Here is a 144179-nt window from a genome sequence, read left to right on the forward strand (position 1 = left end):
CATGCTATGTAAGCTATGCAACAGTCGGTCAGAGACGCGGAGACCCACTACTAATGGTATATAAAATGTATGCGTGGCCCATTTTAGAATTCGGGTGTGTGCTTTTTTCTGGTGCGCCAGCTTACAAATTACACCCCCTTGTTCTGATTGAGCGGCAGGCCCTGCGATTGTACTGGGATTACCAAAATTTGTGGCTAATAACGTTTTACATCAAGAACTCAGGTTGCCCTCAATATTGTGCAGATTTCTCTTGCTGACGGTGCAAACATTCATAAATATGTACGAATCCCCTATTAGAAGATTGGAAAATATATTAATTTACCAGCCTGCATTATTTTTCGGAGTACACTGGCCCCATTTTCATACACCACAGGTGGTCTTTGTACAAGCATTGATTAACCCCTTAAATGTACGTATTTTGGAGGTGACACTTATTTGCAATGTGTGAGAGAGTCTGCAAATCATCTATGATGACATCTACCCAAACGATGCAAAATTCATCTCTCATAATATATGAAATTGACTATTGCAAGATCATTTGTTGACTTTAGGTATAGATACGGTCATTGCAACAAACGTCTCACAGTGTGGAGAAAAATCTAGAATTGGGGTTTTCGCTCCTGCTCTAGACTGGTCATTCTCAATTAGGATTCAGGACTACTTATCCGTATTTCTGGCTGAACTTCTAGCCGTAGTGTTAGCCTTACGTATACTAAATTCATCACTATCGACAGTAGTCATAAGGGATTCTTTATGTACATCGATCGCAACAAATAGTGGTGCTAACCTTTTAAGTACGCTTCATTTTCTGGTGCCTGCCCACATGAATTCAGTTAGTTTACTTTGAGTGCCTGGTCATAGGGGATTATATATCAACAAAATGGCAGACAGTCTCACGCGAGCGGCTGTCAATGGCCCTTTACTATCATTACTTCCGGCATCAGCTTACCTAAGTAGTACTAGAGTAAGGAGATATGAAATTGCTCTAAACTTCTTGAACCCCAGCGATGGCAAATCTTTCAAACTATCAACGCCTCCATTCCCTTGGCACAAGAATTCCTTTTACACCAGGAAAACTGAAGCAATTTTTACCCGGTTACGCTGTCGAACACCATTATTAAACTTTTATCGTCAAAGGGCTGGTCTGCCACCCTCCCTTCTGTGCCCATTCTGCGCATTAGATGAGACAATAGATAATTTTTTTTATTCTGCCGCCGTTTTTAATGTTTAAGGAAAAACATTTTAAAACCAATGTTCACGCAACTTAGCTTAAATGTTTCTATTTTAAATATTCTTTCTCTAGGAGCCTCCTCTGTTGGAAACTACCACAGGGATGTCTGCTCAGTCTTTGAAGGAATCCATACTTGTTTCGAGACGATCCTCTTAAGTTCTTCGTACATTATTTTTATCCATTTCCACATGACACGTTTTAGCAGCATATGTAGTACCAACATCTTTCTAATGCCATCCAAATCTTGGCCAATCCCCCGCAGTGGGTACGCGCCATCGAAGAAGGATAGCGTATCCTATCCTACCCCAGAGTGGGTACGTGCCACTAACATCTAGTCTCTACATCTACATCTATATTGGGCTTTGCCGTGACATGGGTTCGTGTCATCTGAGCTTTGGCTCTTCCGTAATGGCCAGGAATCGCTCAACACAACGCTTCCAACGAGAAAAATGCGTGCGAGGCATCCTCTCCACTGGCCGCCGTTCAAGCGGCCCTTGTTCGCCTTCCCCCTTTCTGGCAAAATATCCGAAAGTATGGTTCGTGCAAGCGGAACTATTGTACCACCTACGCTGCATCACGCCACAACGCACTTGCTTTGCCCTCATCCAGTACTCCCTTCCCAACGACGTCACGCTGGAAGTGCACGACGTAATCTCCAATCCACAGTTTGTCCAATATGTTTGTCACATTTTAAAAGAGAACTAAAAATGCATTTTTTATTGACAGATTAACGACAAGGATTACTGTAGTCGGTCATTGTTCGCTTTTTTTTTCCTCTTTTTTTCTTTTGTTGTTGTAAATAAACTGCTGGTATTTTGTTCCCGCACAATTTTCCTGCTACCATGAGATATGTTAAACCATGTTATCTTTTGTAATTTTATATCTTGTTCTGTAACCCTTCTTTTTTTGTTGCTTGTATACTTCCTTATTATATGCTGTTGTTGCTTTTAGATGTTAACCACAATAACTGTTCTTGTACAGGAGGTCCCGATACAGTCTTTGACTATGGGACCTCCTTCTGCATACTAAGTACTTCTAATGTGACCCAACTTCTAATAATAAATTTTGATTCTGATTCTGATTCTGACAAAAGAGTACTCGAGCGTACCATGCTGCGCGAACGTAAGCGTCTGCGACAGCTCATTTATTTCCTCGGGGGAACTCAGTGAGCTACGACCTGCACAACTTCTCCGTCGCATGCAAGCCCCCTTAGGAGATCGAGCGGCAATTTTTGACATGCAGGTTATGCGGAAGCTTCAACTGAAGCGACTACGAGCGTTCATGCAGGCGCTCTTGGCCACGGCGTCAGACCGCTCCCTGTCGACTTTTCACGTTGACATGCACGCTGACAAATTCACATAGGTTGCCGGACAATCACCCATCGCACTATCCGTTTCATTTGCACGAGTTCCTGGCACTTCAATGGCTGCGCAGCACTCCCCGTCAGCCCATTCAACCAGCCAGATCACAACATGCCACCAAAACCACTGACCTATATTTTTGTGTGAAAGGACTCGATGGCTCCACGAGTGCGTTCATAGGATCACAGATGGGGACTAAAATTGTGAAATGAACTTGTGTGAATTGTGTGACTCTAAGGATGGTTTATCATGAAGGACCTAGAAAAAACATAAAAGCCAGTGGTGTGAAAAAAAAACACTACCGTATTGCCCCAGGAATCGCCAAATTCCCTGGCGGATGAAGACAACGAAGAAAGAAGTTGATAATAAATCGATGTCGTTGTTTTGAGGTAATTAAAACGACCACAACATAGTGTATTTATTGCCATAACCTCTGTCTACGGCTATAACATCACAAGTATAGACCACAGGCACCGTATCACGCCGCGGGATCGAATATCTGGTAGGTGACGTTCTTAAATGTGTCGCACTGTTCTTTCCGTACAACGAACATGTCTGTTCCTTTACTGGCACTTGCGTGGTGTTTTTGACTTGTATTCCGCGTCAAAGAACTTTCAAAACTGTGGCGAACTGACCGAGTTGGTATCGGGTAGCTCATGCAGCACACAGTTTTCCCTGTACTTTTGCACTTGTTTGGTTCAGCAGACGCCCACTAGTAGACAGCGTATGTGCGCCGTTTACCTTCTTCACCTTGATTTTCTCTCGTTGTACGCGCATTTTTGGCCAAACTGAAAGGTGAAGGCAACGCGTCTTAGCGCGGCTACTTTGACTTCTCTGTCAGGAATGGTCACGTCCACTTGCGTATCCATCACGGTGCAAGAAAAAATAATTTACATGTTTACACTCCGTCGAAAAACGCGACCAGATAACGTGCGCCACTCCCGCACACTTCTTCAAACAGCGACAGGTGGCTCCACGACGAGGAGTCCATCCAAGCCGTGATGTCCCTCCTGCATCATCATCATAATCAGCCTGGCTATGCCCACTGCAGGGCAAAGGCCTCTCCCATACTTCTTCAACTTCCCCGGTCATGTACTAATTGTGGCCATGTTGTCCCTGCAAACTTCTTAATCTCATCCGCCCACCTAACTTTCTGCCGCCCTCTGCTACGCTTTCCTTCCCTTGGAATCCATTCCGTAACTCTTAATGACCATCAGTTATCTTCCCTCCTCATTACGTGTCCTGCCCATGCCCATTTCTTTTTCTTGATTTCAACTAAGATATCATTAACTCGCGTTTGTTCCCTCACCCAATCTGCTCTTTTCTTATCCCTTAACGTTACACCTATCATTCTTCTTTCCATAGCTCGTTGCGTCGTCCTCAATTTAAGTAGAACCCTTTTCGTAAGCCTCCAGGTTTCTGCCCCGTACTGGTAAGACACAGCTCTTATAAACTTTTCTCTTGAGGGATAATGGCAACCTGCTGTTCATGGTATTCTGCAGGTGCTGCATAATCGTTCCACACCATGGCTTATACGTCCGCATTTTTAAATGTGTCCATTCACAGAAGTATTCTAGTTGCATTCGACACCAAGATGGTCTCACCAGTTCCTCTTGCATTTACTGGCACTGCATGAATAGACAGAAGAGCAACGAGGGCGCGGCTTTGTCGTTCATGGCAACTTGTGATCGAAAAGTGAATTGTTGGATGCTTTTTTGACACGTCCGAGCGACTTCTCTGTGTATGGTTAGCTACACCGCTTCTTAGAAATAAACAAAGAATCCACGCAAGCCTCGCAGCCTGAATTTCAGTTCGGAATGAAGCACTTCTTGCCCGTAGTAGCGCCGGGTGAGGGTCTGGCTGACCTTCGCAGGTTTGCCGAAACAACGATAGCCACATCACAGCCACGAGGAGCATGCGGAAGGCCAAGGAAAGTTCTTTGTTTGCAAGAAAGATTCACATTTTCCTAATAAAGATGGAACAGCTAGATTAAAAGACCGTGCTTTAAGAAATCTGGGAGACGCTTAAGCTTGGCCTTTAAGAGTGGAACGCAATAGCATTGAAAGATTCCTTACTGCTTCTCACCATTCCCGGCAACTGCAGCGTATGCGACCGTAATGTTTTCCGGGAAACGCTGGCGGTGAACCCTATACACGAAGGGGGGGGGGGGGGGTCGAGCTTTCTGGTAGAAACGCCGCTTCTTGTGTGGTTCGATCACAAATGTAGTGCACAGCCTTGCCAAGAAATACATAAGTTTCAGGTTTCTGTTATTGTTTTGCACTTTTAATATTTAATTCTGAGAAAATTCACCATAAAGTGCATGCTCTGACGGTGTTTGTTTCATGAGGTTTGTTTGTGGCCTGTCATTCTCAAAATAGCGAGGAATAACTTAGCTAAGGTATGAGCAATTTTAGTGATTTAATGGTGTGGCAATAGAACCCGCATATACCTTGTGTCATGTAGCAAGGTGTGGCATATATACATACCTAAATATATACTGAAATTTTCGCTCACGGACAACTCCGCCAACATTAACAGCGACACCACATTTCCTGCGACGCGGGGCCCTTAACGTTACCACCTTAAAACAGAAATGAACGTAACAATAGCGTTGCCGCTCGCTTCACGGTTTTGCTCAGGCGATGTGAATCCTCTGCGCCTGGCTGCGTTACGATAGTAAGCTTATTTTTCAACTCATAAGTTTTGTCGCAAATATATCACCGTAGAGAATAGAGGCAACGACAGGTGCTGGGGCCAATATATCACCAAAACTGGAAGGTCTTCATCGAGGACGACGCCAGCTGCCCCAACTGTAAGACCCTGGCACGAGACATCGAAGTCTACCACCTGTTGTGGACTTGCCCAAGCACGCGGCACATCCGAGAGCCCTTGCTTAGGGAGTCTGGCCTGCGCGCTGTTCGGCATGTTGACTTCAGCAAATGGAGTCAAGGTGATTGTCGTTGAGAGCTTTACTAGACTTGCTGCATGATGCATGGTATACACTCATAATTATAGTTTTTTGTTACTATGTCGCAAGGCAGCCCTGCTTGAAAAAGAAGAAAGCGTTTATCCGTCCACTGAAGGTCTACCAGCTGGGCACGCGATCGCACGTGATCTCGTGCGGCAAAGAAGAAGTGACAACCGGCTGGCCGGTGCGTAGCGTTACGAGCAGCGCAGCCAACGAACAAGAATTTAAGAAGGTAAGAGCACACGCCCCTCTCTTGACAGATAGTCTCTTTTTTGCATGCATTAGCAATCCTTTTGTTAGCCCATGCGGGTGAGTTCGTAAAGATGCCTCTTACTGGTGACTCTAGAGGAGCGCGCTACACGTCACAGCAGAACGTTGCTTCAGCGTCGCCATTTGTAGCGCAGGCTACCACGACTGCTATAATGTAAGGATTACTTCCACTCAACTCAGTTACTTATCATGCACCGTTCATGGCGGCCCCACAACATAGGCAAAATGCTGCTCGGACCGCCGACAAATAAAAGGCATAGCATCGGCCTTCGCATAGAATCAATGCAGAAAAAGATGCCTTGCCCTTTATAGAGAGCACAAGTAAGTTCTAGGCACTCGTTTCTTCTAAATAGGGTCTTACTCAAGCAGGCACTGAACCTTTTTATTTCCACTCCGTCTTGTGTATTCCTTGCCGTAGCTTCCTCAACTGAACGGAGTTCCCTATGTTATATGTTATATGTTCCCTGTGTTCCCTATGTTATATACAGCCAGCAGGAGCTAGCGCCCGTTACGTCCTAACGTAGTTGAGCTATGGATTTGACCAGTCTGGCTAAGTGGGAAGGGGCTTTTCGACATAATAGAATAAATATGTCGGCCTGCAGTGCATTCCGTATGTGTGTTCTTCATCAGTGGTAATCGAAGCCATCCAACGCGTCCCGGAACGTGTTTCACGAATCCACGCATAACATCGTGTCAGAAGTGGTTTCTCCGGTGGAACAGTAACTATATTTTTCTGTGAGATGGCATCGTTCCTGCCACTGATCCCGCCGTTTTCGTCGAGCTCCACACCCACAGAAGACGGAGAGATGGGAAGCAAAAGTTTTATATCTTCGAGGTGGCTACAATATACCACAAACATGATGACCAGACGCTACTCGCGTTGCTGCTACACGTTGAAGAGCCGGAGCTCTTGCAGAAGTACCAGACCCTCAGGTTTCTGACAGCGGAGCGCAAATTCAATGACGTCGTGGAATGCCTGGACCAGCGTTTTGCCAAGTACCGCAATACAATGTATGCATCTTACGTGTTCTGCAACATGAACCAAACGCAAGGTCAGAACTTCGAAGCATTTGCGCACGAAGTTGCTAAACAAGCGGATCAATGTGCATTTGGCACCACACGCGACCGTATGATCACGGATCAAGTGGCCCTTGAAATTAATGACAACGCACTTCGAGAACGTCTTCTACGTGAGAAAAAGCTTACACTGGCGAACGTGATGGACCAGTGCATGGCGGCGCAATTGTCCAAGACGCACCCAAGAAATGCAACCACAGAAAAATGAGGTGTTCGCACTGGATCGGCGCAACCAACCAGTCTCACAATCTGACGACAGACCCTGGGTAGGCACAACGTCATACTGTGAACAGTCACAGCATCATGCTAACGCCCAAAGAACGTGCTCGAGGTGTGGCCAGCAGCACCAGCCAAGCCACTGCTAAGCATACGGTCAACGATGTCACAACTGCGGCAAACTCAACCACTACGCTGCATTGTGTCGACAGTCACAGCCACCACGCCAGTGCTACCCAGACCAGTCGCGTGTTGTACGAAAACAACGAAGATTCGCCTCTCTCGTTAGATGTGCTGACTGTTCATGCCGTCCACCACTCATCGTTGCCTTGTGAATCGAAGTGAATGGACATGACGTTTCCTTCAAACTGGATACTGGCAGACGAACTGTAGAAATGGCCCACTCCCCCACTGCTCAGAGTGCTTTCTTAAGTGCAGCTCATCTGGCACACAAGCAACATTGAAGTTCTGTATAATTGCTGCTCCAGCTTCTGCCATCTTGAGGCTAGATGCCTGCCGGAAGCTGAAGCTAATTCAACGCGTCAACCAACTGGACTGCAGCCCAGCTGATGAGACGCAAGCGAGAAATGAGACACCACAAAGCATTCTTGAAGATTATCGGATTTGCCTTGACCCTCGAAAGCGCAATGAGGCAATCAAGGCCGCGACGCCACCAAAGTCACTGTTAGGGTTGGCGTCTGGCACCACGTGGCGAAAAGAATTTCATCCGACCATCTTCGTCGGAATGAGGCGTGACTTCTCCTGCGATGGTTGGCGTCCCGCACCTCGCGCACGAAGAATTTTCTCACCCGCCCTTCTTCCACCAGGCCTCGTCGAAATGAAGCATGACTTCCTAATTCGCCATGACCGTTTCGAGTGTCTACCTGTCTGCCGGAAGCCCCGCAGTGTACAGGCCTCTTTTATGTGTGTGTGTGTGTGTGTGTGTGTGTGTGTGTGTGTGTGTGTGTGTGTGTGTGTGTGTGTGTGTGTGTGTGTGTGTGTGTGTGTGTGTGTGTGTGTGTGTGTGTGTGTGTGTGTGTGTGTGTGTGTGTGTGTGTGTGTGTGTGTGTGTGTGTGTGTGTGTGTGTGTGTGTGTGTGTGTGTGTGTGTGTGTGTGTGTGTGTGTGTGTGTGTGTGTGTGCGTGTGCGTGTGCGAGTGTAGAGAGGCCCTTTCCTCGAATTGGACCTAGAAGAGAACTTCCACGAACCCGCAACGCGCAGAAGAGGCGGACAGGCGTCTACCCATTCCAGGAGGCGCGACGACTTCTTCCTTTCAGCAGGCTCGGTATAACCAGAAGAGGAGGGGCCCTCTTTCTGCGCCAGTCACGTGACATCGACGGAAGCAAGATCCCGCCCACGATTGTAGAGAGCCTATTTAAGGGGCTCCGAAATGCACTTTTAATCACTTCATGCTCTTCTCATTTTCTTTCATCTACCTTTGAATAAACCGTGCAAGTTTCGCACTAGAAATGGTCTCACCCTTGCTTGGTCGCGATGGTCTACCGGATGCCTGAAGCCCGCCCACAACGCCACGCTACCCAATAAGTAACGTCGGTCGAGCTTCGATAGGCAGGCGCCGCTACTTCTCGGCAGCAGTATGATACGCTACCCTGGAGTACGCAACACCACCTACTCCGCAGCCTGTGACGACGTCTCTGATGACAAGCACTGCAGCTGTCAGTGTCCCAGCAGCAACAAGCTATGACTCTGCAGCAGCAGCAATTTCAGGAGATACACGAGCAGTTGATGCCACCGCCACACCAGCAGCATACTCCTCTGCAACAGCTTGCACAGCTCCAGGTTTCGCAGCAGGAAAACCAGCGGCAGGTGAACCAGCAGCAATTTGAGCACCAAATGGCACAGCAGCAACAGATGCCTCAGCAACAGCAAATGTCTCAACAACAGCAAATGTCACCGCAGCAACTTCAACACCAACAGCAGCAGCAGCAATAGCAACAGCAGCAACAGCAGCTGGAGCAGCCACCGGGAAGTTCCATGGTGTGACCGGATAGCACGGTGGTTCGTCCTGTCACCCAGATGCAGCTCATGCAACAGAAGCGACAGCCGCTTCAGCAGATGCAGCAAAGGCAGCAGTTCCCACCAGGCATGCCAATAGGGGTGTCGCAGCAAGGCGCTGTGGCAGAGGCAGCCATGGCCTCAGCAGGTGGATCATGCAGATGCGCCAGCGCCCGCTGAAGATGCGTCACCTGACACCGCAGCCGCAGCATATCCTGATGCAGAACCTCCAAAGGCAGCAACAGCGGTTGTCTGCCGGCCACGACCTATATCCGGGTCTGGGAGACAAGTTCGTCCTCCAAACGAAATGAACTTATAAAAAATCGGAAATAAAAGGGCGTGTTATATACAGGTTATATGCAGCCAGCAGGAGCTAGCGCACCCTACGTCCCAACGGAGTTGAGCTACGGATGTGACCAGTCTGGTTACAGTGGGAAGGGGCTTTTCGACATAATAGAACAAACACGTCTGCCTGTAGTGCGTTCCGCATGCGTGTTCTTCATCAGTGGTAATCGAAGCCATCCAACGCGTGCAGGAGCGCATATCACGAACCCCTACACAAAATCACTTTGAAAACTTTGCCTCCGTACGCAAGTATATCTGCGACCATATCTTACATAAAATTGTTTCACACGAAATGGTTGAGGGCTTTACCTTAACTTTATTCACTAAGGACTCACTGCTTGCATATTGACTTCACTTATGTATCTTTAAGTCGTTGCAATTGTTGAACTGTATGAGAATAATAGTTGATGAATCGATGAACTGTTATATATTTTTCTGGTACTTGAGGCTACATCGCAAAAGTCTTCTTAAAGAACTGTCCATGGCTGTGAGGCTGTGAAGAGACAGGTTTTTAGGTAAACTTCTCTGCTATCAGTGGAGGATATGATGACGAAATAAATAGCTAAATTGAGTTTCTTGTTTTTTCACTACTGAATATATTAACACACACCCTATACAGATAAAGGAACGTTTCAGTGAAAGAAAAGACAAATGCAAGAGAGAGATAACGGGATGGGAAAGGCAGGAAGGTTAAACGGATGAGATTCTGGTTTGATACCCTGCACTGGAGGAAGGGTAAGGGGAAATGAAAGAGGGAAGAAACTGGCGGAGATTAAAAGCAAACTAACGGAAAAAGGATGTAGGGATGGTCGTGAACGTCCATGAGAATTAGTCTCTGCAATAGGCCCCTCGAACGTGAAAATTTCAAGAGGGCTTTCACTGTCTTGCGGTGTGACGACTGTATAGGTCGGCGTTCCAGGACGGTCTGCTTCAAAAGTGGCCGGTCGTCAAGACGCGCCAGCGCGCTCGCGAGTGGCTGCATGTGTGCGCTGTATCGGGACAATGACAAGGAACGCGTTCGGCAGAGAAGCACGCACATACGATGCAGATTTTTTTGAACGTGTACCTCACAAACTCTTTATCTACAATCCTATGTGATCGTATTCGATACTGTATGAAAACTGTAATGTTCCCATATAAACACTTATGAACATAAAATAGTGGAGTAGGCGGCATGCGGGCCGCGTTATGTTAATGCTTGCTAGTTGTCACCTGCTTTATCGTTTGTGAAGAGCTCTTATTATCAATGTCGGCGATATAAACGTGTTAGTACGCCTTGTCGAGATTTATGACCCGCGTTTCCCCTGGCACCGTTTGTAGCGCTGTCATTTGATGCCACATTCTCTAGGCGTTTGTTGCGGTTGTCGTCAAGCTTCGCACGCGTGCCTGGCGTTCCGCCTTACGTGCCTCGCAGGATGTTGCACGCGGTGGCCGAGGAAGAAGCAGCGCTTTGCCCGGCGCCAGCTGGGGAGCCGCGAAGCAAGCCGTCTACCTTCTCAGAACACGTGTCAGCCGCCATCGGCTCCCGCTCGTACATCTGGACTTTTACAGCCATCGCCGGCATCCTCGTCGTCTCTTCCATGATGGCGACGTCGGCGAGGCGCGACGACGTCGCTGGCGCCGCCTCGCACTTAGCGGCGCACAGGCAGCGGGCATCGGCGGGCGACGCCGACGCCCGCCTCGCGGCGCCACCTTCGCCCAGCAGTGGGCTCCAGAGCGATGGCGGGGGGCAGCGGACGTGAGTGTTCATCACCGTTCCTACTACCTTCACAAGTGATCGACTTCAGCCGCCCGGCATGTCCCGCCACAGTGACGGGCACCGCGCATGAGTAGATATTAGTTCATTATTGTGAACAAATTTACCGATTGCAAATGACATCATGGTGCCGCAACAACTAAAGCCCAGACTAAGCACAGAAGCCAACGTGAAAAAATTCAAACGACACAATAAGCGCGTAGGAAGCGAATAGTCCGGCAGCGTATAGTAGGCGATACGCGACGCGAAGTATAGCATCCGGCGCCATTCGTCAACTGTCATTTTGCGCGAGCGCGGGTCGCCGCATCTTGCAGTGACACGTCGAGAGCCTGAGGTGCTATTCCGGACACTGTGAGGTTCCGCCATTTTGTTGAGTTCGCCATCTTGTCATCTCTGATAGGCTCACAGAGCGGCGACGCCCTGTGACTGGCTCCGACTGCCTACGTGATGGAACTTGACGCCATGATGGAAGACGAGATCGTACAGAATAGTACACCCGCACTCGAGCCGAGGTCACTCTATTGATGAGGAGGGTGAACTGCTCTTCCAAAAAGGCGGAAATAACAGGAACTATGGGCCGCGTACTTATCGACAGGTGATTTGTTTTCCCGCCTACTTCAGGGGGGAGGGGGGAGGGGGGGAGGAGGTCTGATGGCACGACAGACGTCGTGGTTTTTTGCATTAGAGGAACAGTTTGCTATTAAGGAACACTGGCGTTGTGCGAGCACTTCGGATATGGCAATAGATTAGTTTTAACATACCGGCAGTCGCTTTCGTATCACATAATGTCGCAGACACGAGTTATTCAGTAATCACAGCACTGCGAACGTTGCTGCACACGCTACGGTAGAATTTTGCTATGACTTGAACACCGGTATTTCGGCCCCTTTTTAACGATGGTTATTTTTGCGTCGCACGAGAGCATCCGGATCAGTGCAACAAAGCCGAGGTAACGGAGCCGTTAGTGAACGTTTGAAAAAGCGAAGTGACTGTCGCAACGTAGCGAACCCTGGGTACGCTCCTTGTTTACACTGGCGCCATCGACGGTGTTAATGTTCCTATTGGACATTTGCAGTCGTTTCTCTTCGCTAGAAGGAGGTCTGACTCGCCAAGTGGGGGAGCTGCTCATTCGAATGTGCCTGTGCTGTTCGTGAATATCTGAGCACGCACAGATATGCAAAAACAGAAGCACACTAGTCCTGGCTGATGCAGGCAGGCTACACCAATGCCTTCGGCTCTCAACTAACTGACTGAGGCCCGCAACAGGTTTTGACGGCTAACAACGGCATCATTTCGGGCAGAATTTCTTCACGATGCACACGACCTCGCCACCGTCTGTGACATCATTGCCTGCCGTGTTCTCAGAAATCCATGCAGAGGCAGGCACCACCACTCTAGGGAGTCTGCGTGGCATGCCAAACCATAGAGTTTCTTACAAATTTACCCATAGTAAACTCTGGCGCTAGAACCGCTCTTAACTGCGTTCATAAAGCTTGAAACAATTATCTGGTCAGTAAATTTATTGTTTTGAACGAATTATCGCATTTTATTTGCAATAACTTGCATTGATTACTTATAAATGCCGCTACTTACTGCCTTCAAGGGTTAGAGAAATCAACTGTTCTGAAATAAAAGAAAGAAAGCGTATTAAGGGGACAGGGTAAGCAAAACATCTGAAAAAGAAAATCAATTTTTAGCTTTTTTCTAAATATGAAAGCACATTCTTTTCTGCATCATTTGATGTATCACACTCAATTCTGTGCAATTTATAGCAACCCGAAAAAGCTATCTGAATGCAAAGCGGTGAGCGACACCCCCCCTTACGAGCAGTGTGTTTTCTGTGCTTTTACTAAAAAATAATAAAGAAGCACGAAATGTTCCAAATTTTAGCTGAAAGAGAAAGCTCTCTGGCAACCATCCAAGTTGTTGGCCAAGACAAGCATGAGACGCTGCGGCGCGGCATACACGTTTTCCATGCCGTGCTGTTCTGAGTATGTTGGTTTTGTTTACTTTAACCTCAGTTTTCTCAAAACAAGATCTTTTGTTACGTCGGTACCATTATTTTCGAAATGACAATAGATATCAAGCTGACTTTTTCTGTGCATACAGTACATATGTGTGGCAATTCACTGTAGCAAGATCATCAGCGTGCGAATAAACTTGTTTATTTTAAATTAGAAATATGTACAAAATTTGGTCAAAATAGTGTGTAGAAAGTAAAAAATCACTAATAATTTAATTTCTCGTATACTAAAATAATTTTGGTACAGCGGCTAGAAGATGAAATTCTGAGCAAAATGAAGTAAATATCTTGCCACTATCTTTATTAGTTGCTGAGAAAAGTGCACCACAATATGCCCCAAAATACATGGGAAAGATGAGGCTCACCCTGTCCCCTTAAATAACGGGACAAGGAACGTCACAAAATCCGAGAAGAAATAGATTAGACGGAAGCCATTCATTTGTACACCTTTCCCATTGTACCTTGTGCCAGAACTATCGGACGGGATAGTGCTCCCTGGTAATTATAAAGCAGGTAAGCCTATGTCGGACTCCAGACGGTCTTTACGGCCGGCGCTCACACCAATGCAAGGCGACCGAACCGCAGCAACTCCAGACACTCCGGGTCGCTCGTGCGTTCCGGCGGTGAACGCGTTCGAAAGGGCGCCGCGCGGCGATCGGCTGCGTCAGCCGAGGACCGCCAGCTGAACGCTGCGGGCGCGGAGACGGGCGAGCCCGAGTACATCCGCCAGGTGGATGGCTGCCGCTCGACCGTGTGCCGCTGGCAGGGAGAGTACTTGGGGGGCAAGCTGGACGAGACGGTCGACCCGTGCATGGACTTCTACAGCTACGCGTGTCCCAGCCGCTGGTTCCACCAGGACACCCTCGCGGCCATGCCCTACAGATTCTACGCGGCGGGACAGCTCATGTGAGTGCAGTTGTGTTTGGCAACGAGTCGAATGCCGACGTGATTCGTCAACAAGAGCAAAGCGACTTGTGCGGAGCTTTCTTTTTTTTTTTTACGCTTGTGCGTCAAGCATGCGTTGGTGGTGTGCGATTAGTAATTTGACTCGAGCACGAACCGAATAGTTCCAGAAGCGAATCGAATCGAATATCGAATAATCTAAGAAATAGTTTTCGAATAATGAACAGTTGCTTTCACCATTATTCCAAAACAATGCTCATATCATAGTATTTGCAAGGTTCCGTCATTACGTTGCAGGTTATAAATTACTCCTGATTTATAGGACAAAATGTACCATTAGGAACAAATATGTTCCTACCCGGTAACCCGGGTACCCGGTAAGGTCTGACTTCCTGAACGACGAAGCCTGTTAACTACTACTTAACTTTATAACACCTGCTTTGACCATGTGACTGAAGTATATCGTAACATTATGTTTCATTGAACGCACTTCATGTTTCCTAAATGAGAACACTAATAAAACGATAATCGTATTTATGAAAAGCGTATATTTCATTCGAAAACCTTACCGAATAGAAGAATGTTCGATTTGCTATTCGAAATTTTGGAATATTCGCACACATCTACTTAAATACCTTACATGTGGACGACGCGCACGATGGCACATCATATCGACCGATCAGTTTTGCAGGAAAGCTATGAGAGCCTTCAAGTACTAAAAAAATTACAAAGACGAACGGGTGGAGTACTCATTCGCCGCATTCTCAACTTCACATGTGCAAGAAAGCAATACAAATATTAGGTTTTAGGAAAGCAAGGTACAATATCAGGCTTGTTAGTGCTTCTTCTTTTCTTTGTTTCGTTCTTTGTGTGTTCGATTGCTTTTGATACCTCTACCGCACAGTACAGGACATAGGACGCAGAAGACGTCGGAGGCACACAAGCGCTTGCTTGACATGAACATAACAGACTATGAATTTAGGGAAAGCACGGGGCAAATTATGTGTTCTGTTAATGAAATGTAGGAAATATGTGGAAAGGGGAAATGTAAGTTAAGGAAAAGGCAACTTTCCGCCGATGAGGAGCAGAACTCGCATCTATCGGAACTCGACCATCCAACTACCGCAGTGGCAATCCCGTCCGTCATTGTACCTTTATCATCCGGGCTTGAGAGGCGGTCGCCTACCGTTCGAGCTAACCAAGACGCTAGCTGATCGCAGAGCGGGGCTGAATTGCTCGACATTTCTAAACACAGGGACACCGCCTATGGCGAAACATTTCTGCGAAAGTCCACAAGACGGACGCATCCGCAACAGGTTGTGGAACTGATTTGCCAGGGTCTGCGTGGTGCTGTAGGGGCTGTGTCGTGTACATAACTGTGAAAGTTCGCCTAAACATTGGTCACGGACGTGACTCAGGTACCGCTTGGAGAACATGTTCCACGAGTTCCACCAAGCCGATGCGAGCGTGGATGCGAGCAGCCGCAACGCCAGCTTCATTTCGCGCGCCTCGGACTTCTTCCTGCGCTGCGTCTCGAAGGAGAGGAGCCGAGGACCATGGCCGGACCTCGAGGACCTCTTCCGTCACTATGGTCTCGAGGTGCGTTCTTGACTGGTGCGCCCTCGGAATTAAATGCTTCCTCGCCAAGCTTGTGGCATTTCGAAGAGGCGATCGCGGTGGATAGATAATAATAATCATCATCATCATCCTGTGTATGCCAACTGCAGGACGGAGGCCTCTATACCAGTGGTCTGAAACTGCCCTCCCATGTTGGGTTGGCTGACTGGAATCATCCTAGGCCTGCAAATTCGATTATTTCATCGCGCCACCTGATTCTCTGCCCGTCCTCGACTTCGCTTCCTTTCTCTTGGCCCATACTAGGCCCAAGCATGGCCTAGTTATAGTAGGCCACCGGTTATCTGCGCAACTCAATTCATACATCGGCTACGCCCGTTTGCTAATCTATGCACCGCTGTCGTCGTATGCCTGAACGTCGCGCTCAACCCTTTTCACTCGATTTATCGTCAATGTTTCGCCTATAGTTGGTCTTTTGTGACAACAACGTCTGCAGGGTGTTCGAGTTGCGATGAATAGGTATTAGACTTGCAACGTAAGGACTGCGGTGATGAGGCCTCTCGTTTGGCTGCTGGATAGTGAACACTGCGGTATATTAGTTTCGTTGTCCCGTATCGCTCAGGAATTCTGAGGAGCTGCATTCAGCCAACAAGCTTTTTGCGTACGTAGCGTCTCGGGCCTTTGTGCATGATAAGTTTTCCAGGACTGCCCGAGACCGGGTCGTTGGCGATCAGCAAAAACTAATGATACCAAAGATGCCTAAAACGTGATTGACTCTGCGTGAATGAAGTGTGATTTAAAAGACCAGAAATGAGAGACCAGCGACGAATAGAGTGATGGAAAGTGACAAAGTATGATTTAATGATGCCCCAAGTATTTAATGTTTAAACGCCGTCGTGGTATGCGGCTTGGTCTTCAGAGAAACATTGCTTTAAATGTGGAAAACAGTTTAAAGGAACGTTTTCAAGTGTGCTCTACAAATCTTGCATTGAAATTGTGGCCTTAATCATCATGATTTAAAACTTCATGACTTCAACTTAGTGGCAGCATTTTGCATAAAAACACAAAAAAAAATTATGGGGTTTTACGTGCCAAAACCACTTTCTTATTATGAGGCACGCCGTATAGTGGAGGACTCCGGAAATTTCGACCGCCTGGGGTTCTTTAACGTGCACCTAAATCTAAGTACACAGGCGTTTTCGCATTTCGCCCCCATCGAAATGCGACCGCCGTGGCCGGGATTCGACCTCGCGACCTCGTGCTCAGCAGCCTAACACCATAGCCACTGAGCAACTGCGGCGGGTTGCATAAAAAACACAATCCTGCCGCCTAATTCTACGGGAGGTTTGTAAAAACTTACTTTGTTTCATTCGCACACAAAGCTTTCCTTAAAACATTAAAGCTGCTGCGACTTTGGTCGGATACACCACTGTATATGGAGTCTTTGTAGTTCGGAATATTGCTTCGTATTAAAGCGCCTCCTCTATGACGCGGTGCCTGCGTGATTTTCATCCCTTTCAACCTGCGACTGATGTCAATTAAGGTGAGCGTCGATATGTACTTGACTGTCGCTGTGAGAGGACTTTTGTCTCGGCCCAGCGCTATCCGTACGAAGCATCGCCGGAGGACACGTCGTCGTCGCTCACTCTGCCCAACCTGACCCGCGTTGCGGGGCTGCTGGACCGTGAGCTCGGCTTGGCGGCCATCTTCCGGCCATCGCTGACCGCTGCGCGTCGCCGCAGACAAGCCCAGAGCGTGGTCCTCTTCCTAGACCCGCCCGAGTCCACGCCCTCCCTTCGCCTGCGAGGCGTCCTGGGCAAGCCCGACAAGGACGCGCTGCTGAACAAGATCCTCGCCGGCTTCGCTCTCATCAAGGCGCCGTCTCGAAGGCTCGAGGAGGAAGCCGCGCAGGTGCGTTGTCGGAGATTGGCTTACATCCGCTTACAGATCGTGCCGAGTCTTATTTTTGTATTTAATTTTTTTTTGTCTTTCAAGCTTGCGTTGCTTACGTTTGAAGCTGATGTAAGCAACAGAAATTATTATTCAAAGAGAGAACAAAAACGGCAGTCATCGAGCTGACGAAACGCCAGCCCTCTTTTACCAAATGTTTGCGCCGACGACGTAACGTGGCAACAAAGAGAGACGGCAGATATCGGCGCGCGTGAACAAATGCAAAACAGGAAACGTGACGATTACACAGAGATTTCAGGGTCACACCAACTTTTTTTTAGGTACGCGCCCGTAGATAAGCGACTGCAAATGCATGCATTCGGCAACGCCACCAATTCGATGCACAGTTCGGTGGCGGCTGTTCGGTTTTCATGGTTATGAAGTTTCCTGAATTGTGTTGAAACTAAATTTTCAATCGACAGAATCAACTGACACCTGGAGGGGAGACTTGTACGTAGATATCCGCAACCTGATGCGCCGTGCTGCTCTTTCAGGTGCTTGAGGTCGACCAGGAGCTGTCCGCCATCATTCGAGTGGGCCGCGTCGCGTCTTCTTCTGGACACTCGACTTCGGCAACTTCCGGCGCTGAGCCCGTTCCCCATGTCGCTCTTACCAACGTTAGCACACTGGCCAGGGAGTACGGCCACAACAAGGCATGGTCGTGGGAGGAGTACGCACGCATTCTGCTGGGCGACGTGGTCCTCGGCAAAAATGCCTCGAAAGAACCGCGCGTTCTTGTTCAGGTAAGACAGCGCAGCTGCACTTGCGATCGATCAGCTTCCGGAAATTTCGTTAGCGTGATTATTTTTTTTTACGCTCTGCCACACACAAGTGCGCGCAACACACGTGTGGTGCTCCACATTTTGCACATTCCGTAGCATGGCGCATTTAATATGACGTGGTTTTCTCTTTTACGACACGTTAGTTTCGTTTCCTGTAACGTAGATGTACGGCAATTCTTTTAGATGTTAAATGTTATTATGGTAGCATATACGTTCAAAAATGTTTTAGCGCAATATGTTATGTGAGGAATGATGTGTAACATCATCTTGTTTCTTTCTTTTTTTTTGGAGTGCGCAGAAATCGCCACTCGTAATGTTTCTAGCCTTCATACTTTGCTCTGGGCTCTCACGGATGTTCATTTGGTTGAAGAATACGCTCGTGTACTCACATACTCATCAAACAATGAATTAATCGCCTTTAATATTTGAAATTCTAACGTTCACCTTTATAAGGAGGTACGGACCACTGTGCTCCAAAAAAACCCGTACGCTGAGCCGCGGAAAGAAGGGTCAGGCGTGTGCCGCAGTAAAAAAAACTGGGCACTTCATCAGCTGGGCCGATTTCCAGGCGTTCAAACCATTTAACCCCGGCGCGCGGTTGAGCACGACCGTGCCCAAGCTTAGACCCATAGTCTTTAGTTTGGCTTTGGAAACTAGGCTGTAAAGGTGGCAATTTTGAGGTGATTGGTTTAGTGAGAAGACAACGTTTCAATTCGGAGCCGTGCTTGCTCTGTCCCTTCGCGCAGGTCGACAGTCCCGAACAACTGGCGCAACTGTCGGCGCTGCTCGGCAGACACGAGGCGACCGCGCTGCTCAACTACGTGGCCTTCTCGCTTGCTGTCTTTCTGTCCCCTGCTTTGCCCCACGGTGGAACGGCGCAGGAGCTGCTCCCTCTGAGCCACGGAGAGCACGTGCCTCAGGTAGGAGCTGCACTCCACCGAGGCGGGGTACACGGAACAATGTATAACCACAGTTTGAGGGTCTTTGAGGTGCGTAAAAATAAGTGCCATGGAAAGCATTGACACTTTCGCCCGAAGGGCGAAGCACGGACTTCGATCGATAGCAAGATTTAAAACTTCGCGCTTCAACTTTTCGGACGGTGATGCGCTGTGAATTTTCTCTATCTAGAAATTTGTTTGCGGGCTGCCATTCTCAAGATTCTGAGAAATTATTTAGTCCAGAACGTATAACCTAGTATGGACAACTTTTGTGATTGAACAGTGCGGCAGTATAACCCGCAAAGACGGCATGAATAAGCATGCAGCATAGATATGCCTAAATATATGCGGAGCCCCACGTCGGCGGCAGCGGAAAAATACGCTTGGAGTGTCCGTATAAAAGTATAAACCCCACGTAAGCGATTTTGCGCGCGACGACGACAAGCGACGCGATGAAAAGATGGCTGTTGCGTCCACTCGTCGCCTACAAATAGTACCCCACGAGAGTGAAGGCTTTGCGCACCGAAACTGGCGTGACGCCTGACCTTATTCTGAAAGTCTTGTAGCAGGTTTTTTTACCTTTTCGCGTATCAAAATTCGGTTGTTTGCGCTTTCCGTGTGATAACCGGTAGTACTTGACTGACGTGCATTGTGTTCCGCCTTCGCGCTATTTGGCTAGTCGTACGTAGCACTTCCGGGCGACGAGCGACGAATTCTAGATTTCTAGAACCGAACGATGTGTTCGCGCGATGACCCGTCTCGTCGCTCGAAACCATAGCTCGTCGCTTTGGCACACAAAATCGGTGACATATGGTTTGAGCTTAATTGTTATCGCAAAAAGAAAAATTACTGAACACTTATTTTCTCAGACTTTACATGCGTTGTACGAAGGGCGTAGTTTCTTTTTCCGGTGGTCTCGGTGAACTTTACCCGGTACGTTATTTGTTTAATTTTCGTTGAAGTAAAAATCATGTTGTGGGGCTACGTACATTAAGTGCATTATCTGCCCTCGCTAATAAAACTTTTTGTTGAAGATAACTTGTTCAAGCGTTCCAGTGTGTCGTATACTGCCGTTATCCACAATGTTTCCCAGATTCCTAAGAAAACTATATGTGACACCGAGTTGAAATTCGGTGGTAGTGAAAGAGGAGGGGGGGAGGCGTATGTTACTTGAAATTTGTGGAAAAACTTTAATTGTACTGACCTAATTAGCACTGCCCCTATTCACTTAACCTTTGCTTTATTTGCACTGTACTGAAGGCACTGGGCAGTGGGCATGGTGCTGGTGTGCTGGTGCAAGAGAAGACGACGAGAAGGGCTTGCTTCCCCGTTACGATATAGCGCCGACCTGTTTACGCCTAGCGCTACAACCTATATCTAGTTACCCTTCTGCTAGGCGAACACCCCCATTGCATTTGGTGGAGCTGCTGGGTTTCTCTTCGACATCCTGGAACTCCGCAGCCGAACGCTACCACCAGCTGTTGCAATGGATGAACCGGGACCGTCCCAGGCTGCTGCTCCCGTGCCCCCCGCCATCGTCTGTTCTGGCGTCATCCGGCAGCGCGATCCGGCTATATTTAGCGGCACAGACGACCACGACGTGGAAGACTGGCTCGCCGAATATGACCGTGTAAGCGCCTATAATAAGTGGGACGACCGCGCCAAGCTCACAAATGTCATCTTTTACTTGACTGACGTGGCAAACCTATGGTTCCGCAATCATGAAGCCGATTTTACCACCTGGTCGGCTTTCACGGCAACTTTGGCAGAGGTCTTCGGCCGTCCCGCCGTTCGCCGGCTTCGCGCTGAGCAGCGCTTGCGTGGTCGAGTTCAACGCCAGGAGGAGACCTTCACTAGTTATATTGAAGACGTGCTCTCGCTATGCAAGCGCGTCAATTCATCTATGGACGAAGCTGACAAGATTAAGCACGTCATGAAAGGCATCGATGACCAAGCCTTCCAGATGCTCGTCGCGAAGAGTCCGCGGACGATTGCCGAGGTCGTACAGCTCTGTCAGCACTACGACGAGCTGCGCAAGCAGCGTGCATCAACGCGCGCTGCTCAGCAGGACACCACGGATCTATCTCCGTTGGATTTCGGCCGCGACGCTGCCGATATCTCTACCTTAATGCCGGAGATAAAGCAGTTCATCCGTCAGGAAGTGGCACGCCAACTCTCTCTGGCGAACAGCACACCCGAGCCGTCGACAACCTTGGCTCCCTCGCTTCGCCACGTCATTCAGACCCAAGTTGCCGCGGCGCTGCCATCTGCCCCTCCTCCGCAGCCTGCAGCTGGACCGCTCACTTACGCTGACGTTGTTGCCCGGCCTTACGCTCCTCCGGCTCCTGATGCCTACCGGGCCACTGGCACCTTCCATGTGCCGCCGCCACCTTCACGCCCGATGGTCGTCCCTTACTCGGCCGCTGGAGCCCCTGTCGTCAACCCGTGGCGTACATCTGACAACCGGCCAATATGCTATTTCTGCCATTTTCCGGGCCACGTAGCACGATTCTGCCGCCGTCGCAGCCCCCGTTTACCTGCCAGTGGGGGCGCCTCAAGCTACAGGCCTGCTCGACTTCCGCGTCAGGACCCATCTAGCCTTCCTCCGGACTCATCTTACAGTCGCCTCCCTTTCGATGCACGCCGGTCACCTTCCCCACGTCGCCGATCCATTTCCCCGATGGTTCGCCGACCCAGCCCAGCCCGTGAGGAAAACTAACAGTCGCAGTTCCAGAGGCAAGAACTGCGTTTACGTCGAACATTTCAAGGCCTCATTCTAACCCGGTGAACGAAATTGAACTGTCCGTAGATGGCGTCACCGTACACGCACTTATCGACACCGGAGCCGCCGTTTCTATTATTAGTGAGAAGCTTTGCCGCAATTTGAACAAAGTGACCATTCCCCTTACCTCTCTTTCTCTGCGTACGGCAACCTCGCATCGCATTCAGCCTTCAGCGTCGTGCACAGCCCGGGTTGTCATTCAAAGCGTTATGTATGTTATAGAATTTGTCGTCCTACCTCGTTCCTCACACGACGTTATTCTTGGATGGAATTTCTTATCTGTCAATCAAGCTCTTATCGACTGCGCTCGTGCCGAACTTACGTTATCCGTGCCGTGCTGCGACCATGACGACCATTCTCCTAAAGTTGTTGCCGCCTCTGACATCGATAACGCACCTTTCTCCGCCGCTCTGGTTCCTGTGTCATGTAACTCTGCTGCGAACTCATCTGTTCTGTTTACACCGTCGGCCACTTGTGCGCGCCGCCGGAACTTTCTACTTCCGTTTGCTGTCGTCACTTTTTGCGACGGTTCTGCTGCCCTTTACGTGTGCAATCCGTCCGCCTGCCCATCATCCCTACTTCGCGGCGAGTGCCTGGGTACCGCTGAAGCTTTCGATAGCGTTCTCCCAGCCACCATGTTTGGCGACACGGCATCACTTCCGATTTGTTCCGTCACTAATCCTGCCGCGACTGATGTCCCTGTAGACGTCTTCGCTCGCGCCGTCGACGCAGAACTCACACCTGCGCAGCAAACAGAAACCATCAAATTCCTCCAACGTTTTCGTTCCTCATTTGACATTGACCAACCATCCTTGGGTAGAGCGTCCGCAGTCGTTCACCGTATCGACACCGGTCAGCAAACACCCTTGCGCCAGCGTCCCTATCGTGTGTCGGCTGCTGAACGCCGTATCATCGACCAGCACGTTGACGACATGCTGGAGCGTGGCATCATCCAGCCCTCTAACAGTCCCTGGGCATCTCCGGTTGTCCTCGTTAAAAAAAAAGATGGCTCCATTCGGTTCTACGTCGACTATCGCCGCCTTAACCGAATAACGCGCAAAGATGTCTATCCTCTGCCGCGCATCGACGATGCCTTGGACTGTCTGCAGGGAGCGGAATTCTTTTCGTCGCTCGATTTGCGCTCCGGGTACTGGCAAGTGCCAATGGCAGAGGCCGATCGTCAAAAGACAGCCTTCGTAACGCCTGATGGGCTATATGAATTCACTGTCATGCCGTTCGGCCTCTGCAACGCGCCTGCCACTTTCGAGCGAATGATGGACACCATTCTTCGAGGGCTGAAGTGGATAACGTGCCTCTGTTATTTAGATGATATTGTGGTTTTTTCCACCGACTTTGCGTCGCACCTCAACCGCCTCGAGCAGGTACTTGCGTGCCTCTCCACTGCAGGACTGCAACTGAATTTGAAGAAATGCCACTTCGGCGCTCGTACACTTACTATTCTCGGCCATGTAGTTTCAAAAGACGGTATCCTTCCGGACCCCACAAAACTTAGCGCCGTATCCGAGTTCCCTAAACCAACCACCATGAAAGAGCTTCGCAGCTTCATCGGCCTGTGCTCTTATTTCAGACGCTTTGTCCGTAACTTTGCCTCTGTCATTGCCCCCTTGACGCAGCTTCTCACCGGCCGTTCTGACCTATCAGCCTGGTCCTCGGCGTGCGACGACGCATTCCAAGAACTACGACGCGTTCTCACCTCGCCTCCAGTACTGCGACACTTCGATCCCTCTGCTCCAACTGAGATCCATACGGACGCTAGTGGTGTCGGGCTCGGCGCTGTTCTTGCACAACGCAAGGATGGCTTCGAAGAGTACGTCGTCGCGTATGCCAGCCGCACCCTTACCAAAGCCGAGGCGAACTACTCAGTTACTGAGAAGGAATGTCTGGCCATCATTTGGGCTATCGGCAAATTTCGTCCTTATGTGTACGGGCGTCCATTTGACATCGTGACCGACCATCATGCCCTATGCTGGTTATCTTCACTAAAAGATCCAACCGGTCGGCTTGCCCGTTGGGCATTGCGCCTACAAGAGTACGACATCCGCGTTGTTTATCGCTCAGGCCGAAAGCATTCAGACGCAGACGCTCTATCCCGGTCACCCCTGCCCTCTGGCCCTGTCCGCTCGTCTATTTCTACCTGCGGTGCCTTCGCCCTAAACATTTCCGACATGCCATCAGAGCAGCGCAAAGACCCATGGATCTCTTCGCTTATTGACTTCCTGTCCAGCCAGTCGCCAGCACCGATCTCTCGGACGCTTCGTCGCCAAGCCACGCACTTCATCATTCGGGATACCCTGCTGTACCGCCGCAACTACAATTCCAGCGGCCGTAAGTGGTTGCTTGTTATACCCCGACACCTCCGCTCCGACATCTGCGCCACGTTCCACGACGACCCACAATGCGGCCACGCTGGTGTGTTAAAGACATACTCTCGCCTGCAGCTTCGGTACTACTGGCGTGGTATGTACCATTTCATTCGCCAGTATGTCCGGTCATGCCACATATGCCAACGACGCAAGACGCCACCTCAACATGCCACCGGCCCCTTGCAACCTTTACCATGCCCCGCGCGCGCATTCGACCGCGTCGGCATTGACCTATACGGTCCGCTTCCCAACACTCCAAGCGGCAACCGCTGGGTTATTGTTGCTATCGACCACCTCACGCGGTACGCTGAAACTTCAGCCCTAGCATCTGCCACAGCAAAAGACGTCGCCAGTTTTATCCTTCAAAATCTGATTTTACGCCATGGAGCACCTCGAGAATTACTGAGCGACCGCGGTCGCGTTTTCCTCTCTGACGTCCTTTCAGCATTGCTAAAGGAGTGTCGCATCATTCACCGCACTACCACGGCATATCATCCTCAAACTAATGGGATGACCGAACGTTTCAACCGCACCCTTGGTGACATGATGGCCATGTATGCTTCATCTGACCACTCGAATTGGGATCGCATTCTACCTTTCGTCACCTACGCTTACAATACCGCCACGCAAAGCACCACTGGGTTCTCCCCTTTCTTTCTCCTTTACGGACACGAACCTTCATGCACTATGGACACGATTCTACCTTACCGGCCAGATGCTTCGGAGTGTACGACTGTTTCTAGAGCGGCTGCTTACGCCGAAGAATGCCGCCAGCTCGCTCGTTCGTTCACATCCCAGGACCAGTGGCGCCAAAAGCTTCGCCACGATTCATCCACTACGGCTCCGTGCTTTGCGCCTGGCTCGCTGGTCTGGTTGTGGGTGCCCTCTACTCCTCCAGGCCTTTCCTCCAAGCTGCTCTCCAAGTACCACGGTCCTTATCGGGTACTGAAACAAACATCCGCGGTCAACTACCTCATCGAGCCACTCGAAACGCCTTCCGACCAGCGTCGTCGGGGCCAGGAAATTGTCCACGTCTCCCGGCTCAAGCAGTGCCATGACCCCCCTGTGTTCTCCTGTCCTTAAGTCGCCAGGATGGCTACTCTTTCGGTGGGGAGTGATTGTACTGAAGGCACTGGGCAGTAGGCATGGTGCTGGTGTGCTGGTGCAAGAGAAGACGACGAGAAGGGCTTGCTTCCCCGTTACGATATAGCGCCGACCTGTTTACGCCTAGCGCTACAACCTATATCTAGTTACCCTTCTGCTAGGCGAACACCCCCATTGCAGCACTTTCGTGCGTTATAAGCGGTTCGTGTTGCTTTGGCCCTTGTCCCTGGTGAATTAATCGAGCCGTCTATTTATATGTAGTGAAAATAAGGGGGACGTTGTGGGTAAAGGCGGGGTAAGTTGAGTGTGTCTGGGTTTAGAGCGGTCTTCAATAAGTTGCATATTGAAGTGCTGAGGAGCGTTTGAAATAGTTGGGTTTTACGAGCAGAACAATATTTAGCCCCCTGTCGGCATAATTACATTTACCACAGGGATGAAAGTTACAAAAAACGGGGCAACCATTGTGGCAAACAGTAGGGGAAGTTAAATACGTGTGCATAATGCTAGATAAGTACTAATAATAGTAATAGTAAAAAAAAATTAAATAATGGGGTTTTACGTGCCAAAACCACTTTCTGATTATGAGGCACGCCGTAGTGGGGGACTCCGGAAATTTCGACCACCTGTGGTTCTTTAACGTGCACCTAAATCTAAGTACACGGGTGTTTTCTCATTTCGCCCCCATCGAAATGCGGCCGCCGTGGCAGGGATTCGATCCCGCGATCTCGTGCTCAGCAGCCCAACACCATAGCCACTGAGCAGCCACGGCGGGTAATAGTAATAGTAATACTAATTATAGTAATCACAGTAATACTACATAATACAACATAACAATACATAAGCTTTGCGGAATCTTAAGGTGGTTGTTCCGATAATACAACATAATAATACATAAGCTTTGTGGAATATTTCTTAAGGTGGTGTTCCGAGATGCATCTACGACCGTTATCGGCAATGTTTCTCGATGCCTCGAGCGAACTCTACTTTATATGCGCTAAATTTATGTCTGATCATGATGAGAAATAAAATAAGGGTAGTGTGTAGCGACATATTAACGTCTCTAGCTTAATTAGGAACGTTGAAAAGGATTACTGAGCACTCGTCTCTTTTTCCTTTCTTTCTTTCTTTTTCTTTTTTTGATGTTTTTTGATGAGACAAAGCCGGCAACATCGTTATTAATATGGATGAGATAGTTCAAGTGGCTGAGGAGTTCTATAGAGATTTATACAGAACCAGTAGCACCCACGACGATAATGTGAAAGAAAATAGTCTAGAGGAATTTGAAATTCCACAAGTAATGCCGGAAGAAGTAAAGAACGCCTTGGCAGCTATGCAAAGGGGGAAGGCAGCTAGGGACGATCAGGTAACAGCAGATTTGTTGAAGGATGGTGGGAACATTGTTCTAGAAAGACTGGCCACCCTATATACACAATGCCTCATGACCTCGAGCGTACCGGAATCCTGGAAGAACGCTAACATAATCCTAATCCATAAGAAAGGGGACGCCAAAGACCTGAAAAATAATAGACCGATTAGCTTACTGTCCGTTGCCTACAAAGTATTTACTAAGGCAATCGCAGATAGAATCAGGAACACCTTAGACTTCTGTCAAGCAAAGGACCAGGCAGGATTCCGTAAATGCTACTGAACAATAGACCATATGCACACTATCAATCAGGTGATAGAGGAATGTGTAGAATATAACCTACCCTTATATATAGCTTTCATTGATTACGACAAAGCGTTTGATTCAGTTGAAACCTCAGCAGTCATGGAGGCATTGCGGAATCAGTGTGTAGACGAGCCGTATGTAAAAATACTGAAAGATATCTATAGCGGCACCACAGCCACCGTAGTCCTCCATAAAAAAAGCGACAAAATACCAATAAAGAAAAGCGTCAGACAGGGCGATACGATCTCTCCAATGCTATTCACAGCGTCTTTACAGGAGGTATTCAGAGACCTGGAGTGGGAAGAATTGGGGATAAAAGTGGATGGAGAAAACCTTAGCAACTTGCGATTCGCTGATGATATTGCCATGCTTAGTAACTCAGGAGACCAATTGCAATGCATGCTCACTGACCTGGAGAGGCAAAGCAGAAGGGTGGGTCTGAAAATTAATCTACAGAAAACTAAAGTAATGTTTAACAGTCTCGGAAGAGAACAGCAGTTTACGATAGGTAGCGAGGCACTGGAAGTGGTAAGGGAATATATCTACTTAAAGCAGGTAGTGGCCACGGATCCTCATCATGAAACTTAAATAACCAGAATAAGAATGGGCTGGGGTGCGTTTGGCAGGCATTCTCAAATCATGAACAGCAGGTTGCCACTATCCCTCAAGAGAAAAGTGTATAACAGCTGTGTCTTACCCTCACGTATGGGGCAGAAACCTGGAGGCTTACGAAAAGGGTTCTGCTTAAATTGAGGACGACGCAACGAGCTATAGAAAGAAGAATGATGGGTGTAACGTTAAGGGATAAGAAAAGAGCATATTGGGTGAGGGAACAAACTCAGGTTAATGACATCTTAGTTGAAATCAAGAAAAAGAAATGGGCATGGGCAGGACATGTAATGAGGAGGGAAGATAACCGATGGTCATTAAGGGTTACGGACTGGATTGCAAGGGAAGGGAAGCGCAGCAGGAGGCGGCAGGAAATTAGGTGGGCGGATGACATTAAGAAGTTTGCAATGACAACATGGCCACAATTAGTACATTACCGGGGTAGTTGGAGAAGTATGGGAGAGGCTTTTGCCCTGCAGTGGGCGTAACCAGGCTGATCAGGATACTTTGTCTCGCCAAGCTTGCCAAGGTAACTCGCACTTTTGCCGAAGTGACAGCGCACGCGAACCATATTTTTTTTCTCGTTCTAACTTGGTTGCTTATATTTTATTTTGTTATTATCGTTACCACATTAACACTACGTAAATATTTATTTTCTATCGGCCTATTTTGTCCTCCCTTCTTATACTCTGGCCTTGAAACTTTCCGTTCAGGAGTAATGTGACAATAAAATTTCCGGACGATGTCGCACCTGCTGTTAGCAACATAATATTTTTAGGTGTGCATTTTCATGCACACTTATCTTGGAACGCACATGCTAATTGAAGCATAAATTGTGGAGGGCTGAAGGTTGTTGTGGTTGTTCAACGAACATGTGACTCATAACCATTACGGCGGATTGAGGAAGAAATGGGTGAATAATTCCAAGTTATATTTACAGGTCAATTTTCAGGACTGATATGAGGTAAGTGTTCTTGAAAGGCAAAATTACATGTCAAGATAAGAGCAATTAAAGCAGTAAGATTCAGTACTCATTATTGAATCTTGCACAAGAAAAGCAATGAGATGCTAATTTATTAGGGCTTTCGGTCCGACCCAATAAGAACTTCGTGTGCCGCGGAGTGAACATTCCAGTGGCTTAATCACACGGTATATGCCCTAAACCAAAGAATAACAGCTTTTTTTAAAACTCAGGTCAATTCTTCAAAGAGGAAAATTAACTATTCTTTTTTTTCTTGCCGCAGCAAAGTGGCGATGAGATTGAAAGAAGCGGCACGAATTGTTTCCTCCTCATTACGTTCTTCGCCCGACTATCGGTCACTGCGTCTTCACGTCCCCGTGTACATCGATCTTGTTTCATCTCTGCATATATATATGCGCGGCGCATTTCACCGATTATGGAACGTGGGGTACAGCTGCTGCACTTCCAGATAGATGCTAAATGCCGAGAGTATAAATACGCAAGAGCTTGAGTCTAAAAAAAATAATTAAAAAAATACGCAGGTGCCCGAAGAGCTGCAGGCGTGCGTTCACCTGCTGGCGAGAACCTACCGCTTCGGCGCCCTCTCCCTCGCCCGCCAGGCGGTCAGCCGGGACACCAGCGACGGGAACAGCTACAAGTCAGTGATGCACGGCGAGTTCGGCCCATGGGCGCACGTCTTTGTCACGCAGAAACGCATTACGGCTGCACGACGTCGCTGTTAAAGAACCTGGAAGTTTTGTTGCGGCAACGCTGGCGCACATATTAATCATTGTGTTCCGTGGTCGCTTTGATTATTTTCCCGAGAAAGAAACCATGGGGCTTTTGAGTTTGCTCTCAGGAACAGGCTGCCGATTTACGTGGGGAAAGTAAGATGGCGAGAGCTAGTACCAATCCCCCATCGAGCGGCCCCTTGTGCTCATTGAGTACACATTTATGTCCTGCATAAACTTTATTTGCTCAGAATGACAGAATTACAAGTTAGAATATACAGAAAGAGGTCCCGTAGTCAGTGAATGTACTGGCACGTCTTCACAGAAATATGCGTACATGATATAAATGGCAGAATCAGAACTTAATTACACTGATGAGAAAATTCTAAACAATATGAAAACAAGAAATAATAGCACTAGTAAAGAAAAGGTTCTTACTACTGGCAGAGCAGGATAGCACCGTTCTAGAACGCCTTAATGATACAAGATTAGGAACGAAACCAAACTGAAATTACAGGTTTTATATAAAAGTGGAAATATGAAACTCGAAATCCGAAAAAGCATGAAACATAACAAACACAGCAACATCAAACTTACTGAGTGTTGTTGGGGTCTCGGTGCTGGCGCCTTTTTTTGCGAATGGGTCGCAAGCCCCAAGGGTAGCGTTGGCCTGGCGGCCTGGGGCACTGGAAGCATCCGAAGGTCCCGGCAAAGCATGAGTAGACTGGTAACAGAACAACTTGTTTATTCTAACATAGCAAAAGAGCGGCCGGTCAGGTCGACCGAAGTGGAGAGACGGGAGAGCACGTAACTCAACAGTACAAATCGGAGCCTCTCTCCTGGCGTCCGGGGGCAGCTGCTCTTATACTCTCGGCGTCGCGGGCCAGAAGGAAGGTCACGGGATGAGCCCACGACACGGCGGAGCATGAGCCCACGACGGCGCGCACGGTCGAGCCGAGAGACATGGTGAGCCGAGTGTAGTGACGCATCGCCAACCCGCCGACGGACAAACCTGCTGGCTCCTCACTTGGGGAGCTCCGCTCCCCGGCTGCCGCGCTTTGACAAGCGTGGGCACACACACACACACGCACACACGAAGACACGTGGCACTGAAACACGCTTGAACACGCTTGGCGGGGAGGCGTCGCGGCGGCGTCGAACGGGCCAAAATGTCCGCCGCTTTGAACGAAGCCCCGGCGTCCGTTGCATCCGCGCCGGCATTACCGCGCGTTGTAGGCGAAACGTAACAGACCGCCCCGCCGGGGGAAGGAGATCCCGATGGTCAGGGGACTGCATCCGCTGTCCGGAGGGATGTCGCTCGATGATGCTCATAACCGAAGTCGGGCGTCCTTTGGCGTTTCCTGAGCGCAGCGCACAGAGAAGGCCTCGTTCTCACGTTCAGGTGCACACAGGACACTGCAAAGTGACTTCGGGAGAGTTGACTTTTTTTGTTCTCGTTTCCGGCAAGCGTTAGAACTACGCCGAAAGTCAACCGCTCAGTCAGCAAGCACGGCACAACCCTCACTAAGCCCTGCCAGGCTCTTTCCCCTTTTATACTGCTGCCTAGTTCCTTACAGTAGTTTAGCAGCACTCAGAACGCGTCCACAAATCGGAAAATTGCACAGAAAGCACATCATCACTTTGAAACACTACACAAAAGCAATAAGTTAAAAAAATCCTGCCTCAGGAAGAAAAACATCCGTAACAAGCAATTTTGAGGCTGATTCCCACGTTAGGGGCTTCGACTTAAGCCATCGGCGTTACCGTTGAGACTCCCCTTTTTGTAACGTACCTCAAAGGAATATTGTTGCAAAGCGAGGCTCCAGCGCAGGAGGCGGCCATTTTTGGGAGAGATGGTCTGCAGCCATTGGAGAGGGCAGTGATCCGTCTCAATGATAAACCTCGAGCCAGCTAGGTAACATGACAATTTCTGAACGGCCCACACGATACACGCACACTCTTTCTCGGTGGCGCTATACGCCTGCTCACGACTCGTCAGCTTACGACTAGCATACAGGACGGGGTGTTCTACTTCTCCATTTTCCCGTTGGCACAGTACAACGCCCATGCCTCGCTCACTAGCATCACACTGAACAACGAACCCTTTTGTGTAGTCGGGCGATCGTAGCACAGGCTGGCTTGTTAGGGCGCTCTTTAGGGCGCTAAAAGCTCTTTCCTTTGTCTCGTCCCAGACGACTGTTTGCGGCTCTGTCTTTCTTAGAGCATCCGTCAAGGGAGCCGCGATATCAGAGTACCTGGGGATGTACCTCTGATAGTAGCCGGCGACACCTAAGAACGACCGAATATCGGTCTTCGTGCGCGGTTGCGGGAAGTCTCGCACAGCGGCCACCTTTATTTCAGAGGGGCGGCGACGACCCCGACCAATCACGTGTCCGAGGTAGACAACCTCGGCCTGTGCTAACTGGCACTTGGGAGCCTTGACTGTCAAGCCCGCATCGCGCAGGCGGGTTAGTACTGCCCGCAAGTGCGCCATATGCTCAGGCCAGGATGCGGAGAATATCGCTACGTCGTCTAGATACGGTAAAGCGAATTCTTGCTGTCCCCGCAACACTTTATCCATGAGGCTTGAAAAGCAGTATGGCGCGTTCTTCAAACCAAAACTCAAAACTTTAGGACGGAATGTCCCCATTGGTGAAATGAACGCCGCATACCTACTAGCCTCTTCTGTAAGTGGGACCTGCCAATAACCCCTGACAAGATCTAGGGTGGAAATAAACTGAGCGCTACTCACTCTCTCAAGGCGCTCCTCGATGTTAGGGATCGGATAAATTTGATCCTTAGTGATGGAATTAAGCCTGCGGTAGTCGACGCAAGGACGAGGTTCCTTGCCCGGTACCTCAACTAAAATCAAAGGGGAGGTATAATCACTCTCACCCGCTTCAATAACACCGAGCTGTAACATTTTCGTTACCTCAGCCTCCATAATATCGCTCTGGCGGGGTGACACCCGGTACGCCTTGGATCGTACTGGCTCTGGGGAGGTAAGTTCTATGTCATGAGTAAGGACAGAAGTCCTACCAGGCCTCTCAGAGAACAGACCTTGAAACTCTTGTAAGAGCTGGTGTAGTTCGGTTTTCTGCTCAGGCGACAGCGATGCTTTACTTATTAAGTCACTAATGACTTGATCGGTGTCTTTCCTGTTCGTCACTGAGCCTAGTCCCGGAAGCTCGATCGGAAGCTCTTCGGGAACGTTTACCATCATGCACACCACTGCTTCCCGTTGCTTATAGGGTTTGAGCAGATTACAGTGGTAAACTTGCTGTGCTTTCCGCTTTCCTGGCAGACTCACCACGTAGTTAACGTCCGACAGCTTTTGAACAATCCGTGCTGGGCCCTCCCACTGCACGTCGAGTTTGTTCTTTAGCGATGTGCGCAATATCATGACCTCATCGCCCACCTCAAAACGACGGGCCCTGGCTGTCCGATCATAATAAACCTTGGCCCTCTGCCATTGCTTCACCTGACAACTCCTGTGCCCTTCTTAAGCGTTCGAGGAGCTTAAGCACGTACTCTACCACGACTGGGTCGTCGCCCCTGCCTTCCCATGATTCTCGAAGCATGCGAAGCGGAGATCGCAGCGAGCGACCGTACACCAGCTCAGCTGGCGAAAACCCCGTAGCCGCATGCGGCGCGGTCCTTAATGCAAACATCACTCCCGGCAGACACAGCTCCCAGTCAGTTTGATGTTCAAAACACAATGCTCTCAACACGCGCTTCATGACGGAGTGGAGCTTCTCAACGGAATTCGACTGGGGGTGGTGCACTGAGCTGTGTAACAGCCTTACCCCGCACCTTTCGAGAAAGGCTGTCGTCAAAGCGCTAGTAAACACTGTGCCCTGATCTGACTGGATTTCTGCAGGAAAACCAACTCGCGCAAATATGGACAGTAGTGCATTGACTATCTCAACTGAGCTGAGTTCTTTAAGCGGCACTGCTTCAGGGAACTTTGTCGCTGGGCAGATCACAGTCAAAATGTGTCGGTACCCCGTGGCTGTTACCGGCAGAGGTCCCACTGTATCAATAACGAGCCGTCTAAAAGGCTCCGTAATGATAGGTACCAACTTCAACGGCGCCCTCGATTTGTCCCCTGGCTTGCCCACCCGCTGACAGGTGTCGCATGTCTTCACAAAGTGGTCTGCGTCCCGAAAACACCCTGGCCAATAGTACTCTTGCAAGAGACGGTCCTTAGTTTTCTTAACTCCTAGGTGTCCGGACCACGAACCCCCATGCGACAAGCGCAACAGATCCTGACGATAGCATTGAGGCACGATCAGCTGATCGAACTCCACTCCTCTGCGGTCTAGATACTTCCGGTACAGGACCCCACCTCTTTCCACAAAGCGAGCATTTTTCTTGGCGATACCTTCCTTGATAATGCAGCGTATGTTTTCTAGGCTGCCATCCTTCTTTTGCTCGGCTATCAAAGCCGACCGGCTGACTTTTAGCAACCTGTTAAGTCCGTCTGACGTAGGCGCGATGAGCAAATCTGGAGACAGCTCTTCTAACTTTCCCGTGTCGGGATTTTCCTCTCCAGTATCTGGTGCCTTTAACGCTACAGGCTCAATCTTATTCAGTTCGGGCGTGCTCTGAATACCAGCTTGCTGCGCCTCTGACCCTTTTTCATCGTTCAACAACGTCGGCCCCGCAACTACCGCCTTTGCAGCGAGCTCCCGAACCTTCGATCTGGTTAAGGCCTGAATGCTAGCCTCACCAAACAAAAGCCCCTTCTCGCGCAGGAGGTGATCGGACCTGTTCGAAAATAAGTACGGGTACTGGGGGGGCAGCATAGATGACACTGCGGCCTCCGTCTCAAGTGCTCCGAAAGGTCCTTCAATAAGCACTTTTGCTACCGGCAGACACACGCTATGAGCTTCCACTGCTTGCTTGATCCATGCGCACTCGCCCGTGAACATATCGGGTTCTACGTAAGAGGGGTGAACTACATCCATTGTAGCTGCGGAATCGCGAAGCACTCGGCACTCTTTCCCGTTCACGAGGAGGTCTCGCATGTAAGGCTCGAGAAGCTTCATGTTCTCGTCAGTGCTGCATAAAGACAAAAACACGACTTTTGTTTTGTTTCTGGACACTGCGCCGAAAAGTGACCCGGCTTCTGGCACGTATAACAAACGCGCGCTTGCCTCGTCTCGAACCGCTTTCTGCGTTCGGCTTCGGTTGCCGCCGTCTCCGTACGTTCGGCCGGACTGCTTTCACTCGCATCCGCACTACGTGTATCCCCCTTTGCTCTCATGGGTGTGAACTTCGGCCTCTCAAACTTGGAGCCAAATTCACCCTTTTGACCGTCCTTAGCTCCGCGAGCCCGACGCGTCACAAACTCCTCGGCTAGCTCAGCGGCTCGAGCCACCGTACTAACGTCTGGCCTATCCAAGACCCAGTACCGCACGTTCTCAGGTAACCGACTATAAAACTGTTCTAGCCCGAAACACTGCAGAACTTTCTCGTGGTCACCAAACGCTTTCTCTTCTTTGAGCCACTCCTGCATGTTTGACATAAGCCTGTACGCAAACTCTGTATATGACTCACTTTTGCCTTTCTCATTTTCCCGAAACTTCCGACGGAACGCCTCCGCTGACAGCCTGTACTTTTTTAGCAGACTCGATTTCACTTTGTCGAAATCCTCTGCCTCCTCTTTCTCCAAGCGAGCGACTACGTCGGCCGCCTCGCCGGGTAGCAAAGTGAGCAAGCGCTGTGGCCACGTTTCCCGAGAGAACCCCTGCTTCTCGCACGTTCGCTCAAAGTTAACCAGGAACAAACCAATGTCCTCTCCAAGCTTAAACGGCCGCATCAGGTCAGTCATCTTGAACAATACTCGTTCTCCTGCACCGTGTGCCTGACTTCCATTACGAGCGCGTTCCATCTCTACCTCGAGACGCTTCATTTCCAAAGCGTGTTCGCGCTCTTCTTTTTCTTTCTGTTCTTTTCGTTCACGCTCATCTTTCTCTTTCTGTTCTTTAAGTTCACGCTCCCTCTCCTCAATGGTCTCAAGGCAATCCGACAGCTCGTCATCCTCAGCTTCTAACTCAAGAATAGCCCTTAGCAGTTCTGGTTTTCTGAGTTTGTCTGAGACATCCAGACCCAACTCTCTTGCAAGCTCCAGCAATATCGGTTTGCGCAACGACTTCAAATCCATGGCTGCTCTGAATGCTGCTTTCTCTACTGCCTACTATTGTCTTGCCGCAAACTAACCCGGCAGCAACGACAACCACAATTACCAGCTCTGTTTCTAACACTAACAAAAGCCTGGCAAAACTCAGAAGAAGAAAGTCCCGCACTCACCAAACCTCGCAGCCAAGACTTCAGCGCAGTCGTTCCGCTGCAGGCAACCAGTCATCACACAGGGCTCGTTGCACTGCTCCCGGATGGTCGTTGTGCTGCTCAGCATACAGTCAACCGCATCTCTTCGCTGCTGGCCTCCGTTGTCGCGATCTCACCGCTGGCAACCAGTTGTTGGGGTCTCGGTGCTGGCGCCTTTTTTTGCGAATGGGTCGCAAGCCCCAAGGGTAGCGTTGGCCTGGCGGCCTGGGGCACTGGAAGCATCCGAAGGTCCCGGCAAAGCATGAGTAGACTGGTAACAGAACAACTTGTTTATTCTAACATAGCAAAAGAGCGGCCGGTCAGGTCGACCGAAGTGGAGAGACGGGAGAGCACGTAACTCAACAGTACAAATCGGAGCCTCTCTCCTGGCGTCCGGGGGCAGCTGCTCTTATACTCTCGGCGTCGCGGGCCAGAAGGAAGGTCACGGGATGAGCCCACGACACGGCGGAGCATGAGCCCACGACGGCGCGCACGGTCGAGCCGAGAGACATGGTGAGCAGAGTGTAGTGACGCCTCGCCAACCCGCCGACGGACAAACCTGCTGGCTCCTCACTTGGGGAGCTCCGCTCCCCGGCTGCCGCGCTTTGACAAGCGTGGGCACACACACACACACGCACACACGAAGACACGTGGCACTGAAACACGCTTGAACACGCTTGGCGGGGAGGCGTCGCGGCGGCGTCGAACGGGCCAAAATGTCCGCCGCTTTGAACGAAGCCCCGGCGTCCGTTGCATCCGCGCCGGCATTACCGCGCGTTGTAGGCGAAACGTAACAGTGTCTAGCCTGTGTCACTGTTACAAACGTATTGCTTTTCTTTTCTTCTATGTATACGTGATGTAACCAAAACCATTTTGTTCTTATGTACTGTTCAAATAGCAATGTAAATGTTACGCATGTATGGCTCTCTGAAACCAACAGACCTTTCATGTCCCTTCGCTGCTATATTCTGTGACGAGATTGGCAGCATTCATAAATAAATAAATAAATAAATAAATAAATAAATGCACACGTGCTGGCAGGAGTTAAGGTGATGTACGTACTTAATGACGCAAGGTTCCTCATAGGGCATATTCTGCGAGTGCAACACATCCACCATTGCGGAGCCATCATTGTCTCGCAAGCCCGACCTGCACCACGCTCATTTCTCCATGCAGGATGGATGGATGGATATTATGAGCGTCCCCTTTGGAACGGGGCGGTGGGTTGCGCCACCAAGCTCTTGCTACTATACTGCCTAATATCCTACCTAGGTTAAACAATGAAAAAAGAAAAAAAAACACTCTGAACTACCACGCCCAAATTTTCTGATCCCCTATTGCGAACTGTGCTTTTGTACGTCTCCGTCTTTTGTCGTTTCGCTACTTTTCTTCCACCAATCCTCCAGACGCCTCTTACTAGGTACGAGGGCGACGTGCGCGCCCTGGTGGACGGAGCGCGGGAGCAAGTGTCCGCCCTGCTGCGCAACCGCACCGCGTGGATGACGGCCACCGAGCTGTGGACGGCGCTGCAGAGGCTCGACGCGCTGCGGGTGGTCTTCCTCGGGGAGCCCGATGACAGCGCGGAGCACCTGTCGCGGTACTACGCAGCTGCGCTGTCCGGCATCGACACGGGACACTCGTTGGCCCGGGCACGCGGTTCGGCGATGGCAAGGGCACTTCTGCACACGCTTCACTTAACCACTAAGGCAACGGCAGCAGCAGCCTGGCGCCGTGAATATTTAACAAAGGCCGCCAGTTTAGATACACAAAAAAATGTCCACGCGGCGGCATCAGCATGAGGATATTGAGGGAGTCTTAAGCTTTACTCAGCTATCACCAGAATTCGAAAGTCGGACAAGCGTCACTTACGCGGTGGAAGCCTGGGAATTTCGAAGCCTCAGCATCACGATAGCGGCTGGACCTAGAATATGTTTTGGTGCGTTTAGCTATGCTTTCCCTCTGGAGCACTGGCGGCCCTCACATTAAAATGAGGCATTGAAGGATGCCTCATACAAGTATGCACATACAAGTTTTTATGAATGTGAAATTGAAAGACAGGGTGGCCTTAGGGTTATCGTGCCTGTGTAGAGATTGCTACTTATAGGCGAATATCATTTGCCACAAATACGTACGTAATTAACAGAGATATTTAAATTAATATTGCACTTAATTATTTAAAATACCCAACCTGTCCGCGCAGCTGCAAGTTCTTGCAAGGGATACGTGCCTAATCCATTTGCCTTTTCAGGCTTAATAACATCAAAACTGCGGGCAGAGAATAGCAGTTGAATCGATCTCGCAGCTCCCGCCTTTCACCACACTGGCATCGCTGGTACCATTCAGTTGCTGACGTTAGCTGATACCAGACTGAATCGATCTTAGTTGTGCCATTGAGGCTTCGCACGTAGTTTCGTTGATCCTGATTGCTAATGGCAGGCGCCCTCTAAATTCTTCCAGCTAGAGTCATTTGGCTAGTCAGTTCGCTGCACATAGGATTTCCCCAATTGGGGATAAGATTCAGTTTTATTAAACGCATGTAACCAATAGTTGCTCCTGTTGACGAGGTAGTTGGATGCGATCAATCTTTTTCCGGCAGAAAACCGCATGTATTTTTCACTCCATGTTAATTTGAGTTTTTTGGCAGTGTAACGAGCGTTAGCCCACCTTATCATAGATCTTATCTTTGCCGTGTGTGCCTCAAGGGTGGCAGAGACGGGAGAAATCCTATCCTAACGTGTCGAGCAGGTGCTCGAAGGAACCTTTCCTAGCGCTATTCCGTGCCGCTGCTCCTCAGCAATGCTTAGTTTGTCGCGTTTTTTTATCTCTAGAGAAGTCAACAGATGCAATTATTTCACCACTCTGGAACACGACCACAGGTCGTTTGTCTCGGACTCACTGGGAACGCTATCGGGGGCCTCCGCGTCGCAGAGCGAAATTTTGGACAGCGCGACCACCTTTTCGTCGAGGTCGGCTGCCAGGGGCACCCTTCTCGAGGAGTACCTGCACCAGCAGAGGGCGACCAACGAGCTCTACTGGAACGACCCGGGGCGAGTCGAGGACAACCTCGAGACGCGCTGGCCTTCGCTGCGCGTCAAGCCCCGGGCCGACTACTTCGAGCCGCGGAACACGCTGCTCATCTCGCCCAGCCTGGTCTCGTTCCTGTCGGCGATGATGGTCGGCCTCGACCCGCTCGTCGTGCCCGTGCTCGGCACCGACGTGGTCCGAGCCCTGCTGAACGTCGTGGTCGCCAGCCAGCGGTCGGAGGGTGCCGGGGAGACTGGCTCGCGGGCCGCTGCGCAGCTCGCTCGCCACGTGACTCGACGCAGAGAGGACGCGATGCGCTGCCTGGCCGAGCAGTACGCCAACGTGACGGGCGACCGCAGGGCGTGGCCCCGCTTGCGCGACGAGCTCTTCTTCGACTCTGCTGTCGTGGAGCCCCTGTTCGAACTCTACAGGGTGTACCTCGCAAAGGTGGTCTGACTTTGCTCGAAAATGTTTTCGCATTGTTCATTAGATACCTAGCGTTTGAACAAAGCCTTGCCTTGTAGGAGGTTATGTTATGGCACAACTGCGCAAACAACGCGGACACCGACCGCCTAGAAACAATAGCAGCTGAAATGAAAGCACAGAAAGCTGCAACACGATAACTTTGTTCGCAGTCATCTCCACTTATCGCGAAATCATCGAGCATCATGACACAAGAAAGTTGATAGGTGAATTAGAGAGAAAGAACTGCACGAGCTCGTATTGAAGCGAGGTGTAGGAGTTCTTAATCGAACTGTTAAAACCAAAAAGCCCGCAGATGTCCCCTCTCGTGATCTTAATTCAAGTCCTGCTTCGCGTTTTGACGATTTAATGTTCTTGATTAGGCTGGCGCCTAGACATTTGTTATATCTGCTTTTCCCTTGCGTAGCGTACCGTAGCTGGGCAAGAGTACCTTGAAATGTCTTTTTCAATACAGGCAGAAGTTTAATGTCGCATTGCAACGCACATGCTGTGATATCGATTTTGTATGAGCGCCGAAAATATTTCTACCACCCAGGGGCTCTTCAACGCGCGCTAAACGTAACTACAAGAAACGTTCTCTTTTTTTCTTTCTTTGCATTCTCTGCCCAGCCGAATGTTGCTGTCTTGGTGGGGAATCAAAGCCGTGAACTCAGGCTTATCAGAACACAATAGCCCGAGTACACTTCATCATCATCATCAGCAGCTTGGTTACGCCCACTGTAGGGCAAAGGCCTCTCCCATAATTCTCCAGCTACCCCGGTCATGGACTAATTGTGGCCATGTTGTCCCTGCAAACTTCTTAATCTCATCCGCCCACCTAAGTTTCTGCCGCCCTCTGCTACGCTTCCCTTCCCTTGGAATCCAGCCCGTAACCCTTTTCGGTGAGTACACTTGTACTCACCGAAAATGTGATAAACAAGAGAATCCGCAGCTTAGAGCACGTGTTTTGGAAAAGGCGCTTGTCATACAATCAGATGCTAAAGAAGACGTGCTTTCATTCTAGCCGATCGCAGGATCGCGCTTTTATTTTTGAATTAAGCGGTGTGTTCCCCCCCCCCCCCCTCAAGAGAAATTCTTAGAAACAAAAGTTCGTCTTTTTAGACGATGGTTCTCGCTGATCTGTCTAAGCGAGTAAAACAATGGAGTCTATTTTATTAAATCGTAATGCCTTTCAGCCCTAAATGCACAAGACACACAGAGTTCCACGGAGAGTTCAGATTTCTAAACAGCCTTATTGACAGGTGGAGAAATGCCGAAGTAAGGTGATGCATAATTGTGAAAGAACGCATTACATTTAGGTCACCGGAACTTCAACTTTTGACTAAGTTATAACTGCCGCCAACCTTCGACAAAGGAGGCTGCACCTATCTACACGTTCGTCCGTGTACATTCAGCCTGTATAAGTGGTGAGATTCCTAGCAGGTGGTTTCAAATTTCTTTATTGAAGAGCACAGTAGTAGCATCTTTCAGGAAAGTGCTTTCGAGCACGTTCTTCAACGGCACCGCCGTCACTTTCGCAAGGGTAATTATTCTGCGACAAAAAGTAACGATTACTATAAAGTGGCCGGGAGCGCCTTAAAGCGAAGAAAAAGAGAGTGCGCACTAGTGACTGCTCTATCTCCAAACCACAAAATATTAGGGAGCTAAAATGACGGCGATTTATAATAGATGTACAAAGCCGCACAATATTAAAGAAATGAATGGTCTGAAAATAGCTCGCTCTGCTATATTTTGGCGCTACACTCTGATGACACGAGTTAGTTAGCACTTAAGAGGCGTACTTATGTAGGCAGGTTTTGTAATGTATAGTCAACCACGAAAGCTTACTGACTCTCGTTCTCAGTAAACGTTGAATTTCCAAGGCGCTCTGGATCGTAGCTTGTATAATCGTACAGGCTGGGAAATCGGGATACTATATGCAGTATAATTCTGAGGCTGTGGCGATATAAATCTCTTCCCTTTAAATCTTTGGCATTGACTGCGCACATTTTAGTACATGTGCTCGTACACACTGGCTTTTGCCGCGACCTCTCCTCATTCCTTTCTTATGCCAGTCAGACACTTCCAGCAGCCTCCTCGAGGCAGTGTCGTGCAGGATATTCCCACATTGACACCGGAACACGGTTCCAATCTCGCTCACTCCAGTACCCCGAGCTGCGTGATGGCCCGAACATTCCCGAGCTGCCGGGCAAGAACTCGCTGGAACTGTTCTTCGTCAACTACGCTGTGGCCCACTGCGAGCACTCACCGCGGTCGGTGGACGTGGCAGCTTCGACCGACGGAGAGAGGGCGCTGTCGCCGGCCGCGCGACTCAACGTGGCTCTCATGAACTCCAGGGTAAGCGAACGGCACTTCCCGACAGTCGCTGGAACAGGGTGAGGCTATCGCTCATCCCAAAAGTAGTCTGTCGAGCGTAGTTTGGTCGCGTCGTATTGAGACTATGCATGGGCGTCGGGTATAGTACTAACTAAACAGCAAAGTTACGCTTCCAAAACCCATCATGCGAAGCAGTGACGCAAAGGCTGGCGCAGTATTATGGGCAGTAAGTATAGCATCGTGTCCTGCAATAAATCCTTGAACGAAAGATTTTCAGGTTCGCGAGATATTTGTTTTCGTGAAGAAAAAAAAATGTTAGTCACTCATGCTCCTAGTCCGATTCGCCCTCCTTTCTATAGGTGGAGCTCTCCGGTGATGGAGAGGCGGAGAAGCGCCAGTCCTTGTCCCTTCTCTTACCTATTCTCTCCCTTTCGTGTCGGAGCCGTTTTATATAAAAGCTGTGGAGGGCGCTTCGTCGGTCAGTCGTTTCAACCAGCTTTAAAGAGAACAGGCACAGTATTTTCCAGGCTTATTCTTCGCTACAGCTGTGGCGGATGGCTGAGGTAAAATCTAGGATGTGTGATCTGGGGCCCGGGAGTGCAAATCGTCTGAGGGCGCGGGTGACTTTATTTATAACGTTCCGGCAACGCACTCTGGGATTCGAACCACGGACACCGGCTGGATCGGCAGGCATCCAAGCGACTTAGGGGAGTGAGCCCATACCAGCTATCGCTGTAAAGTTGAGCTCCTCGCTTGCGGTGGTTCCTCTTGCTCTGAGGCGCACATAAACGCTCATGCGTCGCGACGCTATTTACATTGTCCTGTCTGCCCTTTTGACGCACACAACTTGCACAAGGCAGACCGTGCAACGGAGGAATTTGTGTCGTCACCGCGACACGACCACGAACGCAACAAATACTGGTTATGGCTGCCTCGCGCTCACACCGGCGAAGCAGACGCCTGTTAGTGGCAGACATCCGGTGAGCACATTTTCATATAGCAGGATGCTCCTAAATTCGGACGGCGAGGCGGAGTCGGTTGAGTTCATCCATGGTGGCCCGAGCGCGAAACCACACGGTGGCCTTGCGAGCCCTGAGCCGCACTCCCTGAATGGCTGTGAAACATAGAAGTCACACGCGTCCGACATGCGACCCAGGAGCCATGAACCCCAAGTTGATCTGAAGTTTCCAAAGGAGACATTCTGTTCAAAAGGACGGCGCCTCTGCGTGTGCTTCTAGAAGAGTTGCGATCAGGGTCAGTTGGTACATTTTCTTGAGATATAAGCTAGTCAAAAGACGAAGAACAGAAGAGAGACGTGGCACACACAACGACTGGACAGCGTGTTTCTATTTTGTTCCTACTGTTGTTCATCTCCAGAATTTCGGTCTCTTCAAACGCGACAAATGAAATCGTGCCGATCTTTAACTTCATCTTTCCACATTGTTCAATGTGCATGTGCATTTTCGGTCTCCTCCCTTTTGCAGGCTTTTGCGGCCGTCTTCCACTGCAAAGACGACGATTTAATGAACCCACGCAGCAGATGCGAAATCTGGTGATACAGAAGTGATGCAGGCTGCGTGGAGAAAAACGACGTGCACAGACGACCCCACCGACCTCAAGGCAATGTCAACCTGCAGCAGGGCTCTCTCGTGGCTAGGCATGCGCAAACGCTTTCTCCTTTTTTTTTTTCACCGCATGGTAAAGAAAGTGTGTAGTGTACATTCTCGATTTCATGTCATTCTCTCGTAAAAGCTAATACACTCCCCCATTGATTTTCTTAACAACTTCACCCCGCCCTTTAAGCCTGTTATCCACTAGCGGAGACCTTGCGTGAGATTTAGAATGTAACCCGCCGTGGTTGCTCAGTGGCTATGGTGTTGGGCTGCTGAGCACGAGGTCGTGGCATCGAATCCCGGCCACGGCGGCCGCATTTCGATGGCGGCGAAAACACCCGTGTACTTAGATTTAGGTGCACGTTAAAGAACCCCAGGTGGTCAAAATTTCCGGAGTCCTCCACTACGGCGTGCCTCATAATCAGAAAGTGGTTTTGGCCGGTAAAACCCCATAATTTTTTTAGATTTAGAATGTAGTCGCGAAGTTCTAGCCGGCAAGCATCCCAAAGCCAATCGTGAGTGATAATCACATGTGCTGCTTTATTGCATCTAGAATTTCAGTACTTCCTTGGCTGCCGCGATTCACGTTCTGAGCTGATCGCCTTGTGTCAGTCAACGCGTCACGTTTCATTGGCTGCTTTCTTCCCTTTATGAAGTGAGCTGGAGAGTTTCAAATACGGGATGTGTATGTCATGCTTTGCAACGTTCTTTTCGTCTGTAGCAAATATTTGAATTATGCGAAGCGATCTTGTTCTCTGAAATAAATCATACAAATGTTTTTCAAGCAGAGTTTCTTTGATCAGAATGGTGTGTGCGTGCGTGTGTGTGCGTGCGCGTGCGCGTGCGTGTGTGCGTGTGTGCGTGCGCGTGCGTGCGCGTGCGTGTGTGCGCGTGCGTGTGTGCGTGCGCGTGCGTGCGTGCGTGTGCGTGCGTGCGTGCGTGTGCGTGCGTGTGTGTGTGCGCGTGCGTGCGTGTGTGTGTGTGTGTGTGTTCCAGGCAATATCGAACCCGAGTGTGTGTAGGGAGTTTCCGTCTGATATGATAGCATTGCAGCATTTGTTGCGCTCCCGGCATGCTCGGTTTCGATAAGCTCCGAAATTGAAATATGCATGTCTGGAATTAGGTGCAAATTTCGAGACATTGGGATCAATGTATTTCAAAAGCCACGAACGGGACAGGAACACAAACCGAAACGCCCGAATTATCGAGGCATTCCATATCAAGAGAGATGGTGCAACATGTGTTCGCCAGGTATTTGTTTCACTTTTTTGTTCTGACAAAATTTGCGTTCTTGACAATCACGTGCCATCTTGAGATTTTAATCATTGTTAAGCTACCATGTGACCTCGCTCCTTTACGTATCGCGATTGTACATATTCTGTATATCTTTTAATAAATGATAAACAGAAAACTAATTAAGAGTTCGTGTCGCCGTCTTTGTCTCCGTGTGCCGATCAGACTTGTACACGTTAAAGAAAAAAAGAAGGAACCCATTACAATGCAATTATTCCACGAGGCTTTGGAGAACTTGAATGACAGCTCGTCCCGCCAATAAAGAAACTGCTTACATGTAATTGATTACTGAAAAAAGTATTTGAATTGCAGTGACCCTTACCGAGCAAAAATAGTAATAGTTAAATTATAAGATTACCAAGAAATGTTATTGATTAGAAGGTATCATTTACATGTAATTTGTTACATACTACTGTAATCACGTTCTCGCTCCTTTTTTTTTTCTATTTTGACCCACTACCAAATCGCGTGGTTTTCTATTGTTCGGCAATAAAAACGTCTTTAAACGCATGGAGTTCCCTAAGTATTATTAGAGCCTGTCGCCGAAACTAGACGAGACAGCAGCATTCGATGCGAACGAAACCGAGATTCTTCTTCTTTCTGTTCTCTTTATTGCTTTTTTTAGCGCGTGCCTTTGGAGCCCGCCTTCTTCTATGTGAATGCTATGCGAATGGTAGGAACGCTAGAAAAGGGGGTATGTGTTTGAGTTTCCGCATAACAGAATTATGTTTTCTGGTATATTCAAATTAAACTCTGATGTTGTCATTTCCGTAGGTTGTGTTTAGGTGTTACCTTCCGATTTTTCTGACTCGCTTAACTTTGAGGAATTCCGTTAGTTAGGTAACGCTCTGCGTCACGCTGTGGGCCTGCGTGCTTGTGGTTCGGAATGATCTTTCGCGAAACGACGTCCGACGCTGACAGTGGATTTTTGGCGACACGGTGCGTTAGCGCGCGACACCGGTAATAAATAAACGTGATTTCGGAAATATCTGTCGCTGCATTGCCATTCGCACTATTGTCGACAGTTGTGAGATGCGTCCTGCCATAATTTTAACGCGACAGCGTTTAGGGCCCCGTGTCACAGAGAAATCTAGCGTCAGCGTCCCGTGTCTGGTATCCCCGTCCCGCGTCGACCGTCTTGTAGACATATATGATCTCATATCGTGCAAACTCCACCATGCGTACCCAACCACGCAGACCCTCCGTGTATTGCAAACAAGTTACCAAACTAATTGAATTGCTCAAAGTAAAATACGTCAAGAAAATAATGAAGTATGACTTACACACAACCCACAGGCATGATAGCGTCGGATAGTAACTTGAATATACGAGAAAACATAATTCTGTTACGCGGAAACTCAAACAAACCTCTTTTCCATCGTTTCTACCAGACATAGACCGGCCACGGGGCCCGCCATTTGCGCGCGCCGGCGCGCGCAGATTTTGGAGGCTACGGAGCGGCGCGTCCAGCTCCTTGCAGCGCCTCCAGATGGCACTCGCTTTCGTGCATAGCGTTCGCGGCCAGTTTCCGGGTAAACATTACGGTTACATAAGCTGCAGTTGCCGGGAAGCGTGAGAAGAACTCGGAGAACTTTTAATGATATCGCGTTCCACTCTTAAAGGCGAAACATAAGCGTCCTGTAATTTCTTTTTTTTGCATTTTGCGACCATATCAAGTGCGGCCGTCGCGGCAGGGAATTGATCCAGCGCCTTCGGGCTTACCAGAGCATTGCCAGAGCCACAACGCAACCACGGCAGGTAATAAATATTTATGTTGCCTGTAATAGAATCACGCCCTTTAATATGTTCCACCGGACGGGTGGTCTGTTTGAAACCTTGCTAGCATTAACATCTTCGGGCGCTTGTAAAGAAATTCTACAATATTTTACTTCGCGAGAACATTAGCCATAATCTCTCTCCTATTTTCACCAAAATGTGATCTTGCTGGCGTTTGCATTTGCCCTAGGGCAGCAGCTTAAATTCTGCATGGTTCCTAAAACAAAGCTATGATGCGACGGATAGCCTGCATATTGTTGTGCCATTACCACCAGCCCGGATTCCGAATCTGCAAGATGCAAAATTATCCTTCGAGCGCCCAAATTCTCCCTTGAAAAGTCAAGATGCTGAGCCGTCAGGCAGCGGTGTCCTGCGGGAGAAGCATCGGCGAGCAACTTGTTCAGACGTGTCGCCAAGTGCCAGACAGCCCGGCGCCGTAGACACCCACTAGGTGACCTCCGGCCCTTGCCTGAAGGTCACCGCGCCCGCCACGTTTGAACCAGGTGGCCAGCGCGGTCGCTGGTTGGACCTCTCGGACGACCGTCGAGTGCTCGCTTTGTATTGGGCCGTTTGGGTGACAATGGTTTTGGGGGGGCTTATAAGCGGAGGCGCGCCGCCTGAAAAACCGGATCCGCCGACTCACCGGGAGCGAGTGCCGCTCTGGACTGGAGTGAGATGTGTCACGCGTTTTCGCCGGACGTCGCCGTGCGGGAACAGTCGCGTTTGCTGTGAGCTCTCGGCCCCAGTGCCGTTCCCTTCATGTCCTGTATAATGACCTGTATATAGTGTATAAAGTCCCTTTTGTTATTCTCATCGACGCCTGGCTCGGAGTCTTCGCTACCAACGCTCTGTCACGAAACGGGTGACGAGCGCTACGGGACCACAAAGTCGTAATAGTGGTGCAGCGGTGCAAAGTCGTAACAGTGGATGGCAGCTACGGGATTGACCGGCATCAGCTACCTTGGCGCGGTGAGTGCCTGAAGTTTACCTCAAACACCAGACTTTCTCTGACACAGGTTATAGTAGCTCAGGGAAGGATTTGGTGTTGCATTGTGTTAACCTTGTGTGTTTCAAGCCTAGTTAGAGTGTTTTGAAAACCAGGGGATGCTGAGGGGGTAAACAGGGCAGTGTGTGAAATACTTGCATATGTCTTACTAGTAGCATTATAGTAGCGTACGGCAGGTATATTCAAAAGGGGCAAACAGCAGGAGGACAGTGTGAACGATGGAGAAGTACAAGGTCAAGGAACTTCTCCAAATTTGTGAGGAGTTGGGCATTGAGTTGGGCTCAACTAAAAGAAAGAATGCGATCCTTGAGGTCATGAGGACTGGGGACGTAACGGCTGAGGAAGCCGCAGAGGCCTGGGCGGATATCAATGAACGTCGGGAAAGGGAGGAAAGGAAAGAAAAGGAACGTCGGGAGTGGCAGGCAGAAAAGGAACGTCGCGAGGAGGAAAAGAAGGAGAAGGAACGGTGCGAGGAAGAAAGGAGAGAGAGGGAACGTCGCGAGCACGAGCTTAAAATGAAAGAGTTGGAGACCCGAAATAGCTCGCCGGCGCCTAGTCTAACTTCTAACGTTCCAAGAATACGCGATCAACTTCCACCCTTTGTCGTCGGAGAGGATATGGCCAAATACCTCGTGAAATTTGAGCACGTGTGCGAACGGAATAGCATTGAGCGATCCCTCTGGGCACAGAATCTGGTAGCGTTGCTTCATGGGGAGGCATCAGACGTAATAACTTGCTTATCGAAAGAGGCGTTTGAAAGCTACAGTGATGTGAAGGAAGCGCTACTGCGGAAGTACAAATTGTCGGCCGAAGCTTTCCGGCAGAGGTTCCGGTATGCAAAAAAGGGCAAGGAGTCGAATGTTGACTTCGCGTTTCGTCTAAAAGCCGACCTGGTGGAATGGCTGAAGGGCGAAGAGGTTTACGACGACCGCGACAAAATCGTCGAATGCATCGCGTTGGAGCAGTTCTACCGTTGCATTGACGAGGATGTCAGGCTCTGGCTGCAAGATAGGCTAAAGGAGGTTAAGCTAAACAAGGCAGCAGAGTTAGCGGAAGAGTATTACACCCGCCGCAGCTTGCACAGCAAGGCAGTGCGCGTAGAAAAGGCAGAGAGGAGAGATGGGTTTTCCGGGAAGCCCGACGAACGGAAGCCGTTAACTTGTTACAATTGCAAAAAGCAAGGGCACATCGCTGCAAACTGCCCCGAGAAAATTGCTTTTGCAACAAAACAGCGAAACGATACGACGCGTTATTTTGAAAAACGGAAACCGTTAACCTGCTACAATTGCAAAAAGCAAGGGCACATCGCTGCGAACTGCCCAGAGAAAATTGCTTTTGCAACCAAACAGCGAAACGATACGACGCATTCGTTTGAAAAATGGAAACCGTTAACCTGCTACAATTGCAAAAAGCAAGGGCACATCGCTGCGGACTGCCAAGAGAAAATTGCTTTTGCAACAATACAGGAAACGCACAAGAACATACGACTATTGGAGCCATATGTGCAGGAAATTAAGGTAAACGGCAAGAAGTGCCGAGCACTTAGGGACTCTGCAGCAACTATGGACGTGGTCCACCCGTCTTTCGTCTCCTCGAGTGATTTTACGGGAGAGTGCGCTAGGATACGGCAAGTGGCCGAGGAGGAGAGTGTCTGTTTACCGATCGCAACGGTTAGCATTGAAGGAGCGTTTGGGAAACTTAACACAGAAGCCGCTGTGTCTGCCGCCCTCCCGAAGCGATTTCCCTACCTCTTCTCAAATAGCTCGGAGCAGCTGCTGAAGGATCAGGGCAAGTCATTCTTTGCCGACGTGGCGTACATGGCCCTCACGCGATCCAAAGCGCGCCCGCTGTCGAGGGAACTTGACTTTGCGTCGGTGAGCGAACAGCGGTGCGGCACACGGACCGATCAAGGTAACTTGAGTGGCGAGCAGGCACGGGAGAGGCAGAGCTCGGAGGCTGGCCTGGGCGAGCGTGTTCTGGAAATGAGTGGGAGTGACGCGTGCAGTGCTAGCCTCGATATGGAAGCGACGCCGCAGTTAGGCGACGCGGGCTCCACACTCGCTCCGGTTTCCGCTAGCCGGCAGGAGCAGGCTGCAGTTGAAAGGGAAACTCTGATTCGCGAGCAACAGGAAGACTGTTCACTAGCCGATCTGAGGAAGAGCGTCAAACGGGGAGTGAAAAAAAAGAGGGTTTCATTTGGCAAGGAATCTGGCTTATTGTACCGCCACTACACGGATAAGCAGGGTCGCAAATATAAGCAGCTTCGGATTCCGCGAAAATATCGCCGGGAAAAATAAATGACCTCATTTGCTTCCTCAGTAGTATGTTTTCGGTCCAAGTGATTTCAAGGGGACCATTCTATTTGTCATTATTATTGCTGATTATTAGTTGTTTCTGATATTTTTTTGTGTTGTTAAGTTGAAAGCTGGTTGTTTGAGCCTTGTGTACTAGATCGTACACCTGCCTCTTGTTGCAGCGGGAGCAAAAAGGGGGATAGCAATTCAGTTAGGTTGATTTGGATTATAGCCTTGTCTGGTGTTTGACGGGAGACAGAGGGCACTTGTTCGTGTTGGGTGTTGCCTTTTGCCGGTCGGTTTTGCAAGCTGCAGAACGACCAACCGGGACCAGTGGCGAGAAGCAAGGGCTTAGGAACGACCCGAGCGGAGCTGGTCGAGGTGCCTTGGCGACAACGCGGTGAGCAGAGCTCCTGTCCTGGCGAGTCGGACCTGGGCACGTGAAGTTACCTGGCGTCCCGACACTGGACGTGAACTTGGACGAGCCTGACGAACGTGCGCGCCTGGCATCCGAGCCACGTGGAGGCAGCTCGTCTTCTCGGCGCCTTATCTGAGGGCGGGGATGCTGTTGTGCCATTACCACCAGCCCGGATTCCGAATCTGCAAGATGCAAAATTATCCTTCGAGCGCCCAAATTCTCCCTTGAAAAGTCAAGATGCTGAGCCGTCAGGCAGCGGTGTCCTGCGGGAGAAGCATCGGCGAGCAACTTGTTCAGACGTGTCGCCAAGTGCCAGACAGCCCGGCGCCGTAGACACCCACTAGGTGACCTCCGGCCCTTGCCTGAAGGTCACCGCGCCCGCCACGTTTGAACCAGGTGGCCAGCGCGGTCGCTGGTTGGACCTCTCGGACGACCGTCGAGTGCTCGCTTTGTATTGGGCCGTTTGGGTGACAATGGTTTTGGGGGGGCTTATAAGCGGAGGCGCGCCGCCTGAAAAACCGGATCCGCCGACTCACCGGGAGCGAGTGCCGCTCTGGACTGGAGTGAGATGTGTCACGCGTTTTCGCCGGACGTCGCCGTGCGGGAACAGTCGCGTTTGCTGTGAGCTCTCGGCCCCAGTGCCGATCCCTTCATGTCCTGTATAATGACCTGTATATAGTGTATAAAGTCCCTTTTGTTATTCTCATCGACGCCTGGCTCGGAGTCTTCGCTACCAACGCTCTGTCACGAAACGGGTGACGAGCGCTACGGGACCACAAAGTCGTAATAGTGGTGCAGCGGTGCAAAGTCGTAACAATATGTAACTTACAGTTAAGGCTGCAATTTGTCAACTCACCTTGGACTTTGTTTACACATTAACTATAATTTGTCTCATATTTTAAACAAATGTAAGCAAGGTGCCTTTTGTAGTTCATAGAGGACATCGGGAAAACCTACTATAAACCGCGTGCAACGGAAACAAGCAAGTGAAAGAGAGCGGGCCATATTTTGCGCCACTCGTAAAACACATTTATACCAACCTGAAGTACTTGCATATGTCATTTATTGCGTATGCTGCAAATAACCCACATATTCGGGACTTTTCGTTCGAATTAGCAGCAACGTACACCTTATCTTTACGAAATATAAGCAAGTTACCATGTATTCTTCCCGAGGAAACCGGAGAAAGGAACTACGAGCCTCGTATCGCATATGAAAATAAGGGGAAAAAAGCAAAGGTTCTGTAATTCTTTGCGATGCTTCCATTTAGTTCAGGAACACTAAACCTTGGCCTCATATTAAACTTAAACTTGCCTTTGTTCATCACTGAATTTGCAGTTGGAGACTTGTAGAGTTGTACAATTTTGCGACACTGAGAAATGTAGCGAACGCGGGCAGTATAACACTCTGGAACGCTTGAATAAATAACGCTTCCACTTAATTGAGGTAAGAAGACAAAGAATATATCATTTGTCGCACACAATATGCTTCCTACTCCAACCAAACATAAACAGCGTGCCTCGCATAGTTCACCAATAGAGACCGGGGACAGCAACTATACGGTCTGTGTAAAGTAGAAAAATCGGAAGGACACGAGCATTCGGTAATTATTTTATAAACGCTTAATTACCCTTGATAATACAACCTTTCTGTTCTTGTCATCCATAGCGTTGCCCTAATTCACTCATATGCTTAAATTTCTGCCTTGAATGATGTTTCCGTGGCACAGTGAAAACATGTTAAGCGTTTCACATCTCTTCCAAAGAAGTTGAAAACGAGTATTTCAGAATTTTTTAAAGCCCCTAGTTATCACATACATTTCAAAATTTGCCTGCATAATCACTTCAGCAGTACCCAGATTTCTTGAAAGTATATGCTTCGTGAATCGTTCAGTTATTTAATAAAGAGGAAACCAGACATCCACCCGTTCGTAGCAATTGCTACAAAGGAAACTCATACGGGTTCGTCGAAAGAAAAGCCTCAGAGTTGAAGAAAAATTCGCCCTGGTCCGGAACTCGAACCCGGGATTACCGCCTTTCCGAGGCAGCCGCTCTACCATCTGACCTAACCAGGCGGCTAGCAGGTAGCAGGGCGAAGTCGAAATTATCGACAACACGAAGTATGTACTTAATAAAATGTACGTGAAAACACTCAAATAACTTTTTTTATGGCGCTTCTCTAGTCGCATTAACACCTTCGCTGTAAAGCAACATCGTGGAGCGGGATGAGGGACAGAGTTTGTTCCTTATGGATTGCAGAGTTTAATGTAAACCATCGGCTGGTGTGTTTATACAATCTCAAAAAAAGTAAAGAAAAAAAAGGAAACGGCTAAAAAGGGTACCGCGTACCAAAAGTCGACAGTACTCCCAATGGAAGTTGTGCTGTTCCGCCTAACAAATGCACAATGCAATTTGCAGTAAATAGTATTTCCAAGCTGCAATCTACAGTAAACCTTGCGCAAAATTCTGCGCCTTTCTGTCTCAAATTGCTGCCTACAGTGAAACATGTACTAGTTGCATGTCCGCTACCGAATGAGGGTGTTTGCGAATTTTTTTTTTTTTTCCATTGCTAACGAGGGTCACGCAGACGGTGAAAGGCCTTTGAGAGCTCAATTAACGTTCACAACGCAAGAACCTATTTACTACGTTATATTGGCAGGTGCGCTACCTTACGCAACAGCGTCTGCCAGTGGAGCCAGGTCTTCTAGAAATAAGTAACAGCCCGGTGCTCTCTAAGTAAGAAGAGTGCCCCGAAAAGCATTTTCAGGTGGCGCTAAAAGCAAAAGTAGGCGCACGTAGGCACAAATGAGAGAAATATGCATTTACATATGCATTACAAAGTCAGTAAACGACATCTTAACCCAACCCATAACAATGCTCACACACCAAAATGGTGGACACCCGGTGCAAGGGAGCAAATACTGATTTGCCAATAATCCGGTCGGTTAACATGGGATACGAAGCATATTGCTCAGGTATTGCTCTCGCGGATAACGCGAAGAAGTCTGCAGTTCGTCGCATAATTTGTGAGAGAAGTATTTTTCTTCCCACAGAGCCTCACCACACAGAGGGTGGACCTAATCGACTTGTTCCAAATAAAACGTTTTCAACAACTTCATCCCGAGGACTCGCAAGAGGCAGAATCGAACGTGCATTACGTGAGAAAGACGAAAAGAATGCTCTGTCTGCGGTCGCCGCTAAATATTAATGCAAAAAATAGTAATTCCTGGCAATGATTTCCTTGAGACGAATTAAAAAAAAAGGCTTTTCATTCGTATGAGCGGCTTGCCATTGGCCAGCCGACTTCTCTAATATATGCTATATGTACTATACAATCTATATATCTCTAATAGATGCTATATGTACAGCATCAGCATATGCTAGAATTCTCGCTTAATAACAATTCTCGCATAAGAGCGTTTTGTGAACACGCGCCCTTATTATTAAACTACGCAGACTTTACCGCCGTTTTCTTATTGCGCCACTGCCAGCTTCTTTGCCCATAGAAAGTTGTGCCAATGTCTAGAATCATCATGATTAGCATTATCGGCAACGCCCTACGGGCGCAAGGCCCATGGCGCACGAGCTTCGCCGACTTCAACTTCTTCCGCGAGCTCGCGGACTCTGCCGTCAAAGACGACGACGCAGGTCGCGCGATCACCGCCCGCACGCGAGCCGACACGAGCCAGCATTTGCGTTCCCTGGACCCCGGAGCGGTCACGAGTTCCGTTCTCCTGCTGGCAGCTACGGCCTTCGCCATCGGACTTCCCATCGGAGCGTCAACTCCTCTTCCCAGAGCATCGGTGAGTTCGTGCATCTCACACAGGTGCATGGATCGTTCAACAGCGCAGAGCGTATCAGTCAAGCGCGGCGAGAGCGCGAGCAACTTGGCCGGGCCTAACTGTGGCGTGCCATTGGTATGCGGCGAAACGAGGACCAGTCAACGCAAATGAGAACCCGTCTTTTGTAGTTTCCGAGTTCTCCGGCGCGCAGGACGTAGGCTATATTTAGTGGCGGACGCGTGCTTCTAAACTTCGCCGCATCGCAGACACCCGACGTAACGACTATGTAGCACTGCCTAAATGTCTTATGCATTTGTTTTTTCCTATTCGCGTTTTAATTTATACCAGTTGAACCTTCCGAAGCGCAGCACTGTTTGTGGGCAAAACAAGTGGATGGATAGCCAGTGGTTTAACAGCAGTTGCGACACCTTGCGGGAGGTCTATAGACGGAGCTGATTGCGCTGTTGATAACCGACACAGTATTTTGGGTAACATTGTGAATGCGAAACTTCCTCGCGCTAATAGGCGAACATGACACCTAAGAGTTCGAAGCTTCCGCACAGCTAGTTCGCGGAATTTCAAACGTGAGCGATGCGATGGGTGTATACTGCCATACAATGACGAAAACCCAATCTGAGGCAACCAGCTTGCTAGTTGCGTCATGTGCATCTTTATAGACAATCTACGCGAACGGCGGCTCAATTCAAGTTGTAAAAAACCGCATTCGGGCTCAAGACGCCACTGAAATTTGGTTGAGTGGTGACATCAATCCTAACCTTGACCAGCGCATATCCTCGAGCTACCGCACAGCACGTGATTGTTCGCTGAACGTGGTGATGAACTTGTCGCCTTGTCAAGTTTGCTCCTTGTGCTCTTTGCTCGCTCTGTGTTGACACACACGTAACAGAAGCTCCACCGACGTTTAGATGTCGGCCGTGTTACTAAGGAAGGCGGCCGGCTAATGAGAAACGGCACTTGGGAATGAAACGGTTCGACCCCTCATCTTGATTATATAGCATTTTGAAATATGCAGGTTTTAAGCACTGATGCAAATATTTCTGCACACACGCGCATAAGAAGCAAACCCAACCATTGCCCAATGTCTAAGTAACCGAGAAATCTAGGGATTTCTTGTACGACGTAAGCGATGATTACGAAATATATTACGAAAAGAGACAGAAAAAAAGATTAAAGAAGTTGTCAGGCCATCTTTCATACGCTAGGTTCAAGCTTCTATTTTTAAAAATGAGTGAGATATGCAACTATCAACGTCTATTTCTTTCTTTCCGACGACTGCGAGGTTTATTGATCTTGTTATAAAGACCCCAATTCTTCGGAAATATTCGTCAAAACGACGTCTGAACTTTTTTACGAGATAGCACGCACTAACCTCCTAAGCATATACTTCTGACTTGGGTTTTTCACTTACCCGATTGTAAAATCTTATTTTTCTTGTAAACGCTCCCGCTGTATAAATTTTTGCTGTGACCTGTTCTACTGGCCCCGTATTCACAACGAGCTCTTACGCCAGAATTGTTCGTGAGAGGAAATTCCAGCCAATCCTAACATTGCGAATATCGTTAGCTAAAACTTTTACGGTAGGACTACTCGTAAAGATAATTTCAGTCATTCCTGTTGCCAGACATATTACCAGCGAACGCCTCTGGACAAATGCAAAGGGCACTTGCGAACTAGAAGCTTTGTGGATAAGGCTCATGATGCGGGGTATCGGCGTCTAAGACGTTGGCCTACAATCCCATTGGTGCTTTTGAAAGCCCGTCAATGCATTTTTCTTGGCCAGCAAAATACTTTTTTTTTTTTCTCCACACTCATCGGCGGCACTTCGCTGCGGTGCAGACACTACGACAGCTTTTTCCCGTGTATTCACCGTGCTTCCCGATGCCTTCTTCAGCGTTACTACGACGTAAACATCCACTGATACTCGCGGAAAGCGGAACCGTATAGTGCGCATTAACCGGTTTTGCACTGTCACACTTGGCATTAGGCCTGTCAACACCGTCCACGAGGTACATATGTTTGCCGGTTATTGTAACACTAACCGAGCAACCATTGTTAGGGTTCATGACGAAAGCTTAGAGACGGACAATCTTTGCTGCATCGGCATAACACGGTTACTATCAACGCATCGTTTGCGGCTGACGTTAACAAACTCGATGTTCATGCAGTGTGAAATGACCCTTAGGTCAACCAGCAGCAAAGTGACTTATTTGGTGAAAAATTTTTGCTAAATGTCCCGCTTTTTCAAACGTTTCACATCGTAGTGTTGAATTCTGCATAGTGGGATGTACTTATGGCTTTCAAATTTAATACTCCCTACCTTTTAGCCTCTGTGCTATTTCAATGGCGATGTTATGGAAAATTTTAAAGCACTTCTGTATGAAATAACTAAACGCCCAATGATTAGGCAATGAATATCTCGGATTACTTAAAGTTGAACTTTCAAGATCAAATTCTAGTTAAGGCCGGTGCTTCACAGTAGATGTGCATATCACATATCGCGCTATAACCACCAGTGCAATTAATAACAATATTTCACTAATTTCAATAAGGACTTGTATTATATTTTCAGAGTCTGCGACGAAATAGGCACTGAATTTCACGCCACATTTGGATATGTGTTCCTCAAAACTGGTGTGCGCAGAAAGTTTCTGTAGCGAAAGCTGGAGCTTTGGGCACTGGCTGATTTCAATTCTGCAATAAGAAACGCCCCTGAAACCACTAATCCAAAATTTTGACAACTTTTACTAACTTATAATTGCACTGTCAATTATAGCGCGCATCTTTATGTCCGCTATTGCTATGAAGGCAGTAAAACATGTATCATTCTCTAATATCCCCTAATTTTGGTAATACCACACTGTTGTTGCAGAAACATCTGGTATATAACGTGACTGCTACAAAATGCAATAACCATAGTGTGAATAAGTGGGCACGACAGCGTGGATGAAAACGGTCGTGTTATAAAGCCCGAAGCATGCTTTTCTTTTTCTGAAGTCGATAGGTAACTTGCCAAGTTTTGCATGCCATCTGACATTGTAACTTAGCATTGCAAACGGACAGATCTCAGTGTACTTGCCGACCGAATTTTACCTGCATAGTGTCTCATGGGTTCGATGTTCCTTGTTGTTGCCTTTTCAGACTGAAATCTAACGACAACCAGCGATGGTGCCTGTCCAGGCGCAAGTACTCACGCGATCGCGATCGCGAATGAAAAAATGAAACTCGTGCTCGAAGTGCACGAAATTCGAGAGCGAATTCTCCCGAATTCCGTGGATTATAAGCGCGCGGCTGGTGCTCCAAAGTGTCTTCCGTTAACCCTTTTTGGTCCAAATTTTAAACGACGGGAAAAAGCTCACATTACGTGCATCTGAATAACAAAATTCAGGGAAGGCCCATCCGCGGTAGTTTAGCGTCTACGGGCGTTGCCCTTCTGAGCTCAAGGTCCTAAGTTCGGTGCCGGCCGAAAGAACGCTCGTGCATACTTAGGATTTGGGTGGGCGTTAAAGAGGCCCGACGTCAAAATCATTTCGGAGTCTACCGCTATGACACGCCACTTAATCTGGTAATGGTTCTGGCGCGTAAACCCCGATGCTTAAAAGCAAGAAGAAAAAGCAACAAACAAATCACACTGGTAGTCTTGATAAGGAATTGAAGTTTTTTTTTTCTCTAGAACTGCCAAAAACTCGAACTTGCTGCAGGCAGCATGTGGTTATTCTTCAGACTTCTCAATCCACAATAATAATTAGGGGTCTGAAATATTGTCAGAGAATGTGCATGTGATAACCACTTTTGCGTGCCGCCTAGCTAAGGCAGGGGCCCTACAACGTAACCGTCCATGCAAGCATCGGGCGGTGACCCGCAGGGTTGTCTGAACAGACCAATCAAACACTCTCCCCGTCCATAGGAGGTCAGTTCTGTTTGCTTGAAAAACGAATAACATTGCCTACACTGAGCGGCTTGTCTTATCTGATTGGCTGACAAGAGGCGATGAGCAAACTCAAGTGGAGAGGGTTTCAATGGGGCCGAGCCAGTGTACTTGAAATCGATAACCGGATGAAGAGGGTGGTGGCGGCCTCCACAATTGGTGCGCTTTCCCTCACTTAGCTTGCGGTGGCTGGTCGAAAATCGCGGTGGCATGCAACGGACGCTTAAAAATGATGCTAAGGCGAATCCTCAGCAAAGAAGAGTTGGCATAAAGAGGTCGTAAACGTGCCGACAGTGCTCGAAAATGTTACACGGCTACACAAAAAATTTTTATTATGCTCAAATAAACCCATGCTCTTAGGCAGGTGCGAGCAGCCAGTGCCCGAGCGATCGGCGGCAGCCATCTTTTATTCCTTTCGGAACGGGCCAGCCTGCGGCTATTTAGAAGAAAATTCAGTTTGGTTCGGCCTATTAATGCACCTTTAACGCGTACACGCCACTCTGACGCGGTGAGTTTTTGCGGTTTTGTGACGTCGCATGACAGGCAGGTGAAATGGCTGCAGCCCGAAAGCTTTTGACCAATAGCCAGGGGGGCTAATGGCGAAAAGGTTTCCTATCAGAAATCACTATTTTTCTTTCGTCCACTCCAGCCATGCATAATCAGTGTATACACGTCATATGAGACGGGGAGCTATCGCGCTGTGCCTGACGTCGGGTGACTGACAGGCGAAGTAAGGGTGGCCCAAAAATGCTTTTGACCAATCGCGGAGGGCTGACTTAAAAATTAAAATTATGGGGTTTTACGTGCCAAAACCACTTTCTGATTATGAGGCACGCCGTAGTGGAGGACTCCGGAAATTTCGACCACCTGGGGTTCTTTCACGTGCACCTAAATCTAAGTACACGGGTCTTTTCACATTTCGCCCCCATCGAAATGCGGCCGCCGTGGCCGGGATTCGATCCCGCGACCTCGTGCTCAGCAGCCCAACACCATAGCCACTGAGCAACCACGGCGGGTTTAGGGCTGACTTCAGAATTGGAATAGAAAAGTTTTAATAGCTTTACGTTATAGCGCCCCAGGTTGCATGCATCACTCTGCAGCCTCCAAAAAAATTGAGCGTGGAGGCCCAGCCTCAGCGTGAAGCTACCCATTGATATTTGTGAAATTTCAGGAACAGCGACAATTTCCTGCGGTAAGAAGGTCTACAAATTATGTAATTAGCATAACATTGATTCCTGCTGGGGTTATTGTGCGATAAATAATCAGCGTATTTGCACGATTCTACCGCGCCTCCAATTGTAGCGTCAACCTATACTACCACCCCGATATTTAAAAAAAGTAACTTGTGCCAATTCTACAGCGCGCATAAAGTAATGAAACCTGAGTCGATGCATACCATGTTGAAAAAATGTTATGGATTGTACAAAGGCACACAGGCGCGCAGGCAGCTGAATCTTAGCGGCTTGTCGCTATCGGAGTCTGACGACACCTCCTTTTCGTTGTCTACCGACCGCAGAAAATCATCTCCAGTTCCATATGATGCATTCGAAATGTCATATGTACAGCAAACTGGAAAATGGCGAACGCAAACCCCGGCATAAAAAAAAAAACTCCGTTCGATGACAGTGGGGCTAGCTACCTTGCATTGAGCTTATTTTTTAGTAAGAATCGGTTTCGTTATTGATTTTGAGTAGTTTTAGTTACTATTGTAACGCGCATGCAAATTTGAACGCACTTATTATCCAAAAAAGTGCGCGTTAGAATTGTGCAAATACGGCAATTGCATATGCGTGAAATATATAATACTGACTATTATGATGTCTACGATGTATGATAACTTTTATACCAGTGTTTACGTAAACTGTTTCTAGTTCAATAAGCTTTCTTTGAGCTAACAACCCAGCTCTTGCAGAAATTGATTGCGATATTTTATGTATTCCGAATTATTCGTCGAAGAATGATAAGAGAAAACGTGCACAATTGTTTCGTGTGGAAAGACGCAGCAGAGAAGTCTTCGTCACGTGACTGGCACGCAGTTTCATGAGAAACGATAGTGTTCATTTATTGTCCGCAGACTGCACGCGCACAACGTTGTTTTCCTTACAAGGCGCAAACAAAAATTGTCCACGGACCATTTCTAATATTACGATTATAACATTTCCACTTAGAAATACTTTCTTCAGCAAATAGTTTGTGCAAGCCTACAGGCCTCTTTGTTGATCTCACGTATTGAGTCGGGATGAGCATTCTCGTACGTCCACGCTAAAAAAGATTGAGGGGGAGCGGGTGACGAACACTTCTCCCTCTTCCTTTGTCAAAAAAAAAGAGAAGAAACAAATCACGTGGCCTTCCCCACAAGATAAGGCGTTGCCGTTGTCGCTTAAATTTCTAGGCCGCCGGGTGCGCCCACGTTGCGGGCGCAGAACAACATCGGGATCATCTTAGTGGGTCGCCACTCATTACATGCGCTACTGTATCGAAGAGTCGGGTCGTCACTTTGATCTCTGTGATGTAAGCACTGTCGACGAAACGGACAGTGGTATCGAGGGAGCGACTCCGCGAGACTTACTCGATGACTTCACGCAAGATGCTTAGGCAAGAAACGGCATCTCGACTTGGTGCGCAAAAGAATTTGGCAGGAAAGAAACCGTGGCCAGTGCAAATGCACGTTATGAGTATGTTCTCGTCGCTATCACAACGAAAAGCATAAACTGACGCACGTGCACACAGCACGGACACCACGGGAGCGCCACTGCCAACTGTTTTAATAATTATGCCAGTTTGACAGCGGCGCTCACCTTGTCGGTCCGTCTCTGCGTTGCGTGCCCAAAGTGCGACCCCCTCTTCGCAACTGCTGTGTTTCACCAACTATAGCCGTGCAAGAACTACTACCGCTGTTATTTTATTAGCGCACAGTATACCGCACGCGTGATACAGTGTTCAATCATCGTGCCCGTGACTATACCGTTTTTGATTACCTTCACTTTCTTACCTGTGCAGCCCACCACCTCAACCAGGATTTAAGGAAGAGTAAGTATATGAATTAACGCTGCCATCGTACACTCTTCGCTGAACGAGCAGAGCCGCTTCTAACGAATTTCATCGCGCGTCGAAAAAAAAAAATGGCAGCAGCCCGAACCGCTCGCGGGTCGTCGTTATTGCAGCAGGGTTTCGACGGTGGTGCGAGTTTGTTGGTGAAAGCCCGTTGAGCTGATTGTGGTGAATTCAAGGCGTTGCCCATAACTGCGCCCCCTTACCCGCAATGAAGTTTCCATCTTCACGTGGACAGGAAAATGTGGCCTCTGCGGGTGAAACAAACTAAAGCTGCATTTAAGGGCCACTAAAGAAGCAACACTAAATCAATTCACACTGGTGAACTCTTTCGAAACTATATGTTTGTTTTTCACTAGATGCAAATGATCTAGTTGTCATTAACGGAGAAAAGGAATTGAAAGTTTCGCTTCCGCGCCGGAGTCTCATCGCCATACGTCATTCAGACGTCACAGATTCCAATGTGTTTTTTTCTCGCATTTGAGTCCTTTTGGCACGTCAGATACATATATATATATATATATATATATATTTAACTTGTTACGTGGTGTCTTTCTTTGGAATAAAACCTAGTCCTTCGTTACTAATAGACAATTTACCATCCCCATCTGTGGGAAGTCGAAATCCATGATGTCATTACGGACAAGTTCGAGGACGTTCTTGACTCCTTACTGACATAAGCCTTAATTAAGCGCTATTTACTAATGCGAATGTACTGAGCTAAAGAAACGAAGCTGCGAAAAGCCATATTCCACTTGAGGAAAGACTAGCTTCGCGGCTCTGCGGAGTACTGCTAGTACGTCAATAAATTAGCAGTGGCATGAAGTGCCTGAGTTGAATTTTTCTGCATCGAATAACTAACCACCCATTGCGGGTCCGTCTTTCCTTCTAGCAAAGGAAGAACCGGAGACGTGGGGCATACAAGTGGACACCTGTAAGTCATATAACACATTCACGTTCATGTTTTGTGTGGAAGTCGTAGTATGGAGCACTTATATGCACTTGTTCTTTCCTTTCAATAAATCTCTCCAACGTGACGATTTACCACGGCGTGACATTGCGGTTTCCCGGCAGGCCGCCCTGAATGTTAAATTTATCTCACTCATACATTGATTCTACGTTTATTCATTCATTCACACGTAAGAATGGAGGAGACTCACGCGTGGAAGTTTTAATACTAAAATGACATATTCACTAATAAGGACGTTTGAGCGAGTTGGTAAGCCATGTTTGAAACAGAACAGCGCGGATTTGACGGGGACAAGGAGGGAGACACGACACGGACGAGCGCTCACTTGCAACTGAAGTTCATTGCTTGGAACGACGAATACATAACACAGATCCAACCAACAAGAGAAACCAAAAAACATACATATATTCACAGTCAATCATACATGCCGCACTGATAAAGGGAGATAACTGTAATCATCATATACCCCCCGCTGAAAATGCCAGTTCTTTGGACGTAATCGATAACGAGGGGCTACTGACGCATGCGTATTTTGACCGGGCGATGTGCGCTGCTGCGATGATTTCACGCGTTAGTTGGTAGCTATCTTTACTTAAAACTTGTGTTCGAGCGAAGTCAGGGTGGCAAGCCTTGCTGTCGCAGTCTCTACAGTGGATGCCAAGATGGCCTTTTACAGTATTATGCACATTGTTCTTGTGCTCCGTCAGGCGTTCATAAAGGCATCTCCCCGTTTGACCGACATTTAAGCCTGCCACATGACAAGGGAATGGCGTAGACAACTCGCTCTTTACAGGAGACGAATTGATTTTTGTTTGATGTTGCACTCTCTCTTGAAACGAAATCGGTATTAACCATGTTGCACATCTTCCCAAGCTTATCCGGAGCCGAGAAAACTACATTGACAAATGCTCTGTTAGCTATCTTTTTTACTAGCTATCTTTTGTTAGCTATCTTTTTTAGCTACCTTGTTAGCTACACCCCTCTTTCCGCCGGCGACAAACGGGGGGGTGACAGAAGACCTATGGGCCCCAGGTGCCAGACGACCTAGCTACGCCACTGGTTGGCGGTATCTTAAGTCCCCAGCTGGACTTCGAGATTGCCTCTGAAACTGGAAAATACGCCCCTCCCATCTCGGAGGCCATGGTGACTGCACCGCACCCCGCTTTGATTCCGCTATAACTCCATGCAGCGATGTGCAGACGCAGCCAGACAGCTTTCTGAACACGTGCGTGACCATCGTGGCCGTCCTGATCGTCATCACGCTTATCGTCATGGTCGTCATACTGCTCAAGTGTTTCTCCGGGCGAGAAGGTGAGTGCGCCCTGTCGTACTTCAAATCCTGATCACGTGGGCATGCTTCCGCACTTCCACATTCTGCCGTCAGACGTTCTAAATAGCCTTGCGCATTCGCGGTTTGGGTGGTTTGCGCTCGTTCAGGCTAGCGCGGTCTGGAATCAGCGTACATCTCTAAAATTTGCAAAATTATTAGCAATTTTGCCAGAAAAAGTCGATCAGGAAGCACTTACTGGTATGGGTTGCCAGATCTTCACGAAATAGAGTAATCTTGCACGCAGACAGCATGGCACCACAAGTGCCATATATATATATATATATATATATATATATATATATATATATATATATATATATATATTATGGTTAAAGCTTTTGGCATGCTTCGCGAACTTCGCAAGATTGGGGGGGGGGGGGGGGAGAAAGCATTCCAAGCAGTACGTGAAGTTTGCCGTATGGGCATCCTACACCGTAGATACCCCTAACGTACCGTAAGTACTACAGTAGACGGCACGTTACACTACACCTCGTTGCCGTTGGCATGTAGCGTTACATTCCGCTCTTGTATCGGTACGGAAGCAAGCAGACGAGCAGTGTTTCCACAAAGCAGGGCTGCTCTGAGTGAGATCGTTGAAGAGTGGCGTAACACTGTCTTACAACCTGCTTCCTTTCTTTCTCTCCGCAGATTGCCCGCGCGTGGAAGGCCCATACAACCCGTACAGCAATGTGTCGCTGACCTGCGAGTCCGAAGACTGCCGAGACTACGGTGAGAGCGACGTCTCCTGGACGCTTTTCATTTCTGTGGCGTGACGATCCGCCAACACTGACACCTACATTCCACGCTTGCTTGCCATAGGCGGAAACAGGCGTAATGGGCGAGTACTTCGGCAAATCAGGGAAAATAAAATCAATTAAGTTCTCGGGTGTAACGTGTCAAAAAACGATTAAACTATGAGGCACACCGTAGTACAGTCGGACCCCGGTATAATTTCGAGCAGCTGAGGTTTCCTTAAAGTGAGGGAAATAGCCACGTCACTTCAGAGGCCCGTCTCACCACGCCGCAAGCCTAGAAAGCAAAATTCACTGCATGCACCACATTCTCTACCCCGTTTTGCAATTTGATGCCACGGTCCATCGTCACTTTTCCCTTTTAACATCGTGCTTTTCGTTAAGTAGCGAATTCCCTGAAGCAGGATGGGCGTCGTTTCGCATGCCTGTCTAGCCCTACCCTCCTCTGCCCTTCGTTGTCTTCTTACTACCTCTGCCTTGTCTTTCTGATTGACTCGATCGAGAAAGAAAGGTATCCGACCGTAAACACGCGTGTGGATTAGACCCTGCATGCGCCTTTATTTTTAACGGGAACACTACCCGAGCACTGCGCATAGCCTTCTATAGCTCACGGTGTGCACAATGCACGAGTCATTCGAATGGCTTCCCTCAGACTATTTCGGTCGGTAATTTTGTGTTAAAGCTTGAGGACCATGGTCCATCGATGATGTTTCCAGGACAAATTCAATGTAAATTGGTTCATCGTTTGCCTTTAGTGAGAGTGCGGTCTGAGATCGCGTCTTTCCTCATAAGACAGGCGACAAGATACAGAAATTTTTCGACATACCTTGGGGCGCCTTGCGCCCAGCGATAACTTCTTAACAGGGATCCGCTGATGCAAAAATGGCCACCGCAAAAAAAAAAAAAAAAAGAGCTACAGTCGAACGCGTGTTAAATGCCCGTTTGTTACGCTTAAAGCTTCTTCTTTGCCACGGACCTTCTTAACTGATCATCCCCGATTCCGCGAACGTAATTTCCTGTAAAGATGGCGTCATCTTCCTTCTCGACAGAGCGCCGTTTTCGGATGTTTATAGTGCAATACCACATAGACCGAAGAGCAGCAACACAAGTGCTATATTCAGCAAATGATTTATTAGACACTGGCTGCACTACCATGCATGCACGCACAAATAAGACTCTGAAAACAAGGACTCCATGCGCAGGCCAGACCCCTCTTCGAGCTCCATTATTCTTCCCATAGAGATAGGCATTGGCGGCGCCCTCGCACACTGTAATGAAACCCACGCCTGACATCTGCGCTGCTTCGCCTGTCGCCTTCACGTGTGTGACCATCACGCAGGCTCCATGATGCGCTCTAGCCTGATCTCGTTCATGGAGCCCTGCGAGGACTTCTACGAGTTCATCTGCGGCGGTTGGATGAAGGCGGCTCGCGTGCCTCACGAGGATGTGGTCTACAGCAGCCTGTCCGACGTGCACCGCCGCGTGGAGAACGAGATCAGCGGTGAGCGCGGCTGTATACGCCGACGGTGTACCGCGGGAGTTCATGCGTATACTACGTCTGTGAGCCAGTTTGTTTGTGGACCAGACTCTCCTGGGATTAGCTCTGGGAGCGTTGTCCGGCGCCGTTCGCGGCCGACCCTGCGCTTGCGGAACGTCCTTCTTGATCGTATAGGCGTCGCGTGCTATGTGAGCTTAGGTGCTGGCAATTAGCCGATGAACCCATGTGTGCTGTACCTCGGGGCATCAAGAATGCCAAATTAGAGACTGGTAAGACGGATAATTGGAGATCGCTGGAAGAGGCCGTGTCCTGCAGGGGTCATAATAACAGGCGGCTGCTGCAGCTGCTGCGAAGACGAAGAAGAAAAAAAAAGCTGCCTGATAATTTGACACTAATTTGAGGCCCCCGCTATACACCAAGCGCATAACATTGGGGTCCGAGGGGCTAACTTTTTGTAAGTCACAACCTTTCAGCCAAAGAATTCAGCCAAATCGGCTAAGGAATCTTATTTTGCTCGTCTTCGGGAACGGTTGGTAGAAGATACCAAATAATTTCGGAAGTATATTCGGCGTAATGGACACAACGACAATTCTGTCCCTCCTCTTGAATACTTAGGCACGGTACTCGATGATGACAAGTGCAAAGTTGAAGCATTTGGTAGTTAGTTTTCTTACATATTTAGTAATCGCCAGTTTCGGGTTGTAAATCTCGATTTTTCGCTATGCAATGAAGAAATGACCGAAGTTGAGTTTGCTTTGGAAGGTGTACGCAAGCTATTATGCAATGAATTCTCCCAGAAAGGCGAATGGACCAGACGATATAGAAGCAGCAATGCTTAGTAGTTGTTGTGAATCGTTATGCCTGTATTTATGCCGTCTTTTCCAAAAATTTTTAGACATGGGTGCCGTACCTACCGACTGGAAATTGGCAAATGTTGTCCCTGTATACAAATGTGGGCCTAAAAACTGCATTGAGAACTACAGGCCAGTGTCCTTGACTAGTATTACATGTAAAATAATAGAACACGTTATATGTAGTTGTACTATGTCACATCTAGTTAAACATAATCTATTAAATGCAAACCAACATGGATTTCGGCAGGGTTTCTCGTGTACTACGCAGCTTGTAGAATTCACTCACGATTTGGCCCAAGCAATACACAAAAGGCAGATAATTGATTGCATCTTTCTAGATTTTCATAAAGCATTTGACGTGGTGGCTCATTACCTACTTATTAGCACATTACACGCCTACAAGCTGTACAAAAAGGTAATTGCATGGATATCTGAATATCTTTCACACAGACAACAGTCTGTTGTTCTCAATGGCATCTCCTCTGATCTTGCTGCAGTGACCTCTGGAGTACCCCAAGGCTCTGTCTTGGGGCCCCTCTTATTTTTGTTATATATAAATGATATCAATAGTGCTGTTACGTCATCCTAAAGAATGTTTGCAGACGACTGCGTAGTATATAGGGTTATTGATAGTGATTGTGATTTTTAGAGTGATTTAGATAAACTTTCAACTTGGTGTGCGAAATGGGAAATGTCACTTAACGTTTCAAAATGTTTAAACATCACCTTTACAATGAAACATGTTAGTACGACATACATACGAGTACAAATTATATAGCGTTACTCTCTAAGCAGGGTTACGGAATGTAAATACTTGGGAGTTTGGTTTACCTCGGATTTAAAGTGGAACAGGCATGTACAGGAGGTAAGAAGGAAGGCGGCACGAAAGTTGGGCTTCCTCCGTCAAAATTTTGGCCAATTACCTAGTAAATTGAAAGAACGGCTGTATTTTACTCTCGTACGTTCGGTACTTGAGTACGCTTGTATCTGCTGGGATCCTTAAACGTGTCAGTTAGTCGACTTACTTGAAAAAATTCAAGATAGGGTGGTTCGATTCGTTCTTGGGAATTACGACAAAAACCTCAGTATTACCGAAGGCAAGCGCAGACTTCATTGGCAAGATCTAAAGGACAGAAGAAAGTGCCTCAGACTCAAATTTTTTCAGTGTTTACTATTCTAAAACAGGCATTGACAGGAACAAAATATTACGTTACCATCGTATATTTCACGTAGAAGAGACCATGCCTTGAAACTCCATGAATTTCCTTTTAAAGGTGACACCTTGCGTTATGAATTTTTTTCATAGGACCGCTAGGGAGTGGAATGCTGGAATGCTCTCCCGTCAAATATTCTTGGTATACAATGTAATGAAAAGCTTTACCGCGCTTTGTGTGTTGAAATAAGTGTCAATTGATGAATATATGTATGTACCCCCTGCTGTGATGCCTTCCAAGGCGATGCAGGTATTCAATAAATAAAATAAATAAATAAATAAATAAACCTTATGAACACACTGATTAGCCCTAAAATTCTTAGCCAGCGTCACTCATAAGGCGATCTTGCACACGTAACGCAAAATGCTCAAGAAATCGGACGTGAGGATGCCCGCCGCGGTAGCTCAACTGGTAAAGCACTACACTCGCAATGCGGAAGGTGTGGGTTCCGCTGCCGCCACCTTCGAGTTAACTTTTCACCCACTTTCATTTACACTTTACCTTACAATTTGCAGCTTTCATTTAAACATAACAGTTAAGTTGCTGATGTGTTTTCGCTTGCTTAATTTTCTCTAACTACTACAAATGGCTGCGATTCACGTAGAACTACTCCATAAAGTCACGGGCGCTGCTGGTGTGACAACAATGGTATGACACCTCTCGTAAAGAACAAAGTGTCGCCAACTGATGCAGTTTTCACCCTTACATTTTACGTATAAGTGTTATCCTTAGGGATCCTTAGTGAGGCATCCTTAGTTAATGACTGAAAGCTGTTAAGCAGAACTTATCTGCTCAGTATTCGCTCAGTAACTGGTGCCACTTCGTTGTGACTGCAACTCTCCGGCTTCCGGTCAGGCGACGACGTGGAACCCCTGGTGCTCATTTCCCCTGTACGTACTGGAATTGTTCAATGCACTCCAAAACTCGTCCCTTATTTTCCCCTGCAGGGTATCAAATCAGTTATTGTCAACTCTGCTTAACTTTTGAAACACTCGGTATTCAACGCGAAAACGTCAGACTAACGAACGGGGTTTTGTGCACTCAGCTTTTATGTACAGAATGTGCGCTCACTCGTCATACGCAGAAATCCTGAACAACACAGTGATATCGTACCGCGACCAGACGGCCACGCAGAAGGCCTCCGCTCTCTACCAAGGCTGCATCAACATCGGTGAGTTCCTCCTCGCCTCTACATTCCTTTCACTCGGAGCACGTCCACGTCTTATCACCGAGGCGCAACCCCTATGTTGCTCATTTTTCGCCCACGCCATCAAGAATCTGCACACATATGGTCTCAAATTCCGCGTTGGCAAACTCACCAGTTTAAGGATATAATCAGTCACACTGATCGCTCTCGAAATGTGACATCTCGGCAGTTTCTAGCTCTGCGGCCACGATCAACGTCTATCGAGTACCCCGCGCATACATGTCTATAGGCTCAGCACTGGCACTTTTTACGAACAGCCACAGCTTTATGATGGCAACGTGCCGGTACATGCAACCTCGATGCAGACCTCCGCAACAGCAGGGGTGTCAAGCCCCTGGAAGACCTCATCAAGTACTTCGATCTCGGACGCTGGCCCACTCTGAACCGGACGGCGGTGTTCCGAACCTTCTTCATCCTGGGCAACGTCATCCGAGAGTTGGGCCTGGACGCAATCCTTTCGCTCCGCGTCGGGATCGACTACCACAACAGCGACAGATACCTAGTCTACGTGAGTTCAAGTAGCCTGTCCGTCCTGCGCGCGTGAATACGTGTGTTGGAGAAAGGGGAGCGAGGGAGCAGAAACTCTCAGTAGCTGCACCTCCGACCGCCATCTCCTTTGACAAGACTGAGAGAAAAGGTTGTCGACGCAAATGCGATAACTGCAGCAAAGTACAATTTGACAGCCTTTATCAAAAATGAATTCAGTCTTACTAAAGAGTGCATGATACCTGATGAGATTCATACTCATATTTAATTTTTTCTCTCATTTCATTTGGAACTTGTTGCCCTTAGAAATAAGAGTGTAAGACCACATGAACATTAAAAAATGATCTTAGTTCTTGATTAACTTACCCTAATTGCTATGCATTCTTTTTTATTTTTTGCTCACTGTGTGTCATATGGTTTATGAGACTTTTTCTGGGCTGGTATACCCTACCTTTTTTTTTGCACGTATACTGCTCATAGCGACTTATTTTGGCAGTTCATGGGTCTGTATTGGGCTGGATCGAAGTGAATTTTGCTTGTTATGCGTATCATTTGTGAGCAGTGGCGTAGCCAGAAATTTCGTTCGGGAGGGGGGGGGGGGGGAGGGGGGGCTCAAGTTGCAACTCGGCTCATCATCATCATCGTCATCATCAGCCTGGATACGCCCACTGCAGGGCAAAGGCCTCTCACATACTTCAACTACCCCGGTCCTGTACAAATTGTGGCCATGTTGTCCCTGCAAATTTAGCTCGGGTGCTGCGATCTAAATAAATGTAGAAGAGGAATTCGTTCTTCTCGGCAACCGCTGCACCAAATTTGAAGAGCTTTGTTGCATTTAAAAGAAAAACTTTCATTGTTGCATTTAAAACAAAAAGTTTCATTTACATTGTCAATTCTTTATTAAAGATTGGCCAAAATCGCACATTTTCAGAAAACGAAATTATCAAGTTTAGAAATAAAAATGATATGATATCATAATTCTGTGAGTTTCATCTAACAGTACATCTACAGTGGACAAAATTGATATGTTACACATGAATCTCAAATGAATTTAGTATTATGGAAATACGGCTTTTGCAGTACCCTTGTACACAACGTAACCAATTCACGTAAGGTACAAATTGACATACGAAATTCGTCGGCTTTGCTGTTTACAGAACCGCAATGTCTGTTGATGCAGATCTATTAGATTGTAAACGTTGTACTTCTATTTCTTTCAAACTTTCTAATTTTTCGAACAAAATTCAGTCCCTAAATCGAAATTCCGCTTCCAACAGACACTAGAATATAACTTTCTCTCTTAAATGGAACAAATTTGATTCAAAGCAATCCAGGGGTTACCTCAGAAAAGCGTGTCTGCGTTTTACATGTATTTGAATAGGCGGCGTTGGAGTTGGGCCCGAGCTAAAGCTTCCTCTTAAAGAATTTGTCGAGGGATCAAATACATGAATAATAATTGCATTGCTATTGCTAAAGATGCTGCAAACGAATTGTTGAACGCTACGCACTGTCAAAACAAGCAAGATATGTATTGTTTCATAAAATAATATACTCGTATGTGCCAAACATTTTGCCCAAAATAACTATCAATGCTTCCACGTTTTTGTCTATTTAATAAGTAAAGAATACATCACGCGAACTTTACAACTATACCATTTCGAATCTAGCAAAGCAGTGCATACCGTTGATATGAAAAATGTAAAGGCCATGAAATGAACAAGTTGCGGACAAATATGTTAATGTCATTCTTTGTCATATATCTTTGTCATTCAAGAACCGTGTTTACAGTCTTGTACATATGCAACGGCCAGTGAAAAATTTCAATGATGCTGTCATTTGTTCCAATGTATTACGCAGTAGCAGCAGTCACCGGTCGTGTATCGTGAGTAATTGCACTGATATTATAGTCGCAACAGAGAGCACGTATAAAAAGCGGGAGTTCTGCAAAATGTACGAGGGCAAGTCAAATAAAAGTGAGCCAATTCGAATATATGACAAAGGGGGTACTTCACTTAAAAGTAGAGTGTCCATGAGCATTTAGACGTTTGTCCTATTGACTAATGAGTCGCATGATTCCCGTCTCATAAACCTCCTTGGGTGGCTGTTTCAAAAAGTCTGTAGCTGACTCTTTCACGTCATCGTCCTACACGAATCTGGTTCCCTTGAGCTGTTTTTTCGGTTGCCCCAAAATGTGGAACTCGCAAGGCGACAGGTCTGAGCTGCATGGCGGATGTTACAGCGTTTTCCATTTGAACTTTACCAGTTTTGTATTAACCACATCAGCGAGGTGGCGACGGGCATTGTCGTGGAGCAAGATGACACCATCACTCAATTTTTCACGTCGTTTGTTCTTGATTGCGACACGCAGCCGTTCCGGCGTTTCACCATATCGGAATCAATCGATAGTCTCTCAAGATTTAGCAAATTCTATCAGTAATGGCCCCTGACGACCGAAAGAAAAGTCCATACTATTCCGGCCGAAATGACGGCCTTTGCTTTCTTTGGGCGTGGTGAATTCGAATGTTTCTACTGGAAGCTTTGCCGTCGTGTGTCAGGCTCGTGGTAGTGGCACCATGGTTCGTCCCCGATCACAATTGCAGAAAAGAAGTCGTCACCCTCATTGTGATACCGCATCAGGTAAGTCAAGGCAGTGCCGAACTTCTCCGTCTTCTGGCGGTGGTTCAAAATCTTGGACATTCATTGCGCACACAAGAGCCGATAACCGAGATTTTATGAATTATGGCGTGAACCGAACCGTGATTGATGTTCACACGCTCCGCAAGTTCATCAATGCTTATCCTCCGTTCTTGTCTGATCAGCTGATCAACCTTTGCAATTTTGATGGAGGTGATTGCACGATGGCTTTGGCCCGGTCTTGGATCGTCTTTGCAACTTTCACGTCTTTCTTTGAGCCGTTTGCTCCAACACTTCACAGTGGACAATGAAATGCAATGTTCAGTGTACCATACGGCGACTAATTTCTTTTTGGGAAATGTCTTCAGCTGTCAAAAACTGCACGGCAACACGCTGTTCAACTTTTGTAGTGTCATTTATGTCACACAACCATGCACAACCCAGTGTATAAAAGCCTTAAAGAACCTTTATCCTCACACCTGCGTATCACTTTTGTAAATGAGAGATGCCTCTCTGTTTTGCGCATGCCTCGCAGATAATGAACCGAACCATTATTGCGCGGGGTGGGTAGGCTCACTATCATTTGATTCGCCCTCGTACATTAGAAATGCGAAGATACAGTGGAATGTACAAATGCGAAGATAGTTTGATCAAGGGCAAAAAGTGTCATTTCAAACAAAGTGCAATGCACGTATACACAAAACCTCGCAACAAGATATTTAAATATACGTATAAGTCTCCAATAAATCTACGTATCTAAGAAAAAGTCACTGTATATAATGCGTAAAACAAGGCAAATAAACATGTTGCAAAATCACAGATTCACAGAATCCTAGAACCCGCCCCCATTCCATCCATTCCCCCCAATGTATAGCGCGCGACGCGCTTGCTCCCCGCTTTTCTCCTTTGCACACGCAAGTCTGAGTCACCACCGTCGGCTCACCGATTCAAGCCCCCTCCCCCCCCTCCCTTAGGCTCGTACATACAGCATGCGGCGCTCGGTCACGATGTTGTCGCCCTTGGACTGCCGTCGCCCTTCGCAACGGCAGGAATGCGCCTGGCGTGTCCATATAATTGGTATCGGAATAATATAATAAGAGTATTCGGCAACTGAAGCGTCCCGTGGCCCATTATCTTCCGCAAAAGAAGTAACAAAATCGAACTTTCACCATGCGACAATTCGCTGCGCCGTAACAATGTATTTTTTTTTTTCCTCTTGTGGGGCGGTGGCACCAAAATGAAGAAACGCAAAGGAATGTTGGCTGCAATCGAATGCCTACTTTGGGCACGTAATGGAGCTACCGAAGGAATATCGAAGAAAACGTGAGACGCTTGGTCTACCGAGAACCGTACACATACTGCTCAGTATTCCACACCGGCGAGACAAGACTTAACGGAGAGGCTGCGCTCAAGCGAACGCGGTGCAATCAGTCGAGCCCCCATTGTGATGGCGGCGAGCGGCCATTGTTTCTTTTTCTCGTCTGCTAGCCACTAAGCGTCCAAAACTCTGCCAGATGGACAATAAAACCGCAGTGAATCAAGTAATGCAAACAGTTAGAGCAGACTTCCATAAGTTCTCTTGTAAAGCCGCGGTGAAACTCTGCCAAATCACGTAGGGAACTCCGACAGCTTTCATCTAAAGGTTTTGATTCTAGTTCACAATGCGCTTGCACGCCCGCTTGCGCCTTTGAGACATGTGCGTGCTGACCGGTAACTTCGTGCCTTTCTCTCTCGCGCCCTGTACACGCAGATCGGGCAGCCGTCGTTCGGCGTGGAGCCCATGGTGCTTCGCGGCCGCTTCCGGTCGCCCTTCTTCCGCATCCTGCACCGGTACAAGATCTACATTTACCGCTGCGCGCTGCTGATGGGCGCCAGCGTCGCGGCAGCCGACGTCGTCAACGAGATCGTCGCCTTCGAGGCCAAGCTGGCCGCCGTGAGTGACGCGCACGCTCGCTCGCGACGAGCCTTGTTAGATATGGGGCTGTTCTTTCAGCCTTCCTCATGGCCAGCGAATTGAGTTCACCGGCCATTCAGAACATCCAGGGCGAGGACGAGCTGTTAGATATGGGGCTGTTTCCTGAGCCTACTTCGAGTTCCCCAGACCACAGCGAATCCCACCGCTGCCACCAGATGTAGGGGTTGAGGACGGACTTCGGGATCCTGGGCCCTGGAGAACATACGTCAAACAAACAAAACAGCCTGTGTAGACCGGAATGCCCTTGCGAACGAGAACTCCTCGCGGTGTACGGCGTTGCGTGCACCGCCATTGCATGATAGTCAACCGTTCGGTAACGGCGCGAAAACCCAAACGAGGCAGAACCGCAAGCGGCATTTTCAGGCGACATTTTAGAAAAACATGGGCCCAGATAATGGAGCGAATGACGGTACTTTGTCTTAATCCGTCACTGATTAAACAAGAGTGGTCTGTTTCGCCTCTTGTAAACTGAATTGGGTAGGTTGGGCAGTACAAGTCAAAAGCACGTAAACTGAATTAGGTAGAATTGGGCAGTACAAGTCAAAAGTAGGAGCCTGTCCTCACATGGAATAGGTTCGAAGATTCAACTGTACAACTATTTTCTCTTTTATGTGTTGACGTTTCTAAACGCAAGAAGAACGTAAGCAGAAATAATGGGTAAACAGTTCTCAATCATAGCATTAGCATCTTTCAGGCATATCGGTTATTAAAGAGCCTGTTCAATTCTATATCTGAAAGGAACATTGCTTACGATAAGCAGAAGAATAGCGCCATGCCTATCTAAGAAACATTCGCCTCAATATCTGGTTCACGACCACGGAGTTCTGCTCGTCTACCTAGGTTGTGCAGCGATGCTTAGCGAAAACTTATAACATTGCCATCTGACTTGTGTTTGACTGTTCACAGGACGGTAGACAGATCCACAGTCGCTATTCATTCTGTATCCCGTGACGTCAAGAAAAGGGCAAGCGCATCTGCTCGATCTGCTTCTCATCGAGTAAAGTGGGCCGGTCGTGAAAATAATGAAATAGTAAACTGGACTGATTTCGGGGATGGAGTGATAAAAAGTAAGCCGATTCAGAAAGCAAAACATTTGTGTGACTTGAGCGCGTGCCACAAGTTATTCGCATCGCTCAGTTTATAGGATATGTATAGCCAGCTGTTTCAGCGACGCAAACTTAGTATGTCGCATAGAGATTCGCTTCTGAGTCAACCTGCTGTTAACACAGATTATGGAGCCACCGGAGGCTATGCACAACCCAAAAAGAGTCTACAACCTCATGAGCCTGCGGACCTTAGAAGGAGCCATACCAGAGGTGAGATGTGGCTTCCTTGAAATCACCCTCTTCCTGCCGACGCAATGTCAGCAAGGCACGCCATATGGTAGCCACCATGATGTTGCGCAACAGACAAGCGCACTTATTTCCGGGGCTTCTCAATAGTACATACTGTGCACCCCAGATCCAGTGGACGTTCCTGATCAACACCGTCATTCGTGACGTGGGCGTATCCATGGATCTGACCGACCACGTGGTCGTGCTCAATCCGCTCTATCTCAAGAGGCTCTCACGACTGCTCAAGGAGGTTCCCAGGCAAGAACCACGTCCATATTTCCAATCGTGGTTAACTCCCCATCCGCCGCAACTTTTTTCTGTTTAACTTTTCATCGTACGCGTGTTTTAGGAAAAAAAAACGAAACAACACGCTTTAGTTAGTATGCGAGGATACGTATTGCCTGTGTGCAAATGGTCTGCTTAATAACGCTTTTCCTTGGGCTGTGTCAGCGCTTTTCGAGCACTTAAAGCGCTCGTGTTTGTAAAGTTGAATTTTCTGTATAATCGAAAGTTGCAAAGTTCGGTCGTGTCCCGTGAGTACAGCGGCGACAACCACCGCATGAAGGCCCCTTGTACGCAAGAAGACAAGCTTAAGAGACTGCATCAGCTAAGTTTTCACTTTTTGTAGGCGCTGACATATATTACTAGTCGTCTCAGAGCGTTCCGGCAGCGTTTAAAAGCGCATGCAAACCAGTAACTCAGCGAGAGTGCAAGCATGAGGAGGGGATCACAGTAATGGCGATGAAGCCAGGTTACCGCCTATACTGCATATACTGCAAGAGTGTCACATTAATCGCCCGTGTTTCTTTCCACCTGTTTGTTTGCGAACTTGGAGCCTGTCTACAGGTGTATCTGTACGGCAGTGTTGGAACCCTCGCTGGCGCACCCTGACTTTTCTTTTACCGCGCACGCGCCCTCAGCTCGGCGGTGGCCAACTACCTGGGCTGGCGCATCGTGCAAACGATGGGCCAGCACACCACCGAGCGGTTCCGACGAGCGCGGTTCCGCTTCGACCGGTACCGGTACCTGCTGCAGGACGTCGGCGAGATCCCGAGGGAGTGCGTGCGCCTCACCTCGCGCCTGCTGCACTTCGCCGTGGGCCGGCTCTACTTCGACCGGCACATCTCGAGGCCCGCCGAGCGATACAGGAAGGTGCGCACGCTTCGTGGCAACATTCGCAAAGGCGCGTCTCTCTATCGGGGTTAGCTTTCGACGGCAAGTATCGGGGAGAGCCGTGCTGGCTTGAATAATCTTGCTTATTTTTCAAGTGATTAGGGAGTAACGATGTTATCTGTAAGGGAAAATATGCGCCTCAGCGCTAGGCGTCATGACATAAACGCTGTAACGTGAAATCCAACGCCGCAGTTGAACATTCTCAGCTCCTGTATATTTTACTTTTAAGACATTGGGTTTCACATTAAGCCTCATATAAGGAGGAGCTAGGCAAATTACCAATACCAATATCCAGCATCAAAAACAAAAGCTTTTTTTAGGGGTAAACTCGCATTTAGGCCACGTATTACCCTTGTATATGTAGGACGAAGAGCCTACCTAAAAATACATGAACATGATCATCTTAACAAAAGCTTACGCGCGGTTTTACAATTTGCAGAGAACAACCACATGACTACGCACAAGACGTCAAACCACGAGCACATTTCCCGCTATCCTACCTGTTCCTTGTTTTGCGCCGTCTTCAACGCTATATATGTACGTCGTGCCACGGCTGCTCCACGGTCGTGTCCGCGCGTGATTGGCACTGTAGACAGACGCTCACTCATATTCTCACCTTTCTCCGCACTAAAGTTATTATTGCGGTAGCAAATATATGGACACTTCAGGCACAATTCTGCCGTCGCCGTCGCCATGAGGTTCCGTATGAGTGAAAGCGTGTGAGGGTGAGCCGGCGAACGCGGTTCCATTTCGCTTGCGCGAGCGAGGAACGTGGCCCGGATGCGTGCCCTCTCCTGTGGCGCGCGACGCAGAGGAGTGAGGCGAGGGAGGAGGGGCGTTCTTCTCCGGGGGCTGCTACGGTGCTTCGATGTCTTATTTCCTTGGACAGTTCACAGGAAGCCTGCAAAACGAAGCGCCATGTGTTGTTTTCGCACGACATGGGTCTTGATCGTCTGTGCTCGTTCGCAGCTCTACGACATGGCTGAGGAGCTGCGAGACGCCTTTGCCGTGCTCATCGACCTGAACACCTGGATGGACTCGGACACCAAGGAGAGGGCGAGGCAGAAGGTACGTGCGCGACTATGCCACGGCCACGAGTATTGGCTCAGCACAACGGAGTACTGCACTGGCGAAACCATTTCGAAGGATCCTAGGCATTGACTCATAAGCTGATGCTGTTGTCCTTTTTTTTTTTGCTGGCCAGCTGCACCACCTGCAGATGAACATCGGCTTCCCTCCCTGGATCAAGAGCGACCGAGACCTGGACGAGTACTATAAGGACGTGAGTACTCGATTAAGGCACGTAGGCAAGAAAGCGCGAGTACTGAGGCGAGCATCAAGACTGAGTTCAATTCCCTTTTCTTTAAGTGAATATTATTGCTCCCGGCAAAGGACGCCAAAGAAACCCCACGTGGTTAAAAATGAATCCGGAGCCCTCCACTGAAGCGTTCTCCATAACCCTTTGTGCAAATTTGCGACGTTGAAGCCCATGACTTCGTAGTTATGCGCCCGCAATATCTTCATTCACTCGCGGGGCCTTGCATGCCGCGAGTGCATGCAGTGTGAGCAGCCGCGGAACATTACAAAATGTTCCGTTTCTGACTTTATTAACTTAATAAGCGGGCCGTCGTCATACGTCGCGGCCATAATGGCGAATCAATCAGTGGCTAAAGTACTACAAACGTCGGTTTCACCACGCCAGGACTTAAACAAATATGCGAAGCTAAAGGAGCAGGAACTCTGCCGGAAGCACAACATTGCCTTTCCTTTACTGTCGCCGTCTTTGCATCAACGGCACAGTTGCCAGCACACCATGAAGAAATTTCGCTTATCTATTCTTAGATTCGATCGTGACCAACGCCCGCGCTCTAACGCGCGCCTGGCCGCCGAGTAGCAATGAAATACAACGAAATACTAGGACAAATTGTTGCGCTGCACATCACTGGAGCTGTCAGCACGTTGCGTCGGTGTAGCTTACGAAATGTGTGCCCTGTTTGCGCTAAGTTTGCTCGCGCTCCGCGCAGCTATCTTTCGAAGCCCAGTCAGTGGCACCCGCTCCGTCTTCTGTATTCCTTCCGCTCATTCGCTTTGCCTTCTAATATACGCAGGTCCCGGATCTGCGCAAGGAGGAGTTCTTCCTCAGCCTCCTGCGCACGCTCAAGATTTACAACCGCATCATGTTCGCCCGCCTACGTCGCTTCAAGAAGGCCGAGGACTTCGGGTGAGTGGCGCGTGCGTGTTTGTCCACGTGGTCTTACTTCGATGCTTTGGCGGCGATAGTTCTCCCAGCGGTTTATTAAGACCGATTTTAATCTCATCCTCCTGAATAGAACACTCGAGTGGGGTTTTCTTTTGCATGGTTAACGTGGCGTTCAACAGGCATTCATTATACCTCAGTGCGCGGGGAGTGCACAAATGCAAATGCGCCTGCAAAGAACAATAAGCTAAAAGAGTCGTCGCTGCGTGGCATGGAATAATTACAGATACGTACAATTTCAGTCTGCAATTTTACACCATGAGTTATATGCATGCACAAATTCTAGTAAGTAGAGTATGCGTTGTTTTTCCTTTCTTTCTTTTGTCATTCTTACAGCTCTAGTATACGTGACAAATAGATAGCATTCCAGTATCCACTTTCTGTATATGGAGTTCCCACGCGAAAATTTCGCCTCCGTTCTTTCTTACAGATCAATCGACGGAAAAGCCGTCTATTAACTATTTGTGTTGCAACAGTTAACATGGCAATTAGCAGAAGCGACTACCAGCAGCAACAAAGATGCAGTGATTAGCTTGGTGCCAAATCCAACGCGTATTTAGAATCTCGAGCACGTAGTTTGTGCAGGAAAATTAGTTGAGTGGTTAATGCAGGAGCCATAAAGATACCATGTAGCGGTGCGCTGCAAAAAAGAAAAATTTTCACAGATGTCTAATCGCTAAAGGATCAGAAACAGTGGCAGACGCTGTTGCCGCTGGCTACATGAACACAAGCTGTAGCACTCTGCGACTTGAGCGAACGCCGATTACAATTGATGGCGTGAAGCACATTGTTTATTGTTTTGTCCGTGCTCTGTAAAAGATGCTGTTGTCGTTTCTTGCTACAGACTCTGGATGTCGCCATTGGTCTCCTTGCAGGTGGATTCCAGCCTACCCGTTTACCGCGATGCACTACAGCCTACTGGGAAACTATATGCGTCCGTACTATCAGTTACTCGTTGCACCTCTTTTTTCTTTCGCTAGCTCGTATGGAACGGTCTCGTGAGCCCTGTGTCCAGTTTAAAACGCTCCACTTAAATTGGTTTTCATTTCTCGTCTTCTTTCTAGTTCTCCCAGTCGACTACATTCAGTACCCGTTTTTTCTACTGGACATGGCCCCGTAAGTGTAAAATATTTTCTCGATTTTCCCAGACGTAACACTTGCTGATTGCTTCCCAGTTCACACACACAAAAAAAAAATGTCCTCTCCATCTTTGCCCTCCTCGCTTCCTCCACCTCCACCCCTTCAAACTTTGCCCCTTCTTTTTTTTTTCTTTAATCTTGTTGTGCTTCCTCGACCGTTCGAAAATTAGTTTCCGCTCAGGGTGCAGCATGTAAAAAACAGCGTACTCGGCCAGGAGGCATGAGCCTACCAGAAAAACCGGAACTCGCGCCTCAGTCTCTTTTTTCAAACTAAGAACATACTATTTCCTCCTCCTCCTCTTCCCCTTTCTCGCTCTCAATAAAAGCCTTCAAGCAACGTGGATGGCTAGTGCAAGAACACGATCATTCAGTTAGGGAGCAGTAAGAAGAAATTATTCCTGTATACATGGGCCCGACGAGTGCAGGTCGACTGTCTCTGACAAAGTCATCCCAAGTAGCTCGCGTCATGCGTTCGCACGAACCCTGTTTAGCGAGGCAGCTTTGCTTGGCGTAGTAATTGCCGTCGCTCAGCCAGCTCGAGCTGCTACTATAGCTGTTCCATGACGTGGGTTATTGCATGCTACACGAGTTAACGGGGAGAAACAACGAAAGTGTTTCCTTTCGCTGATGTTATTACTGGCACGCGGCTTACAAATTCGTGCGATTTTTATCCTTGCCTCTCTGGACAGACCGATCAATTTCGGCGCCCTCGGAACCATCATGGGGCAGCAGCTGACGTTCGGCTTCGGGGAGCAAGGTGAGGCCACGCTTTTGCCATAAAGGGTACACTTTTAACAAGAAACACTGAATCAGTTTAGTCTAATAAGGTACTCTTACAAAAGTCAATTCTCGTTAACTTCGCAGGAAGAGGTCGATTACCAGTATAAAAATAAGTCCGAACCTCGAATGCTTCGATTAAGTGGCACAATCCCGTCGCCGATATGTCGGCGTGCCTTCATGGATTTTTGAAGTATTTTCTAATGTTTAAAGCATGTTCGCAGAGTTCTGGAAACTCGCTTGTTCGGGTATTCGATTCCATCAGAACACAATGTAGCAATTTTTCGTCCCTACACACTGGTGCAGGGACTTCAAAACTGGCGTGACCACATGTGTTTAGCCTTTGCGTCTTTTCTGGCTTACCGAGCGTATGATCAATGTAAGATTGGCTTTTGTGGTCATGTATAACGCTAAGTTATAATATTACAGCTCAATTTAGTTGTGCCTTAAGGGTCCCTTTAATGCAGAAAAATATATTGATGTATGTTGAGAAACTTAACTTTACTGCTGACTTGTTAGCCCCTTTGGAAAGAAAAGAGAAAACATCTATTATTTATTTATTTATTTATTTATTTATTTATTTATTTATTTATTTATTTGCCGTGCCTTCGGTGCCGGAGTATTACACCGGAGAGTTGTTGCATAACGTTGACAAAAGAAAAACTTTGTAAAACACGAAATTTAAAAAGACGCGATAAATTTGAAAAGAACTTCCTTAAATAAAAAGAAACGTTAATTACAATAAAATTGAACACCCCAGGACAGGCCGAGTGAATATTGTAGCTAACCAATAGATACGGCTAGTTAAAGGTGCTCTCGAAATGTTGATGGTCTGCTGTTGAGACATTCTTGAATGAAATTAGTTGAGAAAGCTGTTGTAGAATGGACCCGCCGTGGTTGGCTATGGTGTTGGGCTGCTGAGCACGAGGTCGCGGGATCGAATCCCGGCCACGGCGGCCGCATTTCGATGGAGGCGAAATGCGAAAACACCCGTGTACTTAGATTTAGGGGCACGTTAAAGATCCCCAGGTGGTCGAAATCTCCGGAGTCCTCCACTACGGCATGCCTCACAATCAGAAAGTGGTTTCGGCACGTAAAACCCCATAATTTAATTTAATTTTGCAGAATGGGTTCGCAACCTTAACGCTGGAGTTCAATGCGTGTTTGGACGTTACGGGGTAGGAGAGACGAATTCGTTACGTTGGAAAAAATGCCGTTATATGATCAGACTGCTCGCACAAGGCCACGTGCAAGGTGAATCCCACTTGTCCGGAGCGGTCCAGTGGCCGGCTGTGGTCTGTGCGAGCGCCTGCAACAGCTGTGTTCCAGATCAGTTTGTTCTATAGCGCGTGGACCTGGCATGCGGCATGAACCCGCGTGGTCTGACTGCTGTGTTGGCCAGTACCTTTATTTAAAGCGAAAGCTTTGCTGGCCGCGAACTTGCGATTTCGCCGTGGCGGTGCTCCGAGGAGGCACATGATGTCACGACGCGCGCCTCGCCGCGGATATTTCTCTCTCTCCCTCTCTCGATCCCAAGTCACTACTGCGCATGCGCCCCTAGTAGCACCGAGCCACAGGTGTTCCGCCGCTGCGAAGCGCCGCGCCTTTCCGCGCCCGCCGTTTGGTATGACGTCACACCGCGTTCCTCGTCGTAGCGCTCGCCTCCGCTCGCTTAGCCAGCTGATGCCTGATAACATGTCGGAGGATTGAAAAGGAGAGCTCGCGTGGCCGCAGCCACAATTGAGGCGGCAGTATGGACGGCGACAATTCGGATGAGCAGGAGGAGGCCTGGAATCGACATCGGAACGAGATGAAGAGGAAACGAATCGCCCAGGAAACAGACGAACAGCGCGCCGAACGACTGGCTAAACGCCGCAACATAGCTAGACAACCAGACTAACCTGGACTTGCAATCACGATTAACCAAGGCTAACCATGCTAAGCCTTAGCTTTCGCTACGTGTATCCTGGAATAGCCGAGCTAAGCCACTGCCAATTTTTTTCTGATACGATGGCAACCAAATCGGCCGGTGGACCACCCTATAGATAAGTGTAATCCACACGGTACTGTATCCTAGGACCGAGAAAGGCGGTGCTGCAATGGAGGATGAAGACTTAGTAACATTGTCACTTGGGGGAGCAAGGTGAGCACAAAGCGATGCAGGGACTGAAGATGAACCTCATCGAGATGGTGAACGAACTCCTCCAAGACGTATGAGACGCGAAAAATGGGTTTCGCCGCGCAGGACAAACTGCTGCACAAACTAAAAATAAAAAGAAAGGTCTGCACAGTGACCAGTATCGAGCCCGGATAGCTTAGCGTAGCAATCAGATTCTACCGCAACGCTAATCACTGGAAACTTTATAATATTTCTGAACTCGCAATATTAACCACTGATTACGAACTGAAGACGTTTCTGCCGCTCGCCTTCGTGTTGATTTGGCTCTTTTCCGAGCACAGCACTTCTGCACTTTACGTACAATCAATTTTAACATTTCATCTATAACATGTTCAACGCTTACAGCTACTGCTAATCGTCTGTTTTGTTAGAAAAGAGAACCCTTTGCCACGCTAACACTGATTCCTATCGAAGCAGTCTACTGTGCGTACGTATGTTCTCCCTCATGCCGGTGCAGACCAGATCTCACTTATGAAATTAATTGCAGAATTCACTTACTTAAGTATACGAAGCAGCATCAACGTATAAGTGTGTACAGACAATGACGGAGTGTGCCTTGCAACCGTTTGCAGAAGCACGGCGTCTCATACGGAACTCGTATACATGATCTACAAATTTCCAAGCTTTCAATAATGATCTGCATAGTGGTACAAGTAAATCACATTCTCCAGTATACGCGTGAAAAAGGAACTGCTTTTAAGTGAGAAAAAAAAATGCCGGCATGAGAAGGCGAATTCGCACCTGTACGCGAACGAAAACTGAAAGAAACCTAGAGAGCGTCAGCGTTGCTAACTGTTTGGTGAATAGGTTTTGTTGGCTTTTCGTTAATTTAAAGATCACAGTTTCAACTGCGACCCTATTGCAGTTGCGGAATACACGAACAGCAGATGCAACACTGACGCCTTTCCGCCAATCATTTAAGCGGATCGATGGTGCATAGCGCAATTGCATCGTTGATCGATTTGCGAGGATCACACGATGTCATGGTATCGCGTCGAAAGACATCCAATGGGATGCACTTTTCTTTTCCGTATAAGCGCACGTCAACGATGTGGAAACAGATGTGGAAACAGATGCAGTTGTCGCAGCAGTGATGAGCACGCTAGGTATATGCTCCTGCTGCGCCCCCTCAGTTCGGCTTCACCGCAACGCACACAAGCAGCAAGGTTGAAGCGGAGGAAGCGCGCATGCAGCCATTGCGCGTACACTTGTGGCTGACCCATCGTAAAGTGAAACACGCCGAAAACAAATGAATACGTCGGCCGTACTTTAAATTAAAAGAACTGCTGCATCCGTCTAACGTGTCCGTAAAAAAATTTGAACGGATACTTCGGACGTGTATACCTTGAGCCACCACAAGTAATTAAGCAGAGTATACACGACCACAGGTGTTATCTGCGGCTGGGAAACACCGGCCTTTCATTCGAGACCACTTCTACTCCACCCGCTACCCTCTACCCTTCCTTCCTTTTTTTTTTCTACTTGCTGTCTGCCGTCTCTGCCATCGTGATCGATTATCTGACTGGCGCACCCGCAGGCGCGCTGTACGATGAGCACGGCAAGCTGGTGGAGTGGTGGTCCCGCGAGACGCACCGCAAGTTCGTCACCGGCGCCCGCTGCCTCTCCGAGCAGTACGACCAGTTCAACAACCCCATCACCGGCATGAAGGTATACATGGCACGGGCTTGGCGCCGATCGGCTCGGAGACCCCACATAGAGCGCCATTATCAGCTGCGTTTATGCTTGTGAAGCGCGCTATTCTACTCAGAAGCGGCAAAGCTAACTTCTCGTCTCTCAAAATTTCAAACTTGGACGTAGCACTCTGGAGTGTTGCCTTTTATTCCGTGTTATACGAGCCCCGGGCAGCACTTGTCGAATTAACACTTTCATCACAGCGATTCTTATATTAAGGCGGACCCCCAACGTTACGTATTTAGTACAGCGCTTCCAGGCCTGTCACTATCTGAGAGACGATAAACCCGACGGTTCCGGCCAAATCTCAGCCCTCTAAAAAAAATTCACTGTCTTCGAACGGCCGAATGGGGAAAAGTATTTGCGTCTTTCTGCCGGGTAGCTTTTCGCTGGTAGCTTTTGCATTTCGCCAACAGTACTAAATGATATTATGCAAAAATAATTCCAAATCATGAAACATCTGATAGGGCCATTCATGCGGCTGCAGGCTCCTTTATCTGATAAAAAAGCCGTTATATAGGACTATTAAGGGAGCATTTTGCCACTAGGCAGCGCAAAATCCGCTACAAAAAAGTTCATTGATGCGACGAAGCAACCTCATGCTGTTTTGCGCACACATTTCTCTTCAAATACTCTTGAATGTCTCAGTATCAAGAAGAGGATCTTATGCGCATGATTTGCAACGGCTCAGTAAAGCAAGTTTTACTTTTCCACAACTATGTAATTATGGATAAAAATGACTGAAAGGTACGATTTCGTAGCTAATAGGACGCACTAGGTTCCCTCGAAAGCACTCAAAAAATCAGGTCAGCGTTTATATTTTGGTTCAGTCACCAGTTAAACAGTGCCTAATTTCAAACTTCCGAACGTTGAAATGACATGTACCCAAATAACTACAGTGGAAGGATATTTATTACCATAATTCGGACGGTCAAAATATGACCATCGGGAATTTCAGGCACGGTATTCATGTCGTATTTCACCAGACAAAATACTTATGTCGTTCACTCACAGCCGTTAAGACAACGGCAAAAAGTGAGAAAGACACGTTGCTTCAAAGTGGCTGTGCATGCATACTGAAACCAAGCGGGCAGGCGTTTTATGAAGCCCTCAATTCCTTTACATTCTCAGCGCTCTACTCCCCACTGAAAACAAGGTACCTTCAAGACTTTCCTGCAATTTCGTAAAGTATTCCGTCCTTATGCTAACGTTATAATAAGCAGGCTTCATAAATTTGAACTTGCTAAACATATGCGGTCCTATCGTGCTGTAAAACGAGCAGCACCGAAACCTCACGCGAAATAACGTGGTTTGCAGTGGCGTAATTATGTAATAGGTAGTACTACAGTCGTCTCTGCAGAAGAGTTCCTAGCAGAAGCGTTCCGAGAACACGGGCTATAAAATGCTACGTGACTATATAAAGGTTTCAAATGCACTGAGACGGCGACGCTGATGTGAACCCATTGAGTGGCGACCATCGTTGTTTTGTGGGCGTGTCCATGTGCGTGCGGGCGTGCGTGTTTGTAGTTGAAAAGAAAGCTCATTTAACCTACGTGATCCCCGCAGCTAAGCGTCAACAACACCCTGGAGACGAGCATCGCTGACAACGCGGGCCTGCGACTCGCCTTCAAGGTAAGTGCCGAGGGAGGAGCCAACGACGAGCCGACCGCGTACTGAATCCGCCTACGCGACACAGGCTTTCCGGGTGTACATGACAAAGTACGAGGAGCGCTACGGCATGTACTCCATACCCGGCATGGAGCCTTGGACCATGGAGCAGGTCTTCTTCATCGCGTACGCCCTGGTGAGCAATGTCAAGCTTTCGGATCATATACTCACCTTTCCATTGGGGAGCTAGAGCAGGTTACCTCTCGACTGTTGCACGTTGATATAGAGCGACGTATTCTACTGTTCTTAGTGCTTTTCAGAGCAATAGGGCTATCTACGAGAACAACACGGCAATATAAATATACTTCCTAACATTATGCTGCTTCGTCAACCGCAGTGCCTTAGCGGCTATGGCGCTGCGCTGCTAAGCACTGCTTAGCGTTCGGCCCAGCCAAGCGGCCGAGAATGCAACTACGGCTGAGACATTCGTTCCAATTACAACCCGCTTGACGTGGCAGGCCGCACCTTTTTTTTTTATCCAACGGCCGTGCCTGGAGTATCCATATGATTGCTATCGCTGTAAAAAATCTTTTGAAGGCGTAAGAACTTCTATTTTGACCCAGCGAGAAAAACCATCGGTCGCGTAAAAAGATCGCTTTCAAGATAGAGCCCGCAGCAGCGAACGGCTTTACCTTCGTGGTGCCTGTCGCTTCAGCGCGAACGAAGTTGCCAGAACACAGCGCTCACGAAGCTATCAGCCCCCGCAGTTCCCTGACCCTTTCGCAGATCGCTTTCAAGATGTGGACCAGCGCGTCTCTCTTCAACGCGAAGCGGCGAGAACACAGCGCGCGAAGCTATCAGCAATCGGCACATCCTGTGCGCAACGCGGATCACTTTTCAATATATGGTCCGTGCGGCCTTGCCATACGCAGCCACCGCCGGAGTGATCACGGTTCGTAATCGTTCAACGTGGATGGAAAGGCGTTACAGAGCAATAACGGCTTATAATGACCGGAAAGTCATCAGCGCACCAGGCGCCGCCACCTGCAGTACTCTGCTTGCGTCATCAATGCACCTTGCGCCATCGATGCCTCTTGAGCCGCGATTCCGCAGTAGTTGGTGTCGCCGCAGTGCTCTCGTTGGTACTGGCCGGACCAAGTTTCATAACATTGATAATAACACCGGACTGTGTGGAGATGAACAAGTGGCACAATGCTCACGCATACTTGGCGAACTTCCAGAGGAGTTTCTGCATAATTTTTTTGTGAGAATCGTGAGCAACACCCATCCTTTTCTTAACTAGCGTGGCTTACGAAGCACATTCCTGCGTATTCATCCTTGAGTCGCTACACTGCACGCTCCGCTGATGCTTTCGAGCGAGGTCGTGGGCAGCCGTTCCTATTGACGGCTCCCAGGCAGGCTGCGTTCGAATGGAGGCCGTGGCTTGCGGTTCTTAACCCCGTATTCTAGTACGTCCCTCCACTCAAACACTCGCGCTCGACTCAATAACGTTGATGACAACGCCGCGCCTCAATAGAAATTGTCACTGCGTTTTATTGACACTCCACGTCAATTCTTGAGAAGCGTAGCGAAGTCGAGGCGCGGCGCTGCCATCAACTTTCTTGAAAGAGGTGGAGTGCTAACTGGAGGATGGGTTGGCGTATCTAGGATCTTATCTTGTAACCACTTTCAGAAACAAAGGTCGGTTGCGTGACTTGTAGATGTCGTATGAGCGTGAAAATTGTATACAATAATTCATCTCCATGCCAACAACACGTAACAATAATCAGCTACCAATCATATAATCAATAATGAGTATAATAAACTGTAAATCGGGTGGGGTGTGAATGCCTGCCGCGCCCTCCCCCAAGAGCCGCGAAGTGCCCGAGTTGTCCCGGTGACGCGCTTTTTCTCGAAGCGCTTGGATTTAAAATGGACGCGAAGCATCAACCGGACAGGACTCCAGTTAAGCAAGATACGTTTAGAGTACTGGTCGAAAAAAAAAAATACAGTGAAGAGATTGATACGACCGGATCCGTTACAGGCATAGGTAGAGCGGCCACGATGGAAGAATATGAAAGGTGTGTGAATTCACCTGCAACAGAGACAGGAAACTTGCTAATGTTGCGCGCTTTCTGGGTCAGATGGCGCGGAAGAGCGGGAGGTCCTCCGTCAGTGTCCCACCGACTTGGCCTATGTGCATTAGAAAAGCTTGCCGAACTATAACAATAATAATATACGTTTTGAAACTTATTGTCGGGAATTTTCTTCCTTTAGTGGGCCCGTTAAGGACTGTTATAGCTGAGAAAAACGTGAATATAGATAGGTGCGCATAAATTGACAAAAAATAAAGCGGGTATCCTGGCGGCTTGTCATGCGATAAGTTCAGTCGGGAATTAGCTTAGAACAACCACTACGACTGCGACTTGAAGATAGAAACTCAAATTTGAAGCAGCCGAAGGCCTATGGTAGACTCTGCTCGTCACATGACAGCGCCGGGAAATCTTGTTTTTCTTTTCTTTTTTTTTAGGGATTGTAGCCGCCAAATCCATGGCACTTCCACTTCCGCGTTTGACAGCGGTTCCAACAGCTCAAGTACCACTGAAAAGCTTGGTTGCCACTTATTGATTTCCAACATTATATCCGTGGTCTATCCGATATTATTGCGTAGGTTTGCGCACCTGTATATGCTGGAAAACCCGCATAAACTGTTGTACGAGGCATTGGCTCAAATTTCTTTAGTTTGGAATAATTAAGTTCGCGTCATCAACCACTTTTATCACTTTTCATTCTCGCTAGCCACCTTCGAGTCTAACTTTTTAAAGCGTTCATGGTTACTCACGCAGTTTCTAGGAGGATGATCCTGTGGTTAGGAATTTGTACTGATGTAGCAATTAAATTATCTCGTTACATTTTCCTTATCAATGCCAAAGAGCGCACTCACAATAACCGAAGTAGTATCAATATTGTTTGGAATAAACCTGTGCGATTCAGTGCGACTACCTAAAGTCAGTATGTTGCTTCATTGTTTCGGAGGCATGCGCCTTCGCTCTCGAAATGTTTTTTTCGCAGACACAGTCTGTCGACTGAAAGAATCGACCATTCCTCGGGATTGCGCCCTCTGTTCAGACCAATCATCGTGTTTGGGCGTAAAAAAACAAGAACATTTTCTTGCACGACTTGTACCCGGTGTTACAACGCGGCACCTAGCATTTTGCCTATTTTGCGCTAAATGGCTCGACACATTGCTGAGAAAGCGCGCGTAAAACAACAATCTTCATTCATTTTCCCATTATCTCAACGCAAGAAGCACCCCCCCCCCCCCCCCTCCCGGAGGCCTCGAACTAATCGCGCCATCTACCGGCTGAGCGCGAGGAGGAGGAGGAGGAAGTAAACTTTATTGCCCTAGAAAGAGTAAATCAGCGGTCGGGCCGGATGTCTTCATCTTCTATTGGTTGATGCCGATCTCCGGCCTGCATGGTTGGCGCCCCTATTCCAGGGCACCACTGAGCGTGGCTGCTCGTCGGGCATGATCCACCAGCCTCCGTTGGACGCTAGGGTCGCCGCTGGAGAGCACGCTCTCCCACTGCTCCGCACTCGGATTTTCTATATTGTGGAATGCCTTATTCGTATTGCACTCCCATGTGATGTGATAAAGTGTGGGTATTGCGCCACACCATGGGCATGTGTCCCTGTATTGACCTGGGAACATTTTGTATAGTTTATGTAAATTTGGGAAAGTTCCTGTCTGCAGCTTTCGCCAGTAAACTGCCTGTTCTTGAGTGAGTGTATTGTGAGGCGGGGGATATCTGATCCTCGTCCCTCTATGGTAATTTAGTATGTCAGAGTACGTTGGGATCACTGTCATGAAGTCCTCAGGATCTCTGTTTAGGTCCGCTCGGTTTGTATGCTCGCGAGCGATCCTATCTACCCTTTGGTTGCTCTCAATCTCAGTGTGCCCCGGTACCCAAAAGATGGTGTGTCTAATGCGTTTATTCTGTTGGCCAGCGCGGAGGAAGATTTGGAGCGCTTTTAGACCGATTCTGCCGTTAATGTAGTTTCGGCATGCTTCCTTGGAGTCTGTAAGAATTATAAGGGATCTATTTGTGCGGTAGCCCTCCACAGCTGCTAGAGCAACAGCCATTTCCTCTCCCTCGGTTACCGTACAATCCCGTGCCGACGCGCAAGCGATTTCCCTATAGTCCGAGCCTATTACTGCCGCGACGACTCTTTGTTCTTTTTCCCTTCGTTCTCGAGGATATACCGCGGCGTCCGTGTATACCGTGTTCGCCTTGGTTGCTAGGTATTTTTCTACATACTTTGCCCTAGCGTTCCGCCTGGCTGTGTGTAAATTCGGGTCCATGTTTCTTGGCAGGGACCCTACCTTGATGGTACTGCGATACTCATCGGGTAGGTTTGCCGTTCTTTGTTCTTCCCTTTCGATTTCTTTATGCCCCAGTTTTTTTAGGAGCTCTCTACCCGTTGTAGTCTGCTGGAGTCTGAGTAGCTGCGACCCTAATTGTGCTTCTTTGAGCTCCTCGAACGTGTTGTGGAGTCCGAGGGCCAGCAGCTTCTCTGTCGAGGTGTTGGCCGGCAGGTGAAGCGCTGTTTTCAACGCTTTCCTTATGATGGCGTCGGCCTGGTCCCGTTCGCCTTTGTTTGTGTTGTAATATGGGAGGGCGTGCGTAATCCGGCTGATTATGAGGCTCTTAACCAACTTGACTGTATCTTCCTCCTTCATGCCACTTCTTTTTTACGAGACGCGGGTGATCATACGTGCCACCTGTGCCGTCGCTTGCTTGAGTAGGTTTATGGTGTGTGTGCAGCGTTGATTGCTCTGCACCCACATTCCCAGAATCCTGACGGCTTCTTTTTCTGGTATCTTTTGTCCTTCTAGGGTGACGCTGATTTGTTCTTCCGAGCGTTTTCCTCTTCTGACTCGCAGGAGCTCTGACTTCTCCGTCGAGCAGGCGAGGCGTTTTTCCCTAACACATTCTTCGACGCATGTTACTGCGGCTTGTAGTCGTTCTTTTTGGCTGAGCGAACCTTGGTTAGTCCAGACGGTGATATCGTCGGCATAAATGGCGTGATGTGCGCCGTCGATCTCTTCCAGCTTCCGGGCTATCCCAATCATTGCAATGTTGAAAAGGATCGGTGAGATCACGGATCCCTGCGCGGTTCCTTTGTTAGGCGTGTGGAACTTGTCTGTCCGCAGGTCTCCTAAACCCACCGTGGCTGTTCTGTTTGATAGGAACGCAAGCAAGGCAGGTGACGATTATCGTTGTGTGGCAGATATACACCCTGAAGGGTGTACCTTTGTCTTAGAGTGTGTAGACTGGTAAATATCTATAGATTACTTCATTAGCTCAAACAGGGTATAGGTGACGTTTTGTCGTTGAGAGAGACCGGGGTCGGAGATGGAGGGAGAGCGGAAAGCCGCCAGCCGTGCGAGTGTCATGTCGCGCGATCCTTGTGCGCATGTTTTGAAGAAGCCGTGAAACTTCGGGGCTAATACGCCCTATGCCTCGCGGTAGCGCGAACGAGCAACAATATAACCGAGGTGGAGGGCCGCATTCCAGAATGCCAAACGCTCAAACAAAGGCCCAATCAAGCGTCGACGCTAAACAAGAGAAGGACGACGTAATTGCACGGGAAATAAGATACGAGTAAAATACAAGATAAGTGAATAATGAACATGAAAAAGGTACAGAAACGAGAGATATAATCAACGCTTAATTATCGAATAAGCTGAACCAGCATGTATGTCAACCTTGTCTTCTTTAGCGTCGACACTTGCTTGCTCCTTTCTTTTCGTGCAGACGAGTGCAGGCCTGCAGACGAGTCTAGTGAAGACCAGCGGCGTTTTGTGCTGCACTTGGCTGACTGGACTGTACCCAATCTGGGCAGACTGCGCGTCCTCTTCTGCATGAGCAGAGAAAAAAACGTCCGACTTTGCATGCAGTCGCACTTCGCACCCACTGACTGCGTATATGCCCTTGCCTCATTTGCCGATTTACTATATAGTTTCTTTTCTGCAACAAATAATAATCGCAACCTTCACCTTCGTAACTAATCCTAACAAATCGTAACTTCCACCTTGATCTCCAGCTAGAAGAGGTGCACGCTCAATTTTTATAAATTGTTGCTTTGCGGCGTGCCTAACGAGCCAAGCGTCCCAAAGCGCTGGCATTCACGAGGAAAATTCGTGAACGTATTTTATTCCGCCTTTTTGGGCATGCGTCCGTAACCTAATGGCTGGAGCATCGGCCTTCCGGCCTGGAGTAAGCGGGTTCGGAACCGACCATAGAAAATAGAAACCACGTTAGTGCTTCAGATAGGAGTGTGCACGGTTGCGACGATGTGTTGTTAGAACGCAGCCTCCGTGGGAGCAGTTACAAAGAACAACCAGCCTACGTGAAAGCCCTCACTAACAGTGTCCCTAGCTAACGGGGTCAGCCTGTGGTGTTGTTTGGCGCTGTCAAATCACTGCTGCGCTTAGGGGCAGCTGCACATACTCTATCTACAATTACAGCCAGATGGTACGTTCTACTATGTCTTGACTAGTTCAGTATCTGGTTTGCCATGCCATAGCGCCAGAATAGTTCGACTGACCGTTCTGTCGCCGCAAACGAGCTTAAAGGGCTGCAAAAGCTTGAGATTTCTCTCTTGTCGGATATTAACGCGACAGCGTTAAGGGTCCCGTGTCGCAGAAAATCCTGTGTCGGCACCCGGCGCCACGCGTCGGACGTTACCTCGGAAGAAATAATTTTGAACCACGCAGGCCCTCCATGTGGCGCAAGGAAGTTACAGAACTAATGGAATTTCTCAAGGTAAAATACGTAGAAAAATCGTAAAGTACGGCTTACACACAACCTACGGACATGATAGCGTCGGATTGTAATTTGAATATACGAGAAAACATAATTCTGCTACGCGGAAACTCAAACACAAATCCCTTTTAGCACGATAGCACTTTCCAGCTGCCGTTTAGGGTTCGTCTTAGCAGGAGCGACGCCGCCCCCTCGGTTCCTTGCTTGCTGCAGGGTGTGCCGGTGAACATTACGGTTACATAAGCTGCAGTTGCCGGGAAGCGTGAGAAGCACTCGGGGATCTTTGATTGGCGAAGCTTAAGCATCCTCTAGTATTTTTTTTCAACGAAGAAGGCAAAGCAAGATCGTATACGTCCATCGGTTCGTTAATTTTCTAATTTATTTCCATATTTTGGTACATTCTTGCCCTCCGATACTTGCTTTAGCTGTCCCAATTTTTAAGCCGGAATTGAAGGCTATTCTAGTTGGTAAAGGTTACTGAGCCCAAAGACTAACACGGAGGCAAATACGGAAGGCGTCGCTTTCATCCGACAGCGAGTTCCACATTCTTACCTAATGACCAGACAAACAACCAGATATGCTTTCACTATTGCATTGCGCGTTCTCTATTACAACGTGAAGAAAAAACGCTAGTGCATTTGTATAGCGTTCTCTGAACTACTTCCTGTTTCTCTTTGTCCCTTTTAACCCCAGTCGCGGTGCGAGGTCTCCCGGAAGCGCTCCATGTACTTCTACCTGCGGCCCCGAGACCAGATACCCAACCGCTTCAGGTGAGTTGTCATCGACGTAACAACTGGCGTGGATTTCATTTCACTCACATGGTCGGGTCCAGAGACGCGTTCTGTCGCGCTACCCTACCCGTATCCATGGCAAGTTTGTTTGTTCCTATGAATATTCCGGAGTCACCATGCCATGTACCTCATGTTACTTGTCACCAGGTAAATTTGCTCCATGTTGATCAACAGGGGTCGAACAAGCGATTTCCCGGGTAGGACCCAATGCTTCGCCTTTCCTCAGTTCTCATTGCTCTGCTTTTAACACTCCCCGGGTCAGATCTTGAATGTTGAACTACCCAACTAACCAATTTGGACGTGGGAAAAGCCGTAGCTCAATTGGTAGTGTAATGCACGCGTAATGCGGAGGTTGTGGGCTAGGTTCGTACTGCCGGCAAGTTTGATTTTTTTTTTCGTCCACTTTAATTTACCTTTAGCCTACCATTTTCAAGCTTACATTAAAAATTAGATTTATTTCTCCTATCCATTTCTTGCCTATATCTGTTAGCTTCATATGGTCGTGGCGGACAAAAATCGGGCCACTCGGTTCCCCTTCTCGCTAATACAAACAATCTGGACCCATATCAATAAAAGCCAGCATTTAAGGATAGTCATTGGCGTGATAGCAAAAAGGCAAACGTAGCGTGAGCACCCGATCGTGGACGACACTACGAGAAATTTTGTCAATGTGGGTTCCGTTCCGTGCATGGATAATGGAAAAGCTGCTCCGCGAGTAAAAACGAACCATATCATCAATGCTTCTGAGTACAAGAACCTCCATTCCAGTGGTTTTGTCCCTTCTTTTTTTTCCTTATAAGCATTTCACGTGTTCTGCCAGCTTCTTTTCGTTGTTCAGAAACAATTTCACGTGGTCCCATTCATCATCATCAGCCTATTTTATGTCCACTGCAGGACGAAGGCCTCTCCCTGCGATCTCCAACTACGTGGTCCCATTGCTTTGCAGTAATTGTTTGTGACCAGATGCTCAGTTATAGAACGCATTCTATTAGACGACACCTGCTGCCGCTTCAATTGATGGCATACAGAAGTCTAGTACGCGTTTTAACTACGTGGACGGCGACATCCGAGACAGGACTTGGGGTTTAATCTGCTGGTCGCCGTTACAGTACTTGTTACTCTACATTTAAGCCTTAGGTCACGTGACTATCCGCGGAGAGAGATCCGGGGCACAAAGGCTGAAGAAAGTCAACGGGGCCCACAGCCGTAAACTGCAGCATATGCCGACTGTTGCTTGTACAGTAAGACTTCCTGTGCTTTCGTACCCCAAGCCACGCTCGCATGCTTTGCAGGACCATCATCCCGCTGATGAACTTCGAGCGGTTCTCGTCCATCTTCAACTGCAAGGCAGGCACCATCATGAACCCAGAACAGAAGTGCATCGTGTGGTAGCCAGCCGGTCTCTCCGCGTGGCGCCCCCAAAGACCGCACCAGCTGGCCAATATAAGTGCGCCATAAAGTTACCGATGTCGCGGTTCCCTGTTCTTTTCTTTAACGATGCCCTACTTCTTGTTCAGCATGAGGTCATTCAATGCACGCAATATGTCCATAGCTATAAACATAATTAGATGAGCTTTGATCAATATTTCTTTGCTTAACGTGTGCGCCAGGCGTAGCAGCAAATCGGACTATTTGCTTTGCATTGGTGTTGCTATCGCGGTTTCCTGACTTCAACAGATCAGCACACAGTGATACATTACTTGAACCTATAATTTCTGTAAATATTAGTAAATAAAAATTTCAACCGTATTGTCGTTTTTGCATGGCTTTTTTTTTGCGCTTACAGACTTAATACGTTCAGCTCACCAAACTGATGAGTTCAGCTAATTTAACGAGGTCATTTATTACCAAGTGATTCAACCACTTCGGGTCAATACTTACTTTATGATGAGCTCATACTGAGTTCAATATTCTACGATGACTTCATAAAATGCTATATCCTAACTACTCTACGCAGGCTTCCCTTTATCCAGAAGTTGATTGCGAACTCATGCAGAAACTCTAGTAAGGTGTCGTTACAATCCCATCAATCTCAGGCCGTCAACGTTTCCCGAGAACTGCACAGTGGCGACAGTTACACACCAACGTGCCCGGTGTGGCAATGCGTGGCTAGATTGTGCATATATTGCACGCATTAAAGCACGTCTCCTGTACAAGCGTGCGAGAACAGCAGGCGCTTTCCTCTTTCTTTTTTCTTTTTTTTTTTTGAAACGCAGCAGCCGCTGATCATGGTATCAATAAGGAAAGTTTGTAGTTTAGCCTATGACGTGAAGCAGGGACGCATTAGCTGTGCGAACTAGCACATGTCATGATTCTGGCATTGTTTTGTGTTGGATCTTTCGGAGTCCACATTCGCAGATTCGCGCGAGTTGTTCGTTCGAGTGAGAAAGTCGGGTAGGCTGTATCAGGGACGCAGCCGTAGTGGTACAAGTGAAGCGTCTCATTGGTGCTGCAGAGGGCGTACATGTTCGAACTGCATCACAAAAAGAAATAAACCTGTATTGTGTTTTATTGTACTGTACCTGCGTGTATTGTACTCGAGCCCGCCGCACTCTCAGATTCTTGGGGCATGCCTCAATATCTTGTGCTTGCGCTTCCTCTGGAGACGGACACCTTCCACTGTGGTTAAAGTGGGGTGGACAAGGATTGGCGTTCTGTCTTGCTGTATTCTGGCACATATCTTGGGTAATAGGCAACCTCCTCCTGGCTAGTAGACAAGCTGGAGGTGAGTGAAATTCCCAAACAATGCTAACCTTATTTTAAATATGCACGCTAAATAAATCGAGAGTTCGAGGCTATGACATGTGCGCATTCAAGCGGGCAGTCTTGGAACATGTTCTTTGCCTCACCTAACGGCCGACAATTGGTCATCATCATTTCATCTGCTCCTCACGAGCTGCGGCAACCTCAAGCACATGCGGCCCTTCGTCTCTTTGATTAAAGCCACTGTGCCGTTAGGGCGTGGCGTCACTTTCTCGGACAAGATAGCGTGATAGCCGTCCAATACTTTGGTCTATCACATGGTGCCGGGAGACCCGGTACCTTCAGGACGACGTCAGTTTCATCTACGCCTGGCATCACGCTGCTAACCCTGCGCATCGGCCAAGAGTTACAGGCTGCCGGCGGACTCGTGAAACGGCCGCTCCATGGACGCCACAGCCTGCGCTCGAAAAGGGGCGGCATCGTACACGAAACGGAAGGAGCACTACGAGGACAGCAACAGCTCTCAGCATCTCAGGCGAGGGTAGTGCATGACCGGATTGATGCGCTCCGCTTGTAGATCAAGAAAATTGACGACACCATTCTATACGAGACACCGAACGAGCTGAGCGAGAGTGACACCTCAGACGTTAGCAAATATATGGATACAAGCTTGTCACACCGACATCGAAACTTGCAGTTCGAGGTTCAAAGGGCCGTACGTCACAAGCTTCGCACCCTACGAGCCAACAAATTTCGATCAGCGCCAAGTATAAGGTGCCGCCGCTAGAACCGCCGCTTGAGCCATATCTGGGCTCCAGGCAACTGAAGCATGCTATAAGGACGCAGTGAAAATCCTCAAGTAACGCTTCGGATTTAAAAGTATCATCGTTCAAGAGCACCTCCGATGTCTTCTCGGCTTGAGGTCGGTCGAGTCGCCTTCGAACATCATACAACTTCGACACCTATGTGACCAAGTACAACTGCATCAAAGGATTCTCTAAGCCCTTGTAACCAGCCGCGCTAATTACTGTTCTATGTTACGGCAGGTTCTCTTGCGAGTCATGCCATCAGAATTAGCTCGAAGTATTACGAACTTAACAAGCCACCGGCTGCATCCACGGCTGGATCAACGACTCAGGCAGAAGGTGACTCAACGCAGCGCATGAAAACAGAGAAAAAAAATATTTCGTCTTCTGCAGTAACCTCGATCATCAACTTAATTGTCGGGATGCGTCGGCTCAGCAGTCATCTTCGAAAGCGTCAGAAGACGTTCAGAAAATCAGACACCGAGGTATACAGCGTAGTGTGTCATCAGCAGTGACTCTACAGAGTGGGGCGTATGCGCCTGATTTATGCAGGTTTTGACATCAGGCAAGCATTGCGCCGAGATCTGCGACAATTGAAGGCGTGCGTCTGACACGAAAAAACCAAAGGCGGTCGATATTTTCGATGTCTTAAACAAGGTGCGATGGCTCTTCACAAAGGCATGTCAACTTAATGATTACGTTAGCTGCCTAAATGGGTTCGGATATGAAAACCTAATTACTCTTCTAACTCGTAAACAGGGCACGCTTATCGACCACATAGTATCCAATCTTCTTACTAACCCTGACTGTGGTGTTGTCCAAGCTTCAATAACCGATCATTACCCAACATTCGTGCGCTTAACTTCTACTGCTGGCGCTACCGATGCAAGCTTCACCAGAAGCTTAATTCGTCAATTTTTATTGAATGAATTGCCGCTTCAGACTGGTCCCCAGTAATGGTATGTGATAACCGTGAAACTGCCTATAATACATTTCACAAACAATTTCTAATGCTATTTTAAATTCCACGGTACTAATGAATTGTAAAAAAAAGTTTTCAGCTCCTCGTGACCCATGGTTATCCACCAGTTTGTTAAATTGCTTAAGGAAAAAAGATAACCTTTACAGAAAAACAAAAAGACAGCCATTTAACACAGCACTTCACGAAAGGTATAATAAATACTCTAACCTACTAGGAAAGCTACTCAAACAGGCTAAAACGACGTATTATGAAAATGAAATTAAGTCTGCAGGTAATGATGTCAGAAAGCAATGGAAAGTATTACTCTTTAGGTCGATCGAATCATAAATGCGAAACAACTATGATACAATCGGATGATCTTTTTCTTGATAATCCCTTGGTCATTGCAAACCCCTTCATTAATTTTTTCTGTGCAGATATGAAGAGTGCGAAGTTTCATTGACCGAGACTTACCGCCGTGCGCCCCCATAGCTTTTTTCTTTCATCCCGCAACACCTGAAGACATAGTCACAGTCATTTCCAGTCTAAAAAATACAGGGCCTGGTCTCGATAACTTCGGCCCATCTCATAAAAATGATAGAGTACCTAATATCTGAAATATTCCGTCACACAGTGAACCTTATCTTTAAAACAGGAATCTATCCAAGTTCTTTGAAGAAAGCCAAAATAATCCCCGTTTTCAAGAAGGGAGATAAGCGTCTAACATCTAACTACCCTCCTATTGCTATACTTTCATTCTTCAGTAAAATTATCTAAAAACTAATCGTAACGCGCTTATCAAGCTATTTATCAAAATTTTGTATCCTATCACCAAATCAATTTGGGTTTTGGGAAGGTTACTCAACTGATTTGGCATTAATATTTCTAACAGACAAGATTCGGCAGGCAATTGACACTGGAAATTCGCTGGCGCATTCTTTATTGACCTTTCTAAAGCATTCGATTCACTTATGAATAAGTGTTTTTGCTAAATTCGACTCTATTGGTAAAACCGGCCCGGCACTGCATATACTACGTAACTTTTTGAAAGATAAAGAATATACTATATCAATGTCCAGCGCTTACTCGCACCCTAAAACAACTAACATTGGTGTACCACAAGGATCTATATTAGGACCTCTCTTGTTTTTAATATACATTAATGACCTCCCAAAGTACCTAAAGTCCTCTGACTGTATCCTTTACGCTGACGACACTACCATCTTCTCTGCAGACAAAAATCTTGATTGATTGATGTGTAAGCTTAATCACGACGCGGCTAATATTGTAACCTGCTGCCGACTAAACAGACTACACATTAACACTGCCAAATCTAACTTCGTCATCTTCTCAGCTAAACAAAAGCAAATCTCAGTGTATCCATCACTAACCTTTGCTTCCAGTGAACTTTATCCTACTGATAGTGTACTGTTTCTTGGCGTCATATTAGATAAACACCTAAAATTTGACGAGCATGTTTTATTCTTAACAAAGAAGGCAGCATTATGGAATTAGAACATTAATTTAAGTTCGCAATTTCTTTCATATGAAGACGCTCATCTCCCTCTACTACGCTTTTATTCGCACGCATATTAATTATTGCATATCATCATGGGAAAACACGTATCCCACACATTTATCTCCACTACAGCACACCCAAAATCAAGCAATTCGCACCATCCCACGTAGCCAGCTACACATCCGAAGCATCTCCATTGCTCAGATCTAACGGCATTTTATCGTTACAGAAACTAAATAAATACTCACTTGGAATACTTGTTTATAAGTCTGTTAACGGAAAGCTCCCATCCCCTATAATTACTAACAGCCAGTATCCATATTCCACGTCTACCCGTTTCGCTTCTACCAACAGCTATTTACTACCAAAACCTAGAACTAGTTATGGTAAATTTACTACTAATTTTTCAGCCACACTACTTTGGAACTCATGGCCGTGTCATATTAGGATATTCTCTCATTTTTACACATTCAAATCAAACCTTCGTAAATTCTTGCACTCAATATAACAATTTGATCGTTATCATTATATTAATAAGTGCTTTGTGTCGTTCAATATTTTACAGCGTAAACTAGTGACTAACTTAGTATGGTGTCTTTTGTGCTTGCATATAGCTGCTTTGTATTTACATATCCTACTCATTTGTAATGGGAGGTCCCCTGTACAGTCTGTTGACTATGGGACCTCCCTCTGTATGTATGTATAATCCCCATTTGTAACCGCGTTATTATGCACAATAAAGAACTCTCAAACTCCATGCGTGCCCCGAACTTCATGAGGAAAGAGAACGTGACTTCCGCGCCTGTTAGCCTGCTTCCGCAACAGGCGAACCCCGTCGTACAGCTGCAGACATTGACGGCGAGAATTTCAAGCGCGACATCATCAAAGTACTACGAGATCATCTTCCCCAACCGCCCCCCCCCTCCCCCCCCCCCGATGGAAGTCAACCAGCTTTATTACAACGAATGCATCACGCCCACTATGTTGTCAATTTCTGCAAGAGGAAACAGTGACTGTAGGAGTTCTTGGAGGACAGGAGACGCATAAGACGACGAGAAGAGTCCGCCTGTGCGTCTTCACTGAAAAGGCAGATCAGCCCATTGAAACTGAAGCTCGGTAATTGGAGGCTTCAGCATCCCTAGATTTTTGGGCGCCAGAATGCAAAGTCCAATCACTAAGACTAATTTGCACATCATTGCGGACGCAAGTGGATCAACCTACGGAGCAGTTGGCTACGCATACATGTATGATTTTACGGGCAGCGCTCAGAGTACTATCCTCTTTGCAATGATACGAGTGGCGCCAATCAAAACAATGACGCTGGCTCGGCTTGTACTGCTACCTTTCAAGTAACAGCGACCTAGTCTTTAATGAAGGATTCTTCTAGAGACTTGTACGCTCCATAAAGAGCTGCTTGAGGAAAATGCTGAGAAGACAACTAGATGGACATATTGAGCTCGCCACACTGTTCATTGAAGTCGAGGCCGTTCTGAATCCACATCCTCTGCCATCCGTCCACGACGACGTCAACAAGCCCTGCCCGCTTTGTAAAACGAGATTTCTAGTAGGTCGACGACTAACAGCTCTGCCACGTTTGAAGCTTGCAGAAGACTCTATAAAGTTGCACGAAGAAATAATCGACATATTCAGAGATGCGTCTATGAACATGGAAAAGTGGAAAAGCAATTACTGTGACGTTACTGCCGGACTTCCAGAGAATTGCCTCACATGAAAGAAAGCTTTGTGGCTGAAAAGACTGCGGAAAAAACAGAAGACCTGGGAACATTTTGGGACCACTGGCTGAGAGCGATCTCACTGAACTGGTGAGCTTCGCCTTGAACAAAGCGAAGCGCACCGACCTGTTGAATAAAGGCCACTTAGTTATCGGAGACACCATCCTTGACCGGTTTGGGTCATGGAAAGAACAGAATTGCATTACGAACATGACAGAAAAGACTCATCCTGCTCTCTGCGCTTGCAATCTCGAACCGAAATCAGCCTCCTGTTCAACTGCTGTACACATTAGAAATTGACTAACGCCATCTGAAAAGCACGGGAGAATGTTGGAACTACTACTTTCCCTCGCCTAACAGGCGACAATTTATCATCTCATCTGCTCCTTGCGAGGTGCCGCACGCTCAAGCGCACGCTGCTGTTCGTACCTTCCATTGAAACCACTGCGTCGTTTGGATGTGCCGTCGCTTCCTTGAACATGACAGCGTAGTTGCCAGCAGACTCCGAAGTCACGGGGAGTAATCTACCAGCAAAATAAGTTTAAAATCTGACCAAGACCACTGATTATTCTAATGCTGAACTCGTTCACTGCGACAACAACAGGCTCTCGCAGCTGACGTTGCTGCAGTTTTGTCGTCATCGGAAACACAAAATGCTGAATAAAAATTGGAATCAATCTAGAAAGAGTCCTGACTGCAGCGAAAACGTTTCTGCGGCTGAACCCAAGAATAGAGGCCCCGAAATCAAGGATTGCAGGCATAGATTAGTCTGGCCCATTGATGTCTGCTATGCCTCCTATAGCACAGATCAGTAGTATAGACTAAGAATAGGTAGCGGAGCTCATAATAATCTTCTTGCTATAACGAGGAAACTTTGTCAGAAAAACGATGTTCTTAGTATATAAATTACGTCGGCAATTCGTAAAATTTCTTAGTGTTGAGTCTGATAATGCCTACATATGATACAACCACGATACGAATGTACAGTGGCACAAGCGGGAAAAGGACAGTGTAGAAATAATTGGTCGCCTTACCTGCAATCTCATTGAAGAAGCTCATAATAATCTTGCTATAACAAAAAAACTTTGTCAGAAAAATTATTTTCTTAGTATATAAATTAGGTGAGTAGTTCGTAAAATTCTTTAGTGTGGAGTCTGATAAAGCATACATATGGTACACCTACGAAACAAAGTAGCAGTGACACAAGCGGGCAAAGAACAGTGTGGAAATAATTGGTTGCCTTACCTGCACTTTCATTTAAGAAGAGTCCTTTATGGTCAGGTACCCAAACTAACCATGTGCGTACGTCGAGAGAGAATGGAATGGAATGGAAAACTTTATTGACTCTTTTAAGGTTTTAGCGGGTCGAGGCCGAAGTCTTCATACTTGAAGCTTGGGTCCTCTTCAGCCATGGATGGGCCCCTAGTCCAGAGCTCCACTGAGCCGGGCCGCCTCTCACGCGTGCGCTATTAGAGCTCTTTGAGCCCCTAGCTCGCGGCTGGTGAGCCAGCTCTCCCATTGCTCCGCACTTGGTGTTTTGTGTTTGTGGAATGCCTGGTTTTCTTGTACACTCCCATGTAATGTGGTATAATGTTGGTTTAACTCCACACCACGGACAGGTTGCGCTATACTGCGTGGGGAACATCCTACTTAGTATCTAAGTTTGGGAAGGAGCCCGTTTGCAGTCTCCGCCATCCTGTGGCCTCCTCCTTTGTTAATGCTTTATGTGGTGGGGGATATTGATATCTTAGCCCCTTATAGAGGTTTAATAGCTCTGGATAGCTGTTCCCGCAGTTGATCTGTGGCCCCTCTAGGGCGGTTGACGTTCCTGCTCGGCTGGTCATCCCTCGAGCTAGGCTGTTTGCCCCTTCGTTGCCCCTGATCCCTGCGTGGCTTGGTATCCAGATAATGTTATGTGTGGGTTGACCCTCAGCGATTGGAACTCTGCTGAGGATCTTGAGCACCGTGTTACTCATTCTGCCTCTTATATAGCTCCGGCCCGCCTCTTGTGAATCTGTTAGAATATTGAGGGATATTCCTGTTCTATAACCTTCTTCCGCTGCCAGTGCGACAGCAATTTCCTCTGCCTCGGTTATGTAAGCCACCTCAGCCGTGAGTCCTGTGATTAATTCTCCTTGATTATTTACTACTACCACTGCCGCGTTGTTTTTGTGTGCTTGTGAGATAAAACTTTGTTATGTCCTTGATGGGGTTCAGGGGTGGCGGGGGCCGGGAAGCTAACCCCCAATCCAGGCGTCATTTCAGAAAACATCCTCGTAACTTTACACACACCAGAACCAGTGATTGATGAGAGCTCACTGCTTCTGGTGTCATTGACAGTATCACGGTAATTGGTCAATTTATTTAGTTCGCACGGCCAGCGCCGCTGCCGTGAACTCACTGCTATTGAGAACTCCTTCGCGACACACACAAGGGTCGTCGTCCACTACAATGATGGCCTCCGAAACGCATGCAGCCGCATCGCAACTCTCCGGGTCTGCGTGGCGCCCAGAACCTTCCACAGATTTATTTCCGGAGAGGCACGGGCTCCCACTGAGACTTGCCACTGCCGAAAAGCGGGAGTTCGAATACCTCTGGTGGACAGTTTTGTGCTGAGCGCATAGGCGTTTTGGCTACCCTCAGCTCGTTTTGCCAACGTTCGCAAGTAACATCGGTGACAAAATGTATATATACCAATAAAATGAAACCACTGAATATCATGCGCTCTGGAGAAGCTTGACACGCAGATTAGGAAGATCACGAAGAAAGTGTTGGGAGTGCCAATGTGCACTAACACCGACCGACTTCTCCAGCTGGGAATTCATAATACCTTGGATGAGATAGCTGAGGCTCAGGAGAGGACGCAGATGGTGCGTCTCTCTACGACTAGCACGGGTCGGCAGATTCTGAGAGAGTTAGGTGTTCCTCAGGAGAAGATTTCGCAGCTTCATGTCGGTATTCCCGTGAAGGTCCGTAATCGGTATCACGTCAAGCCTGTTCCCAGGAATATGCATCCGGAGCGAAATGTTGGTAGAAGAAAGGCCAGGGGAGCTTGCCTACTGAGACTCATTCGTGATGAGAATCAGAAGGTTGGCTTCGTCGATGCTTCTTTTAACGAGGAGAGAAAGGTGTTTACCATAGTTGTCGTGGACAATGAGGGCAGTCTCGTTAACGCTGCTACCGTTCGGACTGATAGGCCAGAGGTCGCGGAGCAAGCGGCTATTGCGCTCGCCTTGGTTGACAGGCGCAGGCCTTTTGTATATAGCGATTCAAAGTCGGCCGTTAGGGCCTTTGAGAAGGGCTCGGTGGCTAAGGTTGCTTTTAAAATTATGCAGACATGTGAGATCTCTCAACATTACTTATGTTGGTTCCCTGCTCACCTTGGGATGATTGAGGGAGCCCCTCCGAATCTCAATGAGTCCGCTCATGAGGCAGCGCGAGATCTTACCCTCCGCTCTGCCCCGCGCAACGGCGTGGCGGTACTCCCCGAGAATAGAGACTCCCCTTCCATATACAATGAAATCACGAAGTATTACCTTCTTAATCGCAGGGTTTACAGTTTGCCGCATCCTAAACTAAACAGGGCTCAGGCACTTACATTACGCTTACTACAGACTGGTACTTATCCTTGCCCACGGAGACTGAACATGTTTTATCCAGAGACGTATACAGAGCCTTGTTGCCAAGATTGTGGTGCTTTAGCCTCGCTCGAACACATGCTCTGGTCTTGCGAAAGAATTGAAGACTCGGCGATCAAGGATGCGTCCAGGTGGGAGGCTGCACTTCGCAGCCCGGACCTGGATGAACAATTCTGGGCTGTCCAGCAGGCTCACGATGTGGCCGTGAGGCTTGGCCTTCCGGTCCCAACGTGGGAGCGGCCCGCTTAGTGATTAATTATCACTACTTGCAGGACCACATAAAGTTTTCCTTCCTTCCTTCCTTCCACAAGATCTGCGTGCTTTTAAGGCACTCTCGAGCCAACTGTATATACCTCTGTGTAGATCCAAATTTATTCCTGTTTATTATCATATAAACAAAAAAACACTTCTTTTTTGCACACGCGCACGCCAGAACTTCAGTTCGAGAGATTTTTACATGGCTAGTACATATAGCCGTCAAATCTATCTGCGCAATTGCTTTACATAATTAGTACTCTGGTACAAGTTGCAAATAAATCTATGAGGCTTCCGCGAACGGAGGAAACGATCATCATCATCATGTGCCTGGTTACGCCCAATGCAGGGCAAAGGCCCCTGCCATACTTCTCCAACTACTCCGGCCATGTACTAATTGTGGCCATGTTGTCCCTGCAAACTTCTTAATCTCATCCGCCCACCTAACTTTCTGCCGCCCCTTGCTACGCTTTCCTTCCTTTGGAATCAAATCCGTAACCCTTAATAACTAAACGTTATCTTCCCTCCTCATTACATGTCCTGCCCATGCCCATTTCTTTTTCTTGATTGCAACTAAGATGTCATTAACTCGCGTTTGTTCCCTCACCCAATCTGCTCTTTTCTTATCCCTTAACGTTACACCTATCATTCTTCTTTCCATAGCTCGTTGCGTCGTCCTCAATTTGAGTAGAACCCTTTTCGTAAGCCTCCAGGTTTCTGCCCCGTAGGTGAGTACTGGTAGGACACAGCTGTTATATACTTTTCTCTTGAGGGATAATGGCGACCTGCTGTTCATGATCTGAGAATGCCTGCCAAATGCACCCCAGCCCATTCTTATTCTCCTGATTATTTCCGTCTCATGATCCTAATCCGCCGTCACTACCTGCGCTAAGTAGATGTATTCCCTTACGACTTCCAGTGCCTCGCTGCCTATTGTAAATTGCTGTTCTCTTCCGAGACTGTTAAGCATTACTTTAGTTTTCTGCAGATTAATTTTTAGACCCACTCTTCTGCTTTGCCTCTCCAGGTCAGTGAGCATGCATTGCAATTGGTCCCCTGAGTTACTAAGCAAGGCAATATCATCAGCGAATCGCAAGTTACTAAGGTATTCTCCATTAACTTTTATCCCCAATTCTTCCCAATCCAGGTCCCTGAATACCTCCTGTAAACACGCTGTGAATAGCATTGGAGATATCATATCTCCCTGCCTGACGCCTTTCTTTATTGGGATTTTGTTGCTTGCTTTATGGAGGACTACGGTGGCTGTGGAGCCGCTATAGATATCTTTCAGTATTTTTACATACGGCTCGTCTACACCCTGATTCCGTAATGCCTCCATGACTGCTGAGGTTTCGACAGAATCAAACGCTTTCTCGTAATCAATGAAAGCTATATATAAGGGTTGGTTATATTCCGCACATTTCTCTATCACCTGATTGATAGTGTGAATATGATCTATTGTTGAGTAGCCTTTACGGAATCCTGCCTGGTCCTTTGCTTGACAGAAGTCTAAGGTGCTCCTGATTCTATTTGCGATTACTTTAGTAAATAGTTTGTACGCAACGGACAGTAAGCTGATCGGTCTATAATATTCAAGTCTTTGGCGTCCTCTTTCTTATGGATTAGGATTATGTTAGCGTTCTTCCAAGATTCCGGTACGCTCGAAGTCATGAGGCATTGCGTATACAGGGTGGCCAGTTTCTCTAGAACAATCTGTCCACCATCCTTCAACAAATCTGCTGTTACCTGATCCTCCCCAGCGGCCTTCCCCCTTTCCATATCTCCCAAGGCTTTCTTTACTTCTTCCGGCGTTACCTTTGGGATTTCGAATTCGTCTAGACTATTTTCTCTTCCATTATCGTCGTGGGTGCCACTGGTACTCTATAAATCTCTATAGAACTCCTCAGCCACTTGAACTATCTCATCCATATTAGTAATGATATTGCCGGCTCTGTCTCTTAACGCATACATCTGATTCTTGCCAATTCCTAGTTTCTTCTTCACTGTTTTTAGGCTTCCTCTGTTCCTGAGAGCATGTTCAATTCTTTCCATATTATACTTCCTTATGTCAGCTGTCTTACGCTTGTTGATTAAATTCGAAAGTTCTGCCAGTTTTATTCTAGCTGTAGGGTTAGATGCTTTCATACTTTGGCGTTTCTTGATCAGATCTTTCGTCTCCTGCGATAGTTTGCTGGTATCCTGCCTAACGGAGTTACCACCGACTTCCATTGCACACTCCTTAATGATGCCCACAAGATTGTCATTCATTGCTTCAACACTAAGGTCCTCTTCCTGAGTTAAAGCCGAATACCTGTTCTGCAGCTTGATCTGGAATTCCTCTATTTTCCCTCTTACCGCTAACTCATTAATCGGCTTCTTATGTACCAGTTTCTTCCGTTCCCTCCTCAGGTCTAGGCTAATTCGAGTTCTTACCATCCTGGCGTCACTGCAGCGCACCTTGCCGAGCACGTCCACATCTTGTGTGATGCCAGGGTTAGCGCAGAGTATGAAGTCTATTTCATTTCTATTCTCGCCGTTCGGGCTCCTCCACGTGCACTTTCGGCTATCCCGCTTGCGGAAGAAGGTATTCATTATCCTCATATTATTCTGTTCCGCAAACTCTACTAATAACTCTCCCCTGCTATTCCTAGTGCCTATGCCATATTCCCCCACTGCCTTGTCTCCAGCCTGCTTCTTGCCTACCTTGGCATTAAAGTCGCCTATTAGTATAGTGTATTTAGTTTTCACTCTTTTTCGTAGTTTTCGTAGTTCGTTTTCGTAGTTTTCGTAATCAATGCAAGCTATATATAAGGGTTGGTTATATTCTGCACATTTCTCTATCACCTCATTGATAGTGTGAATATGGTCTATTGTTGAGTAGCCTTTACGGAATCCTGCCTGGTCCTTTGGTTGACAGAAGTCTTAGGTGTTTCTGATTCTATTTGCGATTACCTTAGTAAGTACTTTGTAGGCCACGGACAGTAAGCTGATCGGTCTATAATTTTCAAGTCTTTGGCGTCCCCTTTCTTATGGATTAGGATTACGTTAGCGTCCTTCCAAGATTCCGGTATGCTCGAGGTCATGAGGCATTGCGTATACAGGGTGGCCAGTTTCTCTAGAAAAATCTGCCCACCATCCTTCAACAAATCTGCTGTTACCTGATCCTCCCCAGCTGCCTTCCCCCTTCGCATAGCTCCCAAGGCTCTCTTTGCTTCTTCCGGCGTTATGTGGGATTTCAGTCCTTGCTTTCTGGCGGCGTCTTCGGCCATCCGGACGGCCCAGAGCTGCTCCTCTGGTTCCATGCTGAGCAGCAATGTCTCCCACTCCTCCGCCGTAGTTATGATGCGTGTGTTAGTGCGGGAGGGGGGCGTTGGTGGGTGAGGATTTGGGGCATTGCCAGATAATATGATCGAGGTCAGCGCTGACCTCGCACGCTTTGCAGAGTGGGGAGTATGCATCGGGCTACATGCGGTTGTAAAGCACGGGGTTCGGAAAAGTTCGTGTCTGAAGGAGTTGTCAAGTGGTGTATTGAGACTTATTCAGTGTTTTGTGTGCTGGGGGTAGCGTAATCGCTCGCTGCGGTAGTGCAGGAGAATTCCTCTGAACGTGACCATTCGGTCCCGCGCGTGACCGCGATGCAGAATAGAGGGCTGGTCGGGATCGGAAGACGCAGGAGAAGGATGATGCGCCCGGTGTGCGAGAGCTCGGGCGGCATCGTGGGTGGCTTCGTTTCCAGCCAGACCCGAGTGACCAGGGGCCCAGATGATCTGCACGCGGCGTTGCCTTGAGGTAGGAGTGCCAGAAAAAATCTTCTGTGCTTGGGGTGCTATCAGTCCTCTTGTGTAGTTACGAATGGCCGTTTTTGAATCGCTGATGATGGGATGGGTACTTTTGGTCCTAATTGGGTGTTGTAGGTTATGCCTGGCTGCCGTCTGAGGAAGGGGGGGGGGGGGAATTGGGGGTTAGTCTCCCGACCCCCCGCCACCCCTGAACCCCATCAAAGACATAATAAAGTTTTCTCTCTCTCTCTCTCTCTCTTGTGGAATTTCAAATTCCTCTAGACTACTCTCCCTTCCATTATCGTCGTGGGTGCCACTTGTACTGTATAAATCTCTATAGAACTCCTCAGCCACTTGAACTATCTCATCCATATTAGTAATGATATTGCCGGCTTTGTCTCTTAGCGCATACATCTGATTCTTGCCTATTCCTAGTTTCTTCACTGCTTTTAGCCTTCCTCCGTTCCTGAGAGCATGTTCAATTGTATCCATATTATACTTCCTTATGGCAGCTGTCTTACGCTTGTTGATTAACTTCGAACGTTCTGCCAGTCCTATTCTAGCTGTAGGGTTGGAGGCTTTCATACATTGGCGTTTGTTGATCAGATCTTTCGCCTCCTGCGATAGCTTACTGGTATCCCGTCTAACGAAGTTACCACCGGCTTCTATTGCACACTCCTTTTATGATGCCCCTAAGATTGTCGTTCTTATCTTCAACACTAAGGTCCTCTTCCTGAGTTAAGGCCGAATACCTGTTCTGTAGCTTGATCCGGAATTCCTCTATTTTCCCTCTTACCACTAACTCATTGATCGGCTTCTTATGTACCAGTTTCTTCCGTTCCCTCCTCAAGTCAAGGCTAATTCGAGTTCTTACCATCCTAGGGTTACTGCAGCGCACCTTGCCGAGCACGTCCACATCTTGTATGATGCCAGGGTTTGCGCAGAGTATACAAATCTATTTCATTTCTAGTCTCGCCAGGAAACAATACTGTGCCTCTTACGCCTGGGCGTTGCATTCACCAATGCATATGCATGTTCGACTGGAATGGCCGATAGGGCCGAGTGCAATGCCTGCGTTGTCGAGGAGACTATAAAACACCTCCTGCGCCACTGCCCATCTTTTCAAAATGGAAGACATGACGTCTACAAAGTTCCAAATCAGTTGGATAGAAGACCATTCATCTTGTACAAGATCTTGGGACCATGGCCTCACACATCGCAGGTACGAGAGCGCTGCTGCGATTTTTGAAAGCTGCCGGTTTTAATGGCCGTCTATAATCCGGACTGAGGACCATCTGTGATATAGAGCACAAAACTGTTACTACGACGGTGATATCCACAGCAGACTTTCTCTTCTAATGTTAATCTTTCCCTCCACATTTTCATTCCCCCGGTGCAGGGTAGCCAAGCAGGTTCAGTCCTGGTTAACCTCCTTGCCTTTCATTTATCCTTTTTCTCTGTCTAAATCTACGAGACTCAATGATACTACCACAGGAGATTTTTCTTAGTGGTATATGACAAAAAGGCCAAACCAATCGCACAGAATTATGCCTGCCTATAAAACTATAACCGGATACTACGCAATGCAATATTATGGGCCAGCTGCCCAGCATGTAGTGAAGAAATGCAAGTTTAACCGCACGTAGTCATCGCCTAAAATTTCGTGGCAATAGCTGAAGCATTAACCGAGAAAATATATCTCAGATTGTGTATAGCATCGGTGTGTTTTTGTATACCAAATTCGTGTGCAACACAAAGTTGTCTGCTGGGTCTCGTTTCTGCGACGCAAGCCGTATACAGTGGTGGTGATGATGAGGGCTGACGAAGACACGAGGGTGATTCGTTGTCGTTGCGGACGTCGTCTTCGTGAATTCAACGGAATAGACGGACAACGCAAAGCCCATCTCAAGCTTTTTAACTATGGTCGTAGTGAAACATATATTTACTTCAATAATTTTTTTGTAACTAAACTTATTAAGTTGCCTTTTCCAAAGAAACCCCGACCACATTAGTGCAGCTCTCATTAGAGACGCTCGAGGCCAGCGCACTCGTTGCAAACCTTATATTCTAAGAAAACACAATGGGCTGCTCAGTCCTTGCTCAGCCGGTCGGCCTGTTTTTGCACCTGGCTACGCACGCTTCACGGGTGCGAAACCGATTTGCGCCAGTCAGGCACCGGCGATCCCGGAGCACGTCGGGCGATGAGCGCAGGCACCGGATGCGACCGTCCGTCGCGGACAGGTCAGCAAAGAAGGGGTACTTCAGGTGGCGGCCCTCGCAGGCGACCGCTCGGGGAGGACGGCACGGGGAACGCGCGAGTCCTCGCACCACGCACTGCGCCCTGCACACCTGGGCCGAACGGAAGACGGCGCTGTCGTCGGCCGGACATCCGCCCGACGGGAAGTTCCAGGGGACGCATTTCCGGCCCTCGAAGAACCACCAACTGGACAGCACGTCCTGTCTGCCCGACCACGAAAGGAATGCGGAGTCACGGCGGCGCAACTCCCCTGCGCTTTGTACGGCTGCGTCCGCTCGAACGGTGTCGCAAGCATCGCCAGAACTTCCGAGATTTCTCGCAGACGCGTGGAAATGCGTTACGCGCAACTGAGGATATGACATGTCGGTGACAATGAGGAACCGAGCGGGCGAGTATATGTTATCATCAATGTGAACCGACAAGCGATGACAAGTTGCCCCAAGATCGCGCATCACGTGACATTAGCGCTTGCACGGATCCTTTGCATCCGCCGCCACGAACGAAAGTGGGGCTGGCGAATGCCCCTAGTACTTGGTTGTGGTAGTTGTGGATAAACGTTGGGCATAAAACATACAAGACAGTGATTGGAGTGGTGGCAGTGCACAGTTCTATTACATCATTACAGGCGTCATAAAAATGTTTTTAGTACTGCTTCAACCCGCGGGAAGTTGTCTTTCCTCCGAAATTCATTCCTCTTTTTTTGTTTATTAGGGTATTGAAATTCATCATGAAATGTAGCCCTCACCGAAGCCCAACTTAGTTTCAATAAATACTGAATCTCCCCTTCCGTTCTCTTTCTATCCCCCTTAACGCTTCCACCGTGCAGGGTAGCCAACCGGAACTACCTCTGGTTAACCTCCCTGCCTTACTGTGCATCATTTTTTCTCTCTATCTCAATCAATACTGCTCAGTGGTTTGCTCTGTTTCGTTTTCTGTTGACTTCATGCAGATGCTGCGGATAGGGAATTTGTGTATTTTTATTTCAAGAACAACATGACACGGATAGATAAGCAGCAATCAAGCCTGGCGAGGCTTTCCAGCCCTGCGCATTCGCCTTTTTCATATTCCTGTGCTGCCCTCTGGCGCACGCCGCTGGAAGCGTTTTGGAAGGATGCCGGATCTTTCGCCGGTGTATGCCTGCGCCCATGTTTAGTGTGCGTCGGTTCCGCGTTTCGTAGATCGCCATTATTTATTAATGGCTTCTCCTGGGAAGCATGTCGTTAAGTCATAGACTAGTGGGTGAACAGGCCAGAGTACGCTGTTGTGCTAACAGTGCGGCCGATAAAAGCACGCCGAGTCCCGTCCGTTCGTTATCGCTGATGTCTGCGATTGCACATCGCTTTTTGTATTCATTTTACACATACACTAAACATTTCGCATATTCAAGAAGCCTTCGAACGCAGCCTTCGGCGTCGGGTTTGCCAAAGCGGTGCATTTATTTTCATTGACATCTACAGCCACCGATCGTTGTTAGTGTCGGATATTGTAGAAGGGGACCCGCATCGCTTATATGAAATAATGTCAAAACGTAGCAAAACATAGATATCCGCTCATATGAGCTGCGCATATGCGTTATTGCACCCTGAGACGGGTCAGTATGAGCGGCCGAGCCACTTAAGCAACCGCAACTGTGATCCAGACACACATATTACGGGCTGTTATTACTGATTCTCGCTTTTGTTTAACTTCATCATACTTACAGTTTGCGCCTGCCATAGAGTATTATTAGAGAAACAAGCCATGGCCGAAACCTAGTCGGGGTCCAGGCCCACCCCACCGAATCGCAGGGCACTGAATAAAGTCATTTGAATGAATGAAACTGTGCTCGGCATAAGCCCTCACTTACAGGCCGTGTAGTTCTCTCGCGAAAACGCGGATGTCATCGCTGATACCGTTGGTAACCGAGCAAGGCGGTTGTTTGTGCTGCTGTACTGAACACAGCGCCTCATTGTTTCCTGTTTCAGGCAGAGATAAACAGTGCACCTTTCGAATTAATAAATGCGTCAGCATAACAACACGTACACACCCAGCCATCTACGTAGCGAATGCGACCGGCAGCCTTCGGGAACGGTGACACAGGCACATACAGATGTTGGTACAGCGCTGTGTCGCCATTTGCCGCATATTGTGTACGTGCCGAGCGAAGTGTAGTTGATATCAAATCGTTATAGGGCCACAGCTTAACTACAAGAGCGGTTTCCTTAGCCTTAACTGCTAATTTTTTTTAAGTTCATGTCCATCGGTAGCGGGTGCCCAAACTCGACGGGGCCTGCACGACTAAACCGAACTTCGCTAAACAGGATCAACATTGGCTTAAACTTCGTGTGCACGTTTTGAGAGGACTGAAGCTTGTGCATTTCAACTTCAAAGGCACGTTCACGCATTTTCAGTGCGAATAAGTATATCTACAAGCGAATGCGCTGCAGCTATGGCGTTGTCGGTTCGACGGCCGATCGCCTGGGATTCGGAAGACAGATCATGGTAGGCACGCTGATTTTGTCGGCGCCGTCGTCCAGAAGAAAGTCAGTCGCACTATATGACATATCGCACCCGTCGGTTGCGTCGTTGCCGGCCTATTATGATCAAATGGTCTCAGTGGCATAGCGCTGAATACTCGGCCAATGGCAGACGTCAGCGTCTGGTCGGTTTCGTCGACCCAGCGTTACCACGCCTTAAACGAGTACGTGAAGTCAGGCACACGGCTGCCATCACCAGCAAGAGAGGCCCGACGCCGCAAGAACACTGGGACACCAGTGTGATGTCTCTGAAGTGTCGCCCAAATGTAGCGCAAGGGTTTATCGATAAATTTGATAGCCGTCAATGGAAGGCGGCAACTACATGGTTCACGATGCAGTCCGGACGAAGCCCTCGCCGCTTTCTGTTTTAAAGTGGAGTTGCGGTCTTACGCTACGCACGTTTTCGGCACGGCACCGACGTAGAGCTGTGGAGTTCAAGTCAACGCGGTGCACTGCTCAAGGGTTCGCTGCAGTGCGCGTCCTTGCGCCCTCTTTTTTTTTCGCAGTACTTTCCCCAGACATCAGGCCACGCTGAGGCGCGCGCGCCCCTTCCAGAACGTTTCGCGACTAATCCTCTGGGGCAGGGCGCATGCCCCGTCGCGCCATGAAGTAAATGCGGATTCCGCGCAGTACTACCAATCAAGTTCGACTGCAGGCAGGGTGCTAGCGTTTACTGTCCTATGAATTCTGTTAAAAATCAAATTACGGGATTTTACGTGCCAAAGCCACGATCTGATTATGAGGCACTCCGTAGTGGGGGACTCCGGAAATTTTGACTACCTGGGTTTCTTTAACGTACACCTCACTCTAAGTACACGGGTGTTTTCGCATTTCACCCTATTCTGAATGCGGCCGCCATGGTCGGGATTCGATCCCGCGACCTCGTGCTCAGCAATCCATCACCACAGCCACTATAAGCAACCACGGCTGGTAATGACTTCCGTTAAATGACGGTCTTATTTCACTTAGTTGTGCAGTCGTGGAATTCTTTTTCTTTAACAGGTTCCTTGCTCTCAGTTGATATGGTCTTACATCGCGTCCACGTATTTTACATGGAGTCAATATTGCTAATGGTATCGTGTATTGATTTAATTTTCTATTTTTTTACATATATTTCACTCTTTCGAGCCAGTGTGTAACAGTTTCTTCTTCGTTCTTCAACGAGTCTGCTGCTGTTTTCGCATTCTGATTGGGGTTAAATGCAAAAGCGCTCGTGCGCTGTACATTCGGTGCGTGTTAAACTCTGTGCATGTTAAAAGAAGCCCATGGGGTCAAACTTAATCTGGTGTCTCCCAATACGGCGTGCCTCGCAATCATGTTGTGGTTTCGGCACGTAAAATCCCACAATTTCATTTTTTTTTATCAACCACGACAGCATGCGCAGCATGTGTTCGGTGTTGATCGTAGCTTACCTCGGGACTAAGCCGCGAAACATGTAACGTGATTACGTCGCTTGCCTGCGCTTGCTTTGCGTAGTCGTTACTGCCAGAAAACAGCAATTGGCTGCTGATTTATTTGTTTGTTTTGTATTTTCTCTTACCAAACCATCTAACATTTACGCAATGTAAGGTTGTAAAGATAACTGTACCAACGATGTGCAGTAATTCTTATTACGATGGGAACAGAACATGAAAACCTGACAGCGTGCTAATGGGGGAAAAGTAGTATCGAGGAGTGTTCGTATGAAGAAACTTGCAAATCGAACTAGGCTGTAGAAAAAAAAAATTGTCTTCGCTTATCGACATGAACACCACCCGCCGTGGTTGCTCAGTGGCTATGGTGTTAGGCTGCTGAGCACGAGGTCGCGGGATCGAATCCCGGCTACGGCGGCCGCATTTCGGTGGGGGCGAAATGCGAAAACACCCGTGTACTTAGATTTAGGTGCACGTTAAAGAACCCCTGGTGGTAGAAATTTCCGGAGTCCCCCACTACGGCGTGCCTCATAATCAGAAAGTGGTTTTGGCGCGTAAAACCCCACAATTTAATTTTTTTTAATGAACACCAAGTATCTTCCGATTCATTTTTATTCTTATTTTATTTTTGTGGTTGTTTTTATTTCTTGTATTCGAGAGAATTTGCCACAAAACAAAAAATAAGAGAAAGGTAAATACGAGCTATTTATCATTTTATACTTGCCATGTACAGGGTAAGATACCGATGACGGGCAACCTCAAAACAAAAAGAAGACAATTATTTTCTTCAAGAAATCAAAGCTATTTGGAAGTCCATTCGTATGGACAGCGTTCAAATGAGTCAAAACTGACTGTTCGCCAATTTTTATGGTTGGCTCACAGCAGCTAAGCGAATCGAGCGGACAGTCGGCCACATGCATGGTATTATTCTTTTTTTGTGTGTGCGTGTGCGTGTGCGTGTGCGTGCGTGTGCGTGTGCGTGTGCGTGTGTGTGTGTGATCAACGACTATATACAATGATGGCACGGTACGGTTTACTTCAACAGCAAAATACCATGTAATGAGGATAAAGTGGGGAAGAAAGCTCTTTGTGGCCGTTTCTCCGGACCTGACGCCCATCTACTATGATCGGCTATGCGTAACCAACTAGAACAAAAGTCGGTGCTCTTGAGCTTCATTTCTAGTACATCGGGCTCACTTTCTTCATTTCTGTATCTAGAGCCTTCGCAAAGCGCTTGTGTTGTCTACACCTCACTTTGCCCTTGTTTGTGTGCGCTTGACCATTATCTACCGACACCCTTCGCCTAGTAACTCGACGAATACGGCAATACTAAAATATAGGGAAAATATTAGCTATCAAACTTCTTCAATAGGATGTTTCTCTAATCTAAGGAGTACTCGATTTCTATTCGAAATTTCCGCTCTCAGTAGAAGCCACCGAGGTGACACTCTAAAAATTGCACTCCGGGGTTCTGCGCGCCAAAAGTACGATCTGATTATGGGGTACGCCATAGTACAAGGGACTCAGGAGTAATTTTGACCACCTGGGCTTCTTTAAACCTGCATTCAATGCGCGATACAAGCGCGGGTCTTTTTTTTTTTTTTCATTCCGCACCCATCGGATGCGGCCGCCGCGGCTGGGATCGAACCCGCAACCTCGAGCTCGGTGGCACAAGGCCATGGCCACTGAGCCAACGCTGCCGGCGAGGCGGCAGTCCGCTGAAAGTTTCCTCATTCCAGGCGCACTCAGCGCGAACCACACCCTAGCGTCGCACTAGCAGCGTGACTAGCATGCATGTAGTATAGTGTACGTCACCTGGCACAGCTGGTGAATAGCGGCTTGCCGAAACACTCCTCGGCCGGGCGGCGGCCCCCGCGAATGCAGCTTCGGCGGCAGTGGGTCAGCGAGGCGAACCTGTTGGCGCCTCGGTTGCACGTGTGCACGGCGTCGGCGGCCGTCTCGACGCAAGCGTTCACCGAGCGACGGAAGTGGAATTCGCGTTGGGAGCTCGGGTGGCAGACGGTGTAGAACACGTCGCCACACATGGGACGTGTCTGCAAAAGAGAAGCGTATATACCCTACCTTACAACGGCCGGCTCATAGCAAGCAAAGTCTCACTTAGCAGTAAGAACCGTACCGAAGCTTTCCCGTAGGCTGTGTCCTATAGCGATCTGCAACCTGATCTTGGATTGTAGCGCGAAGTGAACACAGACACAGAAAGGAGCAGACAGGACGCGCGCTAACTCTGAACCAATTTTTTATTAAAACGAAGAACATATATATAGGTGATTGCAAAAACCGCAGCATAAGAACATGACAAGGTAAAAAACATCAGTTAAACATATTAGGAGGTATGGAAGTGATGTTTTTACCTTGTCATGTTCTTATGCTGCGGTTTTTGCAATCACCTATATACATGTTCTTCGTTTTAATAAAAATTTAGTTCATAGTTAGCGCTCGTCCTGTCTGCTCCTTTCTGTCTGTGTTCACTTCGCGCTACAATCCAAGATCATGTCACCGTACCAACTCGCCCAACTTTCCATCCTTTTGCAATCTGCAACCTTTTGATCCTGTCGAAGCTGCTATATATACCGGGGTGCTGCGGAAAAGCCTCATGACATTTTATTTTTTTAAATTATGGAATAGTGCAACCACGCAACACACGCACTGAGTGAATGCATTCGATAGCATCCAAGACGCGAATTCTGTTCCATGCAATCATACGAAAGATACGAAAGCCGCTACTAGGCAGGGTTGCCAGGTTTGGCTATTCTGCGCCAAATTGGCTGCGAAGGCTCGTGGCGGGAATCTTTTGGGGTTGGCTACCTGGCTACTTCCTGGCTATTTTTTTTTTTTTTTTTGATATCAACATTTTTCTGTAGAACTACAGGCAAACCAGGCAACACGTAAATGCTATATTTCGCTGAACTAAGCATCTTATGACACACACAATGTGTGCCATAAGACGCATGGATGGATGGATGGATGGATGGATGGATGGATGGATGGATGGATGGATGGATGGATGGATGGATGGATGGATGGATGGATGGATGGATGGATGGATGGATGGACGGACGGACGGACGGACGGACGGACGGATCCATCCATCCATCCATCCATCCATCCATCACCGGTTCTAACTTGATCCCCAAAGTGATGTTTCAAATAAGTAGAAGGACACTAAACATAACAGCTCGAAAAGGAGCAGTTCATAATCGGCTACAGCAATGTAAAGTTAAGATATGACATAGGGATATATTGACTAATGATTAAAGAGCGAGAATATTGCACACAACTTATTCGTTGGTACTATTGTTCAGTGAAAACTAGTTGCGTTTACTTAATCATTTATAAAGGGATAACAATTCCAGAATACGAAGTCACCAGTTCTAACTTGATCCCAAAAGTGATGTTTCAAATAAGTAGGAGGGCACTAAACATAACAGCTACAAAAGGAGCAGTTAATAATCGGCTACAGCAACGTTTCTTCTTATGTGATTGGCTATGGCGGCAGCCTGGTGACCTTTTTTGGCTGCTTTTTAAGCACCTGCAACGAACTGCCTACTTTTCTGGTTACATTTCGCGATTTCCAAGCTACTTTCCTTTTTTGGACCTTCCAACCTTGCTACTAGGTGTGTGCTGCCTGTTGACGAGGAATATCGGCTGCTCCACTGAAGTCACGGATTGCGCGAGTGCATTTCATTCAAACAGCATTTTTCTTTCCGAAAATATTTTCCACCGACCGCACATACCTCGCTGTTGCCGTTGAGGAAGAATCAAAAGAGGATGAGGGGTGTCCTTGTTGTTGCCTATTCGCAGGAAATGCTCATTGCCGCACTACGTACGTATATTTCGAAACACAATATTCGAATATTTGTATTTTATTCTAACAATAAAAAGAATGCAACATCTTTTCTCATTATGTTACTTCAGAGTCCTCGGACAACAATTTTGTGAACATTTCACGAGGTCGAAAAGAAGGAGGGGCCACTGTATACATTTTTAATTAAAGAAGCATTTTGCGTATTTTCATCTGGTGACCGTAAAATTTATTACTTTAAAAAATTCGTTAGAAACTCAAAACGCACAAGATTTTCTCCACCTAAAGGCTTATCTCTGCTGTAAATCACAACAAGACGACAATGTGAGATGTACGAAGAAGTAGAGACACAGTCCCAAAGATGAGCACGTTTGAAAAACGTAGCGTTTTCAAGCATTATTCTTTTATTTGGAGCGCACCTGTTAGGCTCCCGTTCCTGCAGCGAGCGTCGGCGTTGTCCGTCGTAACCGAGCGAACGAACACAGCGAAAGTTGAAAGCGAACGCGAAGCGCAGCGGCAGATGAAAGAAGAGAGCGCGAGGCGGAAAGCGCGGGAGGAGGCTGCAGTGAAAGCATGAGGTGCAAAACGAAGAAAAAGAGTGTGGCGAAAGAGCGAGGAGGAAAGCATGGTGAAATACGAGACTACGAGATGGCGTCATAGTACTTGTAATCCGATTGTATGCGCGACGCGAATTGTGTAGTACCTTCTGGAAGCCACGCGGGCACCAGCGATTACACTGGAACCTTCGACGAGTCACGTATAAAAGCCGACGCGCTTGGCCCGCTTGACACGCAGATAAGATTTTCGACGATCGCCGACTTTGCTCGCCGCTATCGTTCTTCTTGAATGTTACGTGTTTTGCGACGCTTCGCTCCGTTTGCAACGTGCCGCACGAGACAGACTGTCCGCGCCAGCCAATATATCGCGAAATGAAAACTCGTACAGAGCTGCTCTCTGATTTCGCATTAGGGAGTATGGTAACAGTAGGTGAATTTTTTTTAAGTTTCTTTGTTCACAAATACAGAAAATGTCATGACCAACTTCCCATTTACTTCCATTTGCGCTGAAAATAAACATGTTTGCTACACTATACCTGCGTGGCCTTAAACATTGTTGCGAATTTAAGAAAAAATACGAATTCGTTAATTGTCGTCGCCCGAAAATCTCTAGGTTATTTTTTTTTTCACGTTTACAAAGTAGCAGTTCTGCACTATTGAGTCACGTGTACGTAATGCGCAAAATTATTAGAAAAAATGATAAAAAACGATCAGATAGAGCACCCGTTTCGATCTCTCGTGGAATTGGCCACCTGCGTCAGCGCAGTGCGCGGCCGGTCCATTTCTAAAATAAGGCGTCATCACTCAGTGTGATACTTAAGTGGCCAAAGTGTAGACGACGTCGTTTTATGCGCATGTGTCAAAACACTGCGCAAGCGCACGCTCCATCGATAACTTGACTAACTGCACACTACTGGGCGCGTCTTGACGCACTCTCTCTCTCTCTAATGGCCCCTAACGAGGCTACAAAAACTGTTAGGCTTCACGTCGCCTGTTCGGGGCAGCGAAGAGACGGCCGCGAAAGTTTTTCCTTCGTGCAGCACTAGCGTGAGTATGAAAATACCTTGTTTCTTTCCGTAAGCTTTCCGTACTTGCTCGTAATTTGTTCTGTTCGGTTGAGTCTCAGATTATGAGAAACCGCGGTATATGGGCACTATATTTTCAAGTCGGTCTGCCGCCCCGCATAACTGGGGCTTTACAGCCGATTATTCTGCGACAGTAAAGCAGGTCGTCCGCATCAAGAGTTACGTTGCACGAAACGCAGACCTTCGGTGGTTCGTAAACGCCCGACAAAGCGAGGGACCTTCTCTATTTATTACTGAGTTCACAAGTCTACTTGCGTGTCAAGGGTGGTATACTTGCGTTTGTGCTCGTAGCGGTCACGTGAATCGCGTTTCAGCTTGGCTTCGCCCGACAATACGGAGCGATACTGCTGCCAGACATTTCGGCGGCGGTGATGGCGTTGCGGTGACGTCGCAATGCGAAAACTACCTCGTATATTGGCTTTAGCGCGCGTTAAGCACTTCTCTCATAACTGCTTCGCCGTAAGTAAGGTTTCTGGGATGCGGGGCACAACTATTCGCTATGTTTTACTATCACGCAGGCAGCTCGTTGACCATTAATTGGTGTCTGTAGACTTACTAGCCCACATAGTTCGCGACTGTGCCGCCGTCCTATTGTCTCTTCAGCAATCTAGCGCCGCTTTGACGCCGCACTTGGCATGCCGATTTGAGATTTTCGCTCTCCTTGGTGCTTCTAATCCCTTTTATTTGTCCGCCGCTTCTAATCCCTGCTATTTGTCCGTGTGTGTAGGGCCGCATCACCTGCGTCCTCCCGGAGCCGTTGGTGGATGTTCCCGAGGGGTGATGGCCAACCCTCCCGTTTGTCCTTGAAATCGGCACTGCACAGACATTGTTCCGTACCCGGAGCGTGTCTCCTGGTCAAAGCGCGCGGGCTCTTGACGGAATCAACGGTGGCATTGCCGCAGGACGTGGAATCAAAAACGATAAGACTCAGTCCCGTGTTTCCGAGTGTGGTACGACAAGGTGGACAATGCGACCACTGGCGAAGACTCCGCGCATGGAGGGCAAGAAACGTGAATGGCACACCGAAACCTTAATCGCCGAACAAACTGGATATTCTCCAGCACGCATCGGAAACGGAACCGCCTCAAGACAACGCGCGTTCGCCGACAAGGGTGCGCCTTCGACTAACGGCGCACCGAGTGCCTGGAAATATTCCGAGCAAAAATACGCGAGGGGTATGACGGCGATGCAGCTGTCCGAGAAGCTCCGCGCAGGAGAACCCGAGATGACGGAAGACGATTCGAGCAACGAGGAGATGGAGCTGCTGCGCGCTTGCCGCCGGTGCAAAGGCCCTGGCCCCGGCGGCGAACTGGAGCCTAAACGAGCCGTTGTCACCGTCGGACGGTACAACCTGGACATAGAAGCTCGACTGCTGGATGTTTGGACAGTCTTAAACGGCTTTTTCATGGCACTACTGCTGGTTTTGTTGGTACTTTTTGTGTCGGTTCTCCTAATGAAGCTTTGTTTTCTTTTATATTAGTGCACAAGAGTCGTAGACAAGGTGCCACCTATTACTGCCATCTCGTGCGCCGTCAACGATTTCCTTCCCGTATAGCGAGTCGCTATGTAGGCCTGCCCTTCACGAAACCTTGCGTTACCGGCCGAGTCCCTTATCAAAATCTGCGCATGAGGTATAAGGTGGGGCCTTCGCTTCTCGTACCACGTGTTTTGACGAATCGTCGCACGGAAACCGTGCCACCGAAGTTACACGCCATCAAGTAACCGACGCCATCGCAACTGGAGTTATATCTTTAAGGCCTTGTTTACGGCAGCGCCAGGCACCGAATATGGCTGTACCAATAACTCCGCGTGTGCATTTGACAAGCAATTTTATCGTTGCTTCATATTTTATTTCATTTTAGAAGTGTTTGCGTGGGAGGTTGCCTTGTGCGTATTTCTCCACGTATACTTTATGTGACTATACGGTGTATCCGCATCAAATGCCAGCCGTGTTTTTCGGCTGACGTGATTTTGTGTACATGCTGTAATCAATCGACTTCCTTGACTTGCCCAAGTACGGCTTGAAAGTGACAATAAAATAGGGGACACCTATCTCTACTTTTTTAGTTTCATCGCGCTTCATTTCCAGTCTTAAACATTTCGGCGTAAACGTATTTGATGCTTGACTGTGCAAGACGATGTCGGTTGTACTTTGAAGTTCGTTCTGTTACGAAACCAAATTTTTGAGAGATCTGCCTCACTCCTGCCTTCTCAAAAGAGATGAACCGCCTTGTAGGCAACAACTGTTGACGTTTTATTCGTAATCTACCGAACAATTCGCCAGCACTCGGCGTATACGCACCGCTATGCTCACGTTAGGCAAGCCAGATGTTTTAACAATACTAATAATAATACTTCATTTCCACTATAATGCAAACTGCATTCTACGAGAAAATTAGGGAAACAATCGCCGCCCCTTCCAGTCCGTGAAGATGACCGAACAGCGACGCTGTGTTAGTTACGCCGAGTGTTACACCATTTGCACGTCAAACTTCGCAAGCAGTCTATATTTGTAAATCTCGGACGCGTACTTCGGGATCGGTCTCCCGGCGCTGCCGTTTAAACTCTGCATCCCTGGCGTGCAGCTCGGGGTCGGTCCCACGACGATGAGCCCGTTCACGAGCCAACTCTCGCTGACGCTTGCGGTATTATGCAGCTTCTTCCTCAGTAATACGCACCATACTCGTGGTATTCCTGTAGTTGTAACTGGGATGGAATGTGCGGAACCACTAATCCAAAGTTCCGTATATTGGGCGCAAAACCCGAAATACGGCGGGCGCTGCAATCGTTTTGACGATTGGCTGCCGGCACTTGTTGCTGGCGCAAGAAGTTCCGGCAGCCACGCGCTCGTAGTATCGCGTTTCTGTTCGTTGGCCGCAAACAGCCAGCATAACATTTGTTTCCTTCGCGGCAGGTTGGAATACCTCGTCCATAAATTCGATGCCGATCTTCCTCGATTGCCGAAAATGCACCGTGTGACAACCGTACAAGATAACATTCTCACAGGGGGAAAGGGATCCCTCCAACTCCTTTCGCTCTGTTGAGGTCTTTTCCTCTCCCGCTTGGTCACGTGGCCTCTCTTTATCGAAGTCCGACAATGACGGCACAGGGTCCGCATAAACGGGTTCCCTGTAAAATACGTAGAACTTGACAGGGCCCTCGCCTCCTAAACATTGTGACCCTTGGCGGCAGGGGTCGTATTTTTTAACTTAAGCGAGAGGCGGTTTGATTCATTGAACCAAACACGTGCGGCGAGGAAAGAACTCTATTTTACTGCATTGTTAACAATAAATACATCTTTTTCAGAGCCCTCTAATAAAGGGGGCGTTAACGCCGCTGTCACTTAATTGTACGCAGGGACGCTATCCTAGACATTCCGCCATTTTCTTCGATGCGTGAAGTAGACGCGACGCGAAGGAAATGGCGCCGATCGCCCCATTTTGCTTTCGTAACGTCACGCCAACTTGACGTTTTGCCTAAGAAACTGAAATGAAGGCGCTGGACGTAAAGTTCTCGGTAAAGCAAAACAGTTTTCCTCCGCTGTAAAAATAAAGCAGCTAGCTCAAAGCGCATGATTATTCCGTCGAAAACGCTTCTCGCTTCCGTCGTCTGCTGCGTACAAGCCGTTGTCTGCTTCATTAGGTAAGATGCGTGTCCTCGGGAAATGGAATGAGCCATCGTATGTTGGCACCAACGCACTTGTTTTCTACCTTAAGACGACATACGCGACCTACCAGTGGTGATGCGCGCACGTTCTAGGCCACGTTATCGCTGTCTCGTGAAACGCAATGGCTCAGCCCGACTCGGCTGGCTGAGCAATGGCCGAATATCGCCGATAGCGTTGCGCGCGCCAGAGATAACCACTAGCGCGACGCAAGCGCCGGCGCTGCCATCTCTTGTCCACTTCGCTGGTTACTCGCACCGCGGGTGGAAACTTCAAGGCGCCGCCTTGCGTACATTTCGTTTTATAATTAAAAGACTCCGTTGTCATAGCTTTGGATTGTACGAAAAGGCATTATTCTTGATTACAATACAAATGCAGCAGTGAAAAGTGGACAACATTGCGGAAAGTTTGCTATGTTCAATCAATATTACTTCGTATAAACGCGTTATTTTAAAAAATGATGACTCCAAACACAAATGCCAACACCACCCGAGAGCGATGCAAATACTATGAGCACACGTTATGAACGAAATATTTTTATGGCGACAAACGACGGAGAAAATGTGGCGATACGCATCCCTCTCGGCTGCCATTTCATACGGCTGCTCATTAGCATAACTCGCGCGGCTCGTCGCACCACAAATTATGGCGGAAAATCTCGGCAATCGCGGCACAACGCAACGTCACGCATCGTCACAATGACGTTTAGGAAACAGCCCTTCCTGTGACGCTCGTCACGGGAGATTCCTTCAGCCAATCAGCAAGCTGGCATGGCGGCTATCTTCGATCGCCACCACATATTCGCGAAATTGCAGATGCATTGCACTGGCTTCTGTACGCTACCGCTCACTTCCTTTTTGAAGCGCTAACGTAACAATATATCTGCCAAGGACCAAAAAAACGTATTAGTCGATAAAATTCGCAGCTCCACGTCGCGTTTGGTCATCTTGATGAAAACGCAAAATTGCTTTCGCCCACTTCCGCTTCCCGGCAGAAATTCGAAGGCACGAGAGCTCTCCACAACCAATCAGAGAGTCAACATGGCGGATAATGGCGGCCGTGCAGCTGCCATGCGTGTCGAGAATAGCGCCTCAGTGCAGCTCTTGCGTGTGCAGAAAGGCGCGCTCGTTAATATCAACTGCTACAATACGCCCCCACCACACGTTGTGTTGCTTTGCTTGTCAACGATTGTCTGAATACTTGTGGCGTGGGTGAACTTATCGCTTCTTAGCGTCTACTGTCAAAAGTAGTGTGTTAACAATTCGCCAGGTAATTGTGAAATTTAGCTGTTTTCGCGTGGCTACGCTGGCCGACGGGCTTGGCGTCTGACAAAGCGGCTAGCACTCTACACAGAAGGCTTTCCTCGGCCTGCAAGGAAACGATGTTCATGCGGGCATGCCATTTCCACACGAGCGCGGCTCACTTTTCGCTGCATTGCTTTTCACGCTGAAAGCTCGAGACGCCCGTCGAGTCGAAATGTGGGACATCTGAAAATACAGCTCTAATGGCAGGTCACCAAAACATATTTCGAGCCTTTTAGAACAAGAATGACGTCACTTCTGTATTTAACAGATATGGTGTCACATTATTTTTATTCCGCCGGAAGTGTTCCTTCATCACATTAACGAATAGAGTTGGGCTAGTTCGTGCTGATGCAGTTGCTGCGACATAGTTAATAGCGCCTGAAAATTTACTAGTGCGGGAATGCCAAAATTTCTTCAGAAACACCTTGAAATTTTGTCTGTCAGCGACCCGTTCTTGTCACGCATTTCCATTGAACTGGTTAACTACCTATCAGCGCAGGAAACACTAGGGAACGGTTTTATGCCTTCTCAATTAAAGTGGGAGAGATCTTTGCAGCGAAGCTGTATATGGCTAGCCGATGTGTCCGTCCGTCCGTCTGTCGGTCGCCTGCACGCCGAAAACTCCTCCGCGCAACCCCATGCGCGTGCGCGAAAAATTAAAGGCGAGAAAGAGAGGCGCGCGGTTAGTCAGCACCACCTAGATAGCACAAGGCTTGTTTACTCCGATCCATGACGTCACGCTACCTGGCCTGAAATTTCCATTGACAAGGCTGGCGTGACGAAATCGGTGACGTCACCATCACTTTTGGCTACTCGGAAGCATCCCATTTAGATTGTATGGCAGCAGGGCCAGGTAACATGACGTGATGGATCGGAGTGAAAAGGCCACGCGTCACACGTACTCCTGAGGAGCAGGCGGCTTTTGATCAGAGACACCGCGAGCAGAACCGGGAACGAGATTGTCTACGCCATGCCGACGCTGCAGCCCGGGCACAAGAACCGGCTCATGCAGCCGAGCGCAAGCAGCAACTGCGTATCGAGGATGCGGGAGCCTACCATGCCATCGTTTAATAAAACGTCGGTATAATCCAGTGATAGACGCCAGGTCCGCACGTTTCAGATTCGCTGGTTAACCATCTGTACGGAGTGCTTGGGCGGTGATTTTTGCTCCCTCCCTCCAGCTGAGTTTTTCATTTCCGGCCGTCAGGGAGCATATGTAGGAGTTCCGTCCCATTGACTTTCAAAATGCCGCTGGCCCATCTGTTGAGAATTTCGTGGAGATGCTAAGATGTTATCTGTCTTATACCCTTATTGATTTTTACCAGGACACTTTGGTCCAGAAAGATAGTGTCTGCATTGGCTCGCGCGTAGAGCCTGTTCTAAGTTATCTTTTTTATCTGTTCGGGATAGACGTACTATTTTGTTACTTGGTAATACTTTTGCAGCTGTTATATACATGTATGTCGACTACTTGTTGTGCTGATAGGAATGCAGTCTGAGGGGAGAGACGTTGCTGTAAGAGACGTTCTGGGTGTTCTTGAAGAATGTGCAATAGGACTAAAGTTCACTCATGAGTTGCCAGTAGATGGGGGGCTTACAATTCTTAGATATTCGCATCATTCTAAATGTTAGCTCCTTGAGTTGGATGTACTCTCCTAGGAGCAAGAAGCCCTTGCTCGACTACCATACGGAGCATTCGAAGTGGAGAGGCATAGCTACTACCTGCCCGAGGGCTGCTCTTAAAGAATGCTATGAGCACCAGGCTTCCTGCAGCGTTCAGCAACAAGCGAGCCATTTTCGTGGGGCTGGGTATCCCGAAGACACCTTGTTGTCAGTCACCGAGAGTCTCATAAAAGATGTTAAAGCTTACCCGACAGCCGCTCCGTGCGTTTACATTTACGCTCGTCCCTGTGGGCGCCCCGTGGCGGTGCCATACTTACACAGGGTGCCCAACCGCCTCAAAAAGGTGGCGAACTAGTACAGTGTTAGTGTTGTTTCTTGTCAAGTGGACAGGTCTTGCAGTCTCACCCGCAAGAATTTATAAATTTCAATATGTGCCATAGGGTAATTACTTAAAAACTTGATTGGTGAATTTTCGTTAATTAGGCGACTATGCATTTCCATTTTTTTGTGCAAGTAATGTCCGCCTGTTCGAATATACCAGCTCATGGACTATAATTGTGCTATCTGCCACAGGCAGTTTAAAAAAAAATGGAAGTGTTCAATGAAATACCCTGTATAATATGCATAACGTTTTCAGAATGAACTAAGAGGATATTGCAGACAATAAAGAAAACGGGTGGGCAGCGATAAGTTATCAGCACCAGTGTAATGATGGTCACCACCTTAAATGTGATGCCTTATTTGTGTGTACAATTAACTGCCACCAATATCATCAAACAGCTAGCCCCAATAAACAGGCAGCGCCCGGCCGGTCACGTGCATGGCTACGTGCTACGCATCTTGTTCGCCGCTTCGTGCTACGTGGTCCATTCGGGCTCCGTGCAATGCCTCGCCTTATAACTACGACTGTGTACTTTGCTTTCCAATGACCCGGTCAACACGTGTGAATAAATTAACCGAAACGAGAAGAGCTATGCTCCATCCATCTTATGCAATACCTATGCGTAAACCGCTTGCGAAAACCACCGCCCAGCCGCTACTGAACAGGTCCCTTTGAACTCACGGGACGTTGGAACGGAAAAGCCATGAGGTCCTCGCTGCTTTCCCCGACCTCGATGTTTCCGTAATCGTCCGCCGGGGCCTCGAGAACGTCGGACTCCTTCAGTGGCTTGCCTTGTCTCGCGCGCTCGTTGCCGGCGGTAACCTGCCGAGTAGCGGCTTCATCCGCGACCGTCGTTCTCTCAACGTCTTCCTCGGTCCTACGGGGACTGGTCTCGTTCAGCGTACCTGCGATACGCCCACTCATCGTTTTCGGTTTCGGCGGCCTAACGACCATATCTGGGGCCAGGACGGTCACTCTGGCCTTGGCAGACGACATGACCAGCTCCGGCTTCCGGTTATTGACATTCAGACGGCCGACGGCTGAGACCGCGGCCATCACGCGATCCGAGCGTGCCATGGCGGCGAGGGAGACGAGCAGCAGGGACGCCATAATCAGCGCCATCATGACGACGGGCGCGCACGTTGCCCAGGACACCCGTCGTTTCTGGCGCTTGGATGGCGGAGAGCGAACGAGTCGGTGACCGCGGAGGGTGCGACGCTCGGGAACAACGGAATCCGAGCCGCCGCCGCCGCCGCTCGTCGCGCTGCAAGCGTAGCAGGCCTCGCTGCGATCGGTGCTGCTACCGCTACTGCTGTCACCGCTGCTGCTGGTCGTGGCGCTTGTCGTCGCGCTGCTCGTCGAAGGATCTGTCCTACCGTGGTTAACGCCAGCGCCGGCCCTCGCCGAAGACGTCACGGCGCGGTCAGGTCCCATAGCTGGCAGGTGGCTCGGAGGCGGAAGTGGAACGTCGATCCGCTTCGGCGTCGTAGGCCATATTGCTTCGCCGCTAACCGGGATACCGCGCTGAGCTGCGAGCCACGCAGACTTCATGGCGTAAAGGTCTGCATCGTGGCGGTAAATCAGCGGCGGATGCCGTCCATCGGAATGCCTGGTCATGTCGAATCCCTGACTTCGTTCGTACGGAGGGTTGTAGCTGTAGGGCCCCTGTCCGGCCAGCTGGTCTGCCGATATCACGTACGTGGCGTTGTCGAATGCCTGCAGTGGCTGCCGCTGTCTTTTTCGCTGTGCTTGGGCCATGTCGTCTTCGCGGTAGTTACGAAACGCAGGCGTAATTCAAGGAGAGTCGTAATCAGCCGGGAATGGTTAGGGCGCTGCGATTTAAACAATGGATATGACACGGTCGCCGCGAGAAGCGTGCGGCTGCTGTTCTTCTTCTTCGCTTGATAAAGCCTGGCTCGAAAACAAACAGCGATCAAGACAGGAACGGGTATTGTACATTGCACAACGTTCGCAAGCGCGTGCAGAGATGGCTACAATGTAAAGAAAAATTTGGCGAAGCAACTATATCGCCGAAAAAAACAATACTCTCTCTTATGTAGTGTTACACAGCGGTTAAAATGCGAAGCTCCTGCTCTTCCGTGCATTCGGCACAGGCTAGCCATAATCATTGGGTGTGCACGAGGATTCATGAAAACTCTAGGAGCCTCTAAGCTGTTGTTGTTGTCTTCCTGAGTGGTTGTGGCGCATTCCACAGCGGAGAGAGAGAGAGAGAAAGAAAACATTTATTTGTAATGAGGTGGGGTGACTTCCGCGTTGGGTGGAGCCCTTAGTTTGGGGCGCCATTGGCTCGCGCCACTCCGCATACCCGCAGGATCAACGGTCGCTGCTCTTGCGGGTCTAAGCTGGTCAGCGCAGTCTCCAAGAAGGAAAGTGAAGGTGAAGGAATAGGGGAGTAACCCGGAGGATGTGGGCACTCTCAGGTGCAATGATATCGCGCGGGCTTTGCTCCACAGTAGGTATGAGGGATACTGTGTGGGGTGGAAGAGGTGAAGATAAAAGAGGCCGGGGAATGAATTAGTTTGAACCTGTCGCAACGCGAAGGCATCTTCTCGGTTAACGGAAACATGTGGTGGGGGTAAGGGACCCCTGCTATCTCTGTAATATTGTAGAGTTTCAGCGTAGTCCGGTGGTTCTGCCGGTGCGTTGTCTGGGTTGGACAGCTCTTCCAATGGCGCCCGGTTAGCTGCTGTCGGGCTACCGAATTAGCGCGTTCATTACCATGGAGAGGGGCGTGTCCAGGTGTCCAGACGATACGCACCCTGTGTAACGCCTCAGGGTGTAATGATGTAAGGATGCAGTGAGTGTAGGTTGTGACCCTCCCTTGTGTCAAAGTCCTGCAGGCGGTCTGTGAATCCCCAGTGGAGGATTGACCATGAAATGAGCGTTTAACTTAGGTTTATAAAGAACAATGGAATAGGCCATTCAACATTGTAGCTTAGAAAGTAATTTTCGAGAGGGAAAACGCAATCAGAATAGAACTGGGAATAAACGACTAATAATAGATAATTATATCATTGTTTATTTAATAAATAAATGAGTAAATAAAAACTATGGCGGGAATGGGGGAGGACCAGTCTAACATGGCAATCAATTAGTTTCGATCAGGTAATTTTGGATTGCCAAGCACACATTTCTGTGCCTGAACCCAATAATGGAGGCTCCAAAAGATAACATCACAGGCCCAGGTAAATCTAGGCCTGTATTGCTAAGCGGGATTTCCAGTAGTCTTTTTCTTATTACAGAAAAACGGATATAAAGACATAAAGACCACAGGACATAAAGAAATGATCTATTGTCTCCGCTTCGCCAATGAAGGAGCATAACAGTGACAGAACCAGGCCAAACCTGTGTATATAGAAGTTTAACGTAGGTATACGGCAGTGCAGCTTCGTGATGGAGACTTTAACGTTTCGTCTTCGGCAAAAATCCGTTTGCCAAGGGTACAGAAGATGTCGGTAATTGACAGAGTTAGTTATTGCGCAGTCTGACAATGCCTGCATAACGAAACTCCTGCGAAATCTAGAAGCAGTGACATGAGCAGTCAAAGGGCAATACGGGAGAATCGGGCCGCTTATCGATGCCTTGCTTAGGGAATCTGCACTTTCATTTATAATTAGTCCTTTGTGGGCAGGCACAGTTATCGAGTACTCCGGTGCGATGAATGAAACGTCCTCATTACGCGTAAGTGACGAGAAGCAGTAAGGGTGAGCACAATGATAACGAATTAGTGACCATCACGGCTGGCGTAGTTTATGGGCTTAATGTGCGTAGAGCCAGCACCACTGCCATGAATTCGGCTGAAAATATAGGCGTAAAATCCGGCTGCCGAAGAGAAAATGCCCAATTAAGAATCGAGGGAAACATTCCCACATCTAACTTCTCTTCACGTTGCAAAGCGTCTGTCGCAATAACGACGTTTGTTTGAGGGTTCTGCGGATGATCCTGTAATATACCGTCCAGAACACGATGGGGAAGTAATTTTGCATTATTAGGGAAAGATAGCATCGAATTGAATATCCGTGGAAACAGCTTTGGCGAGATCGAATCGGAAGTACATCACATATGCGCACTTCCAAAGGGTCAAGTAATTTCTGCACGAATGTGATTTTCGGATTGTGTAATCACGACCAGATGACACCAAAAAACAACGCAGACTGGGAATTATATATTGTTTGAGAACGTCGCAGTGGTGATTCATAAATTCTCAAGAACGTCTGCATGGTTAAAAGGCGGAACTTCCACGAAAGTGTAGGAACACGGTATTCTAGATAAAGAACAAAATTTGCGCCAACCTAAGAAGCCCTAAAGATAAACTTAATGTTTCTCTATCTAAGAGGTTCAGAGAGCGGGACTGCTAGGCTGAAGCTCCAGAGAAGAGCACGCAACCAAATTCTAATACCGGATATGATATGTCATGGGGTGTGTATCTCCTCTCAATCCTACTCGACGATTACCCAGCCTAGGCAATATGCCATTTGCACGTGTGTCATTACAAGGTATTTAACAGACTCTACCTGTGGTATGTCTTGAAGGTGGTAAAACAATGAGATGTGCACTGGGTCATGTATCGGAAAGACGAGAACGGCACATGTGCTGGCATTGAGTAAAAACTGATTAACATCTAACCACCTCTCCAGGGCACAAAAGTAAGTTTTCAGTCTGGTACAGCATGTGGATGTCGTTTGCAGATGCGTTAAACGCAATATCGTCTGCATAAACTTAAGTGGTTACTTCTTCATGACGGGAAAGTGTGCTCATGAGAAGATTAAAAAGGATAGGTGAAAGGACTGAGCCTTGCAGTACTCCTCTCGTTTGTTGATACCTAGAAGAAGAAACGCCGCTTCTGGTAGCAGTGGAGCTCTCTTTCACCTAAAAGCGAGTGAATCCACGCTACTATATAGCCAGAAACGCCACAGGATGTTAGCCGATTTATCAATGCCGTGTGCTCCACGGTGTCGTATACTTTCGCGATATCGAGCATCACTAAGGCAGCGTATTGCTTATGACGTCGAGCGAGCTTATGCTTCACTTTTTATAGATCGTGTATTGCGATCTATTGATGCTACTGGGTTGGTGGTGCCCTCACCGACGGCTATATCAGCTCGTGCTTGCGCTTGGTATATTGTGCGATCTTGCGGCAAGCCTCTGCGCATCGCGGTGGTGGTTCTCACGGGTGCGCTTCCATATATATTGTTACGTTTCGCCTACAACGCGCGGTATAGCCGGCGCGGATGCAACGGACGCCGGAGCTTCGTTAAAAGCGGCGGACATTTTGGCCCGTTCGGAGCTCCCGCAGTCTCCCCGCCAAGCGCGTCCAGGCGTGTTTCAGTGCCACGTGTCTTCGTGTGTGCGTGTGTGTGTGTGTGCCCACGCTTGTCAAAGCGCGGCAGCCGGGGAGAGGAGCTCCCCAAGTGTGAAGCGAGGAGGTCTGATCGGCGCCCCACTGGCGGATGCGTCACTACACTCGTCTCAACATGTCTCTCAGCGTGTCCGTGCCCCGTCACGTGCGCCTCTATCGAGGCGTTCCCTCTTGCCCTCGACTCCGAGACTATAAAAGCAGCTGCCCCCGGACGCCGGGAGAGAGGCTCCGATTTCTTCTGTCGAGTTACGTGCTCTCCCGTCTCTCACTTCGGTCGACCTGACCGCCCGCTCTTTTGCGATGTTAGAATAAACCAGTTGTTCTGTTACCAGTCGACTCATGCTTTGCCGAGACCTTCGGATGCTTCCAGTGCCCCAGGCCGCCAGGCCAACGCTACCCTTGGGGCTTGCGACCCGATTGCAACAACGGGTGTCAGCGCTGAGTTTGCAACAACTCGTGCCAGCGGTGCGATTCTTACAATATCTAGTACCCTCGCTTTTATTATATTTGATTATTATTTTAATATTGTATCATATTACTTTATAAAAATGGAAACTGACCCTGGCAATGTACAACACCCGAACCCTTTCGATTGAAGCTAGTCTAGCAGGACTCCTTGAGGAACTATCAGGTATTGTTTGGGATATCATTGGCCTTGGTGAGGTTAGAAGGACTGGTGAAGTTTATAGAGTGCTGAAAAACGGCCAGGTCCTCTGCTGTAGAGGACTTTAAGATAAGAAGCAGTTCAGAGTAGGATTCCTAATCCACAAGGACGTAGCGGGCAACATTGACGGATTCTACAGCATTATTGAGAGCGTAGCTGTACGCGTAATAAAACTTAATAATGGGTGTAAAATAAAGGTAGTACAAGCCTACGCTCCAACCTCCAGTCATGATGATGATGAAGTAGATCAATTTTATGAAAATGTTGAATTAGCGATGAGAAAAGTGCAAACTCAGTATACTGTAGTAATGGGCGACTTCAATGCAAAACTGGGGAAAAAGCAGGCTGGCGAACAAGCAATTGGCAACTACGGCGTCGATTCTAGGAACGCTGGAGGAGAGATATTGGTAGAATTCGCAAAAAGGAATAAACTGCGAATAATGAACACCTTCAGGAAGCGTAGCAAAAGAAACTGGCCCTGGAAAAGCCCTAATGGCGACACAAGAAATAAAACTGATTTCATACTTTCTGCCAATCCCAGCATAGTGGAGGATGTAGAAGTGTTAGGTAGGGTAAATCGCAGTGATCATAGGTTAATTAATGAGGTCAGGATTGACCTCAGTTTGAAGAGAGAAACAGTAAAATTAGTCAGGAAGAAACAGGCCAACCTAGACGCAGAACGGGCAAAAGCAGACCACTTCAGGCTGATGCTCGCAAACAAATATGCAGTCTTAGGACAGAAAGATGAAGATAGCATAGATGTAATGAATGAAACCGTAACTAGGCTGGCTTCAGAAGCAGCAATTGAAGAGGGAGGTAAGGCACCAAGGCGACCAGTAGATAAGCTCTCGCAAGTAACAAAGGACCCAGTACAGAAACGACAAATAATGAAATTGTCTAACTGAAGATATCAGATAGAATTCTCGGAACTGTCAGAATTGATCAACAAGGAGTAAATAAAGGATATTCGAAATTATCCCGAGCGAGCGCAGTTGGAGCGAATTCTGATCCCATATTTCTGCACGGGTGGCTCGTTCTTTCTTCAACGCGCTACGCGTCCGCTACGGCATGGCTCAGTTTGCTCCTCGACGGGCCCGGTGTCGACGACAGGCCGCAATGGCCGTCGTCTGCCGCAATGGCCGGCAGACGACTGCCACTCCGACCCTTAGGAGGTTGCACCTGCCAGACAGCATGTGGAAGGTTAGGCACCACGGGCGCCGTTGCTGCAGAAAAAAAAAAACAAAAAAAACGAAAAGAAAAATTGAGAGCTGTGTTTCAGCAACGTACGTGTCAGCTTCTTAGGCTGTAGCCATACCACGAACACCGCCCGGTGCTCGATTTTTTACGAACCGCGCGATAAGTCCCACGCCTTAGTGCGTTTCCACGAGCTCAACTTCATTGTCCTTCGTGCGTAAGACACGTGATCGCCAAAGCTGACATCTTGAGGTGTCGTTTCGGCCAAGGAAACGTGCATGGTCCCTCGTTCGCTGGCGTTTTTAGGAGAAACGTAGAAACAGTGCCTACAGAGCACGCAAGAGCCATATTGGTGGTCTCCTTTCTTGTGGCCCACGCCGCGTCACTGACCTGGTGCACGACGATTTTTCTTCGTCGTAGGAACTCTCGCAACCTATGCACGAACAGGACCTGCTGTCGACCATGCCAGGTAGATTTTGCCATGCAACCTCGCCCTTCGAAAGCGCGGAGGCATTGCGAGGTACGCTGAGCTCTTCGCGTGTCTGCTGCAGTGTGCTGCCCAATTTGTGCAACAGCGCATTAAGCGAACCCCTTGGTTCATTGGTTAATTACCGATGCACTCGTCTCCTTTTGGTCCTTGGGTCGACTTTGTTTTAGGCACGAGAAGCACTTGTGTCTGTGCTTCTTGTCCGGAACCCACTGCGCTCAAGACTCGGTGCAAATGGCGGTTGGAGGTCACAGCTCTGTCCAGGCTGCCGCGAATGGACTGGCTTGCCAGTGCCGCCCGCCTTGTTCAATCCAGAAGAGAGACCAGTCGCTGCAGCCATCTGCTGCCATTTTGTACCCCTTCGCAACCGTTTTACTCTAATCAAGCAGCGGTCATCGGTTATGCTGATCGCACTAGCTACCGAGCTCCATCTTTCGCTCCTAATGTTAATTAGGACATCGTGTTTTTTGCGTTTGAATCCAATACAATAATCAACGTATTTATTTTTTAAGGTTACATCTATTATACTTCGTTCGTTGCGCATTCCTCAGCTTCTAATCAAGATTCGGCATTGATTGACTCACTGGTTAAGCTGATTATCACAAAGTGACACACGGACTGCCAGAGCTCAGGAATTAGGTTGTCCAATTCACGGCCTGTACAAAGCAGGCTTCATGTCTTCGAAACTAAACGTAGTTACGCAATAATTGCAATAAGCAAAACCTGCCGAAAGTCCAGGGGGTGTAGCTCAGAGGTAGAGCGCTCGCTTTGCATGCGAGAAGTCCCGGGTTCGAACCCCGGCACCTCCATGACACTTTTATTTTTTCAATTGCTGCGTCTCTGCCTCCACAGTGTTCATTCTTTTTCTTTTTTTCCCTCCAACGCCCACGCGTTCCTGCATCTTAGGCATGAATGCGTGCAGGGAAGTTACGTAAAGTTAACTAACGGAATCGCTACTGCAGTTAAATAAAGGCTGTCGTATAGGATAGTAAAACACCAATTCAAAAACGCATTTCGACGTTTTGAGCTTCATACCAAACACACGGAAGAAACGCTTACCGTCAGCCAAATTCTCGTGGCGAACGTCATGCTCTGCATAAAGTTAAGGGAAAAGAAGCTGTTTCTCAATGCTCTTTGGTATTTACATTCGCTCAGAAGGATTAAAACACTACAAGAATGTGTTCAGTTCTCACCGTTGACTAACATACGTTACATTGTGCAAGCCGTACAGTGCAGCTGTTCGATGGAGTCTCGGAGCAGTTTTCTTGCGGCAGTGGAGGCCGGCGAGCGGCGGTTTGCTGGGTGTATATCGAATGCCAGTCGAAGGAGTTCCAGCAACGCACCCTTTGTTAAAGTCCCGAATTTTCGTTTCGAACTGTAATTATCGTGATTATAGGATAGCGCATACCTTACGATACCTACTCGAATAAAAAAAATTATCAGGCTGTGCTCTTCAGCCTGTATATAGTCCATAATTTCTGTTTGTCATGTCGCGTTTCACAGGCCCGACGTGTGCGAGTCAGCTAGGTCATTGCTCAGCAGCAGTGTCCGTGTGTAACGTCACAAACCAGTTCCTCATCCAGGGTGTCGCTGACAACGCACAAGCGGCAGGGGTAAAGAATAATCGCTCGGGAGCGGATGGTTATGCACGAAAGAAATTCGGTTTGAGGAGCCTGTACCAGGCACTGCGACTGTCATCTAAGCCATTTAGACATTTTCATCGGGCGAGGAAGAAAGGGGCTTGCGGCGAGCCTTTCCTCCTCTCTGGCTTGTGGGAACCGTCGCGGGCTGCGGAACGATTTGGAGGTAATTTTAGCCCGTCCTTTGTGAAATTTACGCCATGTCACTTCATACAAGGTCGTTGGGCAATCACTGCGTAGCCTTTAGCTGCATCGGTAAATACACGCGGTGTGCGCAAACTTATCTTGGCTGCGCAAACGTATGCGACGCACATCGTCAGACCCTATCTGGGCCCCAATCCACCAAATTCCACCTCGTTGGCTCTTACATCTCCTCTCGACATTGCTCTCAATTTTTCGCTGTTATTGAACGACACACATTGAAGTTTGCCTAATTATCAACCATGAAACCTCCCCTCAACATTCACGAATTTGCACGCAAAATTTACTGGAAAGGTTGAAATTGACGCGCCCACTCTGAACATTGCCTACACATTCTCCCCCATGTTTTATCCAAATACTTAACAAGCTACTCGTTTAGCTTGTCGAGGTCGTCCTCGGGGAAGCCTATCTTGCCTCGTGGAAAGCATGAAAATAGACACAAGACGAGTGCTCAGTAATTACTTTCAAATTATTGAAATTATTTCCGGCTTAATTGCAATTATGCAATTAAGCCGCAAATGTTATACCATTTTCAAACATCGTGCCACGTATGGCCAAAGTATTTACTTATTGTGAACTTGGTATCGTGCACAAATATCATGGGACACTCGGAAACAGCGAATAACGACCAACTGGCGCTTTCAAGCAAATGCTGAAGCAATTTTGTAATTTCACAACACGCATTTAACTTCGCATTTTGATTGGCGATAACGTTTTCCTCATTTTCACAAATTCGATCTTGGCGCAAGTTGCGGAGATCTCGGGACCGCGGGCTAAATTCTGCGCCGTTCGTAAAACACACCTAAAACGCTCCGTGCCACTCGGACGCATAATTAACTGCGAAGGCTGTCATTAACCCACACACTTCTTACTTCTCCTACAGCTTACCCATACCATTCGCCTAAATGGCACAAGATAGGGACAATGTACCTTGTTTAACTCACCGAAGGCACCGGGGAAATCGATTATGAACCTGATATTGCACATGTAAGTGAGGAGAGAACGAGGATTTTGTATTTATTTCCAACGCTCATAATTTTGCCAGAAACGCTAACGTTTCTCCACACCTTACGCTTAACATGGCCTCTGTTTTCACAATATGTAAAGTTGGTGGGATGTACAGTTCTCTCGAGACACAGGGAAACATAGCTGATAATGACTTTTGAGCACTTGTTTAAGGATTTTTTCGCAGAGGCTGTAATGACACCCTTGACAGGTTCCAACGCATCCCGCACAATGTTAGTTTTGTGCCGTTCTGAGTTCTTTTAGAGCATTGGGCAAACTTCCTGCGTGGTTCGCATAAAATAGCCTATAACGATTTCGGTACGCGTCACCATAGAATGGCCCATTTTGTCTAAAAATATAGACTTGCTACCGCCATTGTTTCTTTCAGACAAGCGGGGGAGCCTCGCGAGCTTCTTATTTGCGCCGCTATAAACAGGATAAAAGATACAGGAAGATCATTTAGAAATTGTCATTTAGTCAGTAATTAAACGAACACATTAATATACTTCTACGTATTATCGTTAACATTCCCCACACTACATAGCTCTCTCAGGACACCGTCGGAACACGCATATAACGTGTTTCAGTGCTTCTATTCGCACTAACAGCTTCGCTATAGAAAGCAATGTTGGAAGCAATGTGGACATTTAGCAACATAATTATTGTCCAGGTAGAACCTGTCCCTACCACTGGAAGTGCAGGTTAGTTTGCTCAATTCCTATAATGCGCGCTCTTCTCTATTATCGGCATTTGCAAAAATTTTAGGAAAGCTATGAATTGATAAAAGGCGGAGCATGCCCGCGCCAGCAATACTATAATATGGATTCAGTAAAACTAAAATTTTAGCAAGTTAGAACTTAGAGACAAACTTAAACGACGCCTGGAAAATGTGAGCGATATAAGTCTGGCGACGGGAAATCGGGACACGTAAATATAGGTCGTGGGGTTTCTGCGGCATCGCTGGGAGGGGCGGGGCGGAAGGGCTCGGGTCGCCGAGACCCCTTACCTCCACCCCCCCCCCTCCGTAGTCGGCGTCCTTGGCATAACTCTTGGCCGATTTAAAATTGGCTTCTTTTTTTTTGAGTCTATATTTTCTGGTTAGTGCAGTGTCCTAGTCAGCAATGAATAAAAATTAACTCTTCGTGCTATGGGTCTCTCCGATAGGGGGCCGTGGAGTACTGACGTGCCTCACATGGGCTGCTGCGTCTTGCGCTCATTTTTACGGGAAAGGCCACTCACGCTTTTCATTTTGCACCCACAGAATCGGCAAGCTAATTGGAACCAGAGGATACCACCTACTTTAGAAGTGAGTTCGTTTTGGTCAAGACTTCCAGCTTCATCTTCACCGCCGGGGAGAACCGCTGTCGCACGTGCAACAGGGACACGGTGTGCGTGAAAGGAGGCCGACAGTGCTCGCTGCCGCACGTGCAACAGGCGTTACAAGTGCACTGTGAGCCGGAGAGGAGGCTCGGCGTTCGCAGGCGCTACGGCTGACAGACTTTGAGATGACCCAAGAAACACCCGCGACGGACGCGACGTCAAGGGAACGACAAGAAGAAACAAGCTCAATGCATACAGACTCAGCGGAAGAAGCCGACGTCGTGCAATCTTGGACCTACGATAAAAACAACGGCAGAACTATAGATCTCAATGACCAATGGCTGACATGGGAAAGGAAAGGCAAGAAGGAAATCACGCGCATCAAAGCCCCGCAGCCACCCAATCCACACAACAGCCAGCCATGCCGCCGCCGCCGCCGCGCAAATCCAGAATGCCACCGCTACCTTTGGACGACACCAAGATTGTCTACCGCCCACAAGCTGGCCTTGAACTCACCCAATGGTCACTCGTCACAGTCCCTCACGCAGTCGGAAGAGCCAGCGGAATATTGCAAAAAGAATTCCACGACAACGTGCGAGTACAAATGTAAAAAGAAGAAAACCTCATCATTGCAAGTACAGCGAACAAGAACTGCACTCAAAACTTAGCCAATGTCACTTACAGCTTGGAGGCAACATTTACAACATCAAAGCCAACTCGCGTCTACCCGAAGATGTCAGCAAAGGTGTTATCTACGGTATCACGCCTGGGACTTGCAGCGCGGAGTTAATGGATGGAATTCGAGTGCCAACACGCTATACAGTCCTCAACGCCCGCATGCTCGGACAGTCCACGGCGGCGGTCATCTATTTTGAGGGCCCACACGTCCCCTACAGTATCATTTATCAGAGCGACGACTACCGATGCAAGCCCTACCTCAAATCAGTTCATTATTGCCGAACCTGTGGCCACCTCGGACATCGTCAAAACGTTTGACCAAAACCAACCCCAAATTTCTGCTACAAATGTGGCAAAACAAAAGAACCCCCGAACCATGATTGTCATCCTAAGATTAACAGAGAAGAATACGAAACGGCTGGGAAAGAATACAAGAAAGAGCTCAAGCCTAACCCACCACCTTACCAAGTAAGACAGGAATAGTAAAACAGGATCCAAGAACGAGACAGTCTATGGAGCTCCAACCGCGATGAGTTGCCTAAACTAGGCACTGCCAATGGATGCGCCGCCAACTCAAGTAACGCCTCCAGTAGCACCACCAGAAGTACCAGACTCACGTCAAGATCGCGGTCGCGTTCCAGAAAACGTGTGAATTACGCCAATGTCGCCGGCAGCTCTGGCAGTGCCAGCGTCGGATAGGCAGAAGCGGTAGCCGTAACAGCCCTCAAGAGCAAGCTCCAAAATCAACAAAGCCTCATAGACAGACTGTTCCAAAGATGCAAAAAATACGAACATAGAAGCAAGCAAGCATCTACAACGCTAACCACGGGGGCAGTTTATTCGGCGATTGAAGATAGAGTTCAAAAGCACCTCCAGGCTTTCGAGGACGTCTTCACAAAGAACATCCCCGCTCTGACTGAAAGCATCACCAAGCCTATCATCGAGAATATTGCGACCCTTAACACCCAAGTCACTACGCTCGCAAATCAAGTCGCCACTTTCACAAGCCAGGTCACCGGCCTAACAGCCCAGATCAACAATTTCATAGCACACGCAAAGAACAATTACGTCACCAAGTCGTACCTCGACAGCCTCCTCAACACCACCAAGCAGGGTAGAAAGAAGGCTCGCACGAATAGTCGCAATGCCTCCCGCTCGATCTCACCCAACCATGAAGCTGCCTGTGAAACTGAAGAGCCTCATGATGGCGACACCTAAAACCACAACAAAGAGCCCGCAAGAAACTCTGCGCATCTGGCAATGGAACTGTCGATCCTTCCATACCCGGTATGTAAACTCGTCAAACCGGACCACCCTAATGTAATTGCCCTACAGGAAACCAATACCCACAACGTCCGATTTCAAGGATACACCGCTCATACACAAACTCAACGCACAGCCATCCTAACCAAGAAAACTCTCACAACGCAAGAACACGAAATAGAAGAAATCCCCATCGAGCACGCCCTAGTGGAGATCATACCAGACAGAAAAACGTAGCGAAGCCTCTTTATCGCCAGCATATACAGCCCTCCTCGTGATCAACTCCCGGAATTCAACCACTTTGTCCGTGAACTCAAGAAATACACGAAAGGCCATCAAGTTGTCATAATGGGAAATTTCAACGCCTCACATACAGCATAGGCTTATCCAAGCCCCAACAAGGAGGGAGCCCGAGTGCACGACACTGCTCAATAACACAAGCTGACCTTCTGGAACAACCCACTGTAGGCCACGAGAGTCGGGAACAGTGTCTCCGGGGGCAAAAACTCTCAGAGACGCTCGGAAGCGACCACCACACTGTCCAACTTGACATCGCGCATAACCGGAAACCGACCAAGACTGGAGTTGCTCAACTAAAAGACTAAAAGTCCTTCAGAGACAACCTCAGTGGCAACAGAACAATTGACGACATCGACCATTGGCTCAAGGGCCTTTTCATCAATGCAGAAAACCACACCAAGAACATCCAACTAAGCACCAACACCCCCGCAGTCGACCCGCATTTCCTTCATCTCTGGGAGGCCAAAAGAAACCTCATGAAGAGGTGGAAGAGACGAAAACTCAATAGAAAACGTAAGCAACGAATCGCCCTTCTCGCCATATAGGCCCAAGATTACGCGGATCAACTTAGCAGGCAAAATTGGCAAACCTTTTCTGACAGCATACAAGTGACACTCAGCACCAAGATAATCTGGCATCGCCTACGCGCGCTCTTAGCTACCGATCGCGCCAAAACGCAACAGAGACAAGATCTGCGCAGACTGATCCACAATCGCGCTGGATCGGAGCATGATCTTCGTGAGCTTCAGCAAATACTTAGCAGCGACAAGCCCACTTCATCAGCGAGCGGAAAGACGTACGACGACGCACCAAACCCAGATTTCGATAGACCATTCACCCAGGCAGAGCTCCACGCAGCCTTAGCCAAACACACCAGAAACACCAGTCCCGGCAAGGACAGAATAACTAATGAGCTCCTACGAAACATCCCGCAATCTGCCACTAGAGCACTGCTACAGTACTACAATGACTGCTGGGAAAAGGGGGACCTACCAGCAGCCTGGAAACATTCGGAGGTCACCATGATCCCCAAACCCAACAAACCCGTTCGCATAGAAAACCTCCGCCCCATTTTCCTCCCACCCTGCGTGGGCAAACTCCTCGAGCACATGATGCACGACCGGTTACCACCATACCTCGAGGAGAACGGACATTTGCCGCACACTATGTTCGGATTCCGACAGCATCTGTCCACGTAGGACGTACCCCTGCTCCTCAAAGAAGACTTGCTTGACTACCTCGATCACAGACGCAAATCATCAATCCTCGCAATCGACGTAAATGGCGCATTCGACAGCTTGAGCCACGAAGCCATTCTCCGCAACATCGAAGATGCAGGCTGCGGAGCCCGGATGTACAACTACATCAGCAGCTTTTTGACACACTGAACAGCAACAGTAGGCGTCTGCAACCTCCGCAGCGATAAATTTAGGCTATCCAACAAAGGAACCCCAGATGGATCAGCTATTTCACCCCTCCTTTTTCAATATCGTAATGATCAAGCTACCGAAACAACTGAACGCCATCCCAAACCTATGCCATGCCTTTTACGCCGACGACATCACGTTCTGGACCACAGCACCTACTCCTGGACAACAAGAACGCAATCTACAAGCCGTCGATACTATCGAAAGATACCTCCGAGACTGCGGTCTGCAATGTGCAGCCGAAAAGTCGGAGCTTCTCGTCCTGAGAGCACGGACACGAGGAAGACCGCCCAGCTATATCGAACCCCATCCTACGTGTCGCTCAACGGAACCAAGATCCCTACAGTCGGCTCTGTTCGCGTACTCGGACTTCACATCCACAAGGACGGATCAGGGGCGGCCACTCTCCCGCGTCTCCAATGCACAATGTCACAAGTTAGGCACCTCGTCAAGAGGATCACAAACCACAGAAGTGGACGCAAGGAGCACGACACACTAAGCATAATTCAAGCTCTTCTAACTAGCCGTATCACCTACGGAACTCCCTACTTGACGTTGAAGCCGGCTGAAATCAAGATACTCAAAGTTGTGATTCGAAAGGCAATCAAAGTAGCCTTGACCCTCCCACCCATGGCAGTAAACGGAGAAACTACTTAAGCTCGGCGTCCACAATACGTGGGAAGAGCTTGTCGAGGCTCATAAAATCAGCCAACTAAAGCGGCTCAAGCTCACACCCACCTGACGTGCAGTTTTGCGCTACCTCAACTACAGTAAAAGCTACATTGTAGACACAGAACAGAAAGCAAGAATCCCACCTGCAGTCCGGGACTGTATCAGCGTTGCGAGTATACCGCGCAATATGCATCCAACTTACCATAAGGAGCGTCAGCAAAGCAGAATCCGCGCACACAGCAA

The 144179-nt window shown here is 48.2% G+C and overlaps 3 protein-coding genes, 1 long non-coding RNA gene and 1 other non-coding gene across 7 annotated transcripts; all 5 read left to right on the forward strand.

Moving 5' to 3' along the window:
- The first annotated feature begins 5016 nt into the window (after positions 1-5016).
- LOC126524261 (uncharacterized) lies at positions 5017-37867 on the forward strand. Of its 3 annotated transcripts, none has more exons than XM_055067402.2 (10): positions 5017-5542; positions 5634-5792; positions 10899-11222; positions 13849-14169; positions 15585-15765; positions 17341-17652; positions 18186-18434; positions 19220-19393; positions 29466-29581; positions 37408-37867. In XM_055067402.2, the coding sequence occupies exons 3-10, from the start codon at positions 10900-10902 to the stop codon at positions 37784-37786; spliced, it is 2055 nt and encodes a 684-aa protein (XP_054923377.1). In that variant the 5' UTR covers positions 5017-5542; positions 5634-5792; position 10899; the 3' UTR covers positions 37787-37867. The 3 variants fall into 3 exon arrangements, with proteins under 3 accessions (XP_054923377.1, XP_072143440.1, XP_050028546.1); XM_072287339.1 differs by having other exon boundaries at positions 37394-37585; XM_050172589.3 differs by lacking the exon at positions 5017-5542 and having other exon boundaries at positions 5560-5792.
- Positions 37868-38701: 834 nt separating this feature from the next.
- Positions 38702-44207, forward strand: LOC126524637 (uncharacterized). Its single transcript, XM_050172937.2, has 3 exons — positions 38702-39458; positions 41640-41831; positions 43295-44207. The coding sequence occupies exons 1-3, from the start codon at positions 38784-38786 to the stop codon at positions 43364-43366; spliced, it is 939 nt and encodes a 312-aa protein (XP_050028894.1). The 5' UTR covers positions 38702-38783; the 3' UTR covers positions 43367-44207.
- A 9600-nt stretch (positions 44208-53807) lies between these two features.
- Positions 53808-95437, forward strand: LOC126524633 (neprilysin-1-like). Its single transcript, XM_055067401.2, has 24 exons — positions 53808-54012; positions 57151-57191; positions 60938-60967; positions 61881-61922; positions 63148-63269; positions 63937-64017; positions 65380-65541; positions 68691-68777; positions 69119-69321; positions 73684-73866; positions 75138-75224; positions 75370-75500; positions 76163-76394; positions 77385-77483; positions 77620-77697; positions 78524-78636; positions 79548-79606; positions 79737-79788; positions 80501-80568; positions 84305-84435; positions 86026-86091; positions 86156-86263; positions 93591-93667; positions 94981-95437. The coding sequence occupies exons 2-24, from the start codon at positions 57175-57177 to the stop codon at positions 95078-95080; spliced, it is 2328 nt and encodes a 775-aa protein (XP_054923376.1). The 5' UTR covers positions 53808-54012; positions 57151-57174; the 3' UTR covers positions 95081-95437.
- Positions 95438-120576: 25139 nt separating this feature from the next.
- LOC129383016 (uncharacterized) lies at positions 120577-122790 on the forward strand. The gene is made up of 2 exons (XR_008610962.2): positions 120577-120694; positions 121460-122790. It is a non-coding gene; the product is annotated as an uncharacterized lncRNA (long non-coding RNA).
- Positions 122791-136167: 13377 nt separating this feature from the next.
- On the forward strand, positions 136168-136239 carry TRNAA-UGC (transfer RNA alanine (anticodon UGC)). Its single transcript has one exon. It is a non-coding gene; the product is annotated as a tRNA-Ala (tRNA).
- The last annotated feature ends 7940 nt before the right edge of the window (positions 136240-144179 follow it).

The sequence above is a fragment of the Dermacentor andersoni genome, chromosome 3 (assembly GCF_023375885.2).
Source record: "Dermacentor andersoni chromosome 3, qqDerAnde1_hic_scaffold, whole genome shotgun sequence".
Lineage (NCBI taxonomy): Eukaryota > Metazoa > Arthropoda > Arachnida > Ixodida > Ixodidae > Dermacentor > Dermacentor andersoni.

Bases quoted from the DNA above. Each gene is read 5' to 3' on its own strand.
- LOC126524261 (XM_055067402.2), top strand. From the start codon at position 10,900: ATGTTGCACGCGGTGGCCGAGGAAGAAGCAGCGCTTTGCCCGGCGCCA. The intron at 11,223-13,848 runs GTGAGTGTTCAT...ACCGAACCGCAG, and splicing joins GATGGCGGGGGGCAGCGGAC to CAACTCCAGACACTCCGGGT. The intron at 29,582-37,407 runs GTCAGTGATGCA...GCCTCTTACTAG, and splicing joins AGCGACGGGAACAGCTACAA to GTACGAGGGCGACGTGCGCG.
- LOC126524637 (XM_050172937.2), top strand. From the start codon at position 38,784: ATGCTTAGTTTGTCGCGTTTTTTTATCTCTAGAGAAGTCAACAGATGC. The intron at 39,459-41,639 runs GTGGTCTGACTT...CGCTCACTCCAG, and splicing joins ACAGGGTGTACCTCGCAAAG to TACCCCGAGCTGCGTGATGG. The intron at 41,832-43,294 runs GTAAGCGAACGG...TCCCTTTTGCAG, and splicing joins TGGCTCTCATGAACTCCAGG to GCTTTTGCGGCCGTCTTCCA.
- LOC126524633 (XM_055067401.2), top strand. The intron at 69,322-73,683 runs GTGAGTTCAAGT...CTGTACACGCAG, and splicing joins GCGACAGATACCTAGTCTAC to ATCGGGCAGCCGTCGTTCGG. The intron at 73,867-75,137 runs GTGAGTGACGCG...CTGTTAACACAG, and splicing joins TCGAGGCCAAGCTGGCCGCC to ATTATGGAGCCACCGGAGGC.